General features: G+C 41.4%; 7 protein-coding genes and 3 long non-coding RNA genes across 18 annotated transcripts; 5 read left to right on the top strand and 5 right to left on the bottom strand.

Annotated features, from left to right (window-relative positions):
- The first annotated feature begins 4585 nt into the window (after positions 1-4585).
- cfap57 (cilia and flagella associated protein 57) lies at positions 4586-16197 on the top strand. Of its 2 annotated transcripts, none has more exons than XM_019354808.2 (21): positions 4586-5841; positions 5990-6303; positions 6396-6649; positions 7310-7484; positions 7559-7711; positions 8697-8836; positions 8972-9137; positions 9420-9533; positions 9614-9826; positions 9967-10140; positions 10334-10495; positions 11841-11996; positions 12171-12264; positions 12348-12538; positions 12626-12799; positions 12939-13097; positions 14030-14101; positions 14378-14494; positions 15066-15200; positions 15286-15429; positions 15589-16197. In XM_019354808.2, the coding sequence occupies exons 1-21, from the start codon at positions 5685-5687 to the stop codon at positions 15760-15762; spliced, it is 3438 nt and encodes a 1145-aa protein (XP_019210353.1). In that variant the 5' UTR covers positions 4586-5684; the 3' UTR covers positions 15763-16197. The 2 variants fall into 2 exon arrangements, with proteins under 2 accessions (XP_019210353.1, XP_005452321.1); XM_005452264.4 differs by having other exon boundaries at positions 4588-5841; positions 13958-14101.
- Positions 16198-17946: 1749 nt separating this feature from the next.
- nuf2 (UF2 component of NDC80 kinetochore complex) lies at positions 17947-23655 on the bottom strand. Its single transcript, XM_003446499.5, has 13 exons — positions 23404-23655; positions 22717-22791; positions 22265-22341; positions 21614-21675; positions 21328-21425; positions 20919-20992; positions 20189-20282; positions 20032-20094; positions 19808-19945; positions 19583-19723; positions 18570-18745; positions 18305-18440; positions 17947-18233 (listed from the first exon to the last, which is right to left on the bottom strand). Exons 1-13 carry the CDS (start codon positions 23524-23526, stop codon positions 18126-18128), a joined length of 1365 nt encoding a protein of 454 aa, XP_003446547.1. The 5' UTR covers positions 23527-23655; the 3' UTR covers positions 17947-18125.
- An 864-nt stretch (positions 23656-24519) lies between these two features.
- Positions 24520-29699, top strand: ap5b1 (adaptor related protein complex 5 subunit beta 1). The gene is made up of 3 exons (XM_005452263.4): positions 24520-24849; positions 25217-26011; positions 27134-29699. Exons 1-3 carry the CDS (start codon positions 24712-24714, stop codon positions 29027-29029), a joined length of 2829 nt encoding a protein of 942 aa, XP_005452320.1. The 5' UTR covers positions 24520-24711; the 3' UTR covers positions 29030-29699.
- On the bottom strand, positions 29428-32301 carry lg5h1orf50 (linkage group 5 C1orf50 homolog). The gene is made up of 5 exons (XM_003446498.4): positions 32104-32301; positions 31658-31773; positions 31473-31559; positions 31263-31394; positions 29428-30487 (listed from the first exon to the last, which is right to left on the bottom strand). The coding sequence occupies exons 1-5, from the start codon at positions 32150-32152 to the stop codon at positions 30302-30304; spliced, it is 570 nt and encodes a 189-aa protein (XP_003446546.1). The 5' UTR covers positions 32153-32301; the 3' UTR covers positions 29428-30301.
- A 180-nt stretch (positions 32302-32481) lies between these two features.
- Positions 32482-53635, top strand: p3h1 (prolyl 3-hydroxylase 1). 2 transcript variants are annotated; one of them, XR_266219.4, is made up of 16 exons: positions 32482-34163; positions 36341-36493; positions 36941-37130; positions 37288-37419; positions 45573-45712; positions 46498-46587; positions 46694-46746; positions 46842-46969; positions 47060-47187; positions 47327-47422; positions 48362-48512; positions 49459-49576; positions 49689-49764; positions 51369-51509; positions 52694-53230; positions 53383-53635. XR_266219.4 is itself a non-coding variant. In XM_003446497.5 (15 exons), the coding sequence occupies exons 1-15, from the start codon at positions 33699-33701 to the stop codon at positions 52763-52765; spliced, it is 2133 nt and encodes a 710-aa protein (XP_003446545.2). In that variant the 5' UTR covers positions 32482-33698; the 3' UTR covers positions 52766-53635. The 2 variants fall into 2 exon arrangements, 1 of the variants encoding a protein (XP_003446545.2); XM_003446497.5 differs by having other exon boundaries at positions 52694-53635.
- Positions 53636-72398: 18763 nt separating this feature from the next.
- cldn19 (claudin 19) lies at positions 72399-85946 on the top strand. Of its 3 annotated transcripts, none has more exons than XM_005452261.3 (5): positions 72399-73183; positions 79235-79399; positions 80501-80585; positions 82295-82441; positions 85026-85946. In XM_005452261.3, the coding sequence occupies exons 1-5, from the start codon at positions 72961-72963 to the stop codon at positions 85072-85074; spliced, it is 669 nt and encodes a 222-aa protein (XP_005452318.1). In that variant the 5' UTR covers positions 72399-72960; the 3' UTR covers positions 85075-85946. The 3 variants fall into 3 exon arrangements, with proteins under 3 accessions (XP_005452318.1, XP_003446544.1, XP_005452319.1); XM_005452262.3 differs by having other exon boundaries at positions 72401-73183; positions 84528-85946; XM_003446496.4 differs by lacking the exon at positions 85026-85946 and having other exon boundaries at positions 72400-73183; positions 82295-82451.
- LOC102079897 (uncharacterized) lies at positions 85667-94413 on the bottom strand. 3 transcript variants are annotated; one of them, XR_266217.3, is made up of 4 exons: positions 91521-91579; positions 90364-90735; positions 90102-90235; positions 85667-86762 (listed from the first exon to the last, which is right to left on the bottom strand). It is a non-coding gene; the product is annotated as an uncharacterized LOC102079897 (long non-coding RNA). The 3 variants fall into 3 exon arrangements; XR_003220259.1 differs by lacking the exon at positions 91521-91579 and adding an exon at positions 94384-94413 and having other exon boundaries at positions 85667-90235; XR_003220258.1 differs by having other exon boundaries at positions 85667-90235.
- A 7866-nt stretch (positions 94414-102279) lies between these two features.
- Positions 102280-115284, bottom strand: LOC102079787 (uncharacterized). Of its 3 annotated transcripts, none has more exons than XR_266215.4 (4): positions 115155-115284; positions 110933-111194; positions 108920-108959; positions 102280-104190 (listed from the first exon to the last, which is right to left on the bottom strand). It is a non-coding gene; the product is annotated as an uncharacterized LOC102079787 (long non-coding RNA). The 3 variants fall into 3 exon arrangements; XR_002059856.2 differs by lacking the exon at positions 108920-108959 and having other exon boundaries at positions 102280-102361; positions 102436-104190; XR_266214.4 differs by lacking the exon at positions 108920-108959.
- A 4977-nt stretch (positions 115285-120261) lies between these two features.
- On the bottom strand, positions 120262-127608 carry LOC112846999 (uncharacterized). Its single transcript, XR_003220260.1, has 2 exons — positions 127447-127608; positions 120262-120439 (listed from the first exon to the last, which is right to left on the bottom strand). It is a non-coding gene; the product is annotated as an uncharacterized LOC112846999 (long non-coding RNA).
- LOC112846998 (syncytin-A-like) lies at positions 120451-127356 on the top strand. The gene is made up of 2 exons (XM_025907575.1): positions 120451-121028; positions 125410-127356. Exon 2 carries the CDS (start codon positions 126072-126074, stop codon positions 126984-126986), a length of 915 nt encoding a protein of 304 aa, XP_025763360.1. The 5' UTR covers positions 120451-121028; positions 125410-126071; the 3' UTR covers positions 126987-127356.
- Positions 127609-142721: the final 15113 nt, after the last annotated feature.

Here is a 142721-nt window from a genome sequence, read left to right as displayed (position 1 = left end):
ATATCCCAACAAGCGAGACAGCTAAAAGGTGGAATCATCTCTCCAAGGTCATAGAAGAGATTCCACCTCTACAGGACTGTGAGGTTGGTTTATTGATAGGCTATAACTGTGCACGAGCAATGGCACCAAGAGACGTCATAACGGGAGGAGATGATGAGCCTTACGCAATTCGTACCGACTTAGGATGGAGCATAGTTGGTGGTGCGTCGACATGCCCCGACACTTCAAGTACGGCGGGACAGTGCTTCCGAGTTGCAGTCAGGGAGCTCCCACCAGCCACCCCGGCAGATGCCATTCGCATTCTAGAGTCTGACTTTAAGGATGCTAAGGAAGACGGCAAACCAGTGTCTCAGGAGGACATCCTGTTCCTGGACAAACTCAAGAACCACATCAAAAAGAACAGTCTAGGTCACTACGAGATGCCGCTACCCTTTAAGGAGAGACCTACCTTACCTGACAACAAACAGCTTGCAGTCATGCGTCTGAGCCATCTAAAGAGGAAGCTCTTAAAGGATAAAGGGTACAAAGAACAGTATGTCAAGTTCATTGAGGAAGTCATAGAAAAGGGTGATGCAGAGGAAGTCCACGATGATGGGAAAGAGGGCGAAAAATGGTACATACCTCATCACGGTGTATTCCACGACAAGAAGCCAGGCAAACTGCGCGTGGTATTCGACTGCTCTGCCAAGTACCAGGGAACCAGTCTGAATGATCATCTGCTCACTGGTCCTGACCTGATGAACAATCTCAACGGCGTACTCCTTCGCTTCCAGTTGCACTCCACTGCATTGATGTGCGACATAGAGAAAAAGTTTCACCAATTTCATGTGAGGAAGTCGGATCAGGATTACCTGCGTTTCCTTTGGTGGAAGAAAGGAGATCTCGGTGCACAACCCCAAGAATACCGTATGAGGGTGCATATCTTTGGCGCAGCCTCATCACCTGGTTGTGCGAACTATGGATTGAAGCATTTGGCTACAGAAAATAAAGACCTATACCCATTAGGCTCTCAGTTCATTCTGAGAAATTTCTATGTCGACGATGGAGTCACAAGCACAGACAGCTCAGAGAAGGCTATCAAGTTAGCAGAAGAAGCCAGAAGACTTTGTGCCCTGGGTGGTCTTAGGCTCCACAAGTTTGTGTCCAACGACAAAGCTGTCCTGGAAAGCATACCAGCAACTGAACGTGCATCAGACATTAAAGACCTCAACCTTGCCTTTGATAACTTACCTTCAGAGAGAGCATTGGGTATCCAATGGCACGTCGAATCAGACTGCCTGAAGATCAGCACCAACCTTAAGGAACAGCCTGCAACGCGCCGAGGCATATTGTCCATTGTTGCATCCCTGTACGATCCCTTGGGTCTCATAGCCCCTTTTTTGCTCATTGGAAAGGAAGTGCTGCAGCAGATGTGCTGCCATGGAACAGGTTGGGACGACCCTTTAACCAACGAACTTTGCCCACGGTGGGAGAAATGGAAAAACGACCTCAACAACTTGGAGAGGATAAATATACCCCGAAGTTACGCCCCGGCAGATTTCGGAAGGGTTATCAAACGTGAGTTACATCACTTCTCCACTACTGGCTATGGACAGTGTTCATATCTGAGGCTTAGCAATGAAGAAGGAGACATCCACTGTGCACTAGTCATGGCCAAGTCTCGTGTTGCCCCAACAAAGGTCACCACGATCCCAAGATTAGAGTTGACGGCTGCAGTCATCTCTGTGAAAACCAGCAATGTTTTGAAGGAAGAACTTGGATATGCGGACATTGAAGAGCATTTTTGGACCGATTCCAAGGTTGTACTAGGGTACATCAATAACGAGGCTCGACGTTTTCACACATTCGTAGCCAACCGTATCCAGAAGATTCATCTCTACACGAATCAAAGGCAGTGGAGATACGTCCCTACCGACCAGAATCCTGCGGATCGTGCTTCTAGAGGTTGTTTCGTCAATGAGCTAATATCATCGAACTGGTTTACCGGCCCTGCATTTCTATGGGAAAAGGGAGTTGACCTCTCAGAAGAGGTGGCTCCGGAACTGTCAGTCGGAGATCCAGAAGTTAAGGAAACACGGACTCTAAACACGGAAACTGTAGAACAAGATTCTCTTACTTATCGGCTGACAAAGTTCTCGTCCTGGACTTGCGCCATCTGTGCAGTGGCTCGCATTCTTCGAAGGATTAACAAGGATAAGTCAATTGGCCTCTCTACAGTGCATGAAAGAGAAGAAGCAGAGCGCCTCATCATCAAAGATCTGCAGAGACAAACATACTCGGAGGAAGTGCGGCTATTGAAGAAAGGTTGTCAGCTGCCACCTCATAACAAGCTGCATCACCTCAACCCCTTCTTGGACAACAATGGTGTGATTAAGGTGGGAGGTCGACTCCGTGATTCAAACCTTCCTCTCTCAGTCAAACACCCTACCATCATTCCAAAGGAACATCATGTTACAAGGATGATCATAGCATACTGTCATGAAGAAGTCAAGCATCAAGGCCAGGGGATGACTCTCTGTGCAATTAGGACAAGAGGTTACTGGATACCAGGAATTGGTAGAACGGTTGCATCCTATCTTCGCCGATGTGTAGTTTGTCGGAAGCTTCGGAGACGGACAGAAGAACAGAAAATGGCCGATCTCCCTCCAGAGCGAGTAAATCCATGTCCACCCTTTACCTACTGTGGAATGGATTGCTTTGGACCCTTCTATAGCAAGCAAGGACGTAGTGTGCGAAAACGATATGGTCTCCTTTTCACCTGCTTCTCCTCTAGAGCCATCCATATTGAAATGCTGGGGGACCTATCTACAGACTCATTCATAATTGGGCTGCGCTGCTTCATTGCTATACGTGGAACCGTGCGCCAGATCAAATCTGACCAAGGCAGTAACTTCCTAGGAGCCAAGAATGAACTGCAGGTAGCCCTCACGGAATTAGATGGTGATAAACTGACGAACTTCCTTTCTAAGAAGCAGTGTGACTTCATCCTAAATGCTCCTGGTTCAAGTCATGTTGGTGGAGTGTGGAAGCGTCAAATTAGAACAGTCAGGAGTGTTCTCAACGCAACCCTTGGACTCTCACCTGGAAACCTACTTGATGCTTCCCTCCGAGCATTCTTCTATGAAGCAATGACGATAGTTAATAGTCGTCCTCTCACTATTGAAAACCTACATGATCCCAACAGTCTTGACCCACTGACACCAAACCACTTACTTACCCTGAAGTCTACCATGGCCCTTCCTCCCCCCGGCAAGTTCATAAGAGAAGATATGTATGCGAGCAAGAGATGGCGCCACGTACAATATTTGGCCGAGCAGTTCTGGAGCCGTTGGCGGAAAGAGTACTTGGCCAACATTGCCTTTAGACAACGCTGGCACACCCCAAAGAGAAACCTGCAGATCGGGGATATAGTCATAATGAAGGATGAAGACTTGCCCAGAAATGAATGGAGGTTGGGAAGAGTCGTAGAGACTACAATGGACAGAGATGGACTGGTTAGGAGAGTGAAGCTATGTCTAGGTGACAGGAAACTTGGCAAAAATGGTGAACGTCTTACTAAACGGTCAGTGCTCGAACGGCCAGTTCAAAAACTAGTCTTATTGTTGGAAAATGACTAGTTCATTCCTTGCATACTATGCTCCTGTTGTTTGGTCATTATTTGTATTATGAAATCATTTGTGTTCTCTCTTCCTATGGTTATGGAGTTATGATGTTTGGAACACTAATGATTTGGTGGGAGTGTAAATGACCCAGATTATTTATCTTATTAATATTTTTCAAACACTTAAATCCCTGAACAAATTATACCTTATAATATAGATTAGACTCTTATTTTGAAATTCAGAACGGGCAACTTCCGGGAAGGAAGATCGTACTGCTACTGCTTGCTGCAGAAAAGGTTAATGAGAAAGTTATCGTTTCCCATCCATCTTTAAATTAGCATCTAGCTGGAAGGCGAACAGGTATGTTTGTGTATTTTACTTGTTGTTAACATTTCGGACAATTTGTAAATTTATTACTTGATTGTTAACAAGTTTATGAGTGATCTAGCAGGCTGATGCTAGCACCTCTTGTGCCTTTTCTGTGAATTAATTAGCATAAGGGAAACGTGGTTATATCAAGTGAATGTTTATTTTGTTTTATGTTATGATTACAGCTCTTACGATGTTTCTATGGTAACTTGTGAATAAATGGGTTGGAATACCCCACCATGGTCCATCCGTAATGATCATTGAGTGCATCGTCTGAATAAAGTCCGCCTGGAATGCTACAACATCTTCACCACACCAGGGCTTCTGCTTCTGGCTGAAGACATCTTCACCACACCAGGGCTTCTGCTTCTGGCTTAGGCCATCTTCACCACACCAGGAGCTGTGCTGCTTCCTGATGTCATCCACATTTACCCATGGCATGTGATTCTGGCTTAGGCCAACTACATGTCACCAGGGCCTGTGCTGCTGACTGAGGCCAACTAGATTTCACCAGGGCCTGTGCTGCTGGCTGAAGCCATCCACATTACACCAGCGCCTGTGTTTTTGGCGTAGGAAATCTTCACCACACACACGACACAAGAAATATAATCAGAAATCTGATAGTGAAGACGAATAAAAGATCTCGACTTAGCTTTCCTAATAATAACACAGAAAAACAAAAATGTACATGTGTAAGTGGAGATTATTTATACACTTATTCACAAAAAAGATTAAATTTGTTCATTTTTCATTCAACAGTTCACTAAACTCTGTTTGATTTGCTCAGCAGTCTTGGCTACATAAAGAATGCACAATAAAGCAACACTGGAGAAACCAATAGACATTTTCAATTCTTCTCTTATATATGTGCTCATTTTATTTTTACCTATAAACTGAAGCACAAGCGTAAAGAAACATAGACATTTGAATCTGTCTGAATGTAAAGATCATATCTCTCAGTCTCTTTTCTTCTTGAGTTACTAACAAAAAAATGTATTGTTTTGCTGTAATTACACTGTAACATTACTTCTTCATTGTGAATTTCAGCCTCCTTTTTCACATTTCTGCTGTTATTCTTATGCAATCAGACTGTCACAGCTTTCCTGTTCCTCATTTGTTACCAGCTAGAGTTGGTATTAATTAATTAGGTTGGTTCTCAGGAAGATATGATGTTAAATCCTTTCCTCCCTGCTTTATATTTTGCTGTATATTTAGTATACAGCACCCCCTTCTGAACGAAAAGGGATTGTTACAACAACGAATCCAGAAAAAAAAATCCTAAGACAATAGAGGCAATATCCTTGTTAGAACCGGCCGATTTATTTATGCCCTCTTTAATGGACATTTGTTTTTGTTCTAGGGAGAACACAGGAAAAAAAGATTCTATGGGCTCAAATATTTATGACCACAATCATAAATATATCGGATCAGTATCATCGATACCACTCTGAATTTTACTTGGTATCGAATCGGAAAGGAAATCAGTGGTATGCACATCACTAGAAACAACGGTCTGGAAAGAACTTACGAGTTCTCGTGGTCTCGCGGGATTTCCCAGCGTTGCCTAGCGACATGACTCTCAATCGGTTCCGCGAGGGCTTCTCTGGCTTTCTAAAGTATTAATGTTTTTGGAAGTGTTTGTTATGCGCGGAGACACTCTTCAGTTTTCCAGTCTCCTGGCATATTATTATTTTTTTTAAGTGACATCTAAAAATGTCTTTTGTAGTTGCTCAGTCCCATTTCATTTTCGGTGTACGGACTGGTGTGAGGAACAATTTGTGTTTCTTTGACGAGCAAACCGTCGTCTTCCCCAGCGGAAACAGCTGCGTGTGTTTCAACACTGTCCAAAGATGGCAGCGGTTCATTTCAGGTTCGGTCATTTTTAGATGTCTAAGTCATAGCTGACTAACTTAGAAATTTCTACCCTGGTGATGCTCTTGACAGATAATACAAGCACGAAAGTTTTTTTTTTTTTTAGTATTTAACAGCATTTATTTCTGTTGGTGTCGTCTCTCCAGGCTCAGAGAGAAGTCAGGGAATGCGTGCTATGACCATCAGCTCCAACAGACGTTACCTGGCAGTGTCAGATTATGGGGAGAGGGCCACCGTCACTGTGTTTGACCTGCAGCATGAGCAGGGCAGAAAGAGAAAAATTCTGAGTGCAGGAGACATGTCTGTTCAAGAGTTTATCTGCATTGCTTTCTCTCCTGATTCCAAGTACCTGATAGGCCTGACAGAGGGCCCTGAGTGGATGCTGATCCTCTGGCTTTGGGAGAAACACAAACTCCTGGCAACACTGAAGACACCAAACACAAATAATCCTGTCACCCAGGTGAGTCATCTGTGCTGCATCAGTGAAGCTTGTATAAATGCAGGCATACACATGCTGAACACGTTATTATTATAGTAACTGTTTCTCATCAGGTCAGCTTCAACCCTTACAACAATACACAGCTCTGTGTGAGTGGAACCGGTGTTTTCAAGCTGTTCCGCTACTCAGAGGGGGCCCTGAAACAGAGCAGTGTTGCAAAGGTTGAGTCCATCAATTTCCTGTGCCACACCTGGATGTCAGAGCACAGGGTGATTGCTGGCACAGACACTGGCAGGCTGCTGGTGTTTGAGTCTGGAGACCTGCGAAGAGAGATCAGCATGACTTCTGTGCAGGGCCAGTCTGCCAGGTGAGAAAGCTGGACCACATTAACTGGTGCTATTTTACATGAAGCAGCCTCTGTGGCTCACCTCCACCCCATGCTGTTCCTGCCATTTTTGACCCAATCAGGGTCAAGTCCATAATCATAATGGTAAATAATCTGACCTCAAAACCAACTAATTTTATTGAATTCTGTCAGTTGTACCCAAAAAATATCTAGCATAGAGCTTTTCATGGCTACCAAAAGCACCTGCTAATCTGGGCAGCTGGGCAAATATAAATGCCCCAAACTATTATTATATATTTTTTACTTGCAAATGATGTATTTAAAAATGAAAATTTGTAATATGGAAATATGCCTCTTGAAAATATGTAGGAAAAGTTCAAAGAAGATGTTTCAAAGCCTGATATTGCCTTGATATGATGTTAATGATGAGTCTTTGCAAACTTTCAGCCATGATTGTGTCTGATTCCTTGTGTCTAACTTCATTGTTGTCCAACAAATACACACCAGTGGAATTAAATAAAGACTGGAAATGTCTGAGCAGCTAGTATCACTCATAACATGTGGCAATGATTAAAAAAAGTAGTGGAAAAATTGGCAGATATGTTGAAACATGGAATGGAAATGCGTATACCAAATGATAACCAGTGATGTTCTTGCTTATAACCGCTTCCCTCTGCACAGGCAGGTGGAGGTAAAGAAGATCAAAGATGCTAATGTGGATGAAGGTCCCTCTGTCCCTTCCATCACAGCAATCCTGTCCTACTCCAAAGGCTTTGCATGCTCTAGGGGTCCTGGCACCGTTTTTCTGTTTGAGCAGACAGATGAGAGTGGTTACAGAAAGACCAGGGAGATAAAGGTAAATGTTCAAGCTTTATTTCAGAAAAGGTGGAAAGTGTAGTCTTTGTGTGTACATGGGTATGTTTGTGTCAGATCCCTCTAGATGCATACTGCAGTGGTGTGACCTTGGCAGAATACCAGCAGATTGACACCATATGCTTCAGTCCAGCAGAGGAGACTTTGGCCATCAGCACAAACCGAGGACAGCTGTACAGTGTCAGCCTGTCCTCTGTGGACATGAACAAGGTGTTTTACAGTTACACCTACCAGCACCACCAGTGATGGGGTTCATCATTTGTATAAGTGAAATTACTGCTTCAACTGTCCTAGCTGGTATTTTATTTTCTTCCACATGCCCCCATCAATTCAGATTATGTGGAGCTATTTACTACATCCATTCTTACACTGACCTCTTCTGTACTTGGAACATTACTATAGTCGCTGGTCGGCAGCCAGAAATACATATGTATTATTTTGCTGTTTTACTTTTTCTTTTATGTATGATCTCACTTCCTCTTCTTTTTTTTGGTGGACCAATTGTGCTCATTTCCAGTTGGATATTTTTAACAGTCTTTGTATGCAGTAGCAAAGAAAACAGTAGCGAAGTCTTGTTGAATGAAAAGAAAAAGGTCAGTCCAAGAAACATGGAAGAGTTTTCAAATAATCCAGCAAAAAAATAATTTTGTCTTTATTTGCAGCTCTGTATTTTTATTCACAGACTTTGTTAGAGTAGTTGTCTTATACTGGGCCTCGGTACACCCCCTCAGTTCATTTTTTATCTGAAACAAGCTGTTTTAGCTTCTCTGTCTTTAAGTTAGTTCTCTAAGGTAACCTTTTTACAGATATTCCCTCTCTTTGACATCATCTAGAGTAGTTGTGGCCCACATGAGGTCAGTGGTAGATTAGGATTTAAATGTAAAGACACTGCACTCTTTGATAAACTCCCCATCAGAATTGAGTTGAGATTATAGGCTGAACTCAATTCTCATGCAGCATGGCTCTCCACAACAGTGCCAGTTTCTCATGTGACCCCTTGGAAAGTTAATTGGCCATCCATTCTCTAGTGAAAAAATGCAAAAAAAAAAAATCATTTTTGTGGTTGTTTTCTCTTCTCTTCCTTCATTGTCTTCTTTCTGTTGTCTACTTCCACTGTCTTTTTTCTCCACTTGTTTAAGGCATCAGAATTCTCTTTAGATGCTTAAAGTTGATGTTGTCTTTGCAACTCCACCAGGAGGATAAACTACACTTTGAGCTCCTGTCCCAGTCCTTCCACTCCAGCTCCATCACTGGGTTGTCCATCTGCATACGCAAGCCCCTCGTAGCCACCTGCTCTCTGGACCGCTCTGTCCGCATCTGGAACTACGAGACAAAGTAAAACACATACACACAAGTCCTTTTATTTATATATATATATCAGTTTTTGGCAGGTTGATACAATATAAAACTGCCAACAAAATGACATGTCATGTTTCTGAGCCCTTGCTGTTCTCTCTGTTTTGTTGCTAGAGTGTTGGAGCTGTACAAGGAGTTCCAGGAGGAGGCGTACAGTGTGGCTCTACATCCCACAGGCCTCTTCATCCTTGTGGGGTTTTCAGACAGACTCAGGCTGATGAACCTGCTTATCGATGACATCCGCACCTTCAAGGAGTTCACTGTGCGCAGCTGTAGAGAGGTAGAGTTTGCTTCACATTTGTGTTTGCAGTAAATCTGAACAGCCGATACTGAAATAATCAGAGTATTACTAAATTTATGGGTGAAATGATTAATCTTTACCCCCTTCTGTTGTGTCTCATCCAGCTGTGTTCTGTAAATCCGTAAATACAGAATCCTGGGTTAACGTGTTCAGTATTTACTGCGATATCTGATAATTCATCTTAAAGTGGAGCATTATAACATTTCCCACTCAAAACTTTTGTGCTTGGACTCTGTCTTTGTCACCTCCTTCCCTTTTCAGTGTGCTTTTAGCAACGGTGGCCACATGTTTGCAGCTGTCAATGGAAACATCATTCAAATCTATTCTGTTACCTCTTTTGACAATATCCTTAATCTGAAGGGCCACAATGGAAAGGTGAGTCAGCTGGAGTATGTGTTACAGAGGAGTCCCAGTGCTTATTTGTTATTCTTATTTACTGGTATTTCATTTAACAGGTGTGTCAAATTGAATGGAGCCTGGACGACAGCCGGGTGGTGTCTTGTGGGGTGGATGGGGCAGTGTACGAGTGGAACACACAGAGTGGCAAGCGGGAGTCAGAAAGCGTCCTAAAGTCCTGCAGTTATACAGGTGTGGCCTTCTCCTCAGACTGTAAGACCATCCTGGCTGTGGGAACAGACCTCACTCTGAAGGAGATCCAAGACTGTCAGGTCAGCAAGCACAGCTGACTCCTGGATTTGTTCTTTTAAGTTGCCGCAAATCAACAAAACATCTCAAGCAGGAACAATGCTGTTTTTTCTTTCTTTTTTTTAAAAAAAAAAAAGGGTTTATTATTGTATTATATCCACAGGTACTGAGGGAGGTTCCAGCTGATGAGACAGCTCACACTGCTCTTGCAGTGTCCCATTCTGGTAGAGTGGTCTTCACCGGGACCTCCAGTGGGACTGTAAGGGCAATTAAATACCCATTACCTATCCAGAAGGAATGGATCACATACCAGGCTCACTCTGGGCCTGTCACCAAGGTGAGCAGAAGCACTGATTTGCTCATTAAACTGATCAGAATACTTTATTGATTCCTAGGGGAAATTGTGTGTATCAATGTGATGTGAGATTGATACACACACAATCTCACATCGTGTATGAAAAAATCGATTGACTATGATGCTGATCATTAAGAAACAAAGAGTCCACCCACTAAAACATGTGTGTCCTCAGATGGTGATCACGTATGATGATCAGTTCCTGCTGACAGTGTCTGAAGACGGCTGTCTGCTGATTTGGAAAATCATTGATAAGGAAGGCAGAGGTCTAAAGAGCAACAAACACATAGTCCACACGGAAGAGATCCTTATCACCAAGTCAGACCTGGAGGAGAAGGTGAGTAAGTGCATAGTGTGACACCCCCCTGTAGTTTTTGATTCTGGACCATCAGTGCAAGTGGTCAGTTATGTGTTTGTAATGTTATAGCTTTGGAACATCACTCAGTGCAACACTCAGTGCATCATTGGAAGTCTCCAGCAGCCTAGGTCTATTTCAGCATAACTAAGGATTCAGGATCACCTGATCCAGCCCTAACTATATGCTTCATCTAAAAGAAAAGTTTTAAGCCTGATCGTAAAAGTAGACAGGGTCTCTGAAAGCTGAAGTCTCTGCCCCCTAGTCTACTTTTAAATATCCTAGAAGGAACAACCCTTAGTGCTGTACTGCATGTGAGGTTTTTAGTTGCCAGATGAAGCCCCCCCATACATGGCTAGCATGCATCCATCCACGCATACTTACAGTATATACATACATAGATACAGAGGTGGCAAAAGTACGGATATTCCGTACTTAAATAGATACTAGTGTCAAAAAAGCCTGTTTTAAAAATGTGAGGAGTAGAATGTAAAGATTTGATTAAATGTAGGGAGTAAAAGTCAACAGCTGTCAGAAAAATACCTACTCAACTAAAGTATAGATACCTGAAAATTCCTTTCAAGTACAGTAACAAAGTATTTGTACTTTATTGATTCCTAGGGGAAATTGTGTGTTTGTACTTTGTTACTTCCCAGCTCTGTACATACGACCATTTTCGGCTTCTTATGATGCCCCAGCAACCAGGACCAAGCTAAGGTCCTGGTTGCTGGGGCAGCATCTCAGCAGAGACCTCACTCTCACCACTAATCCTGGTCTTTCGGGGACCTTGAGGTGTTCCCAAACCAGATTTAACTTCTCCAGCATCTCTCTTCAGCCTTTCTCTCTTTAGTACATGCCTGAAACACCTCATTTAGGAGGCCTCCTGGTCAGATGCCTGAACCACCTGAGCTCGCTCTTTTTGATGTGATGACGTAGTGGCTCTACTTTGACTTCCTCCTTCATGAACAGGCTCCTCACCCAGCCCAGACACTCTTTGGAGGAAGCTCATTTGCACTGCTTGTATCCATGGTCTTCAACCACTACACACAACTTGTGGTCGTAGGTCGGGGTGGGAATGTAGCTCAGCCAGTAAATCGACAGCCTCGCTTTCACACTAAACAGAGTCTGGGGTTCACATTACTGCAGACGCTACAGCAATCTGTTCGTCCCAAGTAGTATGAGGTACACTTCATGTGTTATGTGTCTGGTTTAACTTATGTATGTACGACACTTTAGAAGAATACTAAAAGAATTGCAACAAGGTGACAGCTGTCATGTTATGGTTAAAAGAAGAGGTTTGAATGTATGTTCCTGCGTCTGCTTTCAGACCCAGCACATGCTGGAGATGAAGATGCGGCTGGAGGAGCTGCAGATGGAGAATGAGTACCAGCTCCGTCTGAAGGACATGAACTACAACGAGAAGCTCAGAGAGCTGTCTGACAACTTTGTCCAGCAGATAGGAACTCTGAAAACATCCCAACAGGTGTGCCTCTGTTACACTAGAGCTCAGCTTAACATAGATTTACAAACCGGTTCAAACTTGAAGGTCAAAATGTCTTCCCAAGACTAGCAATCATCAGTTGGTTACTTTTGACATTGATCGATTGAGTCAGTAGCTGTTGCCCTTGATGAATCAGGTATCCTACCTTTACTGCAGGCCATGAAGACAGAGATGGAAAAGCAGGAATGTGAGAATCAGCAGAATTCTGCAGAGCTTATTATGAAGCATTCGAAAGAACTGAAGGATTTAGGTAACAGGAGAACAGGATCAGCGCAATCTGTTATCTTTATTTCTGTTAGTGTTTGGTGTTCATAATCTTTTAATCACACACAGAGCTATCATACAGCCAGAAGCTGATTGTGGAGCACGAGAAGTACCAGGATCTTGAGCAAAAACATCAAAGAATGCTGGAAGACTATGAGAAGCAGCTCAAGTCTGCAGAGGACAGAAAAATCCAAGCGGTGGAGGAGCTCACAAAGATGTACGAGGCCAAGCTACAGGAGAAGACCCAGCTCCTCGCTCAGGTCAGTTATAAGGAGCAGGAAGAGGAGGTGGTGGTAAGTTAAATAGTGCAGCACGGAGTTGAATGAAACCAGTAATCTTTCGTTTAGTGTCAGGAGGACGCCGAACAGAAGATTAGTGTTTTTAAAGCAATCATAAAGCAGGCTGAAGAGGATGAGGAGAGGAAGATTCTCGAGATTCAGACCAATTATGAGAAGAAAATGAAAACTGAGAAACAGACCAATGCAAATCTGAAGGGAAAAAATAGCATCATGGCACAAAAGGTGAACAAAGCTTCTGTTATTCACTGAATGTTTGGTTCTGTTGCAGAGCATCGACTCTGTCTCCTGTCTGTCAGCTCACATCAGCTGCTGTTCTCTGTGTGTCTCCTCTTTGGTTGGTTGGGCGCTGGTGTGTTCACAGTTCATCAGTCTACAGAAACGGATTGATGACAGGAGTGCTGATATAAACAAACTGAAGCAAGAGCGGCAGAGGCTGCTTGGGCTGATCCGCTCCCTGGAGAGTGATATTGAAGACCTGAAGAGGCAGATCTCTGGACATGAAAAGACCAGTCAGGACAAGGTGACTGAGATCAGAGCTTTCATTTCCCTGACAACCAAACATCCACTTAGCAGAATTTTAAACAGTTTTACATTTTGAAGCCTCGACATTACACATATGGAGTCAGAAGTGACAACGTTTATTAAGTTATCATTTAACACTAGCTTTAACTCTATAAAGCATAAAGTGACATTTTAATGATAAGTTTTGACTCATAATAAGATTTGGGAACTTCTCTCCCCCTGAGTTCCTGCTCTTTGTTGTGCTCAGTGCTCACTTATTTGTTCCTCAAGTTTTTCTGCTTCTTTGTACATTCCTTCATGACCATCCTAATAGCTTCACAGATCTCCCTCCAGGAATCTGCTGACATTTATGAGTCATTATATTGATGCTGTGATAATTATTCCTTATTTTGAGATGATGATTGCAGTGAAAAATAGCCAGAAATACACAGGACGAACAGGCCAGTCACAACAGCTGTGGGCTGCATGGATATGTCTTCTTGTTCTACAAAGGAGCACGTCAGGTTATGTTGTAGGTTTATTGAAGGGTGTCAGAGGGGTTGCAGTTGTGATGCAGGTGCAGTGTAGATTTCTCAGCGAAGCTTAAGTTCCGTGTTACTGTGCATACATTTATGGGAATATAACAGCAGGAAAGCATATCTTTAAGTGCTGGGTTACTGAAAGACAGACAAGTTTTCCTATATGCACTTCAGCTCTGAGCTCTTCTCTACATTAGCCGGACAATTGTACTGTTGTAATTCAGTTGGACCACATGACATATGCAGACTGATCTGGACCAGATTCTCCTGACATTGTTCAGAATTCATGTATGAAAACCTTTGAACTCTAAAACCGTTCGACCTGTTCATGTTCTCACAGGATCACATCATCTTGTGCTTGAAGAGAAAGAATCAGGAACTGGAGAAGTTAAAGTTTGTTCTTGAATTCCAGCTGAATGAGTTAAAGCAGAAAACCGAGCCTCTGCAACATGACATCAGTGTGAAGAAGGAGCGGATCAGTCAGGTATGTGAAAGATGAAAAAGCTTAGCACTGTGTTAACACATGGTTAGAAAACAAATGTGGAAACTGTTGAATACATAAATATAGATGATTCATAATGGTTCCTGTACATTTTCTTGCCATTTGAATAATGTTGAGTTAAAAAGTTAGACAGAAATAAAGTTTGCTGTGCTCAGTTGAGCTTGTTTTAATTGATCTGATAGGACTGCATTAGCAGTCAAGTACAAACAGTGTCAACACTACCAGTGACAGTGTCATGCTATTTCTCCTGTTCGGCAGCTGGAGGAAGAGCTGATACAAACCGACAAGAGCAATGCTCAGCTGAAGCTCACCGTCTCTGAGCTGAAGCTCAAACTGAAGACCAGAGACAAAGAGATGTGCAAAGAGAGTCAGAAGGTCAGTAAACAAACAACGCTTCTTTTCTAAAGTAAAGAGGCAAAACTACATAATCTGTGTCATTGTGCAAATAATTGTGGACCTAACTCTTTTGAGAAAGAAGTGGCATTCAGAGAATCTCGAATTGAAGTCTTATGGAGAAATCTGCAAAGAAAGCTTTTTAAACCCACTGGGCCAGAATCAGAGTCAGCAAATCTTTTTTTTAATCAGATTTGAGGTATTGCTAACATTACTGCCAAGTGGCAAGAATAGGTCCTAGAAGGACTTTGGCTCCACCCAAAAGCTCTTGCTTACAAGTGGCAGCCAATCAGAGGAAATGTAGGGTGGCAGAAACTAAAACCTATTTCAGACACAAGGTGAACAGCTGCATGAAGGCCAAGTATAAGGTAAATAAGGATTGTTTTTAACTGTGAATCTACTGGGCTACATGCACTGTAGTAAAATCGAGGAATAAAAATATGAAGCTGGAAGTGAGCAGAATAGATCCTCTTTAAGCTTTGAGGATAAAAGTGTAATAAAAATCATTCCCTTTTTAATATAAGAATGGGCTTCTCTTGTTTTTTGTTGTCAGGTCAAAGATTTAGAGACGCATCTTCAGCGATTGAAATCAGACCTGCACAACTGTGTCAGCTTCATCCAGGAGCCTAAAACCCTGAAGGACAACATACAGATGATATACACTCGATATGTCCAGCAGACTGAAAGGGTAAGTGTGCTAAGAAAGACCCCAAGAGCTGGCTGGATGCTGGGAGGGCTTGAAATCAAACTGAAGTGTATGTCCCATTTGGAAGGTGGAGAGAACCAATGCAGATGATACTGTTCAGAAGGCGGTGCGTCACCAGTGTGATCGACAGGAGAGGACAGTAAATGGCCTCAAAATGAGGCTGGTCAAATCTGCTGAGGAGCACGAAAAGGTCTACGCCAAAATCATGAAGGTTAGTCATTACCCAGATCACAACAGTACATTGGCATTAGTCATTAACAATGCAACTCTGAAGTCCTAACATATCCTGTATGACAGAGTGTGAAAGTGTAATGTGGAGTAAAGACCTGCTGAATTGATAATTATCTAGCCACGACTTTGGACTTTGCAGGAAAACATGACTCTGATAGCTGAAATCAACGAGCTGCGGAAGGAGCTGCATTTGGCCAGGACTCAGGCTAAAGACGTCAAAGCTCAGCTGGCTCTCTTAAAGAAGCCCAAGAAGTCACAGCCCATCTTAGAAGAAGCAGCCTACCAGGACCCCAAACAGCTAGGAGTCAGCTGATCGTCTTCTACCTCAGCAGGAGCTCTGCAGCAGCAGATACACATGAAAATCATATAAGAACAAGTTGTTAGTAAGATTGTTGTGTTCATTCTTAATGTAAATTGATAATGAAAGTGTGGATTTGTATGTTACTATAGTAATTTACTGCAGAAAACAATCATATTGATAGAGGTTTGATCACTGACAGTGAACCTGTTCTCATTTCCAGCAAGTCAAATACTGCTGTTTAGCCAAAGACGCTGGTGTCTCCAATGTATACAAAAGATGTCCTTTAGCAGTGGCCCTGTGTAGTGAGGCGAATCTTATTCCTCATGTCACAACTGCAATATATATATCATTTTCATTTTTAGCCTAAACATGTAGTTCTAGTGTCTAAACCAGAGAAAAGGGAAAATAAAAACAAAATTGAATGTTGAGTGAAAGGACACAAACCAATATCTCCAGGTTCTTGTCATTCCTACCATCCCACGTACCTGTGTGCTCTTTAAAACAGGTTTCATAAACATCAGCTTTATAGCAGCCATGCAGATATTGTTTCTAAAAGAATTTCTTAACCATCTATAGATCTGCTGCAGCCTCACAGTAACCATCCACATGATGGTTTACAAATCTTCATTTCTTTGCACTTTGCAACTTCTCCCTTCCTATTAGTGAGCACTTAAGAAATTATTTGTGTATTCATTAATATTCCTCAACCACAGAAATTCCCAACAGTCACACAGTATTTGCATTCTGGAATTATCACTTCAATGGATAAGGCTACATTTCTAAACAGATCCACTGTTGAAGCTAGTCCCTCCATGGTGTCCCAGCACCACACATGTAAGTGTTATTTTAGTTAAAACATACATGTGCTGTTGGTCGTGCTTATGCAGCATCTACATCAGATCTGCGTATTTTGCACATATGAAATCAATGGTAAGATGATGTGATTTCTAAACATTTTACATCAGATGACCACTTTAGTTGTAAGATTGAGATAATTATTTTTTAAAAGCTAGACATTTTAAATGAGAATAAGAAAGAAAAGTATTTCTTTGTGCCCATCTTTCCCTGTTAATACCCTACCTGGCCCCCTGGCAAAACTTTGCTAGACCCACCCCTGCATTTACCAGCTGTCAGCTACAAAGGATCCTGGTGTTATTTGTCTCTCAGAAACAATTCATAACTTCCCTCCCACTTATTCATGTCACCTAAAAGGTAAACCTGTTTCTCCATCACCTGTTCAGCTCTGATGATTCATTAAGGAAATCTTCTGGTTTCATCTTCATGTTTCCCTCTCATCACATATCCAAACCAATATCATGACCAGCAGCTTTTACGGCTGTGTCTCCAGCAAACATCAGCTGATACTAGAAAGTAATATTAAATGCATTCTAACAACAGCTTATCAAGCTTAAACGAGCTGCTGTTGTTTAGCAAGACATCCACTGGTTTCCTCTTTCTTGCGCAAAGTGGGCAATAAACAAACAAGAGAGACGGTGTTCTGGGAATCCATCCTACCCGACAAAACATCCTACCCAATGTTTCTGCGCATGCGCACAAAAACAACGCCGAATTAACTTCTTTTTCTCTCACCCATCCGGAATACTTCTTAAGGTTATGGGTTGGGTTAGGTTTAGTCGCAAGTCACCGTCAAATTATAATACGGGTAGGACGTTTTGTCGGAGTAGGATGGTTTCTCAGAACAGGTGTTCTGGGATCAGTTTAATGATTGAAGTAGCAACAGGAGAGGGAGAGAATGAGAGGAGAAGAGGCAGCTGTGCAGCGTAAAGACACATTCTAGCTGAAGTATGGGACAAATTGCATTCCTTTTCACCTCAGTACCATTTTCTTCTGTTTGTCTGTGATGAGATTGCTTTCAGAGCCGTTGCCCAAGCAAGGGAGAGGGTGCATCCGACCTCCTCAGCTGTAATTGGTCCAGTCCAGAGTTGATTGACCAGTTGTCCAGTCCACCACCTTTAATTGTTCATACCGTTCCAAACAACATCGGCCCACAAAAATGAAAAATCACCATCGGGCATTTCCCCGGTATGCCCGATAGCCAGTCCAGCTGTGTGAGGTTGTACTGTGCTGGTCGGTTGATGTTTTTAAGATTTGTAAGCTGCTAGAAAGATTCATGAACAGTAATAGGAAGTCATAGAGGACTGTAATATTATGGCAAGTAACAGTCAGTTCTAAATATTAGACAGTCGTCTTCCTGGACTGGTTTTATTTATATGTGTCAAAACGTAACAAAATTCAAGTTCATTAATGTACAAACTTTATTTATAGAATTTAAATACTCAGAAAGACAAAGACAAGAGTTAAAAAAACAAAAACAACAGATTAGTAAATACAAGTTTACAAAAAAAAAAAAAAAATTAGAAGTTTGCAGACATCTTGGTTAGATTGAGTTTCAGGTCCATGGTGTGCATCTCAATCCTCTTGTGGAGCTCATCCATGGATGTGGACAGTGTGTCATAGAGAGCCTGGACACAGAAGGGGATCGTGTTACTCTCAAACTATGAATGAACAGCGAGCAGACGGGAGCTACCTGTACCTGAGCCTTCTCTGTCTCTTTGTTGCACACGTCTCTCAGGCTCTTAATGCTGGTCTTCAGCTTCTGTGTCTCAGCGGAGATCTCTTGGATTTTGTCAGCCATCTCCTCACGCTTCTGGTGGATTTGGTCACACTGCCTGCAGAAAAGTTAAGTTTGGTTTTTAATATGTCAGTTTATCACATTTACGTCTTACGTAAATACAACGCTCTTGTGAAACTACTGCATCATGAATCCTGCCGTTTATTAACTCCACTAAAGTTAATACCCCAACACTTCCTGAACATGCTGCTCCTTCATCTCTCTCTTCTTCTGCCTGCGGATGTTCTGTTTGCACTCCTTATCCTGCTTCATGCCCAAAGCTCGCTTCAGCTGGCCTTCCTCCATGCACAGGTTCTTCAGCTCCTTCTGCTTCTTCTCATACTGAGCCATCAGCTCCTGGTGCTACTCATTCACACAAACCACATGGATACACAAATCAATGACCAACTGCACTGTTGAGTTTGGAACTTTAAACACAATAATTTTTTTTTAAAAAAAGCTAAAAGACTTTAGCTCCTATAATATAATATAGTGGTATATATAGTCCTTTGGCTGTGTCACATCAGCTCAGGACCCAGGACAGGGAAGATTGAAGAGTCAAAAGCAAGTACAAATATGATTTTGGGCCTCAGTGCAGCTCATCCGTTCATCCTCTCTTTAAAAAAAAAAAGAAAAAAAAAAAAAAGCTGTATTAGTTCCTCTCCGTTTTCTTCCCTCACAAACATTCTCATTGGCAGAAAATGCACAACTACAGGGCACTTCAGTAAGTACCAAAGTAAGCAAAGTGTCTTCATATTACTTTGACCTTCAATTTGTTTAAAGCAAAAACAATTTACTCAAGCATTGCAGCTCGGCAGCTTGTTACTGGATTAACAGGCTGATTGTTTCCGTTTTTGTGCTGCCGTGTTTTAATGAACTTCTGACAAGAAGAGAACTTCCCGTCAGTCACAGCTGGGCTGACAAGTGCTTGAAATCTCAATACCCAAACGTTTAAATGTGTATACAACTACTTCCCGTCTCCATGCTGATAATAAATATGTCTGATGTTAAATTAAATAGAACAATATACTGCAACAGTGCAGTGTATAAAAGAGCTCATAGGCAGTGAGCAAAAGCTTCAGGAATAGAAAAGAAAATATCAAACAGACATTACATAATTTTTCTTCCAGGTGTCCCGCTCTGTACATCCGGTGTATGCATGTATAGATAAAGAAGAGAGCAGCTGCTCTGACACTGTACCTCTTCCAGCCGCTGCTTGGTGTTGTTCATGCTGCTCTCCAGGTCCTGCAAAAGGCTGTACATCTGCTGGATCTCAGCCTCGGTGTGAGTCACACCCTGCACCATGTTCTGCAGCTCCACCACACGCTCGTCTGTTTCTTCCTGAAAACAGCCATCATACACGTGGATCACAAACACATCAACTCAACGCAGCAGTTTTTGGAGTCAAAAACTTTTCCCACTCACGATGGAGTTCTTGATGTTCTTCACGTTCTCCCTCATCTTCTCCATCTGGCTCTTCAGCTCCTCTGGAGACTCCACAATTTGAGACTTCAGTTTGCTGATGTCTTCCTTCAGGTTGCTGACATCTAGCTTCACCTGGGCCTGATGCACACAAACTCGCACTTATATTTGCCATTCAAAGCTCCGAGTGCACACAGACAACAGTGTAAAGTGCTCGGACAGTTTACCAGTTTCTGGGTCTTCTCTGCTATCGTAGCTTTCCACTCTGTGATGCTCTCGTTTTTGGCATTCTGAAAATAAAACAGTGTTTTGTTTTGTTTTTTTATTTACTGATGGCACACACAACACCTTTTATTACACTGAACATGCTTCATCACCCCCTACCACTTCCTGGTATTCATGCATGGTGGTGGCCTGTAGCTCAGAGAGAGTGGCTGCCAGCTCATCAGCCTCAGCCTGCTGCTCTGGTGGGATGGTCCTGAGTAAGGACGAGACAAAGTGCAGTGCTTAGCCTGCATAACTGTTCATTTACTCATAATAAAGAGACAATTGACAGATTATTAGTCAATCATTCTGTTGCTTTAAATAATAATAATAATAATAATAATAATAATAATAATAATAATAATAATAATAATTTTAAAAAAAATAAAAGGTCATACATTGTACATTCCCAGACAGTGAGATCAGGAAATACAACATATGTCATTACTTTTCCATGTAGAACCTCAGCCACATAAACTGTGTGGGAGATTCCTGTTGGACAGGGGCCCATTTTAACACAGGGATCACCTGGTGCTCTCTCTCCCTTACCTTAAATATCTACCTATAGTGGCACACGGGGATCAGAGTTATCTTTTCTTGTGAGTGAGACAAACAAAAACTCAGTCTGTAGTTTCTCATTTTGGGCCTAAGCAAAAGGAAAGAGTTCTGAAAGAGCAGACAGCATTGGATTAGCTCTTCTTTCTGGAAAAATTAGCAGCTGTCTCCACTAATGAGCATAAAAATGTTATTAAATGGTTGCGGCCTGGATTCTTGTTTCAGGGATGGCATGTTTTTCCAGCCATACACCAAACAACACCAACAAAAGTCACAGAATCTTTCCTCCACTTACGTCAGCATCTCAATCTTCTTCTCTGCCTCCCTGATGCCTTTAGTATAAGCCTGCAGTCTGTCCATATCTGCCCGCTGAAAACACACAGAGCAACAGTATTACTGTGAGGCTAACAAACACATTGGAATGGTATATAAAATAATAATCCAACGTACTGAACCTTCTTGCAATATATTCTACTCTCATGATTAAAAGTGATTTGCAACATGTCGTCTAAAGTCTTAGTAAACGGGTACAGTTATGGATATCTGAGTCATTTATGAGAACAAAATGTTGAGTTTAAAAGATCATCTTGAAAATTGTCCCTCAGCAAAATTATCCAAGCTAGTTCAGCATTATAAAAGAGAGGTTCATCCTTTATTTTGCTCCCCATTCCACACAATTCTCCATGTGCCCCAAGAAAACATACAAATTTCGTCTGCTTCTCCAAGACGACCTCCATCCTCTGCTTTCTGAAGTGGAGAAAGTTCATGATGGCGCTCAGAATGGTTAGAGTCCTCTGTTTTTCTGGAGAAATCAGGCCAATATCATCATCGAAGAAAATTGTACATTAAACAAAATCTTTACATTTGAATATTTAGGAGATCTGGACTGCTGATAAAAAAACAAAAAAACAAAAAGACATTTGAATATATGAGGGGTATTTTATGCAAGATACAAACCACAAAATATTGAATGAAATCAGTGAGACTTACTTGGAGCCAGTAGATCATTGAGTGAAAAATCCAACACCAAACACATAGGCAGAAACTGCTGCCTAGAAAGAAACGATAAACACAAAAAACCCCATTTCACAGTTGTAAACTAAGATTAGACAAAACCAGCACTGTACTCTACACTTTGTTCCCTCATATATGCAAAAATATCTACAGTTCTGAAGCTCTATGCTTTATTTCAGGGTGCAGGCTGCAGCACAATCATTTATTTCTCCATTTTACTTCACTATGTGTTGATGTGCATTTATTATTATTCAATTATAGTTATGCATCAGTTAAGTTCCCCAAAAAGTTCCATGTGAACAAAATATGAGTTTATTAGATTTGCAGATTCATTCATTCTGTTTTTATCTACATTTTATACAGCTTCCCACCTTCTACTGAGTTGGACTTGTAATAGAAATATTGATATTTGGTCCCAGTGAACTAATAATAATGTAACAAGAGGAAGTCATATGATATACCATAGCCTAGCCAGGGCCTAACTCCCTACAGGATCACACTGTGTCATCAGTCTCAATAACTGTGTTGAATAATCAAGGTTACGGTCACTCATCACTGTCATCGTGATTGGAGTTTCTGCTGTAACCAAATGGCCTGATATCCCGGACAGGAAATGGATAAACTCACATGCGTGTGTAGACACTCATGATAGCAGTTGCGCCTTCGTGATAGGCTGGATACTGAATGTTCTCCAGAAGCGGAACCTGTGGAAAACAAATTACAAATCCAGGCCACAGACAAGAGAAACATCAGCTGCTAGCTGAACATGTTGCATTTGCTCTCACATCAGAAATTGACATTCATACACTCAAAAGGTTCTATAATGTTTCTGTCAGTGATTTCACTGCTATGAAGACAGATCACACATATCCATTCAACTACAGGCACTGCAGACATAAAGGCTTGGATGCTGTGTGTCATATTCGAACACGTTCCTTCTCTGTGAACTAAAATACAAACTTGCAAAGAGCTCACAGATCTGCAGAAAAGACATCATCATCATCAAGCCAACTAAAAGAACCAACATTCACTGTCTGAGCATTTTAGAGCAGAAGCAGAATTTGATATTTAACACTCACCATGGAGTGACACTCAGGCCTGAAACGATACAGGAGATGCAGCACTCTCATGTATAAGGTCTGAACTGCTTCTGGCTGTAAGAGAGGAAAGTGCTCTGTTAATGATCTTTTTCTCATCCTTTATCTTATTCGACACTATAATGTTTCCACCTCAGGGTACAAAAAGACCGAGGCTTACGTTCACTCTTCAGTGTCCAAGAGTGCAAGAAGAGGTCCTCCTGCTACCCCTGAAATCTTGTCTGTCTTTGAGACAAGATTTCAGTTTAAGAAACAAAGGGCAAAGTTTGTTCTGTGCAGAAGTAATGACCTGGGGTCAGGGCTCTGAATAAAGAGTATTTTCATTATTTGACTTCTTTGTAAATGTTACTGTGACCAAATTTGTAAAACAAGAATAGTTTCTTGTGTAAAATTGTAACCCCCCCGCCTCAAAAAATCCGTTTGAAAAGACGAACTCTAATTAATTAACAATTAACTCTAATTAATAACAGTTGTACATTATATTATCTCTATATACAGGTGAAGCCTTCTTACATAATGGAACATACATATTAATTTGGCCCGTAATACCGACTCTAAAATCATTGTCATTTGACAATGAGCCTTTCCAGGCTTTAGCTTTTTTTTTTTTTTTTTTTTAAACCGTGGAACATTTTGTAGGTAGAATCTGTAACACCAAGCGGACCTTACCTTCGGATGAGGAGTCAAGTCGCTCTTTGTAAAGTGTTTTGCTTCTTGACCAGTGAGAACTTCAGTTCGATAAAAGTTCACTATCGCATCCGCTGTGTATACAGGAAAAGTATTTTCAGTCATTGTCGCAAATAAATTGGAAAAATAAAGAGAAAGCAAAGAACTGAAAACGTCAACTCCAGCCAACGGATGAAATTGGCGCCTTCCTTGTTGATTTGCAGTCGGTGAATCTGATTGCTCAACTTCACTTCTTCTGTTGTCTTCTTCTTCTTCTGTATAGGGTTTATTGGCGGTTGGCAAACAGCAAAATGGTGCATTACCGCCACCAACTGGTGTGGAGTGTGGACCAAAATGACAAAATAAATAAATAAATAAATAATTAAACAAATTAATTAATTAATTAAAAGAAAAGAAAATATTCAAATTCTCCCGAACAAATGGGTCTGTCTTAAAAACCAAAATACAGCTTGATAACATTTACTCATAGAGTTCACGCGAAATAAATCAAACAAGTCCAACTTCACTTTCATATCGTCCAGCTTTTTGACCAGCTGTCTCCTCTCCACATCATACTTCTGACAATGCAATAAAACATGTTATATTGTTTCCTGTTCCCTACTGCAGTCACACTCCCCTGTACTGTGTTTACCTATTAAAAATAATGTGCTATTTAAGCCAGTGTGTCCAAATCTCAGTCGAGATATAATCGTCTCCTCTCTCCTGTTTCGTCCTGTACTTCTCATTTCCCCCACTTTCCTTTGGCTGTTGTACAACCATCGCCCTTTCCTCTCCTCCTCCCATTGCTTTTGCCACCTTTCCTTCATTTTGTGTCGTATTCTGCTCTTGAGCTCCGTCCTACTCACACTAATAACCACATCTATCAGTGGTCTCCCTGTTGCGACTTTTGCTGTCCTATCTGCCATTTCATTTCCTTTAACACCATGATGCGCCGGTACCCATAAGAATGTGACCACAAGCCCCATCATAACAAGTCTGAAACTTCTTCTGTTGTGAGTAAAATATTACTTTATGTACTGGCGCCATCTAGCGCTTAAACCACGTGACTGTTTTGATTCGGATGACAATTAATATCCTCCAAAGCAGCAGGGGGCGGCAAATATAACCCTGCAAGTATTAAATGTGCGCGTGACACAATACGCAAACGGCAACTGTATCAGCAGTGGATGCTGGATGTTTGCGAAGCCTGGTTTCTTTAATTCTCAAAGACAACTTTGCTAGCAGCGGATTTCAGTAACAGTTCCTAAAATGACAACTTGCAAGCCGATAGAATTTTGGATTTGAGAGACAATGGCGGCAAACTGGGCCGAGAGGATTTCTGCTTTCTCCCGCAGACCGTCCGGCTTCCTCTCCGGGACCACCGCGGAGGCTTTCCTGGCGGAGTTGCTCCGAGAGCTCCGCGATGACAGAGCCACTTACAGCGTTAAGGTAAATATAGTGAACGTCGGTATTGTGTCAGCTGGCAAACATGTAGAGTGCAGTCAGTGTGTCATGTTCATTGTTTGTTCCCTTATTTCACTCTGGGGCGTGTGTACCATAGTCACTGACACTAAATTAGCTGTGTTTGACTCTCTGCATTCACAAGACAGCAACCAGCAAACTGTGTTGTTTGGTAGCTTTGGGATACAGAGAAGTTTGAATAATGTAAAGCAGTAACATATATGTGACTGTACTTACAGACTTGCTGTTTTTTTTGTTTTTTTTAAGGATTTGTGGCAGAAACCTGGCGGAAGGCCAGGCAAGCTGATGTTTTTGTGTGCAGTGTTCTTATCTTCTATGTGTTTCCCACTCGCAGATCCTCCTGCTATCGCCGCTGTGTGAGCACTCGACCCTGCTGTGTTGTTCGGACTCTGTGGGTGAGGAGACAGCCCTGGAGCTCATGTCAGTATTCGTCCAGTGTCCTCCTAAGTCTGTCCAGTTTCGTTGTCACCTCCTCCTGGCTCTCACCTCGGTCCTCATCTGCACTTCCTGTGTGAAGAGCCACTCCCGTGCATCTCTAGACTTTCTGGATGTGCTCCTTCAAATAGCCCAGGACACCAGCGACATCCATACGGATGGCAGGCAGCGTCCTCTTCGGGCAACAGCCTGCGAGTGCCTGCGGGAACTGGAGGCCTGCTGCCCTGGCCTCCTCTCCCAGCGCCTTGAGCTCTTGGGTGGGCTCCGGCAGCAGGAAACATCAAGGCTCCACCAGGCTTACGCAGAGCTTTACACTCTGGTGTTAAGAAATGCCATCTATCAGCTCACCCAGGAAACAGGAGCTGGTGCTGAGCACCTTAAAGCCCTTCTGGGAGGGAACACATCAGCTGCATGGGAAGCAGACCAGGAGTCAGACCTGACAAGCAGCAAGGACTCAGCCATACTGTCTTCTCTCATCCTGGGACCCATGGGTACAGTACCGACTCTGCACACCGGCCCTGACTGTAAGGAGCTGCGATCAGTCCTCTCCACCCTCCTGGATGAGTCCTACCTGCTCACTCCTCTGTGTCAGGCTACACTATTACATAGACTGACAGAGGTGGTTGCCATGGTGCCTGGAGTCCCTCCAGCTATATTCAGGACTCACCTGCTGCGGCTCCTGGGCACCAGTGAGGTTTGTGTTACATGGAATGAATTAAAGGGGGAGGGGAATCAGTAAAGGATGGAGTGCAGTGATCCCTTAAAGCAGGAAATGAGTTGGCCTTTTTGCACTTCTAGTTCCTTGTTTATAATCTGACTGGGTTTTTAGTTAGACAGCTGAAAGTGTGTGGTTAAAAGTCTTTCAGTATTTGCATGTCTTGTTCTACAAGATAAAATATGTTGGTGTCTGTCCTGAACTTTGAAGGTACAGTCAATCATTTCTTAAAGTTATTTAATAGGGAGGAAAAAGAATATTATACTCATCAATATATATTGATTAGTGTGTAATTACGTCTTCCAACATTTTGATGAGGAAACCACCCTGATCCCACACCATATTTTTAATAAATCAAGTTTTGCCTGTTTGCCTAGAGACCAGTCACATACGTAAGACGTCAAAGGCGGAGGAGAAGAGAAGTAGTAGTTGTTTGCATGTTGTGGAGGGACATTTCAATTTATTCCTGCACCTTCAGACTCATTATATGAAGCGACATACATGTTTTATCGTCAGAGAAGGGGTACCCTCCAGCAAAGAAACAGAAAGCGACAAAACCACCACTATCATAATAAAACGACACCCTCTTCCTCCTCGCCTCGAGCCTCATGTTCTGAACTGAAGTTATTTCCATTTTATAACCTGATTTATTGCCAAGTGTTACTATTCAAATATGTTAACATATAGTGTATACAAAAATGTGCTTTTTACACAAACACCACATAATGCCAGCCTGCCGCGGCCGTTATGGGACACAGCTTATATTTCATGGTTTTAATCTCTTTTGACTAAAACGTGTTCTACAGCAGCCACTGTAGTAAGATTACATACTTGAATTAAGGGATAAGAAACAGAACTGAGGTGCGTGGAATATCCACAGGCCTCATTGTGTGGAGTATAGGGCTAGTGTTTAAAGAAGACATTTTTCTGTTTCAGCCTGATCATTTCAATTCAAAACATGATTTATTCTAAAAACTTGTTATTGATTACTGCCAAATATGTGTTTTCTGTTTTTCTTTTTAATAAAACAAATTGCCTTTCCCTTTGGTAAGTTTTGGGATGTGATCAGTCTGATTGTTTTGGTGTTTTTCATGCCATCAGGTGAGCCTCCTTCATGCCACTCTGCTGCTGAAGTGTGCCTTCACAGACAGCCTGTTCAGCTCTGAAGACGAAGCCTTCATCCTCAAACGGCTGGTGGTGCTCTCCCAGCACCCGCTCCTGAGCACGCCTGAGAAACTCTTCTACATGGACTGCATCCTGCACTTCCCGGAGAACCGGCCCATCAGCTGCAGCGACGGTGACGAGACCCTCCCCGTGCTCCTCACGCCGCAGCTCGCTTCAGCTCTGGTGCCCACCGTGTTTAATGACAGCACCACCCTGCTTGCCCGGTTCAACATGCTATCCCTAGTGTACCTGGAGGAGGGGGAGGAAGGCCAGGGAGGCCAGGGGCTGGCCTACCTCTACGAGCACCTGAGCTCGCTGCTGAGCATGGTGGAGAACGGATGCAGCAGAGAGCTCGTTGTCACCTTCTTCAGAGCGGCCTTCCTTTTCCTGTATTATTTCTGCCACGTGGAGCGCTACTCCAACGACCTGACCAAGCAACTGTGTCAGCTCTACTTCCACCACACCAAGCTGGCTCCACATCTCATCAACCTGGCTGACCAGACCCAGGACAGACTGTCTGAGTCCAGCTGGTCTGTGGGGCTCCTCAAAGCTCTGCAGAGGGTCATTACTGAGGCTCCACTCACCCAGCTCACCTCACACGACCTCAGCCGGCACCTCAAGATGCTGGTCCGAGTGGCGGACGAAGGAGAGATCATCCAGCAAAGCACCCTCACCTTCCTCTCCAGCATCATCACACCCTCGTCATCCTCATTGTGCACAGGTGGCGATTGGCGTCTGGGAAACGACATTCTCAGGGTCTGCCGCCGTCTGCTCGTCCACCCAAGTCTGGATTCACTGCTGACTCCTCTGGCTGATGTCCTGCACCTCATCTGCCACTACGCAGACATGGAGATCCAGGACCACGCCCGTCTCTACTACACCCTCCTGACCACGCTGTCAAGGGAGAAGCTGGCTGGGGTGTTGGCACAGGGCATGGAAGAGGGAGGGCGTCAGGTCAAGAAGCAGTCACTGTCCTGCCTCATGGGTGAGGGGCTGACAAGCACACTGACCATCCAGCAGACAGAGAGAGCTGTATTCAGGCTGATCGAGGCCCCTCCTGAGCCACGAGCAGGAGACATAAATTCAAATGAAGTGGAGACAGGCCCGGGGGAGGCAAGCGCATTGGTGGAGGCCTACAGAGATCAATTCAGTGACTCCAGCTTTGCTTCAGAGATCACATTACAGTACCAGCTGGTCCACATCAACTCTCACGACTGCCACTTTGATCAACTCTTCAGCATCCGCCTTCACTTCAGCCTCACAGACCATCACTACGAGGAGCTGGGCGACATCAGCGTCCCGTGTCTTCTGAGAGAGAGGCCGTCGACCATAGTTCAGCTCACACTGAAGCCCAGGAAGCCTTACCCCACCAGCCTCCACGCCAGCGCCATCTTCACCTCCCCAGATGGCCGTACGTGGCACACCACCCTACCTGACATCCACGTGGCTTTCCAGCAAACTTTCCTGCCTCTGCCTGTCCCCTCAAGCTGGGGACGAGGTGGCACACTGAGCGTGTTCGAGGGTTTGTGGGACGAAATCTGCTCAGAGAGCGGAGACAGTGCTACGAGCCTATTCTGCTGCCAGCTAAAGGAAGCAGCTCTGAATACACTGGTGGAAAAGCACTTCCTCCCCTTCCTCATATCAGACCTGTCGCATAAAGAAGAATTCAAAGTGCTCTTCTTCCTCCCACCACGCTCTCACATCCTGTTGAAGGTAAGCTCAGAGGAGGACGCCGTGCACTTCAACATTGCCACGGATAACTGGGAGCTTCTGTCACATATTAACTCTTACCTTCTAAAAGTCACATCATTACAGGAAGACACGCTCAGCTGACTGTGATGGGCAATAGTGGGCTGATTTTTTAAAATGGAAATGCACTTTTAACATCCATATTTTTCAAAGTAAGATGTAAACGGGACTGACTGGGGACAGTTGATTTAAAATGAAGAAATTGCACTTTGATTTTGTTGATATGCAATTAAACAAACATGAAATGACAATTTTTGCAATTTATTTTCCGGAGACAAAGAAATCTCATCTTTACACTTTTATTGTATTTTTAAGAAAAGGCAATTTATAACTTATAAGTGTGCAAACTCGTCAACCAGATAAATTAACCATTGTTGCCCTCACTTCTGTAGAAGTAATGCAATTGTTTATATTAACAGTGGCCATATTTGATTACTGTACAGTGATGTTAAACAGTAAACTAATCATTAGGAACATCCCTATCCCTGCCATGTATTAGACATTTGTCTAAATATTGGTAGTGGTGTTCTCTTTTTTGGCTGAAAAGTTAGAAAAAAATAAAGACACAGGAGAAACATGCTTCAACCACAAGTGTTGACATTGTAGTTTGTCCACTAGAGGGCACTGATAGCAGCGCATGTTTGAAATGCCACAGGGACGACAACCAGCTGACTCATGCAGTCAGACCATATAAGTTGTCACATTATCCTAGTCCTCACTCATAAATAACTACACATAGCACATGTTTGGCAAATCTCTTGTGTTCATGAAAGAAAAATATTGGATTTTTTTTAATCACCATATGTCAATGTTGTCATACAGTTGGGCTTTAATCAAGAGCCCAGGCTTCAAGAATATAGCTGGATAAGGTGCCTTGTTTCACCACTAATGGTGCTAAAAAGCTAAACCTTTAGGAGTGGTTCAGTTTTTTTCTTAAACTCTATGCTAACTTGGAATTCTGCTGATAAATTGCAGACTGATGTTGTGCTAACATGAGACACATAAGTACAATTCCTTTTGGTGAGAAAAAGCTGGATGTCAGCTTCTTGTGTTTTTGGATAAGCTCTGTGATGCAGCTTTATATCTGATCCTCGAGCTGAATGTTGGTGGAATATTCTGCTACATCAGGTCTAATAAACGTTCTTATACAGTAAAAGTGTCCAGACACAGTCGATCAGAGATTTGTGTGTGTGTACAAACATAAACTAAACAAGTTGTGTCCTTAAGGCAACATAAAAAAGTCGGTGAGGCTTTTGTGACTGACACAAGCAGTTCTGAAATCGTTTAAGACTAGCGTTAGCATCTGGCTCATGTCCTTAAAAAGCCCAGCGTGTACTAGTTGGAGCAGTCTGTTCTTTATTCAGTGAGGCCTTTGAAGTTGGGTCCTGTGTACGTAGGTAAGGCTGTCTGCTGGCTGACGAGTTTGTCCATGATGGCGAGCTCCGCGTCTCTCTTCTCCACCTCGTCGAAGGGGGTCCACGACATGTCGTGTTGAAGTTTGAATGTACCAAGAAATGGGTGAGGGGAGCTTGGACCCCATTCCTGTGGAGGAGAAGAGAGGACTGTCATAACAAACAGAATGTGTTTGAGATCAAAAATCCACCATTAAGGAAACTCCCTTCATTTTCCTTTAGTTTGCTAATGTTCAGCACATGTTCAGCCTGCAATACCGACAGTTTTTCTTTATGTTTGTAAAACAATTTCACGTAAATACAAACTGCAGTCCAGTGAGGTGATGTAACAGAAAAGCTCTGATCTCGATTCTGTCAGATTCATTTTTTTTAGTCCTTTTGTCATTTATTAGCCACATGCTGCTTTACACATAATGATTTCTAGACTCGGGTTACAGTTTATTGGTGTAACGCTGGTATCAGATCAGTACTTGGTACGGGCAGAAACCAGGAGCTAAGGAGTCTGTGTCAAATAAGAAAGAAAAGAAAGAATAGCATTGGCAGATCTCTAATTTACAAACAAACAAAAAAACTTAGGAGTTTTATCCAAATTGGATAAAATTCTAAAAAGCTTATCCTGCTCCATTTTTCAACAAATGTTTTACATTTACAATTGAAAAAGTTAATCTTGTTAAAACCAGTTTGTGCTTCCAAAACCATCCACAGCTGCAGCGTAACCAGCCATATCCAACCTGAGAAACCTGATCATCTGATTTATCAGCTCCCTTCTGGCTGCATGACCTTTGAACACTAACACACAGACGTCACGTTGAGTATTCACGTGTGTGATGTAACGGCTGCTGTACTGGAGTTTTCTAACTGCTGTCAGTCTGGGCTGACATAACATGAACAAGGCTGGTGCCTACCTTAGGAGATATGATGGAGAAGTATTTCTGTCCCGATGGTCTCTGATAGAGGTAGTAGATGTTGCCTGGCTTTTTCACAATGTTACAGGCAGCGTGGTGCAGCTCAGAGTCTCTTTTGGCTTCTTCCAAAGCCTGGCAGTGAAGCAAAGATGTTGCCTTTAGATCAGAGCAACGTTACCATGCAGCTCATCCAGCGTGCACGGCTCTTACCTTCCTGGCCTGCTCCTGAAGGTATCTGATCTGGTCTGCAATGACTGTCAGTTTGTTGCAGGCGTTGGCTTTTACAAACTCATCTCCCTGGAGGGAAAAACAAAACACATATTCAGATATAACACATATTCATTATGAGAATAACCTGAAAGTAAAAAATAACAAAGACTGAGTCCAATCCACACCTTCTGGACTTGCTCTGCAAGGGCAACCAGATTCATGGGGTCTCCAACTCTGTTGGTCTGGTAAGAACTAACCAGTTCCAGTCCACTGGGAGCACTACTGCTCTCAACCAGAGTCACTGCAAAAAAAAAAAAAAAAGTTTTGAAAAACTATATAGTAAATTGTCTTTTATTAAATGCACACGGGCCCCTCGCCCCGCTGCTGGGCTCACGCAGCACTTCAGTAACCACGCAGACTGCACTGGTTACGCATGTAACTCTAGAAAATGCTAACCCACACGCTCAGCATGAAATTGAGTGTCTAGTTGCGAGTACAGTTCAGTTTTTACTTAAACAGAGGGTTAGCTCATGTGACAGTGCGTATAGTCAGGTAATCGAGAAAAAGGTTCTGCGACAATAAAAAAAAAGGGTTCACACGAGATTTGTGATCCAGTGTGTAATTATGTTACCTGTTGTGGTTTTCTCGGGCTGGTTAGGCAGGCTGACCGTCCTGTCCATATTGTCTTCCTTGAAGTTTTACTACAAACTCCTCTCTCGAGTAATATCAATAATTATAACCTATCTGTAGTCTGTCCACTTGGCTGTTTTGTAACCAACTTGTATTTACTAAAGATACCGTAGGGATCACTGGGTCCTAATCTCCGCCCCGTTCTGCTCAAAATAGTTGTCCGTATTTATGCCTTTTTAAAATACATTTAATTATACAGTTCATTTTAGCTTACTAGTGATTATGAATTTGTTTTATTTTAATATAATTATGTATTAGGATTAATAATGATATAAACTTTTATATTCTGTATTTCGTACTTCACTACATTTGCGGTTGTTCTTTCAGGCTCTCACATAGCAGGTCGACACGAGACAGCATTTAAACGTGAAGATATGTCGCTGTTAAGAAATATACGAAGTTGTATAATAGTACACATAATAAAAATACATCTTTTAGTGAAAGTCTCAGCTTTAATGTGAGCTTTAGCTAGGAGATTTTAAGTGTAGTCTGACTCCACGACAGTGAAAAGTGGAGCACAGCTTCCGTTTTGTTTTCGCTCTATCTTCCTCGCGCATACTACGTCCCCCATAATCCATTGCGTGCTTAGGTTAATTTTTTTGGTAAGTCAACACGGAGCAATGAGCACGCAAACGTGATTTTTTTCTATTGTGACAAAATTAAAATCCTCTATTTCTCTTTGTTATTTTACTATTTGCGCAACGTTATAAATAAATACAACAAAAATAAAATTACACATCGTCTGCACGATTCGATGATATTCTTTGACCAGCTTAAAACGGTGGAACAGCGATCTTGATTAAATAGAAGAATGTTAAGCTTTACAATATACTGTAACACATTTCAGATGTACTGCCTATCATGCTGTTTGCGAATTCTCTGCCAACATCCAGCATCACAGCAGTACGACTTCATTAACGGCTTCAGTCAGACACGTTGAAAACTTTTAAAAAGTACATTTTTAGGCCATTGATGGGCTCTATCAGTGGCCTATAATACATTTTTAGAGTTTTTCCACAGACTTCAGGTTTCTTTGGGTGCCGTGTCTTCTCCTTGCCTCGCCAGAACCTCACTGCTGTGTTCCTACACACTGTATTTGGGAGCCTGTGAAAGTGTGAATGAGGACAATTCCAAACAGATCCATCAGGGGAAAAAAGCAAACAGTTAAAAGTGCAGTTTTCATTGGTTAGTTGCCTTTTCTCGGACTTTTGTCAATAAACTTTCATACATTTTAACCAGACCTTTTCGGAAATCTGTGTCATTTTGTGTTTATCCAATTAGTGAAAATATTTTGCTCTGAAGCACTAAATCAAGCTCGCACTATATGGAATCATGTATAGCGGCCGATGCGTACGCATATGCATAAGGAGGACGAAGGGTGGGGGGTGTTGCCGAGGGGCTCAGCCGCTCAAATCCCACCTCCAGTCAAGCTCCTGGTGGAGAAAGGCGTAGTAACACCTCTCTCTGCGTACCGGCTCGTCGTCGGCCACAGGTCCAGGCTCAGGTCCCGCTGCAGAGCCCTGACACTTTGCCACCATGGAGCTCCGTTATGCACTCACATTCCTCTGTCTTGTCGTGGTGCCTGCGTGCACATCGGACACTGAAGTGAGCAGCCACTTTGTTTTGGAGCCTTATGATTTCCTCTTCGACACGGCGGTGGAAGCTTACTATAAGGGGGACTGGTTATCGGTGATTCTGAACATGGAGAAGGCTCTCAAAAACAAAGCCACTTTGCGCAAAGTTAAAGCTCAGTGCCGCCAGAGCTGCGCCAACCAGACCGCTTTCGGCGAGCCTGTGGCCGGGTTGGGAGTTCCCATACCGGGAACCGGCTCTGTGGAGGACCTGGGCTTCTTCCAGAAAATCCTGAAGCGGGCCGACTGTGTGAACTCCTGCGAAACTGAGAAAGTCGGCGCACCAAGTTTGCATCTCGTCAGCGAAGAAATAGAGCTGGAGTTCAAGAAGAGGAGCCCATATAATTACCTACAAGTGGCGTATTTTAAGGTAGAAGACGATGCTGGCAGCTACAGTGTGGCCTGTCTCTCACTGCACACACACCCTCGCTTTGCTCTAGGCGAGCTAGAACAGTAAAAACTTTAGCACTGATTCTTTTTTAGCCTGTAAGTTAGAGCTGATGTGGAGCACATTACTGTTTTGCCCCAACCCCCCAAAACCAAGACAACCATGCCACGTCTTAAGGTGGCGTCAGCTTCTGCAGAGTGTGGCGTTAGGACGTGAAATTGAGCGCTTTAAAGGCCTAAAATGTTATTTTCAAAAGTTCCTGCTGGCAAACCACAGACGCTGTGAAATAAGTAGGGGTTAACAAATATTTATTTTATTAAATTTTTTGTAGACTTAAATTCAAGATATTTTTGCAACTTGGAAAAATATCGTAAAGATGAACAGGTTAGTGTGAAAATAAGGATTTATTTTCTGCTCTGATGAAAATACTTTCTATGAAACTGTGTGTGACATGGCAGAGGTGTGCGGCACAAACGTCAAACAGGAAGTTGGCCCCTAAAAGCACAGGCTGAAGAAAATGTTAAAGTTAGTTTTTATCAAAATGTCATAGAGCTGTCATAACTATACAGTACTGTGCAAAAGTCTCGAGCCACGACTCATTTCTTCATATTCTGCAAGGAAGAAGTAGGTGCAGTGATTCACTGAGCTGTGCAAACATATAAGGAAAAGCGGTATATAATGTAAAAACAGAGTTTGTGTATATTTTTAAAAATCATTATTTAGAATGACCATCTTTATTCTACCACAGAGCCTGAACTCTCTTGGGGAGTTAAAAAAAAAAATCAAAATCATATCTTTAAGTAGTTTTCAGGAATAGTTCTCCGGGTCTCTTGAGGAACATTCATCAGTTTTTTGAGGGTACCCTAAAAACGGTACCTACTAGGTTTTCATCTTTTTGGGAATAACCTTGTTGGTGCAAAATCCTATTTGTATATCTGTCAAAGTGTGTTATTGTTGCCATTTTTTGGTAGGAATAAATGTTGTGTTTATGAGAGTGAAAATGTGTGAAAAAGCAGCCAATGTCTAAAGAAAACCTTGGAAAGACCCTCAGAACGTCTGGAGAACTATTGCTCAAAACCACTTCAAAAAAGCCTCATAAAGAAATGAGGGATAGCTCAGGACTATTGCACAGTGCTGTATTTTGCTTACCTATGAGTGTGATGTACCACTGCAGGAAAACCAGAAAAAATGGCTTACTGTTTTCAAGTTAGGTTGTTTTTAGGATGTTGTTAGGTTGTTAGACTATTTTGTGACCCACTAAATCCACGCAATTGCAACTTGGACGGTTCAGTGTGGCCTTACATTACTACGAGTCACTTACTTGTGATTTCATTGTAATATGTATTCTGAACTTTTGAAATATTTTAAAATCTGAGAAATAGACTGGTACTATAGTCCTTTACTACTCTCAGCAATCAAAGCCCTTTCCTACTAAAAGTCTCAGTCTCTGTTCATACAAGGATATTTTTCCTATGCCTAAATACTTTTAACCTACCATGATCAAAGTTACACTGTGATGGATGCATCAGGGGAAACTTGGGCTTCAGTCTTGCCAAAGGATGTTTTAAGTCGTTCTACCTACTAAGCTGCCTAAACGTTAGCGTTTCAGATAGTAAAGAGTAAACTGAAATCCACCCCAGAAAATGTAAAGATAACAGTTTGGCCCTTATGGGTTACCATGCCAAAAAAATGTGTACATTTAAAATGATATTGCATCAAAATCATTTATATCAGATTAATTACCCCCAAAATAAAAGTGAGTGAAAGTTGACAGACGCAGTCTGATGTACCTGTACAAAAACATACAATAAGAACAATTAAACATAAATATGTAACATGTAACATAATTAGTTAAAATAATAGCCTGTGTACATTACTGACGTCTCAATATGAGTATGTCAGTAACAATATTGGCTGGTGTATATAGTTAGCTAACTAGCTAACATTTGGAAAGTAAAGAGCAACTACTGGGCTTAGTGCACCAAAACAAAGGGGAAATCAGAGTAGATTAAATGTATTCCACTAATACATTAACTAACTGTTAATGTATCTGTGCCTACATGAGATATTTTGCTACCAAGTTAGCTTGCATGAGTTTTCTAGTTGAATTAAATAGGATAGAAAATAAGCTTGTGTATGTGTGTTTTTCTTCCTTTCAGATCAATAAGCTGCCAAAAGCAGTGGCAGCCGCAAACACGTTTTTCCTGACCAACCCAGATCACATGGAGATGAGACAGAATCTGGACTACTATAGGATGATGGCAGGAGTACAGGAGGACGACTTCAAAGATCTGGAGGCCAGGCCACATATGGTGAAAGCAAACTCCATCTTTGATGCTAATGCTGTTATGTTCTTGTAGCCTCATCCTCTGGAGGCATGCTGATTGTCTACAGTTTATCTACAGTTTATTTTTATTGACATTTCATTAGTTTGGTCAGTTAAGTCAAATTAAGCAACAATCAGATAATCCCCTGTGAACTAGCACTTGGTGACAGCGAGAAGGAAGAACTCTCTTTTAACAGGAAGTGACTTCCAGCAGGACCAGGCTCAGGGAGAGAAGGCAATCTATCATGATAAGATGGAGGGGAAGGGAAAACAGAAGAGAAGAAAGGAGGGCATTTTTCTTTACATGTTTGCTACATGATGCAGTCTCTAATGATGATTCAAGCAGAAAGATTAAACTCCTTTGTCTGCCCGACTGACCTTGAACAGATGAACTTGACTGTTGCAGTAGCTGTGATGTGCCCTCTCTCTTCAGGCCCAGTTTCTGCTGGGAAAGAGCTACTACAGCGACGACTCCTTCATCCTAGCGGCTGAACACTTTGAATCGGCCGTAGATGAGTACTTCATAGCTGATAAGGAGTGCAGAGTTCTATGTGAGGGAGCCTACAACTATGATGGATACAACTACATGGAGTACAGTGCAGACCTGTTCCAGAGTATGAGTGGTGAGGCAGCATATCCTTTGCTTGTGAGCACTAAAGATTCTAATAGAGCTGAGAATTTGATGTGAAGCTGCATGCAAGGGAGACATTTGCATGGCAAATATGAAAAATAGGCTGCATGTTCAATAAATACTCGTATAAATGTGTCTGTGTCCCTCAGACCACTACCTGCAGGTGCTGAGCTGTAAGCAGCACTGTGCTGTGGAGCTGGCCCTAACTGCTGGCAGAGACAAGCCCTTTGAGGACTTCCTGCCTTCGCACTTCAACTACCTGCAGTTCTCCTACTACAACAGTGAGTTTCACAGTGCTTTCTATAAGTCAGGTGTGCCTGTATCCATTGTCCTTAGCAACAATGTGGAAAAGAAGTCTAAACACAGAAATGAACAGCTATGGCCTCATATACATGGATCACCTACCTGACGACTTTAATAGCAAAAACACAGACGTGCACCTAACATGAACGAGATTACCTCTTAAATAAGCCAAATATTATATGATAATAGATCAGCATTCATTGCTGGACTCTGAATGGAAGTAATTCATGTGAATTTCTTTGTATTTAGTTGTCAGTTGATTTGCAGTTTTTGCCCATTTGTCACAGTTGATCACAGATTAAAAAATTATCGTACATAATTGTCAACATTTGCAAATTGACAGTAGACTGATTGCTGTTTTATCATTGTCTTTATGCACCAAACTTGCTTTGAAGAGCCCAACTCACTGCAATTAATTGCAATAATTTTGGTCATGCCACATTTTTTAAAACTGTTATTAATTAATTAACCAAAAGAATTGCAGTGTTTTATGTAGGGCTGCTCGATTATGGCAAAAATGATAATCACGATTATTTTCACTGAAATTGAGATCTCGATTATTTGACGATGTTTATTTAACAATAACAATGTATTGAATAATGGCTTTAAAGATTGTCAAAAAATAATATAAAATAGTGTGCAAATACTGATTACAGTACAAATGTTTGCAATATAAAAAATAAATGAAAAATGTAAACATCTATGTTTAGTGAACTTCAAAATACTGCACAATATTTGATCCACGTCTGACTCCGCGAACCCATAATGTTTCCACCAATGTTCCCTCAAATATTTCATGTGTCTGAGCGAACACACAAACTCCCTGAGCGATCCCTTGGACCAGCAGTCCCCAACCCCCAGGCCTCGGACCGGTACCAGTCCGTGAGTCGTTTGGTACCGGGCCGCGAGAGTTGAGGCTCAGGTGTGAAATGTATGGTTTTCAGGGTTTTTATCGGTTTTCAGCATTATTTTGTTATCGTTTTTATCGTTAACTCGGTTTTCCTGGGTCTTTTCACGTGTGTTATGAATAAATCTTCTTTTTTTCGGTACCGGCACTGGTTTTATTTTGTTGTATTTATCCGCGACACCTTATTGCCGGTCCGTGAAAATATTGTCGGGCATAAACCGGTCCGTGGCACAAAAAGGGTTGGGGACCGCTGCCTTGGACCACTGTGAGCGACATCAGACGTGTGCACTGTGGTCACGCCAGCATCTAATCCATCCAAGTTACGTGGTTTATTAAAATAATCAAATTACAGCATTTACATTTATGTTAGACTACTTTTAATTAACTGCTTTAGCTCACTTCCAATGAAAATTTAAAAAATCTTGTTCATGACCTGTGTAGTATGTTAACACTATTGGAAGTAAAAATAACTTGAACTCCAATTTTGAAAACACAACTTTCTTTCTTTTCTTTTTTTTCATAAAGCTCTGACTTGTATTATGAGTCTGAGTCTGTGGTCTGGGAGAATCCTATAACTCTCTGTCTGCAAAATACAGTATATAATGACCAATGTTGGGCAATTAATTATATAGTTATTTCTTCAAAAAAGTAACTGAGTTATGCAAACAACAAAGTGTTTTGCAGCTGTTTACCTAAAAATGCACCCAAGGCGTTTTTTTAAATAAACATTTCAAACTATTTACAGAACAATCAGCTGTTCTGCATCAAATCTGATGCCACACAAATTATTTGTGCCACTCCAAAAAATAATTTCTGTCCACTATGAGATAAAGGAGAACAACAGCCTGATACCTGCAGGCCTGACAACAGGAGATGTATCACCAGGGCTGGACTGGGACAAAAAATCGGCCTGGGCATTTTGACTAGAGACCGGCCCACCAGGTATTATAGGAAAAACCATAAAGCTTTTGAATGAAAACAAACTCTGTTGTCACAGTGATGTACACTGTCCTGTTGGTATATATGTATCAATCTAATAAACTACACCATCCTCCCTATTCTGGTATTCTAAACAGTACTTAGCCGAAACCCAAAGACTGCTTGGTCAAGTTAACCTCCTGAACTATATACAACACATGGTGGAAACCTGAAATTAAGACAGAGAGGACTAGAGGTGAGACATGATCATTACTGAATATTAAAAATAATAAATGACAGATTTAGATATATTTTCATGAACTATTCATTTACCACATCAATAAACAGCATGGCAGGGTAAAATATTTTTTCTAACATGGCAACCTTTAAAAAGTGAAAGGAAAGACAGGTGAGAAAGAATAAAACTTAATTGACTTTTTGATGGCATTTTACACACAGTACTGGTACAGAATCTGGGAAAATACTGGCATCATATACAGTACTTATTTCTGAAGAAATTATGATGGGACCCTGAAAAAAAATTACTATGTACAATAATGGATTTCTATACATTTTAGATCAGATGAAAAAGTTTGTTGTAAGATTCAGATAATTATTTATTAAAAAATAGACATTTTAAATGAGAATAAGAAAGAAAAGTATTTCTTTGTGCCCCCCTTTCCCTGTTAATGCCCTGCCTGGCCCCCTGGCAAAACTTTGCTAGACCCGCCCCTGCACAGTTACCAGCTGTCAGCAACATAAAAAAGGATCCTGGTGTTATTTGTCTCTCAGAAACAGTTCATAACTTCCCTTCAACTCATTCATGTCACCTAAAAGGTAAACCTGTTTCTCCATCACCTGTTCAGCTCTGATGATTCATTAAGGACATCTCCTGGTTTCATCTTCATGTTTCCCTCTCACCAGATATACAAACCGATATCATGACCAGCAGCTTTTACAGCTGTGGCTCCAGCAAACATCAGCTGATACTAGAAATTAATATTAAATAAATTCTAACAACAGCTGATCAAGCTTAAACATGCTGCTGTTGTTTAGCGCGACATCCGCTGGTTTCTTCTTTCTGGCACAAAGTGGGCGATAAACAAACAAGAGAGACGATCAGCTGATCATTGATCAGTTTCATGATTGAAATAACAACAGGGGAGAGAGGAAGAGAGAATGAGAGAAGAAGAAACAGCTGCAGCATAAAGACACAGAATAAATCCAGCTTTGTGTCTTTTTCATTCTAGCTGAAGTACGGGACAAATCGCGTTCCTTTTCAGCTCAACACAAATATTGACTCTGAATACCAGACGATTCCGTTTTTTCCTGGACGGTTGGAAACTAACTAACCTTATGAATAAAATAAATTTCAACATCGGTAACATCATAGCACCCGCCCAGCAGTATATAAACTCCGTCATGCTAGCTAGTACATGTACGAGTTATTGTAACTGACTGTAAAAAGTCAGCATAACGAAAATAAACTACACCTAAACTTGGTTTATATCTGACCCAGATAGACTGCAGGTCATAAGTTCTCACCTGAAGTTCAGTTCACCTGATACTCGGACCGACACCAGCGGCCGCCTCGGGTCTCTCCTCCTCCTGCCTCACCTTTCCGTCATCCACCTGCCAGCGTGTTGCACCTGCTGGCCTCCACCACTTGCTAATGTTGCTCAATCTGTGGAAGCTCCGCAATAGCCACCACCAAGCAACTGAGTTATTTTTACACATCTCCCAGCATCTGGCCAATCCACCACCTTTCAGTGTTTATACCGTTATGAAACCCCCCCCCCAAAAAAAAACCCCATCGGCCCATAAAAACGAAAAATCACCATCGGCCCACCGGGCAAATGCCCGGTATGCCCGATGGCCAGTCCAGCTATGTGTATCACTCCTGTAACACCTGTAACATTCAGCAGTTGCCTCATTGTTCTGACACACACAACAAAACTATTGACTACACTACACACTAACTACACAAGATTTGCGCTAAACGTCTCAAATCTCTCACATCTCCGAACACCGCCGTCACTCCTAAAACTTCCCCCCGTTTCTTAACAACTAGATGCCACGTTGCCATATCATTTTTTGATTGGTCGACACGGTACTTTTTTCGACCAATAGGAAAGGGTGGGGGTTTTTTGGTTTTGTTTTTGCTCACAGGCGGAGAGTGCTTTCGAGCGGTTTCCTTATAAAACGCCGTTTTTACCGTTTCTTCCCGCAGTAAATATAAACAACGATAGTATTCAGGAAGAAAACCAAACACTGCATATATTTTTATCATAACTCTCGTTTTACGTGGCCTATCAACACAATTTAAAAACTGGTATAAAGTCCACACTTTTTCCGTCAATTGTTCCGTCTGTCCTGCTCACATCTCCAATGGTTGTACACGTTGTCATTAATGTGGCTTCACTGCACATCAGCCACGCCGCTTTGCTAGCTAAAACACCGGTGTCGGCACATAAGGACGCTGTTATAGCCTGTCAACAACGTTGATTGGCTGCGTATATACCAATATGAATCGCATTATTGGCTGGACTATAGGATAAGGTGGCATCGTTCTAATCCCATACAGGAGCAGCCAGTCACTTACTGACTAACACTTCAAAACAGAATTGTTAAAGTTTTAATTTTAATTTCAATTCAGGTTAGATTTTTTTTGTGCGCAACACAGATTTTCTGCGCTCAAAGACCGTGCCAGCAGTGCGCAATTGCGCACGTGCGCAGCTTAGAGGGAACATTGGTTTCCACACCACTGAAGTCGTTTTACCTCTCTTTTTTTCAACCAACGGCATTCTTTCTTCAGCAGCCATTATCCTCTCCTTTCCAAATAACTTCTGCTTAGCTTTCCGAGCTTTCCGAGCTTCCCTTGTCACTACCCGATCTGTACCGGAAACCCGATCGGTACCCCGCATGCGCGAAAGGTGTCTACTTCCGGTCGAAGCGTTTTACGATAGTTACGGGTCAGAGTATCTGTTAAGATGTTAAGAATAATAAGTATATCTTAAAATGTTTGCAATAATGAAGCATTTCAGTACAATGTAGAGAAAAACTAAAAATAAAAAGATAGTTACGGATCAGGACTCCCCGATCCTGACTGCGCATGTGCACAGTCCGACCGTACAAATCGGGTCTACCCGATCCGTACCGCGCATGTGCAGATGTTTTCTTCTTCTTCTGTTCATTTAATGGCAGTTTACTCCCCAGTGTACGAGGATACCACCACCTGCTGACCGAGCGAATGAACCCTGTTATAAACTGAATTAGCATCATTTCAAATGCGTGTTAAATTTGATTTAGCGATAGTCAAGTGTGTTTATGCTTGTCTGTGAGGAGAGGATTGTTGGAATAGTGATGATGATGTCCGCTATCACTGTCAATTGTCAGTAAACACTTAATCTGGCTGATGAATCTTCACGTGACACATTGCTAAGTCAATATTATTAAGTCTGTAATTAGGCGCCATTCTTATTATTTTACGGAGCTTTTGTTCAATCGGGGGACGCTCTCTGTTGAGGAGAAAAGCATGAATTTGTTTGTATACGGATTATCCATTGTTTAAATGTCCCGGGCAGTCGAAAAGTAGGCAGAGCTGTTGAGAAATGCTAGGAGCTAACTGGGCGCTAACCGTATCATTCAAATATATTGAATGTCGCAATGTCTGTGAAGATTCTCAGTCATCCAGGTCATCGTAGTCAAAGGAGTTTGCAAAGAAAAGCGTCTGGACTTCTTTAAGTTGCTTGAAGACGTTTCACCTCTCATCCGAGAAGCTTCTTCAGTTCTAAGGTCAAATGGCCGAGATTCCCAGATTTAAACCCAGTGGGAGTATCCCCCCCAAGGAGGGACAAAGGACCCCCTGGTGATCCTCTAATCACATGCGCCAAGGTGTGAAAGCGGGTGTGGGACCTAATCAGCCAGGGTTTCGGGTGAGCCCATTGTGAAACCTGGCCCCACCTTGTCATGTGAATTCCTGAGGTCAGATGGCCCAGGATGTGAGTGGGCGTTAAGGCGTCTGGGGAGGGAACTCAAAACTGGATTATAGATGGCAGACAGTTGGTGTCGTAAGCCACCGCCTCTGTTCAAAGATGGTCGCTCACAGTGGACATAGATGGCCTCTTTCACTCCTCTTTCAAACCATCTGTCCTCTCTGTCCAATATGTGAACATTGGCATCCTCGAAAGAGTGACCTTTATCCTTAAGATGCAGGTGGACTGCTGAGTCTTGTCCTGTGGAGGTGGCTCTTCTATGTTGTGCCATGCGCTTCTGAACAACGTGGTGTATGCTGTACAGTGCAGCGAGGAATGCCCAGACCTCTACATTGGAGAGACCAAACAGCCACTTCACAAGCGCATGGCACAACATAGAAGAGCCACCTCCACAGGACAAGACTCAGCAGTCCACCTGCATCTTAAGGATAAAGGTCACTCTTTCGAGGATGCCAGTGTTCACATATTGGACAGAGAGGACAGATGGTTTGAAAGAGGAGTGAAAGAGGCCATCTATGTCCACTGTGAGCGACCATCTTTGAACAGAGGCGGTGGTTTACGACACCAACTGTCTGCCATCTATAATCCGGTTTTGAGTTCCCTCCCCAGACGCCTTAACGCCCACTCACATCCTGGGCCATCTGACCTCAGGAATTCACATGACAAGGTGGGGCCAGGTTTCACAATGGGCTCACCCGAAACCCTGGCTGATTAGGTCCCACACCCGCTTTCACACCTTGGCGCATGTGATTAGAGGATCACCAGGGGGTCCTTTGTCCCTCCTTGGGGGGGATACTCCCACTGGGTTTAAATCTGGGACTCTCGGCCATTTGACCTTAGAACTGAAGAAGCTTCTCGGATGAGAGGTGAAACGTCTTCAAGCAACTTAAAGAAGTCCAGACGCTTTTCTTTGCAAACTCCTTTGAATGTCGCAATGTTGGCAAAGAGAGGAAGTGACGTAAGATTTGCGCATGCGGGGTACCGATCGGGTTTCCGGTACGGATCAGGTAGTGGGCGTTTATCAATATGCGTACTTGTGCGTACTTGCGTTCTCGTGTACTCGTGAAACGTCATCAGTCGGAGACCAAGTACTGTTCCAATTCGAAGTACGCATCACGCCGAGAACGCGAAAAAGTCCCGGATGTGTTCTCGATCCGCCCATTTTATCGAGCATGCATCGGTGTAGACTTGGGACAGCTAAATATCCCAGAATGCATTTCGTCCAAAACTCAACAGCGGACTCCCGGCACATCGTCCCCCCCCCCCCCCCCGCTCGCGGACTTGAGAATTGAGAAACATCCCACGGGTCCGTGCTCGCGTTCTCGGCAGGTACGTACTCCCGTGCGTTCTCGGCGGGTACGTACTCACCGAGAACGCGAGTACGTACTCGCGTACTTGGGCATTGATAAACGGCCAGTGACATCCCTCGGGTCTTAATTGTTGTGACGCGTGTTCGAAACGCAGAGAGGTGCGCTCGATTTGCCACACGGAACAGCGCGAGAGTAAAGCACGAGGGAGGTGCTAATAATCGGCTCAGTCATTTTTAATGATCGTTGAAAACCCAGATCGTAATCGAGATTAAAATTCGATTAATTGAGCATTTTGTATTATTATATTTTAGTTCTCCCTAGTGGCAGCCTTTAAAAGAGCAATATGAAAAAATAACCCTGTCCTGTAAGAGTTTAGGATCTTAACCTCTGAACTGCTGCAGGTTTCTTCCTGTTAAAGGAGAGTTTTTCCTTTCTCATAGGGGGTCATATGATTGTTGGGTTTTTCTCTCTATGTATTATTGTAGGGTCTACCTTACAATACAAAGCACCTTGAGGTGACTGTTGTTGTATAAATAAAACTTAATTGAACTCAACATCCACCAGGTGACCACTGAGCAGTCTAAGCATAAGACTAGGTTTTGTTTTAGCCACCTGCCAAAGAGGCAAATATTTTCATATTTTTTTTTATTTTTCACACTTTCTTCATAATTTTATTTCTTTTTTTTTTTTATTTCATTTTTAGCTTAAACAACAAGTTTAAGCTAAAATTCTTCCATGCTGTAACTTTACGGTCCCCTGTAGGTATGGGATGTTTGTTATGAAATAGTCACTGGTGTTTAAGAACGAGGATAAATGCTGTAAAATCCAATAACATCCTTTTTTTTCACATCCATGATTCCATCATTCCAAGCCACTTTCTGGAGAAAAATACTTCCCATGTCAGGAAAAATGCACCTTGAATAGAAATCAGATTCTTAGTGTGCTCACAACCCCCCCTCCCCCTTAACAAATAATAATGTTTTTTTGTCTTTTCTTTCTAGCTGAGAAGTACGAGAAGGCCATAGAGTGTGCTAAGACCTACCTGTTGTTCCACCCTGAGGATGAGGTGATGAACCAGAACCTGAACTATTACTCTGCCGTGCTGGGCGAGGACAAAGCAGCAGCCATATCAGCCCGACAGGTACAGTTACACTGTGTTTAACAGAGGCTTTGAACCTTTACTTCAACCTCACCGTGAGTGCAGTTATTCTTAGCAGTGTGTTATCTTAATCCTTAGCGATCAGCAGTAAATGAACCTGAACAATGTCTGGTGGCAGAAAAATGGTCTTCATCAGCACTCACGTGTACTCAGGGGCACATTAGAAAAGGCTCTGGTGGTGATCTAAGCACATAACTGTTTGCTGATTCTTAAAAAAGATTTTAGCTGCCCTGGGCCATAAATGTCCACATAACACACTATTTAAAATGGGTTATTAGGTTTATCCATCACTACTAATGACTAAGTGATTATTTCCCAGGTGGAGGTTTCTGGCCTGTGGTCTGTGTTTACTTTAGGTAGATGCAGGTGTATTATTACACCTGCATCTATTGTCCAGACATCTGTATCCACAGCCTGATGGTGTGTATGCACCATGTGAGCAGAGCTGCATGAGGTCAAACACACTGCAACCTAAGAAAACACCCTCAAATCAAAAAATGCCACAAAAGCACAGGAAATAAAATAGAAGCTGAATAAGCACAGCACAGATTTGCTCTCTGAATGCATACATCACCACTAACATGTGTCCGTCAGAATCACTGTAAAAGAAGCCCCCAGACCAATTTGTTCCTGCTGAAATAAAGGAGAAAACAACTGGAGCTAAGGAACCAGAGATATAACGATTGTCTTTATAGCGCAGGCTTTGTGATAGTTGAATATGATTTTAGGGGCTATGTTACAGGCTGCTGCTGACTTGTAATCCCTAGGTGGTGAAACGGTACATTCAGCAGTCGCTCCTGGAGAAAGAGCTCCTCTACTTTGGTTATGAAGCCTTTGGAATCACTTTTGTAGATCCGGTAAGCGAATAACTCATTTTACATCTCACCACATTCTGCACTACTTATGAAGTGCTGGAATATAAATAAATGTGATCTTTGAATTCTCTGTTATTTTTGTTTAAAGGACTCGTGGACCCCTGAAGATGTCATGCCTAAGAAACTGAGAGAGAAACAGAAGTAAGACTAAGAGCACCGCCACACGTGTGCAGGTCGAGTATAAAGGTGCACTTAAAGTCAGTGTTGTTATCTGCATGTGTGTTGCTGTGTCTCAGGGCTGAGAGAGAGACTGCAGCGAGGATCACAGAGGAGATAGGAAACCTGATGAAGGAGATTGAGAATCTGGTTGAGGAAAAGAAGAAGGATTCTTCAGAAATGGCCAAGATCATAGTGCCACAGGAAGGTGAATGTTTCAGAGAACCGGGGTATAAAATGTCAGTCTTGTACAACCAGACTTTATCCTCACGTCTTTAACTGTGACCTTATCTTGTAGATGGGGCTCTGCTATACAGTGACATCAAGGTGACCATGACATCCAAGCAGCTGAATGGCTCCCAGCGGGTTTTGCTGGATGGTGTGATCACAGATGAGGAGTGCAGGGAGCTGCACCGTCTCTCCAATGTGAGTAACCCCAAGGAATAAAGTTCACTCTGTGTCAGCAAAGATTTCCTCACATCACCTGCATTCTGATCGTGTCCCGTATGTATGTTTTTCAGCTCGGCTGTTATAAGAGTTGCTTAATGTTGCATTTATTTCACAGACAGCTGCTCTAAAAGGCGATGGCTATAGAGGACGACCATCCCCGCATTCCCCCAGCGAGATGTTCCAGGGAGTCACCGTTCTGAAGGCTGTCAAGGTCTATAAAGCAGACTAACAGAAAAATTAAAAATAAGAGATGCCAACACAAGCACAGTCTTTTACCTTTAATCATAGCCAGGGGAAACATAAAAGCTAGTTCTTTATGTGAAAACAGAAAATACGTTTTTTAGTCTAACAGCAGACTTTTTCCACATTTCAGCATCAAAACAACAGAACATGCAGCATATAGGTTATGTGCTCGAGTTTTACATAAAACGCGGATGTTTACAGCAGGTTAATCTAGAGGCTCACCAGTAAATGTAACCTGATGCTTATTGCTTCCAGCTGTTTGAGTTTGTTCAATAGTTGCAGCCTCATAGGATCCAAAACGACACGTGTGACGCAACACGTCAGTTATTGTCTACACAGAGAGGAATGATCACTTAGAGCCTGACAGTATATCAGTTTTCCAAGACATAATGCAGTCCTGTGAAAAACTGTGTTGATTCAGTCGCTTGTAGAATTATATTTAGCAACAATAACTTGAAGTAATTGTTTGATGTATTACTTTATCAGCATCTCACATGATTGTGGAGGAATTTTGACCGACTCTTCTTTATAGTATTGCTTCAGTTGATTGAGGTTTGCAGGCATTCGTTTATGCACAGCATGGACCAATCATCACCCCTCCACCACCGTGCTTGACACTTTGTACGATGTGCTTGTGCTGATGTCCAGTGTTTGGTTTTCTTCCAACATGTCGCTGGGAATTCTTGCCAAACATCTCCAGTTTGGTCTTGTCTGTCCAAAGAACCTGAAGCTTTGCAAACCTAAGCCATACTCTCTTTAGAGAGAAGATGCTCTTTCCTGGAACATTTTTCACATTCTGATAGTCTTCAGTGCGAACACGTTTGTATTTATAGTTCTATATAAAAACAGACTCAACATTGTTTTCCTCCTTGTCCCAGCTTTTACATGGTTTTTCTGCCTCTCACAGCTTGGCCAGGACGGGAAGGTCCCTTTGAAGAGCGCTCGTCTGTTCTTTGACCTCAGTGAGAAAGTGAGGAAGGTCTTAGAGTCCTACTTCCGTCTGGACACTCCACTCTATTTCACATACTCCCACCTGGTCTGTCGCTCTGCCATAGATGGTAAGCTAACCACTCACAATGATTTTGTGTCTAGGAGTAGTCATGACTCCCAGATCTAACATTTATCTGTTAGATCTGCTAGTACATGCCCATCCTGCCCTGCGCTATTATATAAATGTCATTGTAGACCATTGTTAGGTGGTTGCCAAGTAACATGATGCCATTGTAACATATCGTATATCTCATAATATTTGATTTTTGTCAATATAAACTAGATCTTGCTGTTGTGAAATAAAAATCATACGATGGTTAGGCAGGTAAATGGCAGTTGGTTGGTGGTTGCTAGGCAACATGGTAACATCATAATGTGTTACATAGATAACAACCTTCAGGGGTCTAAGATGTACCTGTGCCATGTGTTTGGTTGCTCAACTCCTCATCGTAGAGCTGGCAGACAGACAAACAGAGATTTAGTGTTTTACTTCAAAGTCTCGGACTGAAGAAGTCACTTGGATGAGTGATGAAATGTTTCTCCCACTGAAAATGCTGCATCCAGATGAACAGAAACTTTTTGGGATTTTCCTTACTTAGGTGATTGTGCATGCATGAAGACATAAAATCAGCAGACTGTAGCACGAGTGGCAGGAAGAAAAAAGCATGTTTGTTTGATTTTTATTTTTTCTTGCTATCAACCCGGCGTGCAGATAACTTTGCAGAGAAGAACCGTAGAACACAAGTAAAATTCAGTTTTATTTATGTAACACCAAATCACAATAACAGTTGCCTCACGGTGCTTGCAACAAAATTGTAACTGTGTTGTAATAACTGAAGTTAGTACAGTAAAATATACAAAATTCAGTACCATTTTGGTCTCCACCACCTCCTGAAAATAAATACACAAATAAACATATTTAGCTGTTGAATTCTCAGCTAGCTGCTAATTGTCTTTACAAAGTTTTTGGGCCTAAAATGTCCAAATGTTCTCTCTGTGCTGCTGTTTGTTCAGAGAAGCAGGAGGACCGTAAGGACATGAGTCACCCTGTCCATGTCGACAACTGTGTGCTGGTTTCTGAGGTCAACGAGTGTGTAAAGGAACCTCCTGCATACACTTACAGAGACTACAGGTTTGGTTGCACACACACACACACACACACACACACACACTTAAAATTCTGTCTGCACACCCCACCCTGATGACAAGGACCTGGCTAACCTCCTGGTGTCTGACTCCTGCAGTGCCATCCTTTATTTGAATGAGGACTTTGAAGGAGGAGAGTTCATTTTCACTGAGCTTGATGCCAAAACAGTGACGGTAAATATATATCTGACTTTTTATCTTTTCTTTTTAAAAGTGTAAAGTTTTCTTTCAGACTGCTTTATTTTAGCTGCCTCCAGATGTTTTTATTTATTTGTTTTTTTGATTTATTAATGCTAAGTTAAGTTAATGGTTAGCAAGCAGCATCCATAAACTGTATGTATATCTGCAATTTAGTGCTGAATAAAACACTAGTAAAGCAAACCCTGACTGGAGTTTAATAACTGGCTATGGATGGAAGAGTTATGAAAAAAATCACCCCACTCAGAGTTGTTTCATTCATTCTCTACTACTTATCCTTATCCTATCTAACCCTATCCTAGATGGGGAAACTATCCATAGGGATCAAACATGTGTTTGTCCCAGGCTGTAAATGTGCTTTAACTGTAAGCTTGTGCTGTGTTTCCATAAGGAGTAAAAGTCCCACAAATAACTCTTTATGCCCGGAGCAAAGCCAAGCCATGAAGTCCAAGGAACTCTCTGTAGACCTTTGGAAAGGGTAAAGCTTTGGGTGGTCTCAGTTATTGTGAAATTTAAAAGTTTGGGACCACTTGGACTCTTTATAGAGTTGGCAGTCCGGCTGTATTTTGCCAACGGCATTTAAATCTTAAAGCTATCACAATTCCTTGTGATGGGATTGTCTCTCCCTGTTACGGAAAATGACAGTGGGCTGAAGTGAGGAGGAATGCTGTAAAACAAAAAGATGTCCTTTAAGAAAACCTCACTGTGGCCATGAGTCACAATGAAAAGTCTCGCACATTTAGTAAAAGTATGAAATTGTCTAAAATTCAGCAATCCGGAATTTCAGCACATAATCTTGCTATTTTCCCCCCTCTACACTATTTTAGATTTGCCTGGTTGTTTTGGCTTCTCTATAGTTTGTGTAAACATGGTAATAGGATTCTAATTAGATTCATTAGCTTTATTAACAGTTGTACTTAAAAATACAAAAATCCCTGATGCATAGGACAGGCAAGGGTTAATTTAGACCTATAATTACCTGTGAAAATGGCATATACGAGACAATTACAAGGCCTTTCACATTAATAAACACATCTGGACCATGTAGGGTGCACATTTTGAACTCAAGTTAATCTGCTTACTTTTAAGGAGCATTTGATGTGCACCTCCTTTGCAAATTTAGTCTTAACTTTGATGTAAAGTGGTTTAAATGTGCACTTAAAAACACTGACATTAACTATTGCTCTAACTATAGACACCCTCAAGTTGCTCTAGAGGGCAGAGATCAGAGAATGGGGTCAGAGTTAACTTTTCAGCACTTTAATGACCCTATTCAAATAGTCATGACAGCACTGGAGTTGCTTCAAGGCAGATGTCTGACTTTCCTTAAGGGGCCCAACTAAAAGGCAGGAATTAAACCCTGTGGAACACCTGCACAGAGATCTAAACTGTTAGAGTTTAGTTTTTGAATTTTAATGAGGTTCCTGTTATAGATTATGTGAAGTGTACATGTGGACAAACTGCTAATTTTATCCACAGGGTTTGACTGACAGAGTCTGAATACTTTTTAAAGCTGCTGTGCATTTAACAAAAATGCATTTTTAACCACATCTCTGTGTTGCGTGGTGTGTCTTCTCAAGGCTGAGGTGCATCCAAAGTGTGGTCGCATGGTTGGTTTTGGAGCAGGGAAAGAAAACCCCCATGGTGTCAAAGCTGTCACCCGGGGTCAGAGGTGTGCTGTTGCTCTGTGGTTCACCTTGGATCCTGCTCACGAGGAAAAGGTAAGGAAAACTGATGTAACCAGACGTGAGCATGCATAGGCTTTAGGTTTGGGTCTGTGTGCAATCCTTTTAAACAATAACTTCTTCCAAATTGGAGAAAGATGGGTCAGGATTTAGCATGAATTGTTCAAATTATCTCGAAGCAGAGAAACATTTCTTTGTATGTCCAGGGGCAGCGACTCCACACATTCCAGATAATCCTCCACATAGTTGACCAGTTGTTGCGACTTGTCGGCATTTGGGAAATGGTGGCCTAACATCGTCTCTAAGATGCATAGAGGCAAAAAGTGCTGTGAAAAAAACAGGGAAATATATTGCTAAAACCAAATGCTTGGCGACTTTACAGCTTCTAAGGCAGTTCCAAGCAGCAGTTCACTTCAAACAACACTAAAGCCACTGGCAGCACGGTGGCACGGTGGTTAGCACTGTTGCCGCACAGCAAGAAGGTCCTGAGTTCAATTCCACCATCAGGCCGGGGTCTTTCTGTGTGGAGTTTGCGTGTTCTCCCCGTGTTTGCGTGGGTTCTCTCCGGGTACTCCGGCTTCCTCCCACCGTCCAAAGACATGCAGTTTGGGGGAATAGGTTAATTGGATAATCCAAATTGTCACTAGGTGTGAATGGTTGTCTGTCCCTGTATGTTGGCCCTGCGACAGACTGGCGACCTGTCCAGGGTGTACCCCGCCTCTCGCTCTATGACAGCTGGGATAGGCTCCAGCGCCCCCTGGAAAGGATAAGCGGAAGTGAATGGATGGATGTTCAAATTATCCTTTTTTCTAACACCTTGAATTCAGTTCCATTTTATTTATATAGTGCCATCTGCCTTGACTGGTTGGGGTAGGGGGAGGAAGACAGGACAAAGACATGCTGTGGAAGAGAGCCAGAGATTAATAATAACTAATGATTAAATGTAGACTGATGTATGAACACATAGGGAGTTAAAAGAAAAGGTGAGTGAAGAAGAACTACTCAGTGCATCAGACGATTTCCACAAAGTTATAAAGACAGCCTAAGTTGAAAACAGTGCACACAGTCAGTTATTGCTGTGCAGAAATATGAAACTCAGCTCTAGATAATGATGTTATGTTTTCTGACTGCCAGTGCAACTTCAAAGAAAATTTGTGATTCATACCTGTTCCTTGTTTCATTCTGCAGTCTCCCAAACATTTTCTTTTTTTGTCCCGTAGGAAAGAATCCAGGCTCAGGATTTGCTGAAGATGTTTTCTACACCAGTGGATGCAGAGTTCAGTAAAAAATGAGGCCATGGAAACCGAGTCTCAACCACTCCCACCAGAAGCTCCCGCACAGGCTGACCAGGAGGCAGCCAGAAAAAAAAGAAGTAGGAGAGCAGAAGCTCAAGCTGAACACGTCGAGCGATGCACAGACTGACCTGCTGAAGGATGTGGGGGAGGCGAAAACAGCCAGTAAAGGAACCACTAAAACCAAAGCTGCACCTAAAGCAAAGCCTAAAGCTGGAGATCAAACAAAGGCAAAGATGACAGGCAAAGTTAAACCTGCTGCTGCAAAAGATGGAAAACAGACAGCAAAAACAAAAGCAAAGCAGGTTGATAAACAGAAAACAAAACCAGCCGCAAAAAAAACAGTAAAAGCAGTTAAGAAGGACTCCACCTCAGCACCAGACTCTCAGAGCAACAAGGATGAATTGTGATCAAACGTGCCACTGTTTTCATGTGGGGCCAGCTACTGTCTACACGATCTTCTCTGTGGGTGGTTAAATAAAAAGCTGTGTTACAAAATGTTATTTTTCTTTAAATACATTCATTATTTTGGATGTCACTTAAATTGTTCGCTTTTTTTTTCTAAGTATGTGGTTGCTGACAATCTGCCCTCTGTGATTCCTTTTGCCCTGTGACAGCTGCGATAGGCTCCAGCACCCTGTGACCCTGAATTGGATAAGCAGAAGAAAAGGAATACATTGATGGACAATCTTCACAAGTGCCCACAATTACTCTCTAAACATGTGTATTTGGCCCTAGCTCTGAATCGTCTCACTTTAAACACCCGTGTCTCTCTGTTTTACTTCAATGGTGATGTCATGATATGAAACCTGGCATAGGTGTGAAAAATCTTCAAATCAACTGCTCAAATAAAAAGTGATGTTTCCTATATATCCTTGTTGCAGTACTCCAGGCAGACACTGGAGGGCAGCACAGACGCATTCTTGAGTAATTTAACGCTCACTCAGTGTGCATTGATTGAGCTGCAGCAGTTTCACTTTGAATAAGAGAGTTCCACAGAATCACTGCTGTGATTTGTTTTGCACCTCTTGAAGTAGCAGATTTCTCTGCTGCGTCTTTATAAACCAGCAGGGAAAACTGTGCAACCTGAAAGAACTCCTCCAATCATGCTGAATATTATTGCTTTTCCAAGTTCAGGTGTGTTCAAAGAAACATTCTGTGTTTAGCAAAAACACATTAAAACTATATTGCAGTGTATGAACGATGCATTGTCCTGGATAGTGAAGCTTAAACGTCCAAGAGAGGGAACAGAGAGAAGGGATCGGGACATCTTCAGTCAAGAAAACTCCATGTAGGATCCTTATCAAATGGATCAAGGCAATATAGTTAAACCTTATTGTGGTTCACTTTTGTGCTAAATGAAAGCAGTGTTATTATCGGCCATTAGCCAATCAGCTCCAATATCCATGTCAAGTACTGAATTATCCTACATGCAACTTCAGTTCAGTCATTTAAGACAGTTATTAAAGCATAATTCAAACTGAGGTAAACCACCTCACGAAGCTGCATCTCTACACACACCATGCAACTCAGTGCTGCCTAAGTTACTGCTGTTTCTTGGTTTATGGTTTGAAAGACTAGCAGCTGCTGTGGTGGAACCTAAAGGAGATCCCAATACACAAATAAACGACAACAAATGATCAAATACTTAGTAGAAACAGATAACACACAAAGCAGTTACTTAGCTAAGACAGTGTGTTGCACAGAATATTATTTCAAGGACTTTTTGCTAGAAATGCTCTACCGGATTTATACCCTACTCCGATTTTGTATACCCTTGAATAATTAAGAACACATGAATTAGAATGAAGCATGTTTGAATTGGTGGGTCCACAACTGTTCTGTTAACGGTGTACAGAGCCAGGAGCCAGAGTCTGCTTTATCTGCTGGAAGCCTGAAGCCCTAAACCCAGATTGAGATAAGCATAGAAGATGAGAATAGAAGAGACACTCTTTAATGTAGGCAGTGTAGGAACAATCACAACAATCTTTTTTTTGTGACTTTTGTTTGTCGTAATTGTGTTTTACAACACGTTTTTCAGAACTCATTTTTCTCTCAATTTAATTACAGACAGAAAACTGTAAAAATTTTCCTGCACAGCAAATTATTGCAGCTTTAATACAGCAAGATAAATATCAATCACAACAATCTTGAATTGAACATGGACATGAAGTGGAGTCAGTTTGACCAGAGATTCTACGTCACGTTAGAGATTGTAGAAGCTCCACAGCAGACTTTTCAGTCATGTACAGATGAATTCTGAAAACACTTTTGGGGAAACATGCTTGTTCTAGTTTCTGCTAATTATGCTGATACCACTCTAGTGTCTATTTGTTAGATTATAAAGTCATATAGCCAAGAGATGGCTAGCTTAGATTACCTCTGTTCGAATATGTTCCAGCTAACTTCTTCCATTCTCCATTTTAGAAATATTACATGACACATCCTGAGCTTTATAAATGCTGGTAAGTGAACTGTGTTACTTGCTTTGGACAGGGTTGGTTTGCTTTCTTATGCTAGGCTGCCATCAGCAGCGTCATATTCAGAAATTCTTTTGTGTAAACCTCCTCATTAAGAAGCTTTAGTGTAAACCTCCTCATTAAATTGTCTTGAATACAGTGAATAAGTGTCCAATCTAAAATACCGATCCAGTTTTTCCGAGGCAGGTGAGTTCATCACTGGCAAATCAGGTGTTCCTATCTTGTTTTTTGTTAGTTTCAATCTTCCTTATCCTATTTGAGGCAGCAGAACCGATTGTGGATTTGGTAATAATTCCAGCAAACACTTTCTGTGCATTTACAGTGTAAACACTTTGATATCACCTGTATGAAATTATGTTATCTGTCAGGTCAGGTAATAGTTAATAGGAAAATTTACCTGCTAAATGTTCTTTATTGTTAATCACTGAGCTTCTCCTTAGAGATTTTACTCTGAAAACAGTGAGTTGTGAAAGTGGACCAAAATGTAATAAACAAAGTTGTAAACACTGAAGCCAGCTCAAACTGCTCCAAACACACCACTGCACACAGTTTTTTCTATTCTTGACTCTGTATGATATCATAGAGTGTGGGTATCCCTAATATGGTCAGGCATACAGCTTTGGCTTTGAGCACAGAAGCCCCACCCACCTGCTGTTTTCTGTATACAAAGGAAGCCAATCAGAAGAAAGCTAGCTTAAAGGGAAGGTAAAAGGGGTGGGAATTTGTTTCAGACAATGTATGAACTGAGTGCAAGCATGAAGGATAAATAAAGATTATTTTAAACTGTAAAGTATACTAAACTACAATAGTAGTGTTCAAAAACACTAAGAAAGAGCTTTAAATAAGCACAGTAGGGCCTCCTTAGATTACCTAATCAGCATATAGTTAAGCTTTTGACCTTCTGTGTGTTTCTAGCTTCCATATTGGGAAGTAATGCTCACACACGATAAGACAAAGGGCTGAATTATCAACAGCATATTAAAAATCTAATTCAACGCAATGTAGTGACACGCAATCAAGCTCACATTATTTCTTGAATAACCACATTTGGTTCTTTTATTTATCTGTAGAACACAGGTCCTTTTAGAAATGTCTCTGTTATCCGATGTGCTTCTGTGTTGAGCGTAGGCAGCTATGACTCTGGAATATGTGATGTGATGTCTGTGTAGGTTTAGCATGTGGATGATGTCATACCAACACAGAAAGGCCATCTGTATACACACACACACACACACACACACACACACACACACACAAAGATGGTGAAAGTATGGTAGTCCCGATAATAAGTTAATAAATATTGTAGCATCATTCACAGAATGCTAATAGGTTTTTGACACACGCACACACACACACACACACACACACACACACACACACCTACTAACACACACTCTTTCTAACCCACATACTGTATTTTTTTCAGACATACAGATATGTGGGCATGTAAGGATCTTGCTAAAGATATAGCAAGAAAACGTTTATTGAAAATGCTTGAATGTAGTTAGACTGAGTTTGCAGTGTGATTAATGTGAAGGGCGGATGCACTCGGCAGCCATGCATAAACCAGCTCCCAAACTCCTACAACATAGAATAGATGAACAGGAGCCCTCTGCTCCACTGCAGTTTGTGGATGTGTGTGTGTGTGTGTGTGTGCGTGTGTGGTGTCAGACCCTTCTTTGTGTTTTCTTACTCTTGTTTGTTTGAAAGCATGAGGGATGTAACACAGGCCACTTTGTTTTTCTGTGTGTATTTGTGGCCTATGGATTTGACCATTGTCTCTCCAAAAGTGAGTGGGAGAGAAAAGGAGGGGTCTGCAGTACAGTAGACTACAGAGGTCTAGTCCGTGTTTGGTACAGCCATCTCTGACTGTTCAGAGAGGTTCAGTATATTTTCATGTGTATTGCAACTCAGAACATCTTTAATTTTTACTCTTTAAGTGTGTGTGTGTGTGTGTGTGTGTGTGCATGCGTGCATGTGCTTGCCGCACAGCCTGTCCCTGTTGCCATGGTGATGTGGCGAGCACGGAGACGGTGGTGGCAGGTTGGGGTCGGGCACAGCGGGGCGCTGAGCTGAGATTAACTGTGACTGTGACTCTGGAGAGAGGAGAATAAAACAGCAGGCTATCAAGGGCGGACATGACCTCCGTCTCTGTGCTCCTCGGGGCGACGGGCGCCACATCCAAAGGAAACTTTCTATAGTCCAGTGCTTTGGCTGCAACTTTCAAGATCAGCCTCTTGCTTATCTCTATAAAGCCTTGCTCAGCGCTCTGGGAGATGTGTGTGTGTGTGGTATTGTCCCTTAACCGAGAATTCGTGTACAGCCACGGTACATTCCTGTGGCTGTTCTTTTTCTGGAGATTTTTCATTTTGGCCCAGAATATTACAGTTTTCAGTGGGAATGTTAAGCTAATTGACCTGCAGAGATACCAGTAATCATCAAACAGCGATGAGAGTACAGAACAAACAAGGTCAAACTGTATCTGTTAGTTCCATTGCTGCTGCCAGTCCGGCCTCTTGTTTAAAATCAATCTTGTGTTAGAGGGACACAGGGATGCTTTGTTTTGGTGGTTGTTCTGGCGGATGCCTTGCCGATGACTTCAGCTCAACCATGAACTGTCTCCTTATTCCTCTATAGGACTGCAATCACAACTGTGCCGGTCTGGGCATGGTACCACAGCTGAGAGGGATCTATAGATTGGGACTGCCACAGGGTGACAGGGAAATTAGCTTTTTTCTCTTTTCAATTTGTAGTCTATTAATTTTACAATTTATTTGCACCATTTCACTTGATTTCCTCCAATCTAGGCCACTACTAATTTACTAATCTACAAATATATTATTATTGTGTTGTCTTTTGGATAAATTAGAATGTAAATATAAGAAATCTAAACAAAAAAAAGGATAAAAGAATCCAGCTGTCAGCTTAAAACCCTAATTCCAAAAAATGCTGGGACGCTGTGTAAAGTATGTAAAAAAAAAACCAACCTATAATGCAAACATCTGCAAATCACACAACATCCCACCAGTACTAGCTGAACAGTCCTGGGTCTTCTTTCTCATATTTAACATTTCAGGATCTACCAAATATTTTCAGCTGGTGAAAGGTATGGACTACAGGCAGACCAGTTCAGCATTCTAACTCCCATATTACGTAGCCATGTTGTTTGGAGCATCATCTTGCTGCAATATGGAAGACCTTCCCTGAATGTTGCTCTAAAACCTGTATATACCTTTCAGCATCGATGGGGCATTCCCAGATGTGCAAGCTGCCAGTCCCATAGGTATTAATGCACCACCATACGATCAGAGATACAGGCTTTTTGAAGCTGGATGGTTCCTTGCTTCTTTAGCCAAGAGGACACGGCAGCCATGATTCTAATTTTGATTAATCTACAAGTGGATTTCTCTGGATTCTGTGAACCTGTTGATGATACTGTCATCAAATATTCAAAGTCTTTGAAATTTTACGTTAAGGAGCATTATTCTGAAATTTTCCCACAGTTTCTCGTAGTACTTTTATGCTGATTGGTCAACCTCTGCCTAGATGTACTTCTGAGAAACTCTGACTCTCTAAGATGCTCTTTTTTATACCCAGTCATGTTACTGCCCTGTAACCAGTTAAGCTAACCAGTTGCATAATGTTCCTACGCCTGTTTTTTTAAATATCCCTTTTCCAGCTTTTTGTTGTCCCCCTCCCAACTTTTTTAAGATGCTTTGATGAAACTCAGCTAATATTTTCATGAAACAATTAAATGTCTCAGCTTGCAATTTACACAGTATCCCAGCCTATTTGGAATTGGTCATGTGATTACATTACAGAAGTATAGTTTATATTTGCATGCACTGGTTCATATAATTTTCTATATTTTTTTGTATAACACAGAAACAAGAGAAACAATACACACAGTCAACACAAATACATGACAGTAGATCCACTGTTTATTTTGGTAAGTCTGTACAGTGTGTGCAAAAGATCAAGTTTGATTTCACTCATTGTCTAGCATAATGCCCCCAAAAGCTTTGGTTTCCACACTGTATTTCTTAGCAAAATCTGCTTTAAGTAGTACTACTAAATCTCACGTTGCCCTGTTTTTTACAAGGTCACAGAGCAAAGTCTTTTTATGTTTTTTTATGTTCAGTTTTACTTTTTTTTTAATTTGTCGACAAGTTATTTATCGACTGTCTTGGTGTAGTAATGTTATTAATGCTTGCATGCTTGAGTCTCATGTTTGGCAGGATCTGGCAGACTTAATGTTTCTGGTTCAGGATTAGCCTGACTGTTTGTTTAGCACAGTGTGGAGGAGTTAATGGGCCTGAATAAACTGCAGCACTATTCGGCTAATGACATTTTTATCGGAGCTCTTGAAATAGGAAATAATGTGGAAATAATTACTTTTTATGAATTCCACACACTCCACATTATCACACAAACGCACCATTTCACTGCATCTAAAAGCAGAGTGGCAGCAGCTTGCTTGTGTGTATGTGTGTGTGTGTATGTGCAAAGTACAGGGATCTATTACATTTTGCCCTGTGAGATAGGATGAGCTACTCTTTAGGGAGTTCCATGTAGTATTTCTGGGAGGTTAAACACCACAGTGATGTATAACTGCTATTTCCTACCTGTGCGTCCTTCCTAAATTACTCATTCCTGAAGGCTGGGTGTAGCACCCCCAGCCTTCAGGAATGGCAGTGATTCTTGGATAAACTTCAGTCCCATCAAATCAAGATGTTGTAGCTCGTTGTTATGGTGAAAGCAAGTTGGTCAGTACTTGGCTCACTGCCACCCGCTTACAAGAAGACAGATGGGAGAATAAAGTTGGTGGGAGTGAGTAAAGGAGACATGAAAGTGTGGTGGAAGAAGGTGTTATGGGGTCAGACAACAGGACACAGCAGATGAGGAGCAAATGTTTTCACATGTAAATGTGACTGAAAATACATAAATAAGTGGGAAAGAGAGCAAAAAGGGGAAATGAAAGAGGCAGAGGAACGAGTGATTCTCCTTCATGAGACAGCAGGTACATAGCAAATTTTTGGAATAGCAGCCAATAAAAAGGTGCCAAAGACAGTAAAAATGGTTTTGTAGACACTAGTTTTATAGCCTGTGCTAACTTTCTTTAACTGGTGCTTCTGACATCCTTGCGGTTATTTAAAATTTTCTCTTTTTATTTTGATGGTTTTACCACAGCAGCTCTGTCACCTGATGATGAAAGCTGCTGTTTCAATCCAAAAACAGGCCATTTTTCATTTTTCCTTAAAAAAGGTACAGTTACTGGGGGATGGTGTTGCATGAGAATATTAAGATCAGGCCTTCACATATTCCTGAAAGTAAGAATCTGTTACAATATCAAGCATCAAGCTTGGAACAGTCATTTAGTCTGTTAAGCAGGAATGTTCCTGGAAACAAATGTACTAATTGTTTAAACGAATAAACAAAAAACAGAGTAGTTGATTACTCTAAAAGACAAGAACCACTCTAACGAGATGAGCTCACTTTACTGGAGTTATGCACTGACCACACAAATGTGTATTTCAGGAGCTACATGAAACAAATAATCACGTCCCTCAGTGATGGTAAAATTGTGTTTACGTGTGACTGAAATGTGCTGAACGGCCAATCCACGATTGAGAGTGTTCCATAGAGTCTTCCATTTTTCTTCACTGACTGGGATCATCAACATGCTGGAAAATGAAGCTATTGCCAGTCAGACACATTGCAGATGGCACTGCATGGTGAATCAAACTGACATTATTTTTCTGAGTTCATAATTCCATCAATTTTGACAAGATCCCCAACCCCACTGGTTAAAATGCAGACCCAAATCATGACAGAGCCTTGGCCATGTTTTACACATAGCTGTAGACAACAGGGGGTAGGAGAGAGGTAAACTCAGGAAAACTCAAAACTTGGAATTTCTTGTGTAAATTTCACATACCTCAGTCTTTTTCTCCCGGTTTCTCTTCCTTGATTCTAGACAGCCCCGCTTCCTCTGAGACCATTTCCAATGAGGCTTTGGTGAGCAACAGATGGATTAACTGAAGGGCAGGTCAGATATTCACTGCATGTTTCCCCCCCAATTTCTTAAGGATATGACTTTCAGATACTTTTCATCTGCTGTATATTGTCTCGTACTTGTCCAGTTTCCTCAGAATTTTTAAGGGCACAATGTACACCATGTCTCCGGTGTGCAGTTTACTTTGTGGTGTGCTCTTTGGAAATCACCTTGTTGCTGCAAAATACCATCAAACTTTGCTGCCTGTGGCCTTTTTGCAGATTCAACTAAAGACACGGGAACAAATTATGTTTCTGTGACAAAGTGCCTAAAGATAAAAGTTGAAATGGGGTTTTTGCAAAGTTTTCTGTTATGTGTAGAAACAACACCGGTTCATCACTTCAGTTAGGTGCCTTTTTTATGTTTGAAGCATTAGTCAGTGTTAAGTGGCTTAACAAAGAAAAAAGCATTCATCTGAAATTTTCAGTCTGAAGGAGTAGACTGAAAAGGCAGCCATAGAAAATCTTTGAAAATCCTTCAGAGAGCCTGAAGAACTAGACGGCTTCAGATCACTTCCAAAGAATTACAAGTCTGGCTCCTTGGAAACAAAATACAAAGAAACGAGTGGCTCAAGACTTTTGCACAGTACTGTACCTTTTGCAGGAAGGGAACAAAAGGCAATAATGTTGTGTAACACATTACTTTTTAATGTCAATAATCTTTTAATTTTACAAGGTACTTTGCACTGATTTAGTGACACTTCAAACATTTTGTACCTTTTCAATTTCTGGCCTTAAAAGTGGAAGATTTCTGTCAAATGTGGAGATCCTAAGGCTTATCTTTGCTCAATCCATGTTTGCCACAGTGCAATGTGATTCTGCAGACAAAAAATGGAATCTGTCACAGTTTTTCTTTCCATTACATTTTTCACCCCGCAGCAATGCCAATCACTGTCATTCCTTCATGATGTTTTAATTTAGTCTCATTTCACCTCTTGAAATATAACCCTGTCCTGTGTTTTTCGAACTAACAAATACAAAACTATGTTCTCTTTTTTGTCTAAATAAAATTCTTCTTTATTAGTTGCTAAAATACAGAATATTCCCATTAGATCAAAACCACAGGCTGGCTGCTCAAATATATTGAAACCCAGCACTGAGTTTGCTTCACACTTTCAGGCAGGAGGTAGATGTTTGAATATGAGCAGCGAGGAATTTGACTTACTTCTCTTACGATGGGAAAGAAAAGAAAGTGGGCATCTGGAAGGAAGCGATTTAGTGATATGGCATGGTGATGATGCCCTAATCATTTATCTCGAGCTGCTTGTGCTATATTTGTATGATACTTCAGATATTTTACTTCAGTATTCATGCTGAGGATGGCATTGTGATGCATTGCTTAGCAAAAGCTGTGATACATGAAAAAGGCACTGAATGACTCATTAACTTGATGTCAAGTGTGATGATTATATGTAAAAATCAGACATAATTTCTCCTCCATTACTGAAGAGATCATGTATAAAAAATCGTTTTGAACAATATTTATCGATTAATCAAAGACATATCTTTAATTTGTGTATTTTTATTGTACCAAGATAAATTTGCACCTGCATTAAATATGGTAAAAGAAACATGTCTTTTGTCCTGTCCCTCCCTGAGCCTGGTTCTGCCAGATATTTCTTCTTGTCAAAAGGGAGTTTTTCCTTCCCACTGTTGCCAAGTGGTTGCTCCAGGGGGTCGTTAGATTGTTGAAGTTTTCTCTGTATTATTGTAGGCTCCTTGAGTTAACTATTGTTGCAATTTGGCAGCATATAAATAAAATTGAAGTGGAAAAAAAAGAAAAAGAAACCTGTGCACCTCCACTTTGTTCAATATGGCTAGTGTAGTAACAACCTGCTTGTGACATGTAACTGGGGGTGAGAGGGTGAAGGAGATGGATTGCGTGTGGAGGTAGGGGAGGAGGGCCGGAGCGGACCAGGATCGAGGGGCTGTTCAGTGTTTGGTTAAGGCCAGATGGCTAGAGAATGGCGTCTGTAGCCCCTGGTCTGTGTGCTGTGTAGTGAGGACTGGGAGGAATGCTGGCCTTTTCTTTGCCCCTCTCAGCGAGTGGAGGCTCAGAGGACTGCAGTACAATAGTGGATTAAGACCCACATTCCCTTTTTAATCTCTCTATAGTCACCCTCAGCTGTTCACCCTCAGGCCTTTGCTCCTCTACCTCCCTCTGCCTGTCTGTTGATGTTGGATTGGCATACAATGTACACACTCACACACATCATAACTACAGATAACCCCATCACTCACAGGTCATCTTAATGACCCCACTGTACTTATATACTCACCCGTTTGATCGTGTAGTGTGATACATGCACATTTAATTTCTCACATTGGGTCTAGAGCTTAAATCTCAGATCAGAAAGATCTGTAACAGCTGCTGATAGTTGTTGAGGAAAGATAACGTTGAACTCCAGTGAGAAACAAAAAACTGAACTTCTCTCAAGAATAATTCAGAATTATCACAAGTCTCATCTATGTCAGGAGCTCATGCGTTGATATCAAGGAATATGGGGCAATGAGAAACATGTGATTAGTTTTTCATAAAAACCTGAGAACCTAAAATTTAAGATCACAGGTATCCAAACTCTAACCCGTCCGCTCTAACTAAGGGGTTAGACTGATTCTAACCTGATAACTGATAACTGATTCTCAACATGTGTATTTTGGCTTTTGAAAGTACTTCCCCCAGATAATATAAATCAGGTTCTGGCTTTTCAGAATTGGCAGAGTTCAGTTAAATTGGTTTCCATGGTTTGCCCTGGCCAAATGGTGGATTCAAACCCAGGACCTTCTTGCTCTGAGGCAGCAGTCCTCCAGCTCCAATGAGCTGATGAGACAAAGACTGAGTTATGTGGCTACAATTACAAGAGACATGTTTGGAGAAGTAAAGGTGAGGCCTTCAAACCAAAGAACATTGTATTGTCATGTATGTTGGTAGCAGCATCATGCTGTGGGGCTCTATTTGCTGACAGTGGTACTGGTACTCTGCGCTAATTGTATGGAATAATGAAGAACTCCTTCTTCATTATTCCATACAATTAGCGCAGAGTACCAGAGTACCTCCAAATTCTTCAACTTCACCTCAAATCAACAGCCAGGTGGTTGAAACTGGGACACAAATAGGTGTTCCAACATGACAATGATCTCCATCATAGCTGGTTTTGGAATGGATAAAGCAAGCTTCTGGAATAGCCTTCCCAAAGCCCCAAACTCAATCCAGTCAAAGGTTTGTGGACTATGTTTAAAAGCTTTGAATTGCAAAAGGACATTGAATCAAATACTAGTGGTGGCATATGCATATACTGGAGCCTCTATGCATACTTTTGACCCTGTGTGAATTGGAGAAAATCCAAAATAAATTAAAACTTGTGCACCTGATTCTTGTTATTTAAAATCATTAAATATATATATTGTGCAGTCATCCCACCCTGGCCACAGAACAACTTAAAGAAATCCTTAAGAGCCCAAGATTATGTCACAAGAAGAACTTTTCCAATTTTACTGACCAAATCACTTGAATTGTACATGCATCCTCCGGCTGCTGCTATAGGTCGCCCAATCCCCTCCCCCAAATGTAAATAAAAACAAGGGTAATAAACTGCAAATGTCATACACCCACATTTTATTCACAGCAGAATATAGCATCTCAAGTGTTTGAAGTGAGAAAAACTACTATTTTAAGAAAAATCATAGTACCACATTTTGAATTTGATGGCAATAAAGTTGTTTCAAAAGTGTTGGGAGATGGCCTCTAAACAAAAACAGCTGGAGAAACATTGCTGCTGGATCCTCTGCACTTGAAAGAAGAGGGACCTTCTAGGCTGTTTGACCACTCAGTTCAAAAGCCTACATATTTGATGGTAACGGCTTTTATTGGTGCATATGAAATTGGCAGCTTGCACATCTGTACATCCCTTTCAGACGAGACGGCCTCTTTGTCACTGGCTATGGGCCAGCTTGTGACAAAAGTATATCCAAGTTTTAGACCAACATGTGCATACTTCAGGAAGACAATGCTAAATCGTATACTGGAGGAGGTGAAAAAAGTTATCTACTAATTGGAGGGCTGTTGGTTCCAACATCTGGTTCATACCACTGGTTAGTGCTATGTATAAAATGATGAAAAAGTGATGGGGAGATGGCTATTCAACATCTACTCTTAAGAAGAGTAAATTTGCTTCTGTGTTCCTAGTTACAAACTTGAAAAGAGTAAACGCAAACCTTAATTTACCGTCACTCCAGAGCCACGTGCTGAGGAACACTGAGGAAGCAAATGCACTAAAGACTAAAGATATATTCCCACTAATTTTGTTGACAGTAATTATACACAGTTAAAAAGGCAGCCTCCATAATAGGCATAACCCAGTACCTCTGCAATAACTCTTTCATTAAGTAATCATGACATTCAGCATTTCAACAGCAACAATTAACACTAGTGTGTGTCCGAATACAGAATCATTTCAGAGGGTGCATTTAAAGCTGTATGTCTACACTGCATTACATCCATTAAAATAATGAACTAAAAAGTGCATGTTTGTGTTCTGGGCCTGCACACGGTCAGCACAATGGGACAACAAACTAGCATTTTTAGTTTGTTGTTGTTAGTAATTAGACTCCGTGTACCTGTGTTTCAGTGCCAGCCACACCAGAATCAAATAAAATGCTGAAACTCTTTCTCTTGGGTCCATGCTCTGTCTTGAGGTCTGTTTTCTTTCTTTCTTTCTTTTTTAGAGGCTAACATATTAAGCCTCTCAAGTTTACTTTTGTACATTATTGCTATGTTGACATAACAGTTACAGAGCCCAGAGCTGCAGGGAGGTACACATTTCCAGGTTATAGTTTAGGATTTTTTAGGATGGCGTGGTTGCAGGGTGGTTAGCATTGTTGCCTCACAGCAAGAAGGTCCTGAGTTTGACTCTGCCATCAGGGCACTCCAGGTAAAGGAATTACCTTTGCAAAAAAAGTAATTAGATTACTGTTACTTTCCCATAAGCACGCTGCTTTACTGCGTTAGTAAACTGTTGTGATTTTGTTTGTGATAGCGTCTCATGACAATGACGTGTGACGTCCGTGGCAGCAAGAGATATGTGCAGATCAACAATGGAAAATATGGAGCGTGGGAAAAATTAAACTTCAGATCTGAGCAAGCACCGAGCACGCTGCCACGGGAATGTGAAATCCACAGAGAAACCCCCCGGATCCCCCCACTGACACGACCGCTGTGGCACCGGGCAAACCTCCACCCGCCCCACTTCTGCTAAACAGGTGACAATAGATTTAAGAGCGACAGGACTCAGTGCTGCTAAATCTTTGATTTTATTTATTTTTTGCTGTGTTTTACTTGCATCTATTTGAAAGAGAGAGTGTAAAAAAAAATGTATATGCTGGAATATGCAGAAAATAGGTTTAAATGTTAAACACATTTCTTCCAGTCAGACACTGTTGCATATAATTTAATTTTGCTTGATGCAATGTGCATAAAGTTAAAAGATTAAAACTAATAAAGCATTTTTTTTAAAGAGAGGCTTTCCATTTGATTCAGTTTTATATGATGGATTATGCAGAAAAAAATAGAATTGGACTGAAAAGTCTGTTGCTTTATTACTTATTCGGGTTGTGTATCAAGTTTTTAAAAAGTAACTCAGAAATAAGTAACTAATTACTTTTGAAAATAAGTAATCAGTAAAGTAACAGGATTACTTTTTTGGAGAAGTAATCAGTAATTAGTAACTAATTACTTTTTTCAAGTAACTTGAACAACACTGGACACCCATAAATGTGAATGTGCGTGCGAATGGTCGTCTGTCTCTATGTTAGCCCTGTGACAGATCTGTCTAGGGTATACCCTAATTTAGTTTAGCTTAGTTTGCATGTGAATAGCTAGCACAACTCTTTCAGGTCTTAGAGATTCAGTGAAACTGTGTTATGACTGAACAACAGGGTTTCATATCAACATATAGGGTGAGTTGAAAAAAACAGACACAGACTTGAAACATGAAATTTAACAGTTTTATTTTTAAGATTTGGTTTAAATCAAGTAAACTGAACTTTAAGAAATGTTTCTCAGTCTGTCTTTAAATTTTAGTGCAAGATCCTCATATTCATCTTTAATTTTCTAAGGGTAATTTATTACTTTTCATGGTATCTCTGTACCATATTCCTTCATGAGAGAATTAGTCTTTTGCAAATTTTGCATTTACAGTCACTTAAAAAACCTTTGATTTGTAATATTTTACAAGACACACAAAACATTAAAGATTCTTAGACTCAAACCTGTATTAGACGTTCCTAAATTTCAGACTTTATATACCTGTAAAGAGCCTACTCCATGATGAGAGGGAGCTGAAGTGCTACTGAAGAACAGGAAGAAGAACTTAGAGGCTCCACTCCAGACTAGAAAGCCTTTTTTTCAGAGGGGCCTGTTAAAAGCAGGCAGTTTTCAGCGTCCTGGTTACAATAAAGCTCCTTCCGGCTGCAGATAAATGCATACTCCTAAGAGGAACCCTCCCCAGCACCACCACCACTTCTAAAAGGTTTACTGCTCTCCTTTCTGCTTCCCCCCTTTTTTCTTTTGCCCTCTCCTTCACAACCCTGTTTTTCTTCAAGGGCCAGATCAGCACAGTGGTTGCAGGAATTTAAGGAAGCGGATAGAGTCTGAACATGCAGGTGCAAGAGATTTGTTTCCAGCAATGGTATGGTACAGAAGGGGGAGGGTAATAAGGTGGCAAGAGGTGGAGGACAGGAAGGGAGTGACGGAAGAAGCCGAAGACGTGAGGAAGTGTAGGCAGCTTAATTTATATTTGTTGTGTGGATAAAGAGCAGGGTAAAGAGAGCAGAGAAGCATTGTTACTAAAAAGAGAACCCTTTCTATTCACACCATGTTTGTTCATGCTTAAAATCTCGAATCTTAGTCTTTCTGATGATTTTGCTAAAGTGCGGGTCCATTTAATCAGCTTTTAACAGCAGCTTCATCAGCAAGGTGGAGTTTTTCCTCAGAGCATCAGCGTAACTCCAGCTTATTAGCCTCCACTGTCATCAGCTACCACACTACACTACATGGCTCCTGTCTTTTTATTCAGTGTGGGAGCTGCTTTCAGCTGCTCCCTTATTCACAAAGGGTTAACACAGCAGGAAGCTCCACATGTTTAATTTTGTGTTTTTAAGGTCGGTGCTCTTCTTGATGAAACTGCAAAGGGATTTATGTCTCCTTCCCCAACTATGAGATATGACTAAAAGACCTGGAAAGGCAAGACACGATGCACACATGCATCACGCATACATGATGCTCACTTATTAGTGGTGAATGCACTAGACAGTTAGCTAGTGCTAGAAGAAACAGGGGGAAAGGGGGAGTAGGAAGTGGAGAGAAAGCCTGCTAGGGCTAATTAGATTGATAATAGTGGGCCTGAGCATGTAGAGGCAACTGTAAGGGGCCAACGTGACAAGAAGAGTGGTAAATGGAGAAGAAGGAGGGGCTGAGGAAGAAGCAAGTGGTGGGAACATGACCAGGGCCTTGCCCACACTAGGGGGATGACAGGCGATGGAAGGTGGCTCTTGTTGCAGACATAAAATTACTAGAGTGGACCAGCACAACATCAAATAGACTTGAAATCAGTTTCTGCATGAATAGTTTCCTTTTTTCCACTGAAAACAGACAGACATTTGTGTTTGTGTACATGGCTACTCATGCACGCCACACAGGAAGAGTGTAAGATCAGCGCAGGTCCCTCTACTTTGATTCTACTGACAGTAGGTCTATGTCATTGGAAACCCCTGGGAGGTCCTGTGTCGTTGGGAACTCTCGCCTCTTGTTAGCCACTACATGGCTACGGTCTTTGATCAGCTCAGCTGACTCTTAAGCTCAGCTTAGAGCTGTAGATGTTTGTGGAGAGGGAGAGAGGTGGAGAGGACAGAGAGACTGATGGCACTCACTGAACCATGTATCTGCTGTTGAGGATGGAGGCAGGAAGGAGGGGGTAAAGATGGAGAGACATTAAGGTGATGTGGGATAAGCAGAATGGAAGGTAAATGGAAGAAGAGCATGGCCAAATGAATAGTGTCTTCCATTCCTCCCAATCCAGTCAGATACTCCACAACTACCATAAGCAGAAGGCGTGAACCTAACAGAGTGAGACGAAGGTTAACCACAGTGAGTTTAGGAAACAGCGGGACGAAAAGAATTCAACTTTTCATCCCACAACTAATGACACATAAACAGCTGTTGATGTGTCATCAGATGTTTAAGACTGTGGAACATTCATTCAAAATGCTCCCATAAACCTCTCACAGGGTGTAAAGGGGGTGTATTTTTAGGGTGTAGACACCCAAAATGACATAATCAATGTAATTAGGCCATCAGTCATCAGGCATTTCTCTACTGCATTGTCACTGTTGATTCTTTGTGTATCACAGCACTTGAAACTGCTGTCTGCTTTGGGGAGAAGACGCCCTGTTCAACCCCTAATGAGGAGAGCCAACAGTCTCTTCAGGGATACTTGAGTTTGACCAGAGGAGCTCTCCTTGGGGCATAAGCATACATTATTCATTTGTGTGCTTAGTTAGCATTCATTCAGGCACCACCCTCTCATGTGGGCTCTGTGAGTAAAAACCATTAACAGGAAAGGTTTGACATTCTGTAATTATAAAGTACTGGAGAGGACTACAGGCTCTCTGGGAATACTTCTAATTCGTGTACAAGCTCGCATCCCAAGTATTCCCAGTTTTGTAGTATTTTCTTGACATGTAGTTTTCCTTTATGTGACATCAAAGAGAGTCTGCTTCACTGAACAATGACTTTTCTCACATACAGTAATCCATGACCTGCCTGTTGAGTTGCCTAATTCTCCTCCAATACTGTTTACATGTCCGCATGTGCTTCACACAGCAATGGTAACACTGGCTAATCTGATTGGCCCCTGATGTTTTAATTGTGTGTGCGTGGGTACGAGACATTGCTAACCACGTTTGGTGGTTTCGTGTTTAGGGAGAATCGCATCAAAGAGGTAAGAGCAGAGAGCAATGAAGGGGTCTGTCCACAATGATGAGGGCTAGAGGTCATGCTGATTGTACAGGGATCCTGAGGTGAAATGAAACTGGGTAATGGACTTTGTTTGTTTCGCAACACATTCACTAATATCTGCATAATCTCATGTTTTAATAATTTATTTCTTAGAGCAGCTCATGAGTGTTTCAACCCGCAGTGAAAGGACATGACTGATGCAGAAAAATCAACTACCAGTGGTCTTTGTTCCATCTACTTCGGCTCCACTGATGCATCATTACATGAAATAGTACTGATATCTTAAAAACACAAAATAACTCCATTGAACTAAACAACTGTATAGCCTTAAGAAAGTTAACAGTGAGGCTAATTGTACAAAAAGCTTCAATTTGCTTGGAAGTATTGAACTCTAAAGTAAAAGGTCATCTGGTCAGAGTCTAGATTTACCATCCTGCAGAATGATCAGTGCATTACGGTAAGGTAAGAAAGGTTGATGAGGTAATGCACCCATCGTGCCATCACATTTACCGTACAAATGCAGTATTATGGTCTGGGGTAGTTTTTCAAAAAACGAGGTCAGGTGACTACTTGAATATACTGAATTACTAGTTTTTTTTTCATTAATGGTATATATATATATATATATATATATATATATATATGTTGTGAATTCTGAAAGCAATATGTTTCAAATTCAAACAATGCTCAGCCGACTTTTAGTTTTACTTGTACTTCTGTAACCTCACCAGCAACGGTCTGTTGTTATGATTCAAAATCAGAAGGGTCTTCAAAGCCTCACTAAAGCCCCCTCTTTACCACCCCACTACACATGACCCTGAGCACTTGTTTTGTCTCTCTTTCATCTCTTCTTGCCTCTCAACCTCTGGATCATCTCTGTGCTCGAACCAGAACTCACCCTCATATGTGAAACCTCTCATTAAAACACACAACAGTCACAGTCATGTTCGCACAGCCAGATCTACACAAATAGCGATGATGAGAAAATCCCCTAAGGGATGATAAAGTGGGGAAGGTTGTAGCTCTCCATGTAAGGGTCTGTGAAGGTGTGTTCAGCAAAAGGTCAGTGGTTTTAGTTAGGTCACATGCAAGTTCACATGTTTTTGATGCTGTTGTAACTCAAGTTCAAGGCTGACTTGGTAGGAGAGGTAGACGTTACACACAAAAAGACAAGCTGGAGAGGATGTGAAGAAAAGGCAATTTTCATTAAAGTAGAACATCTTGCAATCTACTCTTTGTTCTTAGGTGACTTTAAGTCCCCTCAAAAACAACTTTGAGGATACTGACCAGAACATGTTTACTATGTAGACAGTGCGTGTGTGTGAGTGTCAGAGCAGGGTGGGGGTGAGACATGTCTCTTATAGATGTGAGAAACTGGCCATGTCTCTCAGTGTGTCGACACTCTAATTGGCAGAATAGAATTATTTAGTCTGGAGTGAACTGAAGCTAATTTAATGAGGCGAGTTGAAGGACAGCTGATAGGGCATGCAGCTATGGGAAAAACGGGTTCCTGCACTCTCCACACACACAAAGGGCCGGAGTGTGTCTTCCATTTACAGCTGGTAAGGATGTACAGTTGGCTGAACTCTCTCGCGCTCTTTTCTCTCTCTTCATTTATTGGGGTTGCCATGGTGATAAGGGGAGGCTTGCCTCGGCGGCCCATAATTTGCAGAGAGCCTGTCTGGATGTGACATGCTCTTTACAGGCTCTGCATTGTTTGGAGGCTGATTTATGTACATTTGTTGCGCTTCATTGCAACCTTCTCCACACCTCCAACTGAGGTGGTAGACTTTTAAAGAATCAGCACATGTACCATGCACTGATTCGTCTTATTTTGGAATTCCCCAGTTGGATTAGCACAGTCTTATAAGAATTGCCTAATTCTGACTCCACCTATGGTGTTTTCCCTCCAAAGCCAGATCTTTTTGCTTTTTCTTTCTGTCTCTGTTTGAAACAGCTCTTACTCTCCTCTATCAACCCTTTCCTCCTCCCTCCCAGAAGGCGTTGCTACAACACAGTCCAATCAGAACCAACCCATTTATTCATCCCTCCACGGTTAGCTTGTTGTGTCCACATGTTTCTTTTTTCTTTTTTCCCATTTTTTCCTTCTACCCCTCATTGTGCCACTTGAGCCTGGAGTAGATAGAAAGACTGTAGTGGAGTGAAAGTTAGCAAGCAACTGAGAGAAAGACAGAAAGAGAGAGCCCGGAGGAAGTCATGCAGAGTGTGAGGCAGCCCAGCGGCAATGCTTGATGAACTGAACTGCTGACCAGAAACTCTTTCTTCACTTTGACTGAACCTCACAGGGATCAAGAAATCAGACGAGAGATTCCTGATCTGAAGAGATCAACTCGTTGTCCTCACTGAGGGGCAGAAAAACCAGGCAAGGACGTGGAGAGGAAAAAGAGAGTGTTAGAGACAAGGAGACAGAGGAGAGTTCTACAAATGCAAATTGGAGCAGAAGAGCACAAGGAGATGCTCAGAGGGACCAGATAGTGGCAAGAAAAGCAAGACAAGTAGCAAGTGTGCCCACAGAGACCACGCAAAGAAAGGGCGACGCATTAGGAGGAGTTAGAAGCTGTTGCAAGTCAAGCAGGGAGAGAAAGAACAAATCAAGACAGAAAACAGAGAGACAGTGTTAGAGAAGGATGGCTAACTCAGGTCTACAGTTGTTGGGTTACTTTCTGGCGTTGGGTGGCTGGATTGGCATCATCTCCACAACTGCCTTGCCCCAGTGGAAGCAGTCATCGTACGCCGGCGATGCCATCATCACGGCCGTGGGTCTGTACGAGGGGCTGTGGATGAGCTGTGCCTCACAGAGTACGGGACAGGTGCAGTGCAAGATCTTTGACTCCATGCTCTCGCTGGACAGTGAGTACCACATTTGAATTTGCTCCTAAAACCCAAGGATCTCGTAGCAGCTTGCACTTTTCCTACTCACAATGATGTCCCTGTCTTTTAAGAAATCCATTATGATCGATGTTAGGTATCATTTCTGTTTGAAGTGCATGTTCATTGTAAAAGATTTTCAGGTTTGATTCTGTTGGATCAACATGCACATCTTACAATGTTGGATGTTTTTTGGGGTGACTGTGAAGTTATATTCAATGTGTAATTACTCAGATGACGAAAGGGCACGAGCAAAATTCAATTAAACTGCTAATGCGCTGATAAACCTCTTTTTCTTTTCAAGCACACTCCTTCCTTTCTTTCAAACTACTTTCCTTATTTTATTTTATATTTTTAATTACCGTAATATTTGTCAACCTTTTGTTCTGCTTTGTTATACAAAATCTTCTCAGGAAACATCTTTTGTGGTACACTACACATGACAACAATTATTATAGTATGACCCATTCATGTGTGCTGACTTTTGCCATTAATCAGCAGCAAAAACAGAAGAAAAACAACTCCCTGAGTGCTAAATGCTAACTGGGATGCAATAAACATGCAAGCTATAAATCTTACTTCAAATGCTGCTGTTCACATCTTCATTACAGCTTAGTTTCTTTATTAGAACTCCAAAACACCATGCATAGAGTGTGATGAGTAGGAGGGGGTGAGGAATGTGGGGTTCGGACGTAAATTAGCTCAGAATACGAGTCTCTTGTCATCTCCAATCTGTAAGCTGGACCTAGTGACTCATAATTAAAGGCACACAGATTATATGAATCCATCTATCTACTGTCTGCTTAAATTATCCTATTAGAGATTCTAATGAAAGACTAGCGGGTGTTAAGGGGGGGAGGCTTGGTCAGAAGGCACTTTCACAATACAATTCATTTGTTTTTCTCTGTGGTTACTGCTGTGGCACGCTTTCCTTGGAACAACAAATGAGGCACTTTGCAAACATTTTGGCGGTTCTGTGAGTCCTAATATCAACACATTTTCTGATGGCGATTGTTGTGATGGGGCGTCCGAGCTGATCTCCCATCTCCTTTGGTTCCTTGCAGCAATAAGAACAGTGTATTGTCTTTGGGCATGAATAGAGGCCGTTAGGAGAAGAAAAGGGTAGTTGTTGAGCTAAAGTCCAGAGATATTCCCAGAATGTGCTCTATCGTCCCCACACGAGCACATTGTTCCACTTGTCCGTTAACCTCTTAACATCCATCGAGTCTCCTCGAGTTATTGTTGGATTTTGCTAAATAGACAATTATGCAGAAACTAGAAGATGTTACTTTTCAAATAAAGACTATACAGTCATTTGGCAAGACAGATTTTATGTTCCAAGCTTTCCATTTAAATCTTATAAACAGGTGATACATTTATAAAACTCTTTAGATGTTAACATGCAGCAGATTACCAGCATCTACAAACAGGGGACAGGGTTAGGACTAGGATAACATACCCAATGATTACAGAATAAAACGTTCTTGAACAATCCCTGCTTTATTTAGATTTTTCCCCAGACTATGAAACAGAACTGATTTAATCACATGTCCTGGGTCAGGTCGGAATCTCGGGTATTGGTTTGATCAGGCACAAATAGGTCTGAAGGAGCTCATCTCGCCTGGGTATGTTCGCAGCAGGAGCAGCATGTGACGGCGGGTATAATTGTTCACTAGACTGTGCTGATGTGGCCAAGCAAATGTGGTGGAAAGTGCCTCAGGTTTACTGAGCATTTTGCTCAAAAAGAAGACGGTGGTCAAAATAACAGACGGCTGTTATTTGCCAGATGAGGTGAAGGAGGATGGTGGTGCTGAAAGGACAGCTCTTTGCATCCAGTAAAATCTGAGCGTGACATTGAAGACATATCGACCTGCCTCTGCCAATCTGTGTGTCGCACTAAATAGCAACTTCTTGCACATTTGACATAAAAGGCATAGTTGCATCCTGTGGATGCTAGACATTCATGTAAAAGGTTAAGTCTGCTTTATAAATCGAACTTGACAATGAGTTTCTGAAGACACTATTCATAGTAAAATGTTTCTATTATACAATACATCTTGAAATGTATGCACCTTTGGTCAGCCAAACCTACTTTATCAATGGCCAGTTAGGTAGAAATGTTCTTGTATTAGATTCTTGTATTTCTTTTAAGATCAAAACCAATAATGTGTCTTTCCAAATTATTTGACATGTATACCCATCTGTCCCCATGCTTTGCACCCTCCATGATTCTTGAACTATGTCTCTAAAAATACAAATACATGTGTTGTAAAAAGGCTAAAATGTCCATCATAAAACTGTCGGTCAGGACACTAGTTTGACATCCAGGTGGGAGCTACTTTCCTTTCCACTTTCTGTTTGTGTAAGTTCTGGTAGGCCACAAAGTCAGCTCAGCTCAGTAGCGATTCTTGCAAATCAGCTGATTACTACGTCAGCCCACATCAGCTGATGGCTCAGCTGATACCATTCTACACATCCATTTGGAAAATCCTATCAGAGCTGCTAACACACCCCCAACTGGTCGTGGCAGATGGCCACCCCTCCCTGAGCCTGGTTCTGCCAGAGGTTTCTTCCTGTTAAACTGGAGTTTTTCCTTCCCACTGTCGTCAAAGTGATTGCTCATAGATGGCTGTCTGATAGTTGGGGTTTCTCTGTATTATTGTAGGGTTTTCACCTTACAATATTAAGCAACTTAAGACATCTGTTGTTGGGATCCGGTGCTATATAAATACAAGTGAATGGAACAGAATTAAAATTCTGCAAAGCAAGCTACTTTGCAACCCACCTCCATGCTAGCTCTTCTTTTGATACTTTATCTGACTTACTCACAAGGGTTGTCATTGATGCATCCTCTGATCTGAGCTGGGGGCTTGCTTCTGCCCTCCACACCTTATGCTTAACTTGTATGCACATGTAAGGGCGGTATCAGATAAGAGTCATGCAGATGTAATTAGCAGTTGTCTTGAACTACAGTAATCTATGCTGAGTAAAAAAAAAAATCATGGTTTACAAAAGGTTCACACTGTTTAGAATAAATAAACAAGTTGTGAGTGAGACATAGCAAAAAATGGTTTTGTAGGACAATAATTTCAAATATTTAGTATGCATCCAAAACAGCCAATGAGGTCTTGCAGTGTGTGTGTGTGTGGACTCACACAGACACTAATAATGATATTTAGTAAACAAATAATGCTTCTTCTTGTGCAATTTATTTTTGGCATTGACAAATTAATTTAACTGGTATACACTGAAAAGAAAAGACTAAAGGGTCAAGAGAAACAGAAGTTTATTCTTTGAGTTGAAATTACATTGGAGGACTAAACTGTAAGTGTAAGGCACCGAGCAGGCAAAGAGCCAGTCTGTACAAAATAGACTCAAGTGACCTCACAATGGGACCTTACAGAGCCTACACACATACCCCCCCCCCCCGCACACACACACACACACACACACACACACACACACACACATCAAACTCACATACACTCACTGAAAGGTTGTGGCTGGTACTGCCAATCTTAGCAGTGGAAAAAGGGAACCTAGTGGGTGGGTGAGCCAGCCTTCAACCAACTCTCTTTCTCACTTTCAATCCCTTCTTCTAGTCTCACCAAGGAAAACCGGTCAGTGGAGTCATTAGCCTAAACCCCCGCACACCAGGAATGTCCACAGTGAATGAAAAACAACAGCAAAAAACACGAAAAATTTTCAAACCTCTCTCTTTGGAAGACCATTCAGATACTCCATCAAAAGGAGCGATGGAGCCATAAATCAGACTTCAAAGATTGTTCCCCCTTCATAAGTCCCTTCAGATCAGCTTTTGAAATGCTGCTTCACTGCTGCACCATGAATGATGGTGTGTGTATTTCTGTCACAATGACAAACGGTGACTTTAGCTTCCATCTCAGGCTGATACTCAACTGCTCTTTTTGAACTTACAGTTTATTCAGCGAAAATGTGGTAGAAAGCGGGGGTACAGAACTCAGAGAATTGTGATACGAAATCTTTGAGAGGATTCTGCAACAGCAAGGATATTGGTAAAAATCATAGAAGTACTACAGCAAAGAAAAAATTAATACCTTGTTTTGAGAAAAGACATTTATTTCATCAGATTTGACTGGCATTTGTTAACAGTAGAACAAGTCAACAAACACTTTTTCTGACACAGTTCTTGAAATCCTTACTACACATCAAACTATTCAGTAAGAACTTATAATATTAACCAAAGTGTAATAAGGGTACATTTAAAGTTAAATGTTAATGTTAAGAAATACTGAAATAACTGATAATATTTACAAGTCATTATTAAAGTTCTACATTATGTTTATTTGTAAAATTATAGTTTGTATAATAAGAAAATTGCCTTAATTTTAACATATGGTATATTGTATTGTGTATCATATTGCAGCTGACAAGATTCACTTCAGTTTTATTTATAGAGCGACAAATCACAACAACAGTCGCCTTAATGTGCTAGAGATTATGACAATTATATAACAATTAAATCCTTGCATTTCCTTTTTTTATGCTATACCATAATCAACAATTTTGTGATAAAGGTTTAATTTCTGACCTGTTCTCATTCCTGGGGGATCAACTATTGATGCTTCAGGCACGTGCGCTTTGAAGATTCAACGCCAGTGCTGTGGGAATAGTGAGACCAACACCCCTAACTTTGGCCGTATGCTGAACCAAACCAAGTCAAGACTGTCCAAGAATAAAAGGAAACTAAATACTTAGTAACCATTTACGAACCAATATAGTCATCAGCAGAAACATTACAACTACCACCAGACAATGTCCACAAATCCGCCACTGACCTACTGTTATAAATTATCATCATATTGTTGGTTCACAATAAAAAAACTACCAATAGTAATATTGGTAGTTTAGTAATAACCAACAGTTCTTTTTTTTTTCTTACCTAGTAACATCCACAATGTTTTCAGGAGATAAATAAAATGATATATTTCAAAGGTCCTGGAATATAGTGAGTGCATAATGGGATTTTTTTTTAATGTGTCCTGGAGCTGTAAAAGCTAACAAAGGGGCAACACTAAAAAATGTACATAAATGAGTTTGCTGACTCTGTTGAATTGTTTTCTGTTCAGCGTGTTTCCTGGGACATGCAAACACAACACTGGCTACCGTTTTTTGAAAGTGATGCCTGTGATCTTGGCTGTGAAACCTCTATGAAAAATCCCCCTGTTTACTTTAATTACCATATTTGTCAGCTTTGTCAGATATCACAATCGAGATGCTGGAATTTCCATGTTTTCAACCGCCGCTGGGATTTCAACAATCCCCTCGCTTGCTGTAAATAAGGCACGCTCCATCAGTATTTTGACAGTATTATTAGGCGCTCAGCATTGCTTTGCCTTTAACGTGTCTTTGAGTGGCTGTTGTTGAGGCAGTACACTCACATTGCTGTGGCGACGGCCCCGCGAAAACAATCTTTCTTTGTGACAAAGCCACACTAATCCCACTGTTTGAAACATGTAAAGTGGGGCCTCCTACAGTCAGTGTGAGCCAGAGAGAGACTTTCATCTGAGTCAGTTCCACCTACAGTCAATGTGTCTGTGCTCATATTGTGCTCTTACACATATGTGTGTAAATATGTGTAAATATGTTCCTCCCACTAAGTTATGTGTGCGCTGAGGCCTGTGTGGGCAGAGCATTCGATTTTAGAGACGGCAAAACCACAGTGGAATGATGTGGAAAAGATTTGAAGGATCATTTACAGTTCCAGAGTTTGGCCAGTAAAGTCACCTCTGGAACTACCCTGCTTGGAAAAGTAGGACAGTGGTGGACTCTCCCTAATGATCTGTCTGTCATAAATGCATGTGGTCTCCCATCAACCCTGCATGGCATGTATAGCTTCATTCCCCTCAGTTTTCACTTTCATGTTTAGAAATATTTGTGTCTTTCCAAATGATGGGCTGAAAGACTCTTTTCTTTTCTGTTTTCTCATCTCCTCACCACTTCTACATTCTCTACTTCATGTTTTATCTCTTTCCTGCCCTCTTTTTTATCTAGTCCACATCCAGACATGCCGGGCCCTTATGGTGGTGTCAGTACTGCTGGGCTTTATTGGGATCATCGTCAGCGTGGTGGGCATGAAGTGTACCAAGGTGGGAGATAACAACCCAGCCACCAAGACCCGCATCGCTATGACCGGAGGAGCACTCTTTCTGCTTGCAGGTGTGACTGCTGTTTTGCTTCATTTGCCAGCATAAAAATACGCTATTCAATGCATTTAGCAAGAGTGGTCTGGCATTTTTCTTGCAGTAGGGGTCTTCTGGGTAATTAGAGTCCCTGCTGTAAACAGGAAGTGGTCATTTTCGAGGCATTAGCTCTTGACCTCAGACCACAATCCCAAGGGAAGAAATTAAACTAAACAAGGATTTACTAAGCCAAGTCATTGGTGTGTTGTAGCAACAGAATTAATTAGTGTAGTAAACTAATAGATAAAATAAAATAAAAAGAAATAAAAAAATGACCGAGAAATTTCTGTCAAAAGCAGTGTACGTGCATCTCTACACACACACACACACACACATATACCCATATATATATATATATGTATGTATATATATATATATATATATATATATATATATATATATATATATATATATATATATATATATATGTGTGTGTGTGTGTGTGATTTCTTTAAGCATTCTTAATGACAGTGGTGCTGAAAAAGTCTGAGGGAGAACAAGTTCTGGTGCCTCTGCAGTGTGGAAAAGAGCAGCTGCCATGGACTGTCCATGATGGAAAGCAGTGTGTTCACTCACCTCCTATCCTTCATTGACTCAACATGTCCACATTTTGGACAACGATGATTCCAGACTTGTGAATTAGTTTCTGCTACCATCTCTTGCACTGATGCTGCCTTCAGCAGACAACAGCAAAGTAGATCACACCTACTTCCACAGACTGGGAGAAGAACATGTTGCTGTTTACACTGAAGGATCTGAGCTTCCACACATTCCACCCCATTCTTGTACACAGCATCGCTGTTGATCCTTCATTCCAGTCTTTCCTTCAGGTGAACACGTAAGAACCTGTAGCCATCCGTTGTTTCAACTTCCTCACCCATGAGACATCTCCTGGGCTTAGTTGTAGTGTTTTCCCCTAGAAGAAGAAGTTCCTATGTCTCACTGACTTTCAGAAAGAGGTGATTTCTGCCAGACCACTCTGCAAAGCACCTTGCCCGCTCCCTGTACTCCAGTTCCTGTAGTGTCATCAGAGAAGTTCTGCAGGTAGCATGGTCCTTACCTGTTTCTCCCTCCGCAGGTTTATGCACACTGGTTTCTGTGTCCTGGTATGCCACTCAGGTGTCCTATCAGTTCTTTAACCCAAATACACCACCCAATGCCAGGTATGTGAATCATACTCCATTCTGTTTGAGCTGAGGGTTTAATCTCTTCATTTAAAGAGCAAATGTACTGTAATGTACATTCTACTTTACATGCCACTCAAATAATAAAAAGCTGCTGTGATTACAGTCATCATTATTAATGACTTCAACTGCAGACCATATATTTCATGGATTTTTAGGTATGTAAATATTTACAGTTGCAAGTATCAGATCAGATCTCAAATAAATATCACAATATCATATAATGAGATTGCAATGTGTGCAATAGTTTAATCTTTCTTTAAAATGTTGTTGAAAAGAAAAAATGCAGAGGTGGGAGACACTAAATAGCCTGAATAAAAGACATCTCACAGTAAGACTGTTTAGTTGATCTAACTCTGTGGAAAGTTTTCAGTTATCACTCTCTTGCTTGTATTTGTGCTCAGTCTTCTTATTTTGTTTGTTTGTTTGTATATTTGAAAATGTCATATTTTAGACTAGTCAAGAGGTTTTGTTGTACATAAAAGAAACAGGCATAAGTAAGCAGACTTCATCTCAAAGGTTTGAGGGACAATTAACATGATGTGATAAACTGGAACTACAGCCAGTGACAAAGATTCTGCAGTCAAATTACTGTTAAACTTAATGTGTTCTGTTTACAAAAACCACCTAGATGTGGCCAATAAAAATATTTAAGATAAGATAAGATAAGATAAGACTTTATTGATCCCACGACGGGGAAATTTTTGTGTTACCTCAGCTCAGGTACAGATATCAGAAGGAAAATACAAAAAATACAAATAAGTACAAACAATGAAAAATAAGTAAGATAATACACTATATACAACGGTAGCATACACAGTATGTGATTATGGATATGGTTGTGGAAATATGCAAGACATAAACTATATAGCTTAACATAACTATTGTACCACTACTATTCCTATGTATAGACATGTACACACACACATGCACACACTAAATATACATATTTATACATATGTATGTACATATATACCTGCACACGTCCATACACATAGAAGGTCTATTACGCATGAAGTGGTGACCATGGATGTTCACAGTGTCCATTGACTTATGACATCGTGACTGAGGAGTTATGGAGTCTAACTGCTGTTGGATTTAGGATTAGTTGCAGACACGACCAGTTTCAGCTGCTAATATCTGTATGATATATACGTCTAAAATAGCCAGTGTTACTGGTTGCTGTTAAAAAGATAAATGTGTTCAGCTGTAAACTGTTGTAAGTTATTACTAAAATAGTTGCTAATAGTTGCTAATAATGGCTGATAAATATGATAAATATGTGATTAATTTTGCAACATCATTTCCAAATATTTGCTGATTTTGGCTTATAAATATGATCAACGTGCGATGCTAATAGTTCCCAGTTATGAAAAAAAAGGAAAAACAACAAAACAAATCATTTAATACCAGTAGTTGTTAATTTTATCAAGTATTAAAGCTGTAAAGCTCCTCTTATGACTAATAAAATTATCTGAAATAAGCAGCTGTAATTATTAACATTTTGTTACACTGGTACATGTGTATGCTAGTGGTTAGTCTTGAATATCTAATAATTAAAATAATACATTTTTTATCCATTTTATATCGCCCATACTTCAACATCAATTTGTCCTTTATTTTTGTGTATGTCTTTTTATGTCAGCATTTACACCTTATGCCTTGTTTATATCTTATTTCCTGTGCAGGTATGAGTTTGGCTCAGCCTTGTTTGTCGGATGGGCAGCAGCCAGTCTGACTGTTCTGGGTGGCTCTCTGCTGTGCTGCTCCTGCTCCAAAGAAGATATGCGAGGACAGCAATATTACCGCCAATCACAGCCTTCCACAGCAAGGGAGTACGTGTAAACCCCAACCACTTCCAGCAGTCACCCAAACAGAGAGCAGAGGACACGCTTGGCACCACCCTCTTTTTTCCCTTCTAAATCTAACAAAAAGACTATCATGCATACACACATGCAATCATTTAGCTCAAAGACACTTCTGTTCTTATACAGCAATACACAACATATGAAGGTGTACATATATGAGCATATTAGCTACCAGTAGGATGTATGTGGCTATGAACCTAAAGAAGTACAAACTTATACGTAGAAAGTGTTAAGCTTGTATTGTGAGTTGACATCTCCTGCTTTAATGTCATGATTTAATGTACTTTAAGAGGTAAGTACAGCGATATGATGAACACAAATTCAAGCACGGTACAGAAAAACGTTTGGAGCAAGTTACACAGCAAATTAAAGGGCATTTCTTATCTGAGGAAGTACTGCAAAACTTGCTGAACTTTTACTAGCATGTCCTGTGCTTCCTGGTTGGAGCTGCATTGGTGTTTTATCTCCAAATTGCCACGTATGTTCACAGTCTACTGTTGCAGTTAAGTGTGTAAGGGGACAAGGCCTGACCCTGTGTGCAAATGAGAAAAAAATGATTTAAATTTGTAACTCCCAGAGTTTAGAGCTCTAAACCACCAAACCTGTTCTATCTTTATAATATAGAATTCAAAATAAATCAAAGAATTTCTATGTTCTTAATTTATTTATTTAAGCTGTCGAGTGTTATTCAAACAAACATAATGAATGACAGTAAAGAAGCAGGCGTGTCTGGTGTCCTCCTAAGTGATGAAGCCCCCGGACAACCATCTTTTTAACAGCTGAGAAAATTTCTCACATAAGATAAAACTACACAGTCCTTTTTTACACCACAAGGACTTGATGAACACCGCACACGGGGACACAATCTGAACTGCAGGAGTGGAGGGTGAATTGTTAGTTAAAGGTGTTTGTTTAGATGTGTAATGAGTATGACTGCTGCTGTTTATCGCTCTTCCATTATACCTCACACGAAGAGAAAGAGGAGACTCTCATTGACACATATCATCACGCTCCATTTACTAACACCATCATTCCAGATTCATACACTCCCTCATCTCATAAGCTGTTGTATAACTAAACCAGTGCCTAAGATCTAAGTTATGTCACACACATGAATAATCTTACTGAGAAGCTAAAAGATGCCAGCATACTATTATCTATCTATAATTTAGCATATTTAACGCCACTGTTTGGTTGATTGCATATAGAAAAAACAGGTGGTCTTCAACCCACTGACTACTCATTGAAGGTGAAGCACAATAGATACTTGCAACTACCGCCACATTAGACCCTTTAAAACTCAGCTGCTGCTAAATTGGCTCTTGAGTTCTCCCTTCATGCTCCCACATCACTTTGCCCTCATTTATGTTTCTAAAAGAGTTGGTCCATCACTGTTCCACATAAAAAAGCCATTAACTTTTCTTAGAATAGGTCCCAGTTGCCCCATTTCCCAGTTACATGGCTTCTCTTCTTAGAAGAGACTTATTTGTAGAGAGCTCTATTATTCTCAAACTTGGCAGGGGGACGGTGAAGGTCCATAGGAAATTCTTTGTACTTGTACTAAATAAAATGAGATGTCAATGGGATGTCAAGCATCTCTGCTCTGCTGTCGGTAGCGACTGTGACATCTCCCCATTTCTATATGATTGGAAATGAGCAACTAGGCCTATAAAGCCAACAAACAAGTGTTTACAGAGGTCAAGTCTGAAAGCCCTTTCCCCAGACACCTCTATAGAGGGAAGACTTTTATTTTTTTGCAGCTTCGAGTATGTCTCTTGTGGCAAAGAATGCAGGTTTAAGACAGTTCCACATCACCCCAGACTACAGTATAGCTGTTCATTGACTCTTTATGTTTCTGCCCACCTTTATTGGTCATTCTGTAGGGTAAATGTTTTATTTTAACCTGAACAGTGCTAGCCAACTTCCATGTAACACTGATTCTCAAACCTGTCAGCTAACATCTCAGTCATCCCTCTGGCTCTCTAACATGGTGGGAATCTGAGAGTTCTTGATGTGTCTTATCCTGACTGTCTTCTTCTCTCCTCTAATTCAGGGCAGAGTTGTTGAGTGAAACTAGTTTCCCTGACTGATCAGCCCCCGCCTTTTTATCGAGGACTTTCCGACTGTCCCACCACTGTCTCCCCATCCCCCCTTCATTTCCTGTTACCTCTTTACCTCCCAATTTGGACCTCTTGTAGATGATTTCCTTTTACTCAATAATACATCTGCACCTTATCACTTTTAATGGGAACCAAGGTGTACTGTCTTCTTCCGACCCCCTCTCCGTCTCTGAGCCTTCTCTGTAAATATGGACTCATGTGGTCAGATGTTTTCTTTAAGAAATAAGATATCAACCCTCTGCTACACCTCCTGTTCCCCCTTCTGTCCAAATATTGGTGCAAAGTTAACAATAAACTGAAACATACTGTTGTGCTGATTCGTAGTTTCACTTATAGCCTATGACCTCTGTTTTGGTAAATGTGAGGTTTTTTTCTTGTCGCTGTGACTGTACTTTGACTGAAACATGTCTTTTTTCCCTTTTGAATTGCAGACCAAATGTTAAAAGTACCCCACCAGAGAAAAGGGAGCAGTACTTGTAGTTTGGGAGAGTCTTCTGGCCCTACCATGGTTTAAATTCTGTCAACAGACAAAACCCTTTCACTGAGAAATTCAAAACAGACAAGAATGAATTTATGAACAGCAAACACTCAAGCATATTGCAACAACATATATTAATCTTTGTTGAGATTAATGAAATTGTTTGGGGAAACGTTTTATGAATTAGATGTACTTAGGGGGGTTTGACATCCTCATCTGTGTTGTTGACATTGGGAGAGACAGTCATTCAGGGTATGTTTTCTATAACATGTTAAAAAACCCAGGTGTATATACCACCAACTTTACTCCTTTTTTTTTTTTTTACTACATATAATGTTTTACTACAGTGCCTTATAACACACGTTTGCACACATGTATGTGAATTCTGTTTTCCATCCCATCTGAGGGATGTGTGTCCACAGTTCCTCTGCAAGGACTTATGTTTCCCTTTGTTTCTATTGTTGGAGTTCAAAAAACGAATGTGAAGCTACTCTACAGTACCACTTATGAACAAAAAGGACATATACATGATAGATCTGCCACGTGTTGCCTTATGCCACTGTAAACTCTGTGCCTGTTTCCAAGTAGTGTGGATTGAGGATATACCAAGTGCACCCATTGTGTATCGTCAGGTGCCAATATGATTTTGTGTGAATGGAAGAGTCATCGTATTATTGACTCTTAAGGACGTACTGTATTGTGTGCTGTCTCCTGTACTAAGGAATGCCAGTTTGCTGAGAGTTAAAATGCCTGCATTTATTTACCATGCCATTCTTTTTCTCTAATATTTACCTCCTTCATGCCGTGTATCATCTCATTTACCTGTATACCTGTCTGTTTCCTTTAGAATGAAGTAAACAGAGATGGAAAAATGGATTTGGCTATGACTCTGTACTTTATCAGTTGTTTCCCTACTTTTCACCCTTGCCTGACTTTTTGCCCACTACCCCCACTCATTCCTCCATTCCAGCTCAAATCCTTCTTTTACACCCTGTTGTTCAATAATTGCAGATGTGGAATTCCACTTCTGCTCCATTGGACTGAAGCCTTGTTGGAGCTGTGCTGAGCAAGTTAACCTTGCGAGTCCACCTCTGAGAATGTCTGGTGTTGTAGAGTTTGAGCTAGAAAACATTTTAAATTGTGATCTTGGCTAGAATTACTCATTTTTAAATTACTTGAACAGGATAAGAGCGAGGGTCATGCTTTTTCAAGTACTATTTTAATACAATATCCACATGTCTGTAAACATTACTAATTGTTCTGTTTTTTTGTTGTTTATTTTGCTTTTGCTTTCTGTGAAGATTAAGTGTTTTCTTAAACAGCAGGTACAAACTTCACAGTTATGATTTTGGAGAAATATACCCAGTAAATTTTAGCCAAAGCTCATATAAGATTTTGGCTCTCTGGGTTAGCATATCCAAATGGCAGCCTTCCAGATTTTGTCTCTTTCAACCAAATCACCAGACAGGAATGCTGCTACTCGCTAACAATTCAATTCAATTCAATTCAATTCAATTCAATTATACAGCGCCAAATCCCAACAACAGTCCCCTCAAGGCTCAATAATACATACAGAGAAAAACCCAACAATCATATGACCCCCTATGAGCAAGCACCTTGGCGACAGTGGGAAGGAAAAACTCCCTTTCAACTGGAAGAAACCTGGGAGGGGTGGGGCCATCTGCCGCAACTGGTTGGGGAGACAGAAGGAAGACAGGATAAAAGACATGCTGTGGAAGAGAGCCAGAAATTAATAACAAGTATGATTCAATGCAGAGAGGTCTAACAATCAGTCATTATCTGGATGATGGAGTATCTGCAAGGAGCCAGCATGATATGGTAAACTTATAGAAAGATTATGGTTTTCAGTACTGAACAATTGTTACGATTTTTTGGTTGTTAATAATAAAAAGTCAATCTGTGAATGTAATTGTGGTAATCTGCAGACAACATTAAATCCTGTGTGCTTCATGCCCATCCACCATCCCAACCTCCACTTGATCTGCAGTTCTTGCATTGGCCCCAAAGGATGGCTTTGGATATTACTCGTGACCAGTGAAGTCATTCACAGAGGTAACACAGGAGAGCTAAACTGTGTAATAGCCTTTGTTCATGTTTTGGTCAATCTTGTTTTCTTGCCAAGCTGCACAGGGCAAAAGACTGCAGAAAAGACTGATGAAAGAAAAAGTAAATCAAGAATGCCTAGATCTGATTTTTGCTAAGAACAAAAGCATTTTTCTAACCTAACACACCAGTTAAAACTAATTCTCCATAGAGAAGATTGTGGAGATGGCTTGCGCCTTTTCTTTAATATGACCAATACAATCCACTGCTGAAAAATTAAATATCCAAGTATGAAAGTGTATATTTTGGGACCAAAATTCACTTTAACTATCTGCTAACTTTAGCAAGCTTTGCTAGCAAGGTAATCCATAAACTTGACAAGTTTAAGTGCAAAACAAAGACAGCTTACTTAGAATACTAAATACTAAGAGCTAACAGAACACTAAACCTTCTCTCACCAAAAGAAGAAACTTCTTGGACTCTGTATCTCATAGCAAATCCTATTGATAGTCAGATATTTTTTTCAAATTCTCCCTAAAGCTGCCATCAGCAATCATGACAGAAAAGTTCAGCTCAGTAACTCCAAAAAGCAGAGGTGATATTTTGAAAGACACCTGACTATCTGCCATATCCCGCAACTTTGAGCCTTGCCAATTCCCAAGATAAAAGTTAAATCATTCAAACCATTATGATTGGGGGAATTACTTTTCATGTTGGCTCAATGATGACCTCAAAGGGTTGAAATGGTCATAAACCTTCCACACATGCATGGATGTGAGGTTGTTATTAAGTAGGAAATGTACTTTCTTGAACAAATGTATGCATGTGTAAAACGACATGCAGAGACCTACAACAACAATAACAATGCAGAGCAACTGAACCCCTTAAGTAGTGACAGGCTCGTAAAAGATAACATTCTTTTGTTAAAGCTGCAGAACGACAGCTGGATCATGAGCTTGTGTAGGGAAGCAGAATAGTGCAGTTTGAGGTAAAACACACACACTGAGGAGAGAAGTTGTGAGAGCAGAACGCGGACGTGAAATCTAACACGTGCCTGGCATTTACGGATGCACGAACACTACCTGTGGCTGTGCGGTCTGTATCCCATTCACAAAATGCAAAAACACACAGAAACATTTGCCTCAGCTGTGTATGTACAGGAGCAGTTTTATGTGAATTATAGCACGTTCATAAAACTCACAATAAACATGTGTATAACTGTGCGTGTTTGGCATTTTCCTGCCAAGTTTATGAGATGACTTATTGTCTGCTTCTTATCTGACATAAATCTTCACTGACCTACTTATTAATTTAGGCACAGTACAGAGGTTACATGATGAACCCAATGAACTGAAGTTTGCAGTAATAACCAAAGAATTATAGTAAACACAGGAATGCGTTTTCCCACTTAGTACTCCGAATGATGGATGGTGCCTCACACATGTGTTTGATTGGGACTTGAAAAATGTGGTAATTCAGGAATGTGAAAATGGAAACCATCTCTTTAATTGCCTAACTGCAAACATCATTACAACAATAAAACATGTTTTCATAGTGAGCCTCACCATTCATACTGAGGAAGAAGATAAAAGTGGATATCAACACTGTACCGAGCAGCAGCGGGGTGTTCAACAACAGCTCCAGTGAATGTTTGTAGACAGGTAGAGCGCTGATGAAGAGGTTGTTAATCACAATAAGGTTTGCATCTTTAAATTTAAGTCTTGTAGTTGTAGTGTGAAGATGGCATGTTGTTTTCTGGTTAAGGGAGTCTCTGATATGAGTATATGACGGCCATTATGGCTGAAGTCAGACAGCAATACCACACTTCCCACCATCAACCACTACGAGAGTCCAAGCTGAAATGTTATTCAAGGCATCTGCAAGACACCAATCAATCAGAAGATAAAGTAGACTATAAACGTTTGAATATGCCTTACGGGATTGAAAAAAAAAGTTTTATCTATTATCCTCCCCATTTCTTTCAGGGATGGCATTATCAAAAATTCAGGATGTTCCTTTGAAACCGCTGTTTCAAAGGAACACCCTACCTTGAGTCTGGATTTCTTAAACAATCGTTTGTTAGCACCATTAAACTCATGCTACCGGCTGGTATTCTCACCCTCTATGAAACCTTTTTCTGTGAATTCATCCGCCTGCGAGCTCAGTCTCTAACTGGACCAAAGCTCTTTAAAGTTATTTTAGCTTGACTTGGCAGGTCTGTCTGTGAGCTTCACTTTGTGTCTGGCAGCAAAGCACACTGTGAATGACACAGACCCAGGAGCTGAGGACCGGTTTAATAATTCAAATTGCTCCTATTACAGCGTGAGCTCAAGTCAAAGAAATGCATTTGTTAGTTTAAAAAAAGTGATGTTTTTGGGCACTTTTATATATAGTGCAATATATGCTGTAGTTTTAAGACGGGAGAACTATTTGTAATAGTAGATGATATTCTCGGCCTTTGTGAATGGCAATATTAGCAGAATAGGTAAATGAGGCAATCCTCACTAGACGAAACTTTCAGCTTTATGATTTTACAGGATCCGTAGGTGCATCTCCAAAGTGTGGGGGTTATGTACATTTACACTTGTAATGCAAGTGATTGTTAAAGTTGAAAACCCTGATAAAATCCTATAGTGTGACCATGTGATGACACCTACTTCCTGTCTGTATTTAGTGTAAGTATCCGCTCCATACTACAACAGGCTCCCTGTACCACAAGCACCCGAGAGAAACACACCCATACATGCCAAACCAATCCACAGATTTGAGTTCAGACTGTCAGAAGAGAAAACTAACTCAACTGTGAAATGTGTTTTAAGCACTGAATGATATGAGAAATAGTCATCCACTGAGAAGAAAACCACAAGCCAGACAAACTGCTTCTGGCTGGATCTGATTAGGACTGTTTTTCAAGAGCAGAGTGTCTGCAGTACCAGCCTCCAAACAGACAGAGGGTGCTAGAGACCTGCAGCAGCCTGCACCGATCTGGCACACCAGGAATCAGTGCAGTGCACTTGAAGCGGGGTATCATGATTGGGACAGAGGCCAAAGTCAACACGCACATCCCCACCAATGGTAATCTCATCACTATCATGTTAACTGTGGGAAAAAGAGAGGAAAAAGTCACATAGCAGGACATCTCTGCTAACAACTAATGACTTTAATGTTGTTGGAGCCTTTGTAACATCTATTCTGGAACTTTGCCAGAGCAGCTGTTGTAACTGTACCTGAGCTTCATGAGCAGTAAAGGCTCCTTTTTCTTTTTTCCTTTGGATTGGATATGCCTGCAAAGATCCTGAAACAAGAGCAAAACAACATCACGTGTGCCTGGCAGGCTATCCATGTAGTCCACAGACAGACGTCCATAGGCTAACACATTTTCCCCAAAGACCAATGAGGTAAGTGCCTCTTTAGCTCCTTTCTTAACCAAAGGAAAAGTTATAAAACTGCAAATAGTAACACAAGACATGTGACGTTCAATAACATTGTCTCAGAGTTTGTCACTAGTGCAGCCTGGTGCCAACAGCCTACGCGTTCCTGCCCTCCAACAGTCCTTTCCAGCAGCAGCGATTAGCAGCAGCAGGCTCGCCTGTGGTTAGCTGGCAGAAAAAATGCAACAACCTTTATCATCAAAATAATCCAAAGAAAAGTGACTTTGCAAATGTTAAATAATCGCACTAATTAACACAAAGTAAAACACTAAATTAAAAGAAAGCCCTTAAAATTCTAACTCCTAAAGCTAATAATCCTGGCTACATACTCAACATTATGCTGTCAATATGTTTGTTGTTGTAGCTTTGTAAGGTACAGCTAGTTTCAAATCTTGCTATACATCTGTAAAACTGTAGCATCTGTTCCTCTGTACTGGGTGTAATGTATCACTTTAATGCATTACTGCAATCATTTTACATAGAAAAGATCCAGACATCGTCCACGGGAATTCCCCCCCCATCACCGTTCATAAAAAAACTGCTAGATGTTCTTATTATTTCTGCAGTCGCAGTTTTATTCTTTGGTGTCTGTTTGGAGTTAACAAATGTTGTAACTGTTAATGCTTTACTGAAAAACGTGGGTGGTGTCAATCTAAACCTTTATAAATCTGCGCAAGAAAAGCCAGTAAAACTATCCGGTTGTTCAGTGATGACGTGACGAATCCTACTTCCGGGCCTAAAGTAGTCTGCGTTTAATATGGCTTTTGTGTTGTTAACATGTTTAATGTTTTGTATTTTCTTCTATTTAATCTCAAAAAGCTCCTAAAACAGTCAGTGATCACTGTTGACCTCCCTCGGCTTTTATTACTGCTAATCATTTATTTAAGCTCAGTTTTTAAAACCTTACGATGTAACTACAGCACAGCCCATGTAGCAGTATATGAATGACTAACCTCGTATTGTGGATGGATTATCTCACTTGTTCTCCTGGCTGAAGTTTAGTCCTTTTACAGCATCCTGCCATGCGATTACATTTGTTCCTGACCACCGAGAACACTCACGTTAACTTTTATCGAGTGGAAAAAAAGTTAGCTTGTTTATGTTATGCTAACATAGCTGTGTCGCTAGCGGTCACGTAGCACATCATTATATACCAGCTAGCCAAACTTCAGTAACCCTACAAACGTCACTGCTGTTTAGTTTTCTGTCTTCATTTATGTTGGAAGTTATAGCAGAGCTGTACGTTTGAATTTTTTTTCCAAAACCCCGCAGTCAGGACATGCTATATTGTATTTAGATAGAAGCTAGCGAGCTAACTTCCTGCTAACTTCTAACGCCGTTAAATGTCATAAATTCCATTTTCATGGATGCCTGGATGTTAAACTCAATTGTTACACCTGGTAGAGCAGAACACTGATCATTTTATTAAAGATGAAAGACTTTAGACAGTTTTTCAACTCTCAGTAATGCCACAGTGATCGTTTGATATATGGACCTGCAGCGGAGTTTAGGCCCAGACACGGCCAGTGACGTCAGACTGAACAACCGGATTGTTCAAACTATAACTATATCTAATGTAGTATACCAACCAATATATCCCCACTATATATAGTTATATATAAAACTAACCACCAATTATCAGACGAATAAAAGTAGCACAGAAGTACACATCTCTCTCTGCAGTGAGCAATGAATTTTAAACAATGAATAAAGTCGAGTGCGCATGATTACGACCTTTTTAAAGCTATTCTAAGCTTTAGATAATACACAACTATAATTTAGCAAAGATGGAAGTACAAGAAAAAAGATTTTCAGAGTGCTTTGAAAACTTCCATAAGCACTGAACATCGTAAGGCACTGTTTTGAAAGAAGTTACATTATCTTTTAATGAGCAAAATTTCTTCAACTGTTAAAATGATCTCCCTGTGTCTTGGAACAGCCTTTCCTTATATATCTTGGGGAAAGAAACATCACAGTAATCTTGCAGCTGTCATGAGGGTAATGAACAGTGGTGTGAAACTACTGAAAAAGAAAAAAAAACTTGCCTCACAGAAAAGCACTGACTGATTCTCAGAGTGACTGTTTCTGTGTTCATTTCCAGAAAAGAGCAAAATGGGAGAAACGTGGTGCAAAAGCAGAGCGCTACAGTGTGCACACAACTGAGTGTCTTTGCCCTCGATCATTCCAAAATTAAGTGGTGTGGGCTCGTGTCAGTGAGGTTTGGCAAAGGGCTGAAATTAAGAATCTAAATGCATTAACCATGCATGACCTTCACAACTGACTTTCTATTGTGCTCTCCTCTCTGCTTATCCTTTGTGAAGTTCTACTGCCTGTTCGTCTCAACTTTGCCTTGAGAGGCGGGGGGAAAAAGATACTTATCCCCTCAAACAGAAAGAAAATCTGTCTCATTTTAGGACATTTTCTGCCATTTAATAGTGCTCAGATGTGGTGGGGAGATATTTATTTTGAGATGACAAGATAAAAAGGAAAACATTCAAATGCAGCAGGGAGAAAGCAGATCGGGTGCGAGACAAAAGAAACAGACAGAGCAATATTGAAATGTTCACATGGATTATTGCAGAGTGAAAATGACAGCAGGCTGGATGCCAGCTGCCCCCCCGGAGCTGTTGTAGACGAGCTGAAGAGGGCAGTGTTTGTCTTCCTACCACACTGCACCTTAGTGGGAGGATTTAAGTTGTTAGGCATTTGAGAAAAAAACAAAAAGAAAAACTCTCATCCATAATTACTTTCAGTGATGTATACTGAATCTAGAAAGCTCTTTGCATATTAATATGGAGAATTAATAGGTTTCACAATAATTAAAAGTGAAAAAAAGAGAATTTACAAAGATTAGTTCAGGTCTTATACATATAGAAGATAATATGCACTTTAATAAAAACGCAAGGATTTGGTTGCAAGAGTTTCTGCTGGGCTGGTCATTAGCAATGGAGTTGAACATAGAGATTGATTGTTAACCAGCTGTATATGTGTGTGTGTGTGTGTGTGTGTGTGTGTGTGTGTGTGTGTCTGTGCATGTGTTTACTCCCCTGTTTAAATGTAAGTAATCATTTGTGTGTCTGTGTGTGTGCTTGTGAATATTGACAGTTTTTGTCCTTGTGCGAATATTGGCTGTATTGTGTGTTTTCGCAAACATGGTTTTGCATGGTAATTTCTGTGCGTGTGTGTGTGTGTGTGTGTGTGTATTCCTTCATTGTGTGTATTATTTCAGGCACTTTCAGCTCCCTCGTTCCAATCTTCTCCCTGCACAACCCTACTCTATCTCCTAACAATATGGCTTAAAGCCTCATAATCACTTATTGATTCTTCATCATCATTACCACTGTTTGCCTTGTGTATGAGGCCTCATCTAAATGGGAGGCTGAGGCAGAGCTGAACAGGTCCATCGCTTTGATTCAAACAAGGTCAGAGGAATTGATCCCCTTTGATCGGAGACTTGCTCCAAGAGACAGCCGTTTCCACAGGCAGTGCCAGCAGAGCAAACCGGCTGGAGCTTCTTCACACTCCAAATGTGTGCAGGCTGTGTCAACACCAGAGATTCGATTACTTTTTTCAAATAACGAGTAATGTAAGGGATTACCATTGCAAAAACGGTAATTAGATTACCGTTACTTTCCCGTAGGAACGCTGCGTTACTGTGTTACTAAAACCGTGAGTTTTTTGCAAGAATGTCTCATGATAGTGACATAAGCGAGTGCGACGTTCGTGACAACAGCTGTCTGCAGATCAACAATGGATAATATATCAAGTACGGGAGAGAGTATGAGCGTGCAGCGTTTAAAGCGTGGAAGTACTGACCTTATTTTGAGTTTGATTCCATAAAAAGTGACAAAAACATTAGCGTCCGTTGTGCGTGGGAAGAAAACTTCTTTTTACAGCGAAAAAACCCCCCCCTTAACTTCCAAGCAAGCGCCGAGTGCGCTACGACTTTAATGGGAAATTCACAGAGAAACTCGCGGAGTCTTCAACTGACCGCTGCGGCACACCTGCACCAGGGTAAACCTCCGCCTACCCCAGTCCTGCTTTACAGGTGAAAATAGAGCAACTAGTCTTTGACTTTATTTATTTTCTGCTGTGTTTTACTTGCATCTATTTGAAAGAGTGAGTGTAAACACACAAAAAATATTTTATTTTATGTGCTGGAATGTGCAGAAAATAGGTTTAAATGTTAAACAAATTTCTTCCAGTCAGAGAATGTTGCATATAATTTAATTTTTGCTTGATGCATAAAGTTAAAAGATTAAAACTAATAAAACAAGTTTTAAAAAGAGACATTTCCATTTGATTACATTTTGTATGATGGATTATGCAGAAAAAGTAGAATTGGGCTGAAAGATCTATCGCTTTATCACCTATTCAGGTTGTAAATTGTGTTTTTAAAAAGTAACTAAGTAACTAAGTAACTAAGTAATTAATTACTTTTGAAAATAAGTAATCAGTAAAGTAACGGGATTACTTTTGGGGGGAAGTAATCAGTAATTAGTTACTGATTACTTTTTTCAAGTAACTTGACCAACACTGGTCAACACCACATAGGAATAGAAATTTATCAAGTTTTTCTTTCACCAAGCCGTGTATTTGCACTTTTTGCTGTTTAGAGTGTGTCTGTGGCCATCATATAACTGATTAGTTGACGTAAAGTCCTTCTGTGCTACTTAAAAACAAGAAACAATTGCTTCGTCCTTTTATAAATGGAAAGTTGAGTGTTGAATTCCCAAACACACACTAGTTTAAGTGAATACAGTGTGCTTTAGGACCTGTAGTGTATGTCTGTGCAATTCAATGCACGCAGAGAAAATGATGGATCTACAAATGTGTCTCGGATGACTTTTGCAGCCTGGTGTCATAAAATAGTGTATGAATAATACGCAAATTTCCTAAAGTCATTTAGCTGTTATTATAACAGACTTTCTGTTCATGTATCATTTCATGCCATGTATTTATGACTAATGACACCCAATCCTTTACCTTTAGTCTAACTATTTAGCATGTCATGTAAATCCCTATAGAAAGTGGAAATGTATAGACATTATCTGTGAAACATATCAGACTCAGTCTGCTATTTTAAGTCCAATCAGACCAGTGGTTGGCAATTAGTATTCCAAAGGAGCCACATCAGCAACTGGGACTGTTGCCCTTCATAAACTGCCATAGGTAAGAGTAGATCTTACTATCAGGTAATGAAAATGTAAAATGAGCTTAGTAAAAACACCATTCCACAAAAACAATTGAACCCAATTTTCCCAGAAGAGTTTATGAACAAAGTGTGCATGACTTTTTTTTCATACAAAGTGTACAATATAATGCAGATATACCAATTTCTGTTCTTTTCAGTCACTGTGTTTCTCAAAGAGGCCGGGATGGCTGGTAAGTTCCTATATTTTAATTTATGTAAATAAGACACTTTATAATTAATTTAGAATAAAAAAAATGTGCCAATTAAATATTTTGTAGGATATAATGTCTTCCAACCAGTTACCTAACATAAATTAAGGATAGCTTGTCAGATCTTTTCCTCAGCTACTGTGTGGTATCCACTTCTATTAACTGCATGGCTGGTACAGATGGTGCAGGACATGGCGTGGCAGGCCTGGCAGTCTAGGATATGGAGTGGCAGCCCTGGCAGGTGTATGAGTGGTGTGGCAGGCCTGGAGGGTGCAGGATGTGGCGTGGCAGACCTCTGTCTTGGGCTCAGCAGGAACACACAACTCAAAGACCTCAAAGGCTGAGACGTGGCTGGCCCAGACAGTGCGAAGACCTCTGGCTGAGGCTGCGCAGCGCTTGCAGCAGACTCCGATGCTTCATGTCCCTTGGGCTCAGGTCGAGAGAAACCCACTGGCTTTGCTTCAGGAGGCTGGGCAGGCTCAGCTGACCCCCCAGTGGTCACAGGAGGCTTGACAGGCTCAGCTGAGCCCCTAATGGACACAGTAGCAGGTGCAGGCACCTGCTGGACCTATAGCACCTCCACCCGAGGGGTGCAGAAGTGGATGGGATCACAGCTGGCCTGGGAACTGAGAGAGGGACCCACTAAGCCCTAGCCACCCCCACAAAAGGCATTGGTAAGTTGGCAGGAATAAGCTGGAACTTAGCTGCCCTGGGATAATGAACAGGGACCGGCTGGAGCCCGGCCACCCTCACCTGGGGAACAGAAATGGGTGCAAGGGAAGGCTGGGTCCACTCTGCCCTGGGAGTGGGAACAGGAAGTGGAGGCACTTCAGGGATGGTCTGAAGTGACAGCCCTAGAACAAACAGTCTGGAGAGCCAAACAGTCTTTAGGAAAAGCAACTTCCTTTCTTTACAGGTACCGACAAAGGGCCACAAAAGTTAGTAGTCTCAGCGGGAGCACCAGTCACTTTTATTTCAGGTTCAGAACCTAAAAGTTTAGAATTGGTTGTATCTTAGTGACTTGGTACAGGACTGAGCACATGTCTGGCCACTATATTGAGTCTCGGGGGGGGGGGGGGGGGGGGGGGGGGGGGGGGCAGTGCAGGAACACAAAAACTTCCATAAGCAATGAAATGATGTTTGAAATGGCCGGCTGAACACAGTGAACTGAACCAACAGACACAGAATTAGCACCAATGGGGCAGACCTTTCTCAGAGTACCTTGGTTACAGTTTGTGACAGTCGTATTGATTGAAAACCCCTGACTAGCCTGCTGAGGAACATGGAATGAGGAGCTAGTTTAAGTTTCTTTCAAGTCCGAAACAAAACATTTCTTACTATAGTGTTTGGCATCAACAAAACTGGCAAAGTGTTACGAACTTGTATTTTCATGTGTTTGTTCTGGGCAGGTAATATCTGTTTATGTTAATTCAGCTGTGCCAGGGCTCTGCTCCGAGTGGTGCATGGATACACCGCCCCGATGTGACTGGTTCCAGCTGGAGGACCTGCCCATTAAAAGGAGGCTGGAGTGCTACGGCGGGATAGGTCCTTGCGGTTCTCCTCATTACCCAGCAGTGTAACTGTGGCAGCCGCTGGCTGCAGTGCGGCTTGAAAGTGTTGGAAGTGGAGTGGGTAGGGGTGAACTGCCGTTTCTTTTGATCACCCGTTTTTCTCCTGTTTTGAATTAGTTAAGGAGGTCAGACTCTGTCTTTATTTTTGACTTTATTTTGGTAAGGTCAGGGGTGCGGGATTTGTGTAGATTTGTTTTGTTTATTATTTTGGCCTTGGCTCACCCTGAAGTGTTGACACTCCCGTTCTGTTGTTCCTCTTCTTTCTTCCACTTTGTAAATAAATCACAATATAACGAACGGATTTGTTTCCTGTGGCTGCTTGGGTCTTGGGGGGGAAGCGAGTGCCTCATTCATGTTATTGCCTGGCCCTAGACGGGTCGTAACATGAATTGCGGGCTCGTCCTCTGCCTTGTTCTGTGGTTGTTCTCGTGTGGTTTGATCTGTTTGGCAGTTTTCTTGTTGTGGGGGTAGTAGGTGTGTTATGGAGTTTTCTTTGGATGATTTTGTTACTTCGCCTTCATGGGACAAAATAGTGAGGTGCAAGAAAGCGGATTTGCTGATTATTGCTAGTTTTTATGATGTTCAGGTGTCCTATAGTGCCCGTAAAGCGGAGGTTAAGGATGCTTTGTGTGCAGGGCTGGTGGAGCGGGGCATCCTTTCTGCCCCGAAGGCAGCTGTAGAGCAGCCTGGTGGCAGGGGTGTGAAGGTGGCTCCAGAGACTGGGCCGGAGCCGGATGCCAAAAGGGCCTGTTAACGTGCTTCCGGCTGAGGTGGAGTCTGATGCAGCTGAGGTGGACTCTGATGCGGCTGAGGCGGTGTCTGAAGCGCCTGAGTCTGGTACGGCCGGGGAACCCCTGGCGGGGCGGTCTACGGAGGATCTCCGTTTGACCCTCCGTATAAGGGAGGTGGAAACCCGTGCTAAAGAGCTTGAGGTACAGGCAGTGCACCTCCGTGTCAGAGCTTTGGAGCTGGAGCGAAAAGCCCTCCACATCTGCCTCTAGTCATCCTAGTACATCCACCACTGTCTCAACTGTACTGTATTGTAAAACTGTTTGTGATTCAGATGTGTTAGTCTGGGGAATTAAGATGAGCGTTCTTCGGGCGCCGCTACACAAGGTGCATTTGCATTCGCCCGTAATAACGGGGCATGTTAAATTTGCCGTGAGTTCGCAGTTACCCATTAAAGGGGTTTCATTTATTCTGGGAAATGACTTGGCTGGTGGAAATGTTTTTCCCCTGCCTGAAGTGGTGGAAACGCCTGTTGCTTCTGTTACTGATGCTGCCACCCCTATATCAAGTGTGTTTCCTGTTTGTGCTATTACTCGTGCGCAATCGCGCAAATTTGACGATGTTATGGATGTCGCTGACACATTTATGGCGACGCTAGACGAAAGAAAGTCTCCCAGCTGTGAGAGTGGCAGAATAGAAAGCGGCAATGGTGTGACAAAGCTGATGCCAGGGCTGGGTGAAAAGTTAAATAGGGATGCATTGATAACCGCTCAGCAGAATGACTTGTCACTGACTCCCTGTTTTGTATCCGCAGCTGCGAGTGCAGAAAGTAAATTCCCCACTTCTTTTTTTGTACAAGATGGAGTTCTTATGAGGAGGTGGTCCCCTGACCAGAGTGGTTTGCGTGGTGCTACGCAGGTGGTGGTGCCGAAGCCACATCGAGGGCAGGTGCTTAGCTTAGCGCATGATGCCAGCATGGCTGGACACCTCGGGGTGAACAAAACTTATCATCGGGTGTTGCATAACTTCTTTTGGCCGGGGCTGAAAGCCGATGTGATGGCATATTGCCGTTCCTGTACCACATGTCAGGTGGCGGGGAAACCTAACAGACCAATCCCACCTGCTCCGCTACATCCTATTCCAGTAATAGGTGAGCCGTTTGAAAAAGTAATATTGGATTGTGTGGGCCCCCTGCCAAAATCAAAATCCAGACACCAATACATACTTACCATAATGTGTTCAGCAACAAGGTTCCCGGAGGCAATTCCACTACGCACGCTGAAAGCAAAACCGGTAATAAAAGCGCTAATTAAGTTTTTCTCTACTTTCGGGCTTCCAAAGGTTATTCAAACAGACCAAGGAACGAATTTTACTTCGAAGGTGTTTGCACAGGTCGTGGATGAGTTGCAAATAAAACATGTAAAATCCAGTCCATACCACCCGGAAAGCCAGGGTGCTCTGGAGAGATTCCATCAAACCCTCAAAGCTATGCTGCGCAGGTTCTGCGCAGAGTCTGGTAGAGAATGGGATGAGGGTCTGCCGTTATTGTTTTTTGCCGTCAGGGAGGCCACTCAGGAATCCTTGGGATTCAGTCCTACGGATCTGGTGTTTGGACATGTGGTCCGCGGTCCCCTCCGGCTTCTGAAGGAGAAGTGGTTGTCAGAGACTTCTGAAACCCAGCATAATGTCCTTGATTATGTTAGCGGACTTCGGGAAAAACTCCACCTTGCATGTCAGTTAGCCCGGGAAAATCTGACACATACGCAGGCTAAGATGAAAGCTCGTTATGATAAAAAGGCTGTTTGCAGAAGTTTCCAGCCAGGCGAGAAAGTGTTGGTGTTGCTGCCTGTGGTAGGGTCCAGTTTGCAAGCCCAGTTCGCTGGCCCATATGTGGTGGAACAGAAACTCAGTGACAACAATTATGTGATCCAGACCCCAGACCGCCGGAGAAAGTCCAGGGTTTGTCATATTAATATGTTGAAATCGTATCACTCGAGGAGCCCTTTGAGTAAGCCATCTCCAGTGTGCACCGCTAGTGTTGTTTCTCCTTATGAACCCTCTGATGACGGACTGCTCGAGAAAAGTGAAGCGCTGGGTAGCGGTCGGTTGAAAAATTCGGAGATCTTAAATGATTTAGACACATATTTAGCCCACCTGTCTGAGCCCGATCGCGCTGACATCACTGATCTGATAGAGAATAATTTATCACTTTTTTCTGATCATCCTCGTCAAACTGCAGTCCTGTGCCACAACATTGACGTGGAAGGACATAAACTGATTAAGCAGCATGCCTATCGAGTGAACCCAGTGAAAAGAGCGATAATGCAGAAGGAAGTTGACTACCTCTTAGAACATTGTTTAGCTATTCCGAGCGCCAGCGCATGGAGTTTGCCGTGTGTGCTGGTACCAAAATCCGACAACACTCCTCGGTTTTGTAATGATTACAGGAAAGTTAACACTGTTACCAAACCTGACTCATTTCCTCTTCCTAGAATGGAGGATTGTATTGATAGAGTGGGATCGGCAGCTTTTGTAACCAAACTTGATCTGTTAAAGGGTTACTGGCAAGTACCTTTAACCCCCAGAGCATCTGAAATATCTGCTTTTGTCACGCCAGATCATTTTCTCCAGTACACGGTTATGCCGTTTGGGTTGCGTAATGCACCCGCTACGTTCCAGCGCCTTATGGCCAAAGTACTGGTGGGCGTGAATAACTGCGATGCCTACTTAGACGATGTTGTCATTTACTCATCCACCTGGTCTGACCACTTACAAACCCTCTCTCTCGTTTTCAGCTGTTTTCAAAAATCCTCGCTTACTCTAAACCTGGCCAAATGTGAATTTGGCAGAGCCACCGTCACATACCTGGGGAAACAGGTGGGTCAGGGACAGGTATGGCCAGTGACTGCAAAAATACAGGCTATTGTCGAGTTTCCGGTCCCACAAATGAGAAGGGCGCTACGCCGATTTCTAGGAATGTGTGGTTATTACAGAGGTTTTTGTAAGAACTTCGCTACTGTTGTCGTTCCTCTCACCGATTTGATCAGCCCAGTGAAGCATATTGTGTGGACACCTGTTTGTCAGACTGCTTTTGAGTCTGCGAAGGCATTGCTGTGCAGTTCCCCTGTTCTTACGGCACCTAATTTCACGTGCCCTTTCAAGCTGGAGGTTGACGCTAGTGCGTCTGGCGCAGGAGCTGTCCTTATGCAGGAAGACCATCACGGCGTGGATCGCCCAATTTGCTATTTTTCCAAAAAGTTCAACAAACATCAGATGAACTACAGCACTATTGAAAAGGAAGCCCTTGCCTTGTTGTTAGCCCTGCAGCATTTTGAGCATTTTGTGTAGATTTGTTTTGTTTATTATTTTGGCCTTGGCTCACCCTGAAGTGTTGACACTCCCGTTCTGTTGTTCCTCTTCTTTCTTCCGCTTTGTAAATAAATCACAATATAACGAACGGATTTGTTTCCTGTGGCTGCTTGGGTCTTGGGGGGGAAGTGAGTGCCTCATTCATGTTATTGCCTGGCCCTAGACGGGTCGTAACACAAAGGCAGGACCAAAAATTTAAGCAGTTGCTGGCTTAGACTGTTATCCTATTACCCACAGATTCAAAAACATTGACACTTTATTTTCAGACAAATCCGAAGTCCTTAGCTCAACCCCTGCTGAGTCAGTACTGCTGCCTTTTATTAACAGTAATCACAGGAGTTATTGTTGCTGGGCTTAGCCCCTCAGCAACAGAATACACAGGAAAAGCGGAGTCTGATTCCCTCACCATGGCAAGGTTGTGCTGGGATGCAGAATGGCCTCTGACTGAATGCCAATGTGACCGTTATTCCCAGGAACTGATAAAAAGATTGCGCCTGGGTGAGTCCACAGGAGTCTGGCTGAGGGATGGTGTGCTGATGGCAGGAGCGATGCTTCCTTCAGGAGGAGGGAGCTGGTGGGCTGGATGGCAGAACCTCTGGCAGTCCGGCCAGTGGAACCCCGGTGGGCAGAACAGCTGTGTCGAGGTGGGTGAGCTGAGTGGCGATGTCGAATCTGGGGAGCTGGCGGTGTGATCTTCCTTTTGCAGGGATGGTGGGTGGAGACTGGTGGAAAAGTTCTTTAGTCAGGTTGGCAATAGCCCAGCATACTGGGACCAGGAACGTACCAAACTGTATACCCTTTGCCGGCATGCCTCTTTTTCTCCCTCATGAGACCTGATCAGCCACTGCCCACGGGGAAAGATGATCTGGAGGACAAACATACTGTAACAATCTGCAATGGCAGATTGTGAGGAGAGAGGATGAGGACCCAAATATGGACTCCACTTGAAGGCATGAGTGGTTTTAACAGAAGGCGAGCCATTTATTAAAGGCTGAACGAAAATAAAAACAGGAAGGAAAACAGGAACGGGGACTTAACTAATAAAACTAAACTGGTCGAACTAAAACTAAACAGTAAATACTGAGAATGAACCACGGAACGGGAAATTCGGAACATGAAACGAGGAAAGCAGAAGACCCGACAAGGGACACAAGGAAAACAGACACCATACACACACGTGAGGGTAACGAGGGAAGTGGGAACACAGCAGAAACACAGCCGTAACGAATTATACATAAAGAGACAGGGGAGCAAAACTGAACACACTAAACACAGAAAGAGTGGCTGTCAAAATAAAACAGGAAACAGCACAGCAATGGGGATAAACAAACAGGGAGACAAAGCAGAGGAACAGGGGAACAGGTAAGGGAAAGAAACATAGAGACATGACTAAGACATGGAGAGTGAGGGACACACAGATAACACAACAGACTTTCACAAGTGACACAGGGCACAAGAGCAACCTAACGGACAAGAAAACATGAACTGGAAATATAAGCAAACTCAGAAACACGGAATTTAACAGAGTTTAGTGTGGAAGAAGTGGGTGATAAAGATGGGCAAAAAAAGTGAAACATTGGAGCTGAAAAACTAAGAAAAAGGACTTGACATGGATGCAGCAAAATGTAATGGAAATATTAATTAATGCCAGCTGTCGGGGCTGCTGCTGCAGCATCACCAATAATAGTAGCAACAAATAGCAACAACTAATAATGAGCATTCACAGTCAAAAGGAGCTGCTGTTGTTGCTAGCAGGAGGCATAGAAAAGGCAGGAGGGGCAACAGTCCTAACAACAGAGTGAGGAAGAGAAGCAGGAAGGTGTAATTAACATCATAAGAGAATAGATGGAGGGAGAGATTTAAGGATTCAAGTAAAAACAATAGCTACTTTGAGCGTGAGCCCCTGCCAATAGCTAAAGTGTATATGCTGCACTACAGTGAAACTAACATGTTGTAACTGAACAACAACTGTACCTTTAACTTCATTAAAGAAAAAAAAAGAAATAAAAACAAGAATATTAAGACTAAAGAATTTATTCATGTTTATGCTCATTTTCCTATGTTAGAGCTTAGATTTCAGTTCATGAGATTAGGCTTCAAGTGAGGTGGAACGGGATGAGGCAGGGTCGAGGGAGAATAGTGGTGGAAGCAGATGAAGAAGAAAAGAAAAGAACAAAGAAGCAGTCACTGATGTAGAGTTGACAGATACAGTGAGCAGGGAATACATGATCCAAAGAGGAGGCAGGGGGAGAGGGTTAGGAACAGGGTAGATGAGCGACTGAATCACCAAAGACTCACACTTTTACTTCTCCTTCCACCAAGCCCTGTGTGGTCCAGCCAAGTCTGTGCACTTACTACACTGCTCTTAATGTCTTGTGGTGGTGACTTATTTTCTGATATATTTGTTATTTTATAAATTATATATTAATATGTTCTTGCTAACTAATAGACTGTGCTAAGTTGTTCTTTTCTTCTTCTTCTTCTTCTTTTTTAAATCAAGCTTTTTTCAGTCAGTCAAAGTTTGGTCTTCCTGAGCTGCATGACTTCTGGCCTGGAAAACATAAAGGTACAGCCATTAATGAGCTATACATATACTGAAGGAGGGTTAATATGTTAATAATGGAAAAATTAGATATTTAGAGTGCAGATTTCTTTTGGAATTCTTATGGAGTAATCTAATATCAATGAGTTAATTTATTTATAAGCATATTTTAAAAAAACACAGGTTGACTAAAGTGCTGTACAAAGTTTAAAAAAAGTAAATAAATAAAAATCTTATGTTTTAGCTCTTGTAATGACAAAAATGAGTTCTTAAAGATAAAATCTTGAAGGTAAAATTTTATTAAGTCCCATTAAAAAAAACCCAAACCTAATATGACTGCCTTCTAGGGCACTAAAGAAACTCACAGCCATTATTTTGGACTTCTTGCCTGTTTTCCAAAATGATTTTGGTTATTCAAAAACTTTTTCTGTGTAACTTACCCACAGCCTAACCCGGCCTAGATTTACCCAAATGATGCAAAATTCTCCAGCCATTCGCTGGTCACATCTCCACAAATGAAATACTAATTAGTAGTTTTGGCAGTCCAAGTCATACCAGGTGTGGTGGGGGTCCCGCTCATACAACAGGAAACGTTGCACAGTAGGTGCCATTAAAAGCTATTTTGAATAAATGCTAATAACAGTGTAGCCAATACCGCCAAACATTTTTTCATAAGAGAGATATTATTCACTTTTCTAATGAATGACACATACAGAATTCAGTAGTAAACAAGTGCTTGATCATTTCCAGATTTCTTTCTTAAGTAGCCATCACTGTTTCCTTTAATAAAAGTATTCCATAACTGATAATTTGATTCTCTTAGCTGCATTATGAGCTACCCAACTAGAATAGTTTTCCAGCATCGAGGCATAATGCTTTGCTGCATTATGCCGGTAGCATATGCTGGCTATCCACTCTGCTTTCAAGACTATGTCAGTTGGGTTTTGGGCAGGAAATTGTGAAGACTAGGTTATCTGATGCAGAACTTCATCAATCACAGATGTAAGCTCCCCTTCTAATTGTAATCTGTCTGTAGTAGTTTGTTTGCATCAGGTCCATCATGAAGGCCTGATGTATGCCATCTTCTCCAAGCAGTTAATGTTGAGATGTGTCTGTTACCTGAGGTTACTTGAGGTTACTGGGATGTGCTTTCCCGGGGTAAGATTTTTCCCACCTGTTTCTCATTCCTCAGTCAAGCACACTGCACATATGAAGGTTGGAAGTTGCAGTGGTCCCCTGCCAGATTGTCATTGCCATATGGTGAACTCTAGGCTGAAGTATTTCCAGAACTTTGTAAATGTTTGCTGTGAGCATCTTCGTCTCTCTTCTCTTCTTCTAGTCACTTGCCAGCCAAGTAATGACTCACCTGTTCACCAGCCTGCCCACTCTCTCACCAAACATCTCCGAAATCTCGGAAGAACTTTCCCCCAGCACCTCGAACCACCTTTCTTTCAAGTAAGACAGTTAAACTAACCATTTTGCCCATTTCCCTCTGATCGCCTGTTAACTCCCTGTGTCCTCTTTGACTGACTCCGCGTGCAAATCTGCAGACCTGCAGAGTTTCCCTGGTACCCCCTCACTAGCTCCCATTTCTTGCTGTTTTGTCATAATAAATCTTCAGATTAAGCCTGCTGCTGTCCGGGTCTGTTCAGTGGGTCTGTAATCAGCCTTATTGTGACATCCTGGACCTGTGACTACAAGCACCAGGTAATTAAAATTAAATTCAGCTGCCTTATGATTAAAGTCCATGTTCTTTGTATTTGAATTACTCTGAATTATCCTGTGTAATTATGGTAGAGTTCTTTGTTTTCATCATTTTGTTTGAAGTATCAAAGAAAAAAGACAAAAACATGAACTAGCAAGAGCTGACAATGCCCTTGCTTCTGTATATTCCAATTTGTGACCCCAATCTCTAAAACCTTGCTCACGTCTCATTTTTTTATACCAAACTGCAAATTATGAACCTTTTTTTCCTGTCTGGTGTTGCCACTGGTCACAGTAACATCAGTTTTGGGCTTGAGGGTAACTGTTATGATAGTTTAAATTAGTCAAATACAAAATACTGTCAAGCAAGTTCATTTTTAAACATGCTGCAGCCAGAGAAGCACCTAAGTCAGCACATGTTCTCACCATCTCTGTCATATGTTCATGCATTCAGATGTCAGTAAAGTTGTGATTGTGGCATATCAGCATCTAGCCAATTCTAGTAAGCATAAGTATAATAAGTTAAGTTTTAACTAACTAAAAGATGTAGCAATGGGCCAAACACCTCATAGCTACGGGCCATTCGATCCTTATACATCCGTTGGGTGGAGTGCCCACTCCGGGTCACAAGTGATGGGAGAAGGGAGCGGAAGATCGACAGATGGATTGGTGCTGCGGCTGCAGTGATGCGGACGCTGTACCGGTCCGTTGTGGGGAAGAGAGAGCTGAGTGTAAAAGTGAAGCTCTTGATTTACCGGTCGATCTATGTCCCTACCCTCACTTATGGTCACGAGCTGTGGGTAATGACCAAAAGAACAAAATCGCAGATACAAGCAGTGGAAATGAGCTTCCTCCAAAGGGTGGCTGGCCTCTCCCTTAGAGATAGGGTGAGAAGGCTCAGAGTAGAGCCGCTGCTCCTCCACATCGAAAGGGTTCAGTTGAGGTGTTTCAGGCATCTGACAAGGATGCTTCCTGGGCGCCTCTTGGATGAGGCGTTCCGGGCATGTCCCACTCGGAGGAGGCCCTGGGGCAGACCCAGGACACGCTGGAGAGATTATGGTGTTCTTGGTGTTCCACCAGACAAGCTGGAGGAGGTGCCTGGGGAGAGGGAGGTCTGGGCTTCTTTGCTTAGGCTGCTGCCCCTGAGAGCCAGCTGGTGTTGGCGTTTTCTGGTGTTGCTGGTGTTTTCTTGACCTTGCGTTCAGTCACGGAGACCGAAACTCATCCGAGATTTTTAGTAGACGCACTTATGGTATGAATTTCAAAATCCCACTTTGCCTTGTTCCAAGTTATCGCATTCACAAACTTGGGTTGGAACCCAAGTTTGTGAATGGGGTGGGGGTGTGGTGGACAACAGTAACTTTACAGCTGAAGGGTAAAAATGAGAAAGTCCTTTAGACTTTGATGATTCAAACAGTGCTTGTGGCAGCGTTGCCACAGGCAGCTTCACAAATAAAGCCATCTTTGCATCTGTTCTGTTGTCTGAAGTTTTTCCATTGAGAGACACTAGCAGTGAAATGTCATGCCCCCCCCCCCTTTAATTGTACTGCTGTTTCTGCTTTGAGATTTCCCCAAGATCTAAATCTTCTTTTTTTAAAAACGTAGATGGCTGAAGGCAGAGTTGTGCTACCATGCTACATTGCACCAGACAATCCAAAACAGCTTGAGGATTTGGGAATAATTGCCTAAATTTGCCTCAGGCTGAACCAACACACTCCTCTATTCCACCTAAAACACAAGATTGTAAAGCAATATTTTCACACCCAAATGTTACCTGCTGCCAAACCCTGCTGCTTAGTTGGCTGAACTTGGGACAGCTTTTCTTATCCTCCTTCAGATTTACTGTAGCAGCGTTAGTGGAAACTCTGAGGATTCCATCATGATATTAAGTGATTACTTTTAGCCGCAATCATCAGAATCAAACACTGGCACAGAACTCGTGTACAGACGTGCGCACAAACACACAGTCACACATACAAGCATATTCAGAAATGCAAGCACAGTTGAAGCCACAATAAGTCAAAGTTCCTGGTAAAAGTGTGTGTTTGGGAGATCTACACAGCTGCACACCCAGCAGCTGACAGCTGCAGCGTTGGGTTGATGCGTGCCCATGTGAGTGTGATAAACTGCAAGAGATTATTATTATTGTTGTATGATAGTTTATCACACCGCAGGAGGACGGTTACATTCACCTGGCTATGTTTCCCTGGAAGCATCATCATTGTGATACACCCAGACACACACACACACACACACACACACACACACACACACACACAAGCACACAAAACTTAATCTAATCTGTGTGTTTTCTCTCTGCTGCAATAATACTGTGGCCTAATTGGCTCTGACAACTTGGCCAACTCAATTCCAGCCAGTCTCGTCCAGAATGCCTCTCTGTGTCTCTAATTAGGTCCAATCAGCCGGAGTGATATTTATCGATTCACCTCATCCCTCTCTTTCGTTCTGTCTCTCCCCTACACTCATTCGTTCTGTGTTGCTTCTTTCTGAAGGAGACCATGTTCCTCGTCTCTTGCTAATTTTAGTAAGAGTAAAATAATTATGATTGATGCAGGTGCCTGTTTCTTCCTTCAAAAGCTTTTTAAATAGATACCCCTCCTGCACCTCCTCCTGCACCCCCATCCGCCCCAAAAGAAAAGATGCAAGAAGCTAATTAGCGTGCAAGGATGAGCGAAGAGAGGGGCCTTATCGAGCCGTTATCAGTTCGCCTGCCCCACAGCTTTAAACATCATATTAGATATCTTAATCGTTCATTCTGACAGGGGTGTCAGGGACAAACTTTCTAATTTTCCCGGCCAATTGACGTGCTCTATTTTCTCCCCTCTGGTTCCTTAACATTTTTTTTAACCTTCCTTTTTTCTCTTTTGAGAAACACATAGATGTCAGCTACGTGCTGGGAATGCTAGACGCTTTAATTCATCTAAACAACCTTTTAGCCTCACACCAAATGTAATGCTACTTTGTAAGTCTGAGCAAAGTCAGTGTGTGCATCGTTTTGGGAGTATTGACGTACCGGTCTCGCTGCCGAAGATGCGTCTGCAGTGACATTGGAGCTGATGAAGTGAGTGATGGGACAATGGCCAGATACAAAGAGTAGAAAAACAGGAGAGCGATTAACTGCATATACAGTGTGCTATACTGTAGGATGTGGGACAGATTCATGTAAAACCTTTAGTTCATATGTCTGTATTACAAGACTATAAATGTTAGGCATGGATATCGCAAGATCTGAAAAATCCTGGTTTCTAATGTATCCTTCAAAAGTAAAGACATAATTTCCATTAATAAATAAGATACTGAGTACATTTGACATTAATTCAAGGAGTTTAACAAAAATATTGCATGAACTGTTTTTTTTTACAAAAAGTAATTGAACGACTGAATGACAACCATGTCAGGTTTCGTGGCCAGGTGAGGCCTGTTCCCTCGGTATTTCACAATGAATTAAATTATATTATCTGGAGTTTATTCATACTGTTGAATTTATATTTGGTATCTTTTCATTTGGATTCTTAATATGAGATGATGATGTAGCCGACCGAGGCCATCTTTAGGCTGAAAAAAACAATAAAAATTTAAATTTTTAAGTATAAAAAGTTTTTCATTCTTAAGAAAAACATACATTGAACCAAATCAAGAAGACTATCAACGGTATGTGTGTCTACATTAAAGAGATGTCTTCATGAATGCAAAAACAGAAGGTTTACAACAAGATGTTGTAGAAATGTTTAGCTTATTTTAGAGTTTAGACATGTAGGAATGTTTAGCTTGTTTTAGAGTTTAGAAATGTGTTAGATAGAATGTAGAATTATTGTAGAGACACTGACACTGCCCTGGATATAAATAAAGGCCTGACTGTGTCATGAACTTAGGAGTAGATCTTAGGAGACCCTCCCCAGTTGAACTGTGAAAGTAAGACAAAGAGGAGTTAATGCTGAGTGGAAATTCCCCAGAGGATACCTGTGTGGGGGTCTCAACATTTGTAACTTGATAACTGTGGTCTGGAAGGGAGATGGACTTTTATGACCGGGTTAGTACGCAGAGACACACACACACAGTGCTTAAACTGTTACACTCACACATCCACATGCACACTCACTCACATGCACTCACATAGACACGCGGGAACGTGTACACACAGGCACTCACGTGCTCGTGCACATAGACACAGACACAGAGTTTGCAGCACACCGGGGGGGTTATGATGCGGCCGCTTCTATAAAGCTGGCTGTGACTAACAAAGAGGTGAAGATCTTTACAGAGGGACACCGGCCTCGTCTTCCCTTCTAGAAGAATGTATGCTTAAATAAAGATGAATAAAGTTTTTGTAAAATGACTACTGGGTCCGGTGCCATCTCTGGAGGCCCGAGGAATAAAAAGAACCAGGGTAAAACTGATTTCCCAACAGTTTAAACCACTGGTTACAGTAAAGAACAGCGTGGCAGGTTAGAATTTCACAGAAAACATTTAAAGTGTCTGCAGAGTTCTTAAAAAAATGTTTCTGCCATTTGGTGATGTCCATGGGTTCTAGACTTCAGGCAATCAATGACTGCAACGGATTTTCAAACAAGTATTAAAAACAAAATTATGCTTTATCCAAGCTGAAAGTCATTGATCATATATTGATTATTTGATTTCAAGTTCACTGTGATGCTGTTTAAAAAGGAAAATTACAAAAAAACATGTTTCTTGTCATTATGTATGTGCACATTTGTATATTTTGAAATTGGTACTGAGATTTAGAACACCGCCTTCTAAAAACATGCTAAAGTTTACCAATAGTGCTTTTCTCTAGCACATACTATCACAGTGATGGGCAAGTCCTGCACTGGCCTCACATGCTGCCACTCCTCATTCAGTGCCACAATTCCTGTCTTGGCATCCTATGAGGGACAGAATAAGTCCTTCGGACATCTATACTTCTTGGTCAAATCAAACATCATAGCTGTAGTGTATTTTATGTCTGCATGGATCTGTATTGCTGCTCATTGATTGTCAACTGTCTTTCAACAACTCTCTCCAATACCTTCATGGTATAGCTCATTATCCCTCTGTGCTCATTACAGCTCTGCACATCACCCTTGGTCTTGAAAATCAATACAACTGCTCTTCTTCTTCATTCCTCAGGTATCCTCCAAGACTGTGGTCAAAAAGTCCACTGTCCTCTCTCCTCAACATCACCATACCTCCATAGATATGTCATCTGGACCAACTGCGACAACTTCCTTTAAATACTTTCCTGTTCTTCCTTATTCCACCACCAAGCCTCCTTGCCTCCTTTCTTCTGTCTGGAGGACACACAAAACACCTTGTCAGTTTCCCTCACCAATTCACCTGCATTTTCCCATCATGAACATTAACTGTTAAATATGCGTTCTTCTTCATCATTTACCTTACTTGATATGCTATGAGTTCACCACTTAACTCATGCCTATGCCTTCTCCGTCTTGATGATAAAATTAGCACATAAAATTACAATAGCAGTTAACACTACACTAACAATCGTTTAAAGCATTCCCTAGTTTGAATCACTATAATAGGAAAGTGGTTTTCGGTAATAAGAAACCAGAAAAAAAGAGGAAAAAGAGCTCAACTTACTTTTATTTAGCTACGTGGGGTCTTTTAGTGCAAACGTAGTTTATTTTAATGTATTTTGTACCACAGCCCACAACTGTTGATTGAGTCTCCTGACTCCCAATAACGAGAAAGGTCTGATAATGGTCTGTTTAATGCCTATCCAGCAAAGTTAGCAGCTGGCTGGTGATCACATAGAGACTGAAACAGCCAATATTTCAAAAAGCAAGCTAAAAGAACAGGAAGCCAGTTTTTTACTCAACAGGGGACCAGAATAAAGTTTTGTGTGTGGTATTGTCGTTTGTATATCTTCCACACTACAAGGAATAAACAGTTTTATATGGTTTGTACTGACTTTACTGGAAGGTCACGACCTCTGTCAGAGTTTTCTGTCACTTTAAACTTGGTGTCATTTCCGCTCTCTTATAAGCTGCTAAACTCTGACTAACATTGGATGCATTCCTATTTTTGATATTCCTTCTGTAGCAAGTTTTAGGAATGCCCGAGTGAATGAAATGCTCCATTTTTCCTCTGATAGCCATCCAGGACATTGATATGTTCCTTGACAGTACTGGATCAGAGCTAAATTAACTTCAAATGAAATATTATGCAGCAGTGAACCACACAACCGTGACTGGCTGGACACCTCGTCACCTACGAACCTCAGGGTAATTTTTAACGCTGAGATGAGAAAGTCTCGTCTTTTTTAGCCAAGCAGCAGTTTGTCCCTGTTGACAGAGTCCAGACTTTAACTCAGTCCCCTTTGGTTGCTCTTGTATAGGGATGCGAGTGAGGACCAGTGCTCACTGAGGCTTTCTGACCTCCACATAACCCCGATTTAAGACAGAGTGATGCTTTCTGATCTTTGCAGCTCTACCCAAACCTCTTTCTCCCGCTCTGTGCTGGTGTCTCTCGCCTACTCTCTCTCCCTCTCTGTTCTGTGCAGAGTGTGTACAGACTGGCTGTTTGTGTACCTGCAAACTGACAGACTCCGCTTTGATCAGATCTGAACCCCAGGGGCAACAGTCCTCCTCTCTGGTTGTCTGTGCGTAGACAGACGCACGCACACATTCGTACGCACACACTCATTCTCGCACACATCAGAGAGGCAGATGATGTGAGATAGAGAAAAAGGGAGAGAGCAAAGCCTTTGATGTGCTCAACATTTTCTGTGTTCATGTTTCAAACAGCAGGCATCACAGAATTTAAGAGGAGAGGCTCAGAAAAGATTGGAGGACAGCTGATTGACCCTTCAAACCTTAACTGGGGCTGATGGGGAAAAACACAGGGGCAGTCTCATCGACTCATTTCCTCTCGACTTTGAGACCGGCCCCCACTCGCTTGCCCCTCCGACTGACAGGCATCCTCGCCTGGATTTTAAAGTGAGCACCCTGCTACAGTGATTAGCAGTTTTCACTTACCTCGCCTATGTGCGCGTGAGATGTGACTGTGAAAGAGTGCTGGTACTTGGAGAGATTTTAAAGTGCCAGAATTGGCTGCCCCAGCTCTGACCCCTCTCTAGTGAGCCAACAAGCAGATGGTATTCAAGTGGTTAGACCGCGGGTGGATAGAGCGGAGGTTGAAGGCGTGGTCGGTACAATGAAGTGGCAGGTTACCTCATTTCTCCTTTCCCAATCCTTTTAGCACAGGCATGGAGGGCCGCGGTAAGTGATTTTTATTTGGGCGATTAGGCTGTCTATTCAGTGAGCCAGCTGAATTCTGCTCCCCTGCTGTGCCACTGACATGATTATTGAGGTTACGGATGTCACTTTTCTCTCTGTGATTCATCTCGTGCCATCATCGTGAACACCTACTCATCACCCCTTCATCATACTCTATCCGTTGTATCAGCCCCGAGACACACACGTGTCATTTACCCCCCCCACTCCGCCACCTCGCTGATGTAAAAATGATTTTGCGTCCAGGTAAACATTTCATGTTCAGGACACAGATCTCGTTGGGAAAATTAAGTCTCCCTGGACAGTTTTCCTGCCTGGCAAAACACTTAAAAGGCTCAATCAGAAAAAAAATTATCCCCAGCTCTGTATTGAATGTACATGACAGTGAGTTGGCACTATCTATCTGCCACGGAGCAATGCTTCCTCCCAGGTTGCAGGTTATTAACTGACAACAGAAGGTGATGAGAAATGAAATTTAGCCGCACCTTCCAGACTGGATCTAGGTCAGGCTAGATCTAGACGAGGTAGAACGTTCTGCTACGAGATGGACAGCTGGGGTGATTTGGGAATGTGGCTGGGGGGTGGTGGGGGTTAGGGGCGGGGGCAGAAAGGTAGGATTTTATTTCTCTCTGTATTTGTTCAGTAAACCACTCAAAGCCTGAAGCCAGATGGGACAGTGCCAATGTATTTTGGAGAGAAAAAGCAGGTGTCTACTGTATGGCTCTGCTAAAATAACACTCCCATCCCTCTCACTCACAATTACACCCTATTTTGGTCCACTGCTTTGTATGCCCACAAAAAGAAATGAAGGGAGGTGGGGTGGGCTGTAACAGCCAGGCTTTTCCAGATGTGAAACTGTTGCCGATAGCATGACATTGTCTCTGCTGACCTTCTGGACACTGGTGAAATCATCCATTGTCTACTGAGCACTGTATTTGGTGCCAGTAGTGTTAGACAGCAAAGCCAGCTATGCAGGCGTCAGTTCTCCACACACAGAACACATACGATGGAGTATATGTATTCTCACTCCACTACAGCAGTGTACGCCACAATTTAGAGATGTCAATTAATTGTGTCACAAGCATGTCAGCAGTCATTAAATTGCTGCTTTGGAAAGTTCCAGTGGACATAGATGGCTTCTTTCAATCCTCTTTCAAACCATCTGTCTTCTCTGTCCAAAATGTGAACAACAGGGTTGACGGCATGTCGGAATAGTGGCTCTTCGCAGGGCTCCTACTTTTATTACAACTACTTGATAATTTTCTCACTACCCGCTGTAAAGTGTTGACTTTGGGGACTTGTATTGGCGGTATTGTTTGTCTGGTGTAATCTGCCAAGATGGCCAGTAGAAACACCAGGAACCAAGAGCAAAAAAGAGATGAGCTCGGTGCGGCTAATGAGGCTATCATGGCTATGCTAAAGACCACGCTGGATGAGCACAAAGCTTCACTTTTGGCAGAATTTAAGACATCCGTTCAGCGACTTGAAAACAAGCTGGACAGCATCCAAACGACTCTCAACAGCCATGACCAACGGATTACAGCTTTGGAAATCATGGCAACAACTACAAATGCGGAGCTCCAGGACGTGGTGGCTAAGCTAGCGGTAGTGGTGGAGGATAACGCTAAGCTGAGAGCTAGGCTAATCGATGCTGAAAGCAGGAGCCGCCGCAACAATATTCGCCTACTGGGGATCCCTGAAAATATTGAAGGGCCTAGGCCAACTGTGTTCTTTTCTCAGATGCTTGTGGACATATTTGGAGCGGACGTTTTGAAAACGGCCCCGGAGTTGGACCGAGCCCACCGGGCGCTGGTGGCAAGACCAGGCCCCAACGCGAAACCCCGAGTGGTTGTTGTCTGTTTCCATAGCTACCAGACCCGCTAGCTCGTTGTGCGCAAAGCTCGGGAAATGCGGGGTAAACTGAAATATAAGGACACCCCCATCCATATTGTCGAGGACTATTGCCCTGAGGTGCTGGAACAATGGTCCACTTACCGCGGAGTTATGAAGGAGTTGTATGATCTTGGACTCAAGCCTCAGCTCCGCTACCCGGCCAGGCTGTTTGTTGTGTCTGACGAGGGGAGCCAGAGGCGACTGGCGTCACCAGGCGACGCTCGGAGCTACCGTCCCCTGAGTTCTAACATTCTGGGAACCTGATTTGAGAGTCATGGCTGGATCCTGCCACTCCAGTAGAAGGGCTCATGACATTTTAGTTTGAGGTTTGCTACCTAGAGGACAGTATGGTACGAGTATTTCTAACCTCATTGTTTTTCTCTGTTTTTTTCATATTTTCCTTTACAATACCCCTGTTTATACCTTGCTCTAATGCTGTTGGTATGCTAGTCTGCTACGTACATACAGTATATGTGTATACTGTTTTACTTTATATAAACACACATTCTTTCATCATTATTTTCAGGTCCAATTTATGTTGTCCGAGCTGCATTTTTTGTTTGTTTGTTTGTTTTTTGTTTTGGTTTTTTTTTTTTGGGGGGGGGGGGTGTGTTCTGTGTTTTTTCCTTCTTTTTTTGTGGGTTTTTTTTCTGTTTTGTTTTTTTTGTTTTTTCTTCCTTGTTCTGTTCACAGTTTATTATCTCAAATACAGACACCAGTCTTCTTCCGGCCACTGTCAACTTGTCAAATCAAAGACCTGTCTGAATACAGTAAGGTATGTTAAGTACAATCAATGGTCTTAGAATTGTCTCCTGGAATGTGAGAGGTGTGGGGAATGCAACCAAAGTCAACAAAGTTATGGCGCATTTACAGCAGCTTAAAGGAGATGTGTTTTTTCTTCAAGAGACTCATCTCTGCAACAAAGAAGTGAGGCGACTCAAGAGAAACTGGATCGGCAATATATATCATTCTAAATTTAACGCCAAGGCTAGAGGGACAGCCATACTTATCCGTAATAATATTTTGTTTGAGCAACATAAAGTTATTGCTGATCCAGATGGCTGTTTCACATTTGTGTCAGGAAACTTGCAGGGCTCACTTGTGATACTGGCTAGCGTGTATGGGCCGAATTGGGACGATGACTCTTTTATAGCTAAATTTTTCTCTTCACTTCCAAATTTGGAAAACTATCATCTTATTATTGGAGGCGACTTTAACTTTGTTCAGGATACTCTGCTGGATAGATCGTCAACTAAGGCCTGTTCCCTAAGTAAATCTGCTAAAACCCTAGAATTTTTCAAATCTCAGTTGGGGATTGTGGATCCATGGCGACATGCGAATCCTAGTAAGGCATTTTCATTTTTCTCTCATCCCCATCATACATATACACGCATAGACTTTTTTCTTGTTGATATTAGGTTTCTCTGTAAAATTAGTCATTGTCAATATCATGCTATTGCCATTTCAGATCACTCACCAGTTTCTTTTGAGGCAGTATTAGCGACCCCGTCTCGACCCATTAAACATTGGAGATTTAATTCTAGCCTGTTGATAAGGGATGATTACACAAATTTTTTGAGATCACAGTTCTCACTTTTCCTTGAGTTGAACGACTCTATTGAAGTGTCAAGAGGGGTATTATGGGAAACGTCGAAAGCCTACATGAGAGGCCAGCTTATAGGCTTTGTCTCAAATTTAAAGAAGAAAGAGTTATTTTACACGTCCAGTTTATTGAATAAGATCAAAGATCTAGATGGCAGATATGCATCAAATCCAGATCCTAACCTCTATACAGAACGTGTGAAAGTTCAAGCTAGTCTCAATTTAACCACCACTGCAACAGCTATGGTTCAATTAATTAAGACTAAGCAACGCTTTTTTGAATCCGGCGACAAGGCAGGGAAACTTCTGGCCTATCAAGCCCGTGCCAAAGCAACCTCCAAGCTAATCCCAAAGGTCAAGTCTGCTGCTGGTGACATAATATTGGACCCAGAGGGAATTAATGAAATATTTGTTGGTTTCTATTCAAATCTGTATACTTCAAGTTCTCCCCCTTCACCAGAAAAAACTCTCCAAAATATACATTTTCCAAGAATAGATAGAGATCTGACGAAGGGATTAGGGAGACCTATTACCGTAGTAGAGGTACAAGAAGCCATTAAATCCTTAAATACAGGCAAATCGTCGGGCCCTGACGGTTACTCTGCAGAATACTATAAAGCCAATTCTGATCTTATGGCACCACTGTTGAAAGATATGTATAATGAAGCCTTTTCAAAATGTCAATTACCCAAGACTTTGTCCGAAGCTACTATCTTTTTAAATTTGAAAAAAGACAAGGATCCTCTGTTGTGCAGCAGTTACAGACCAATTTCTCTTTTAAATATTGATTTTAAAATACTATCTAAAATCCTCGCACTTAGGTTACAACGTGTTCTGCCACAAATTATCGCCTCTGATCAGACGGGATTTATGGCCGGCAGGCACTCCCATGACAATTCAAGACGCCTCTTGAATATTATTTATACATCGTGCAACTCAGTTCCAGAGGTTGTGGTATCTCTTGACGCGGAGAAAGCTTTCGACCGCATCGAATGGAGCTTCCTCTATGAGGTGATGGATAGGTTTGGCTTGGGGGCTGACTTTATTCTTTGGGTTAAGTTACTATATTCCTCGCCATCCGCCTGTATTCGTACTAACAACAACTTGTCCTTGCCCTTTCCAATCGAGAGGGGCACTAGGCAAGGATGCCCTCTCTCACCCCTTCTATTCGCCATTGCCATCGAGCCTCTTGCAATATGGCTGCATTCAGAGGATAGATTTAAAGGTATTACAAGGTTCGGTGTGACCCACAAACTTTCCCTGTATGCAGACGACTTGCTCCTGTACATTTCTGACCCTTTAAACTCATTTCAGGTGCTTTTTGATATACTGGACCAATATGGTACATTGTCAGGATATAAGCTCAATTATCAAAAAAGCGAGTTGCAACCCCTTAACTCCCTGGCCAGAGCCCTTCCCCACTCAATAGTGCCTTTTAAGTGGACAGAAACCGGATTTAGATATCTGGGGCTTTTTATTTCCTCTTCTATACCTAAAATGATGAGGGAAAATTTTCCATCCTTATTAGAAAATGTTAGGAAAGAGTGTGACAGTTGGACTTCTCTACCATTGTCAGTGGTGGGGAGAATTAACTTGATAAAGATGAGTGTCCTCCCAAAATTCCTGTATCTTTTTCAACATGTCCCAATTCTTCTTACCAAGGCATTTTTTGACAAGTTAGAAAAAATTCTGTCACATTTCATATGGGGAGGGAAACAAGCTAGAATTCGTAAGTCTATTTTTCAGTCCTCTAAAACTGACGGTGGTCTTGGTCTGCCCAATTTTAGACACTACTATTGGGCAGCTAACATACAAAAACTTTCACATTGGGTTCATAACTATGGAGGACCACAAGAGCCACGCGCATTGAAATAAAAAATTCTGTGCTTAATTTTAATAAACTGCATTTCAAAATCCTTTTTCGAATTCCACTTTAATAAAAACATTTTCGAATTGCACTTTAATAAACTGCATTTCAAAAAACATTTTTGAATTGCACTTTAATAAACTGCATTTCAAAAAACATTTTCGAATTCCACTTTAATAAACTGCATTTCAAAAACCTTTTTCGAATTCCACTTTAATAAAAACATTTTCGAATTGCACTTTAATAAACTGCATTTCAAAAAACATTTTCGAATTGCACTTTAATAAACTGCATTTCAAAAACCTTTTTCGAATTCCACTTTAATAAACTGCATTTCAAAAACCTTTTTCGAATTGCACTTTAATAAAAACATTTTCAAATTGCACTTTAATAAACTGCATTTCAAAAAACATTTTCGAATTGCACTTTAATAAACTGCATTTCAAAAACCTTTTTCAAATTCCACTTTAATAAACTGCATTTCAAAAACCTTTTTCGAATTGCACTTTAATAAACTGCATTTCAAAATCCATTTCCCTTTGCTGTTCGCTCAGGGATTAACATGTGGATTAGCAGTTGGATTAGCAGTTGGATTAACAATTTCATTTTAAAAATCCTGCTGCTATTCAAATTAGCCACACCGTGGGATGTAAGGAGCTCTCTGATTGGTTGGTCAGACACAGGCTGTCTGCCAGCCTGGATTTTTCTAGCTCATAGCTTCGCCCTGCTACAAAGCGTGTGTGCTTGTACAAAGGCCGTTCAGCCTCGGGATTTACACTCGGCTCGACACGGATATGTGAAGAATGAAGGGAGCCTGCAGCGAAACGGAGAGCCAACCTCTGACTGAGTGCCCGTTTACTCAGTCTGACCACCTGTTGAAGGTAACGTGCTAACATGGCTAACGCTAGCATCACCCCACGTAGCCCCGTTATTTTAAGGTCATTTTAGCTTATGAAAATTTTACGTCGCAGCTGTACAAGCTAGCTACATGTTTTGTAAGCTGCTGTGCTCTTCACAAATAAAGCTGGAAGCAGCTCAGACTGTTAGAACCAGCACTGAGGCCTGTTACATTTATACAGTGTTAGAGCAATGGCTGCAACCTACAGCCTTTAAACTAGCGATTAAAATGCTGACAGTAAACTCGTCAGTCCAGATGTTACCACATTACTCTATGGTACTTAGAGTTAAAACAACTGAGACAGGCTGATTAAAATAACAGCTGTCAGTTCTCTCATTCCTTATATCAAGACTGGAGATCACACTACTGATTTCAGTTCATTTAATATGTGAGTGCACAGATTCATTCTCAACTGGACATAAATGATGATCAAAGGTTGTATATATGATGAATTCATCAAATCCCAGCCTCTAACACAGTGCGCTGAATCTTAGCTTTGGATGTCCAGTATATTCTAATCAGTGCAATTTAAGCATTCACTGAACCTACAGTATCTACACCTGTGTGGCAAAGATACAGATAATGAAGTTTAATTATTAATACAATATACATCATGAAAAACAAAAGCTGAAATTGATTCAGTTTAGTACTTTTCTCTGTATGTTCTGTGATTATAAATGCCTTAAATTCTGTGATATATACTGTAAATGATTTTCACAGAGGTCTTAAAGTACTTAAATCACTGCTGATAGTCTGGTTGTTTATATTTTCATGTTTTTGTGTCTGTAGGGCTGTTTGATGACGATTTGGACTCCTCTGGGAGATGAGGACACACCCACATCTGTTCCATACTGCAGCCATGGATGGTGTTACAGCTCTGAGTCAGCTTTGGGCCATCAGATGCACACACTGGAAAACCAGCGCCTGTACTTCATGCAGGAGAGATGACCTCAGTGATGATTGACTCTGCATCCTCTACTTTACCTCCTAATCTTTCTCTTTAACACACAATTAAAATCACTCCATGTAAAAAGATTTTTATTAAATGCATTGCTGTTTGTGATTCATATTGCTTGCCGGAAGCTCGTCCTTGGACGGCCTGCTGGGCGGGAGAGCACGCCTGTGTAACATGTCTTGATAAAAAGAGGAACGGAATGTTCCAGTAAGATAGCCACATACTGTTGTATAGTCATTTTTCTGAGAAGAGCGAAAATACGCCGCCCTGTTGTGTGGGCACCAGTGACTATAAATGCACGAATAAAAAGGTACACTGTGTGACTCTCTTCTGAGATGCTCACCCGTGTACATGTGATTCATTACGCTGTCTCATTGTGTTTCTGTTTATATTTGCAGTCTGCGGTTTGGGATTTTCCCTTAACATTTCTTGGTCCTTCGAGCCGTATGGGACGGGCTATTTAAAGCAGCTCCCATAAGAGGCACCTCACCAGATCCCGTCGGTGCGAGAAGCCCACGTTGAAGTCTGTCGACAGCTCACGCACTAGGTGCGTGATAAAGCCCAAGGACGTGAATTCGGGTCTTGGCCAACATTTTACAAGCGGTCCGCACCGTCGGGGGCTGATTGGGTGCATCTGAAGATACCACCATTAAGGTAAGACGGAAATATTCTGAGACAGTGATAATTGCGTAAAACGTAAAATAAAATAGAGCTCGTCTAAAGGACTGGTAGCTCCCCCGTAGGGGGTAAAACAGGCTCGCCCAGAGGGGCTGGTAGCATTTTAAAATAAAATAGAGCTCGTCTAAAGGACTGGTAGCTCCCCCGTAGGGGGTAAAACAGGCTCACCCAGAGGGGCTGGTAGCATTTTAAAATAAAATAGAGCTTGTCTAAGGACTGGTAGCTCCCCCGTAGGGGGTAAAGATAACGCGCGTCTAAAAGTACTGTTTGTTTTTATATTGTTTTATTTATGTTGGTGGAATAAGTTGATTTTACAGCACGATAAGGAGGCTGAACTATTCCACTGATTTGTTTACTGTTGGACACCCAAGTACTGGTGAAAAGAGAAAAAGGTCGTGTTTCATCACGTAAAGCTGACACCGCTTTCAAGAATAGCTTGAAAGTAGAAGTCCGTGTCAACTACCTCTCTCGATTCTTGTGCCAGAGACGGTGCCACAGCTGTGTATTTGTAAGTCACTAAAAGATATAAAAGAGTACGATGGGCAACGAAGCAACGAAACTCACTGCTGACGAGCAGTGGTTAGAAAAAAGATGTCCAGGCGCCGGACAAATTAGTGCTTGTAGATGGAGAAAGCCTAAGAAAACAAAACGTCCCACTATACATTCACCCATATCAGGAAGAACATAGTAATCCCTCATCAAGTAAAAGATTAGAGATCAAAGTTTAAAAAGGGCTGGATACAGACCCAACTGAATACACATAAATACAAGAGGAATGCATAGTGGAATAAACAAAGGGTTAAATTAAATTAGAGCTTATGTATTCAAACTAATAATAGGAAAGATAACAACCTGTAAATTGGTACTAACAAATGAAACAAAATTGGGAAGACAACCAAGCTGAACGAATAGAATAAATGAAAGCAGATAATTCACACAAAACATATTAAATAAAATAGAGAAATGCATAAGGTATATTAAGGCTGTGTCATTGTTCAGCCAGGGAAAGAGTGTGGAAAAGCAAATGTCTCCAGCTTGGGAAGGTGTGAAACTGCAGGTCACATCGGCCTTTGATGGATACATAATGAAATATAAAATAATAACCTATTGTATATTAGTAGTAAAGTAGTGTATTGTAATATACTATTGCTGTTATAAAAAAGGAAAAACAAAACAATAATAACATTAATAGTGACATAATATTAATAAGAAGAGGCACCTCAGTCAGTTATGATGTGAGGTGGATAATTGTTAAAAGTACTCTGATTCAAGCTTAAGGTTTGCTCAAACTCAGTATAATAATATATGAGATGAAGAAAATAAGGAAAATACCTAAACTAATCAAGTGCATAGAGACACTTGACCTGGTTGTAAACCTGTCATCCTAGATGAGACTTTGTTGAGATGAAGAGCAAACCTATACTAACAACTAATAAGCCAAACCCTGTATACAACAGCTAAAGCTACAGGTTTGAGAAGCTGAATAAAATGAATTAAATATGTGGACACTACCAAGCTGATAAGCAAGTTACACATTTTTTATTTTTATTTGTTTTTTAGAGCAGAAGCTGCATATTAAAGCTCACACATGCAGCTGTCTGTGAGCTCAGTTTTTTCCTCACACTTCTGCTCTGTTTCTGGCAGCAGCTTTTTCTTTTTTCTTTTTGTGTCCTGACTCATGTGTGTAAAGCCTTCATGCCATCGGCAATTTGTTTTTTGTTTTTGTTTGTTTGTTTTGTTGGGTTGAAAAATAAATAAATTTGTGATCATACTTGTGGATCACAGTGGCACATAATGATTAGGCATATGATTTACTAATGGAGATGTAATAACTTTATTCTAAAATTCAAGGAGAACAAACAAGAACAACACCTTCAGTTGTGTCTTGTTGTTGTTCTCTGTGTAGTGTGCTGAGTTTTGTTTTTGTTCCTTTTTTAAATGTTGCTTGAGTGATGAGTACTGTAACTTCTGAAGTAGCTCTCACCATGCGCCCTTGATGATGATGATAAGTCCAGAGCCAGCTGAGAGCTGGGTTGTCTGTTTTGTTTTATGTGACAAGGCTGAAAAATTAAAACTTAGTTTCTTGTTTTGAAAAAAAAAAAGAAAGAAAGAAAGAGAGGTTTTGTGTTTCTCAGCCAAGAACAACTACAATTTCATTTTCTGTTTTGAGACAGGATAATAATAATAATGATAATAAAACAAAGAGTGATGTTTTGCTTAAGTGTTGAAGCAGGCTAATACTGCAACATACCGTCTAGTGCATGATCTGTGAGCAATATATGAAATCATCTTATTTATCTTTAAATAAACTCCAATTATGGAGACCTGAAGTCACATGCTTAGGGCACACCCTCAGGTGAAGGCAGAAAGCTACTAAACAAAGAAAATAAGCTATACAAAATGCGCCACAGCCAAAAAACTAAGTATTCACATTCTTTCTGACTCTTTGTGAGCCTGAGTTATGACCTTGGCTCCCTGTTTTTCTGCTTCCACCAAGGGTGGGGGTGACGCTCCCGTAGCATGTGCTCTGTTCTCTTTACTATCACAAAGAAAAAAAAAAGAGAGAGAGGCCCCTACTCTCTGAATACAATATTCTCTTCATAACTCGGCAGTATGAAATGTCATGAAACAGTGTAACTCACTCACAGTAAATCAGCAGTATAGGATAATACAAACCTATCTAATAAATCTAATGATTTTCACATTCTTTTAACTAAGAAGTGTGATGCAAACTAAAACTACATACTGATTACACAAGAAGTATGATGTGGCCTACAGCAGTATCATGATTCACTCATTTTGATTACAGGTATAATGTAATATAATCTCACAACTGCTACAAGCACATTTGCCTTTCTTAACACACGCGAGTGAAAGGCAACTGTTAAGAAAATGCCCTTTTGGGTGAGACAGGCCCAGAGGCCCTGCATGCAAGTGTACTAACACACATACATGCAATGAAGAGCAGCTTACACTAGAGCACACACTATATGTGCGCCTCTATATCTCACATTGGTGTTAAAACAGGAAAAACTTAATAGTTTTGTTATCAACTGCTGAATTTACCCACTACTGACATTTAACTCTCCAGCTTGCAGGACAATAGGTGAAACGTTTGTGAAAACAGAGAAGGAAAAATAAAGACACAGAGAGAGTCTGGTATGACCAAGCAGTGATCAGACAATAAATTTAGTTGGTAATACAATAAATTGTGAGATGCTTTCTGCTTGATTGATGCAACACAAGTAATTTACTGTATGGAGGAAAATCTCTTTTGTGATAATCTTTTGAACGTGCATTTCTGTTGACCTGTCAATTTAGCGCATTATAAGCTGATGTGCAAATTAGTTGATTGATATTAGATTTGAAAAAATAACTATTATAAAATAAGTGAATAAGATGTAACAATGGTTGAAATTAGTTTCTTGTTTCTAGTGTGTGGAGAAGGTTTTATCATGGCACACATCTGTTTACATGGGAGGAAACTCCTCATGTGATGCGACATTTAGCAATTTGCAAGTGTGCAGCACATCAGAAGAATGACTATGAAATTACAAAGGGAAACAATTTTACTGACAAAGGGTGAACAAAAAGCAGCTCCCACAGCTGAGGAAAAGAAATGGCTGAAATGCGGAGCGCAACTAAAAGATGACTTGATGATTTGTGAAGGAAAACCAATACCAATACCAATACCAAAATCTCTACACAAAACAGCAGCCTTAGTGACACATGGAGTTACTCTCCATGTGTCAACAGGAGGGATAGTAGATATAATCTCCAAAACACTTTTACACTCTAAATTTCGAAACTTCAGCAAAAGAATTTGTTAGAACATGCATGATTTGCCAAAAAAAACAATGCACAAAGGAATCTCAGACCAAAAAGAGGTCATTTTCCCACACCACCTCATCCTTTCCACACAATCCACATGGATTTTATTGAACTAAATGAATGCCAAGGCTCAAAATACGCTCTAGTGATCATAGACGTATTCTCAAAATGGCCAGAAATCTACCCAGTAAAGAAAGCAGATGCCATTTCAGTAGCAAAATGCTTATGTAACCATTTTATTCCAACATATGGCATCCCCACTCTGATAAGATCAGATAATGGGACACATTTTGTTAATGAAGTAATCAGTAAGGTCTCTGAAGCACTAGGATTCAGCATCAAAAATCACTGTGCTTATCACCCGCAAAGTGCAGGATTAGCGGAAAGAACTAACGGCACAATAAAACAGAGACTTAGAAAATGTATGGAAGAAACAGAGAGACCACACTAGCAGAATGGATGTCGAAGCTACTAGAAAACAAAGATATTGTTTTGAACAATAAACTGCCTTCTGAATCTTCTCCAGTATCTTGCAGGTTGAAGCCAGGTGATCGGGTCCGGATTCGAGTTCTCCATAGAAAGAATTGGAGCTCGCCCCGCTGGGAAGGTCCCTACCAAGTGCTCATCACCACACCAACCGCCTGTAAGATAGCAGAGAGACCATCTTGGATTCACCAAAGCCACTGCAAGAAAGTGAGTGACAGCCCAGACTCATAGACTCCAGCACCCCTACCTTCTGGTGATCTACCTGGTGAAGAGAGGGCTGATTGGGTATATCCCGCCCTCTACTTCTCGCCAGTAGTCTACTCACCCGAGGATCTAGGTGTGTTTGGCTGTCATGAAGACACTCGCCGTCCTAGCAGCTCCTGCTCCTAGCAGGACTCCTCGCACTTTTCGAGGACAATAAAGAACAAAACACAAGCCAAACGTGCCGCCAGCTTTTCGGGCGTTGGCTATCAGCATAATAAAATCATCATCAACGAGACAAGCTCATCTACCATCTACTTGCTTAACTTCCTTAGTATCTTTCAGGGACCACCCCAACACGAGATAATCACCATTGAAGACGCTGGACTTGACAATGGAACGTGTGATCAACTTTTCTGGATCAACTTCAACGTGACGAACCGGAACACATCCATTCACTTCCCAGTGTTCTTGGACCAAACCCCAGGGAAGAACCACTCCATGTGCTACCGGCAAGACAACGGTAACAGACCGCTTGGAAACACCACTAATTGTAATCAGACCGCTGGAAACGGAGAAGGTGCCCCTGTGAACACGGCCAACCCCTCTAATGGCACCTACTGGGTGCAAGGAATGGCCTGGCTATGTGGACAACGTGCTTATTTCATACTACCTCCAGGGTGGACCGGAGTTTGCGCTCCCATCTTCATCTCAGATCACACCTTCAAAATAACTACGGGAAACGCCACAAGGACCCGACGACGACGAGACGTCTCTGCAGTACAACCACATGACCCTATCTGGGGATCAGATGTTCCACAGGAATTTAAGCTTTGGACAACCGGCCAGAAAGTGACCCACGCCCTGTTTCCCTGGGTAGGAGTCGGAAAACATGCTTTACGAATTGAAACTCTGGACTACCGTTTTGGACTGTTCCTGAATGCATCCTGTAACATAAACGATAAACAGAATCAAGAAATTGACGCTCTGCGCATTGCAGTAATGCAACACAGGGTGGCGTTAGACATGATCCTCGCTGAAAAGGGAGGACTATGTGTCCTCTTTAACAACACATGCTGTACATACATTCCAGATAATGTACACTCATCCAATATGACTGATGCTCTGAACACACTGAGACAACTCAGGGCTGCACAACAACAAGACTATGTCACAAACACTGAAGATTGGCTTACATGGTTGATAAGCGGCTCATGGAAGTCCCTTTTGATTAAAGGATTAGTTTTTGTGGGAGTTTTACTGTTATTGCTTTGCTGTTTTACCACATGTATTCTTCCCTGCATACAGTCCATGATAAACAAGGTGATCGCAGTCCGTGTACAGGCATATTTGACTTTGCCCATGGACGAAGACGAAGATGACCCTCCTAAAGATGACTTATCTATGATGTTGTAATTGATCTGTGAATGACATGCTGATTAAAAATGCCAAGCCAAGAAATCATGCATAGATAACAAACAGATTGTTTAACTATTAGAGAAGTCAAACAACAGGAGGGAAATGTAAAAAGATTTTTATTAAATGCATTGCTGTTTGTGATTCATATTGCTTGCCGGAAGCTCGTCCTTGGACGGCCTGCTGGGCGGGAGAGCACGCCTGTGTAACATGTCTTGATAAAAAGAGGAACGGAATGTTCCAGTAAGATAGCCACATACTGTTGTATAGTCATTTTTCTGAGAAGAGCGAAAATACGCCGCCCTGTTGTGTGGGCACCAGTGACTATAAATGCACGAATAAAAAGGTACACTGTGTGACTCTCTTCTGAGACGCTCACCCGTGTACATGTGATTCATTACGCTGTCTCATTGTGTTTCTGTTTATATTTGCAGTCTGCGGTTTGGGATTTTCCCTTAACACTCCAAAAGAGTGTAAACTTACTGAGGAAGTCTCTAACTTGTACACATTTGTACTTTTACTTGTTTTATGAGTTATTTTTAAGAAGAGTAAAGTTATTCACAAAGTTTTTATTCTTCTGTATTTATTCTTTTGTATCATGTACCACAGTCATACTGAACTTTACAGACCTGGTGAATTGGGGGGAAAAAAAAAGTCATATATATACATGAATGAATCATTCAGCTTCAGCAGTATTTCTATTCATCTTATGAATTCCAGTCTAATGTCAATTCACTGTTTGAGTTCAGTTTTGGTCTTAAACTCCAGAGAATACCACCTAGTTCAACAATCTTTTTATCTGATTATTTGCAAAACGGTTTTCTTCTGAGAGATGCTGCTAGAGCTGAAATTGAGCCCAAAGAAACAACAACAAAGTTTAGTTCCTCTGGATTTTCCATGGAAAATTGTTTTATCACTCACTCAGGTGACTTCTCCAGTGTCACGGATGAGTGATGAATGTATCTCCCACTGGAAACCATTGTGTCCAGTTAAAGTCAATCGACTTTTTTAAGGAGAGTTGTTAGATGCTGTGCTCATGAGGACAATGAGTTTTAACTTGGAGCACAATAAAAAGCTGCCATATTGGATCAACGAACAAAACACTTAATTGAGCAGAATTAAGTCAAAATGTAATATCCTCATATAATGACACATCACACATGACCCAGCATTGTTCTAAGAATGCAAACTTTCTTATTGGAAGTTTTCACAGCTGCCAGAAAGGGACAGATTTCTGTCTGGTCTTAATGAGTGGTCGTTGCTCTCTCGTTTTCTCTGGAATTGCGGCACAGAGGATGTAACACCCATGATAAGCGCTGAGGTGTGTGTCCTTGTCAGGAATCAGCCATCCTCAGCTTCCAGGTTAAGAAAAGTGTAACCAGAAGATATTCAAATACATCTCTTCACAGCTGCTGATGAATTCTACAAAAAACAAAGTTTGTTAAAAACATTTGCAGGTGAATCACCACTGATTTATCAGTGACATCCATTTACTCAAAAATTACTGACAAGTGGATAACTAGAATATATAGTTTATAATTTCAACAATGTATTGTACAAAATGGAACTGTATATGACAAATGTGGTGTGGTGCTTGTGGAATTTTTAACAAGGGCCCTACAAAACTTTACAGTACTCATGCTGCCAAACTTCTGATGGCTAGGTGTGCAGTTCCTGCTTTAAATGCATTCACTTTTAAGATTAAGAAATCTAAGTGATAAGAGGCCAGAAATGTTTGAACTCGCTTATGAACCTACATCACTGAGGTCATCTCTCCTGCATGAAGTACAGGCGCTGGTTTTCCAGTGTGTGCATCTGATGGCCCAAAGCTGACTCAGAGCTGTAACACCATCCATGGCTGCAGTATGGAACAGATGTGGGTGTGTCCTCATCTCCCAGAGGAGTCCAAATCGTCATCAAACAGCCCTACAGACACAAAAACATGAAAATATAAACAACCAGACTATCAGCAGTGATTTAAGTACTTTAAGACCTCTGTGAAAATCATTTACAGTATATATCACAGAATTTAAGGCATTTATAATCACAGAACATACAGAGAAAAGTACTAAACTGAATCAATTTCAGCTTTTGTTTTTCATGATGTATATTGTATTAATAATTAAACTTCATTATCTGTATCTTTGCCACACAGGTGTAGATACTGTAGGTTCAGTGAATGCTTAAATTGCACTGATTAGAATATACTGGACATCCAAAGCTAAGATTCAGCGCACTGTGTTAGAGGCTGGGATTTGATGAATTCATCATATATACAACCTTTGATCATCATTTATGTCCAGTTGAGAATGAATCTGTGCACTCACATATTAAATGAACTGAAATCAGTAGTGTGATCTCCAGTCTTGATATAAGGAATGAGAGAACTGACAGCTGTTATTTTAATCAGCCTGTCTCAGTTGTTTTAACTCTAAGTACCATAGAGTAATGTGGTAACATCTGGACTGACGAGTTTACTGTCAGCATTTTAATCGCTAGTTTAAAGGCTGTAGGTTGCAGCCATTGCTCTAACACTGTATAAATGTAACAGGCCTCAGTGCTGGTTCTAACAGTCTGAGCTGCTTCCAGCTTTATTTGTGAAGAGCACAGCAGCTTACAAAACATGTAGCTAGCTTGTACAGCTGCGACGTAAAATTTTCATAAGCTAAAATGACCTTAAAATAACGGGGCTACGTGGGGTGATGCTAGCGTTAGCCATGTTAGCACGTTACCTTCAACAGGTGGTCAGACTGAGTAAACGGGCACTCAGTCAGAGGTTGGCTCTCCGTTTCGCTGCAGGCTCCCTTCATTCTTCACATATCCGTGTCGAGCCGAGTGTAAATCCCGAGGCTGAACGGCCTTTGTACAAGCACACACGCTTCGTAGCAGGGCGAAGCTATGAGCTAGAAAAATCCAGGCTGGCAGACAGCCTGTGTCTGACCAACCAATCAGAGAGCTCCTTACATCCCACGGTGTGGCTAATTTGAATAGCAGCAGGATTTTTAAAATGAAATTGTTAATCCAACTGCTAATCCAACTGCTAATCCACATGTTAATCCCTGAGCGAACAGCAAAGGGAAATGGATTTTGAAATGCAGTTTATTAAAGTGCAATTCGAAAAAGGTTTTTGAAATGCAGTTTATTAAAGTGCAATTCGAAAAAGGTTTTTGAAATGCAGTTTATTAAAGTGCAATTCGAAAATGTTTTTATTAAAGTGGAATTCGAAAAAGGTTTTTGAAATGCAGTTTATTAAAGTGGAATTCGAAAATGTTTTTTGAAATGCAGTTTATTAAAGTGCAATTCGAAAATGTTTTTATTAAAGTGGAATTCGAAAAAGGTTTTTGAAATGCAGTTTATTAAAGTGGAATTCGAAAATGTTTTTTGAAATGCAGTTTATTAAAGTGGAATTCGAAAATGTTTTTATTAAAGTGGAATTCGAAAAAGGATTTTGAAATGCAGTTTATTAAAATTAAGCACAGAATTTTTTATTTCGATGCGCGTGGCTCTTGTGGTCCTCCATACATAACGACCCCCCTGTACCAGCCTGGGTACAAATGGAAACTGCATCTAGCTGTTACTCATTATCATCAATACTCAGCTCACCACTCCCTTTTTCTCCAACCCTTGTTGGGGATAATCCAATAGTTAAGGAAACGGTAACTATTTGGCGACAGTTCAGAAAATATTTCGGGCTACTTGGACCGTCTTTGCTAACACCTTTATCAAAAAATTGTAATTTTCCACCTTCAAACATTGATGCGGTCTTTAGAAGTTGGAGAGATAAAGGACTTAGGACTGTTAAGGACTTATACAGTCAGGGCACCTTTCTATCTTTTGCTGACCTATCATCTAAATACGACCTGCCTAATTCGAACTTTTTCCGTTATCTTCAGGCTAGAGATTTTGTAAAAACGCAGTTTCCTCACTTTCCCAATCGGCCTCCAGAAACAAGTCTGGACATCATCCTGCAGACGAACCCTCATCAAAATAGACTGATATCAGCCTTGTATAAAATGCTAGATGCTTTGGTCCCCAAATCCATTTCTCATACTAAGCTGAGATGGGAGGAAGAGCTACAGACAAGCCTACCAGAACAGCAGTGGGATTCTGCCTTGAAATTGATTCACTCGTCCTCAATTTGTGCTCGTCATGCTCTGATTCAGTGCAAGGTGGTCTATAAAGTACATTATACAAATGACAAATTATCTAAAATCTATCCAACCGTTAGTGATGCCTGTAGCAGATGCGGACTATCGCCTGCCAACCATGCCCACATGTTTTGGTCTTGTTCGAAACTGAGTGCATTTTGGAGGAATATATTCGACACACTTAGCCAAGCATATGGCCAGACTGTCCCTCCTAACCCACTCTCCGCAATTTTTGGCATTCCTCCCGACTCGAACTTATCTGGCCCCCTCAAACAGGCCCTAGCCTTTACCACTTTACTAGCTCGGAGGCTTATTCTGCTGAAGTGGAAGCTTCCCCACCCCCCAACTCATGATCAATGGGTGAGGGATGTACTCTTTAACTTAAAGTTGGAAAAACTTAGATTCTCTCTAAAAGGTTCTATTAGGGAATTTAACAAAATCTGGAAATCATTTCTCCTCCTGGTGGATACCATCATTTTACTTCCTGAATCCGAAGTGAACTGAGCGAAGCTACATTATAAAGTGTTTTGGCATTTTGTTGTTGTTGTTGTTTGTTTTTTGTTTTTTTTGTGGGGGGTGGGGGGGGGTTGTTGTTGTTGTTATTGTGTATGTGTATGTCTATATGTGTGTGTGTGTGAGGGCAGAGACTGGCTCTCTGCTGTGTCTTGTCTAGTATGGACCTGATAGGGGGAAAATTCGGGCTGGGGGGGTTGGAGGGTATAATGGTCATACAATTGTTCTGAAATCAAGATTGACTTTGCAGTTGCTAACTTTGTATGTCATCATTGAAATCAATAAAACAAAGTGAAAACAAAATGTGAACAATACCGTCCTTGAAAGAGCGAACTTTTTCCTTTAGTTGCAGATGGAGTCTTGTTCCATCGAAGTGGTTCTTCTATGGTGTGCCTTTAGAGTGTTGGGCCCGATGAGCCTATATCCACTGTGAACAACCATCTTTGAACAGAGGTGGTGGCTTATGACACCAACTGTCTGCCATCTTTAATCCAGTTTTGAGATCCTTCCCAGACACCTTAACGCCCACTCACATCCTGGGCCATTTGACCTCAATAAGTCACATATTAGGGTGGGGCTAGGTTTCACAGTGTGTTCACGCTGGAACCATGGCTAATTGTGACCCCGTCTTCACACCTTGGCTCGTGTGATTAGTTAGAGGATCAATAGGTGGTCCATGACCCTCTTGGGGGGACACTCCCATAGTTCTTAAAATCTGGGACACTCCACCAGTTGCTCCTATAACTGAAGAACCTTCTTGGATGAGAGGTGAAACGTCTTCAAGAAACTTGATGTGTATGTGTGAATGAGCCTTTTAGAAAAACGTGTTATATAAATAATATTCCATCCATTTACTATCTGATTAAATAACTAGGCTCACTGTCTTCTCTCCTAGGCATCTCCACAGGTATGTGATCTGAATAAAAAGCTAAAAGCCTTTTGTTTCTCCAGCAGTCCTTGGAAACCAGACTGAATACTTCTCATGATAAGCCAAACAGGATCTAAGACCATGTCCACACTAATACGTTTTAGTTTGAAAACGCATCTTTTTCTCTCCGTTTTGGCCTTCTGTCCACACTGAGACGGTGTTTTTGGTCAAGGCAAAGGGAGCTTTTTGAAAACGCTCTTCACAGCAGATACATTTGAAAACATTGTTTTCACGGCGCAGTATAGACTGCATAAATGGAGACTTTTTAAAACGATGATGCGTTTTAGTCATATGATGCAGTCATGTGACTAGGGATGGGTATTGATAAGATTTTCACGATTCCGATTCCATTTTCGATTCTATTTAATGATTCGATTCTTTATCGATTCTTGTTTTTAAAAAAGGAGAACACTAAGGTCGATTAGCTTAGAACTTTGTTTTATATCTTCTCTTTGAACAAGATAGAAATTTAGGAGTAACATGGCCTTACAAACCCAACAGTGAGATCTTAAGAGATCCACAGCCTACGGCTCTTCAATGGGGTGTCACGGGGTCCCCAGGAAAAAAAATTGTAAATGTAAAACAATAAAATAAATATTCTTCTGTAGCAATAACAAAGTATAACATAAATTATTCTGTAGCAATTACACAAGAATATCCAATAATGTCCCTGCCTACAATTAAACACATTCACTTACCGAAAATCGGGGGCATCTGCTGTGGCAAATGGGTGCAAGCCTTTGACCACAAACTTAGTCACTGCTCGGTGACATTCGTCTATCCTGGCCTGAAAGGAGACGCTACCGGTAGACTGCAGCGAGAACTGCCAGCATCTGAGCCAGCCAGACTCTGTCTCTCTCATCATGGTCACCTAAATGCAGCGCACAGTAATGGCAGGTTTTGTAATAAGGCAGATTGCACTAACATAATATGCACTGTTAGTTGATTATTTACCTGCCGTATTAACGGGAGAGGACGTGCAAACGTTACCGCTGCTGCTGAGTTGAGATTCACGAGTCCGGAGCGGAATTAAAAACACGACATTCATTTAAGGTCATCGCGTATTCTGTGAGCAAATGCTTTTGCATATTCGTAGTGTTTCCTCCTTTAAATGAAATATCTACTTTGCAAGTATTGCAAGTTGCCCTGTTGTCATCCGTTCTCGTAAAGTATAACCAAACTTTTGAGCGGTTGCTTGCTCTCAATTTTGACAGCCCTATTAAAGATTAATATCAGTCTGGTGCTCCAGATAGCTTTTCTTCAAATTCTTTAATTCTCACTCGCTTTTGCAACTTTGTACTTTTGTTATACTCGCAGCAACAACTCCACCTCATTGTTAGTCCATTTAAAAAACTCGGTGCTTTTCCTCGACATTTTGCCGCGACGTTTCAAAGAGCCGGAAAGTAAATAAACGGCAGACAGAAATAACGCAGGTGGAATCGTCTGAAAGTTCACCCATGTGCAATACAGGAACGTAGCATTTTCGATCATTTCAGTGCAGATGAACAACTGGTCGGAAAAGATAGTGTGGACGCAGAGCGTTTTTAGATGAAAACGCCGTTTTCAAATTTATCTGGATTAGTGTAGACGTAGCCTAAGTCAGTGTGAAATTTGGGTTACCCAATTACCTAATTTTTGTTTCTAAGAAAAATGAGAGCCACATATGAGGATATTCATTTAAAATTTCGATAGAACAGTTGCAGTATAATGTCCTCGTAAGTGGATATCAGGCCCTTGTAGAGCAAGATTTAGTATTTTGGTCTAAATAACCCAAAATGTGATGTCCACATATGTGGACGCCAGGTCCTAGGAGGTTAATGACAGTAGCTTACTCTAATACATTTTTTATACATCTACATCGCTCTGCCTATACATCCTCACACTACTTGTGCTCACCTGCAAATACAAAAACACAAGCACTTCGGTTTAGCGTAGCTACACTCTGCAGGCTGTCCTTGCACTAAAACACACCCAAAGCTGTTCCATCCAGTGCCTGCGTGGGCGTCACCCATCGGAATCATCATTAACCAAAATATTTTAGATGGATTGGAAGTATGCATCAGAAATACAGTCATAAACAACTGAATGCACGAAGTAACAACAATAAGCACCCCAAACACATAAAGGAATCCTCTTGTCCACTGATAAAAATGTACAGGCAGCAAACTGAGGGGATACAAGGATAGCCACCTTACTTTTTTAAAGGGTTTTGTGTGCCAGTGATCATTGTCAGGGGTTTTTGCCCGTGTAAGGTCTCCCAAGGCAAAATTGGTCCTGGGTGAGTGGTCAGATGCAGAACAACTCAGACAACCCCTACAGAAAAGAGAACAAGGTACCAGTTCACCCTGCCTGGGATAGGCCCCAACAGGCCTGGCGAGGGAACTTGAGGAAGATCACTAGACATCCCATGGGGCCCAGTCTGGCACAGTCTGAATACCTGCAGGGGGCACTGTAATGTGTGTTGCATGGCAAAGGGTTGGGATCCTTCCAAACCTCAGCCTGAGCTTGTGCTTAAGAGATAACAGCTGGATATAGTTGGACTCACCTCAATACACAGCTTGTGTTCGAGCCTCCTGACGCTTTTCCGGTCTGGCGCATCTGGATATTCTTGTATCCCATTGGTATGTTTGTAAATGTGAATCTAAAACTAATATTTCTGGCAGTCAGTTATTGTCTTTATGTGCACTTTCATTTGGCAAATAAAAAAAAACATATCACGAATTATTCCACAAACATTGAGGGCATGAAAGACAGAGTCTGCAAGTAGTGGGATTAAATGTAGAGAATTCATCATTATCTTAACAAATGGAAGCACACTTTTTCTTTTTGCAGACTTTTTTTAAATAATCAGTCAAAAATGTCACTCTACTGGATTTAAACTTAAAAAAATACAAAAACCTCATGGAAGACTAAGTATAAAACAAAGGTTTCGATATTAGGTTTAGAATAATGCTCAGTTTATCCCAGAATTTTTCATTCTGTTTCTTTCTACTCACACCCACGTCTTTTCATGCAGCCTGGTCTGAAGAGAATAATTTAATTGTGAAAGAAAACTACTACAGCTCCTTCAGTTATTATTACCATACTGTTCTATTCCAGGATTGCAAAATTATACGTGCAGACTGATGACAAGAATGGTTTTTTAGGTGCTGACAGAGTTTTTAATGGCGTTGCAGTATCAGCTACAGTATACACATTTAGATATGCATAACTTGGGTAACTTATTTGGCTATAATAACAAACAGGATACATAGCCATCATCGGCATCATCGTTTAACCAAAAAGCTTCCTAAATGCTGTGTACTATAGGGTAAAACATTATAAAAACAGAAGCTTCTCCTCTTCAAGATAAAATTAATTTATTAAAACCAAAACAATAGATTCTAATGCATGCATTCTGAATTTAATTTGTTTTGCTGTGTTCACATTTGCATACCAGTGGCTCTTTTCGCTGCAGATCAGGTCAAAGTGCATTTCCTGCTTCAACTGTTTGCATAAACAAATGGTTTGCACTTTGTAACATGAGCACACATCACCATAACTGCCATCATCTAAACTGTAAACATTTCTTTCTTAATTTATCAGATGAAATCGAAAGATAATTTATAAAGAAATTAAACAAAAATTAAAACCATTTCAGCATATTGTAGAGTATTACTTGCCTTTATTGTCAATGTGCTTTTTCAATAAATTATGAAACAAACTTAATTTCATTAAATTGGTTCAATTTCTTCACCCCACAGAGGTGTTAATGTTGTTGATTTGTTGCTCCTCTAACTTTTTTGTCTTTTGAGAGTGAACCATTAATACATCCAATACATGTACGATGCCTTTGCTGTGCCATTATCAAACTCTGCTGTCTCAACTCCCTGAAGAAACTACAATAACTTGTGCAAATTGATGTTCTTCTTTCTGAGTGTGATCCCACAATAGCAGAGCTATCTGAGCTCTGCATAATTAGGACAATATTGATTGATGCGTTATACAGCCCAACCTCTGTATTCTGCACTGATCTTGACTTCCGTGTGCGCTAACACAATTTTCAAAGATTGCAGAGCTGGGTGATCCCTGTGGCTGACAGCCTCCCTCCTTGTGGTCCGGACTTCATTACAGACAGGGAGTCCATCTGTAAACAGCAAAAGACTCCTCAAATAGCATTTACACATAGCAAGATGAGACTGCAGACTGAAACAGATGCACGTCAGAAGAGATACGGGGCTACTCGAAGATTATCTCAGTCTACAAGATGCATGTAAATGTTTCAATTTTCTTTTCCCCTTATCCAGGGTTCACAGCTGAAATAGAGGCCACTGGCCTTTTGAGCATTTGGAAAAACATGAAACAGCTGTGAGTCGCCGCAAGCCCGCTACACTCTTACTGTGGACCCAAATAGAGATTGTAATTAACCTAAGTGAAAAAGCTCTTTAAATTTTGTAAATGAATGAGACTGTACAACAGAAGACTGGAGATTTCCCTCACCACACCTGGCTGTGAATAGTCAGCTGAGGGATGTCACGTCCCTTCTGGAGGTCAGGGGTCAAGTTATTGAAGTGGAAATCAATGGCGGTATCCCCAGTGGCCTTAAGAGGACTAGAAAGGAAAGGAACATTTCAAACAAATAAATAGCAGCATTTTCAAGGTGCCCTACCTACTTCACAGCTGTGGATTGATCTCGTAGGTTTAACCCAGAGGAGGCAGAGAATGGGAGAAGCATGGAGAGGCTCGCTCTGGCTTGCTCTCTTTTATGTAAGTGCTACTTTTTCACCTTGCTGCTGACATACTCCCTCTCTGCGTTGGTGCCATTGAGGCTGGGACTGCAGTCTGTCCAGACTTACAGGCAGCCATTCAAGGGTAATCTGCTTCACAAACAGCCTGGTGTAGTGCAAACTTTTATACAGCCATACAAGTCTTTGAAAACTTATTTTTAAAATTTAATTAATGTGCAAGGCTTCAGTTTAAAACTAAAAGGCAGCTGGGGCTTAAATACTTTCAAAGATTTGCCTTGAGACAATAAAATTTAGGAGGTATTATTACTTCACGAATTACACTAATGAAATGTAGTGGAAGTAAATGCAGTAAACGTGTTTATTTAATTATTGTACTGATGTCACTTTTTAAAGGTATATAAGAACAGGAGTCTTTCCTTTTTTATAAGAAACATTTATCTATTTATTTAGATGAGTTAGTCCTTGAATACATCCCTTATTAAGAAGTGCTGTCTTTGGCAGACCTTCCACTCAACAAATATCTGGGCACCACTTTTTCTCTTTTGAGCAGATTTGCAGTGTGTGGTGTTATCTCCCTTGGATGCATGCATAGATCAGTTTAATACCACAGTGTCGACCTGGGAGACCTGTCTTTGTGGCCACATCTCTTCTCCTGCTCGGCCTGTGCCAGATAAATATCAGAGAGAACAAAGAACCTGCCTTTCATATCCGTTCTGACACCAATGGTCGTAGCACGCCCCGGCCCCTCCAAATAGTTTTTTTTTTGTGGTAATCTGTGCCCTTGGCAGCAGAGAGCCCAGGCAGAGGGGGGTTTGTGTGGATTGGTATGATTATGACTATTGGTAGCCCTAAACACCGGCTCCATCCAAGGTGAATGACAAGCCCTCTGATCATGCCCTGTTCACATGAATGAAAACTCCCCCAGCTCAAACGATATTGCCACAGCCATGACAAAAAAAGAGAGAGGAGTATGCAGAGACCTAACATTAAGGTTGGGTACAGTTTTATTTTCCTGGACTGTCTTTTTCTTTCTTTATGACTCCTGCTATGTTCTGGACTACATATTTAACTTCTGCAAGAAGGTAGGTAACATTCAAAGACTTTACAATGCCCATGTCAGGGGCTGGGTCTGTGACCCAGCATTTTGAGTTCATTTTGTATTTTTTGATTTCTTATATTATATTGAATATATGCTTAGTTCTTGTGTTGCCATTATTAGTTAGGATTTAGTTGAGTTTTATTCTAGTTTAGGTTTCCATCTATGTCCCCTTGTGTGAGTCTGTTGTTTTCCTCTGTGTCACTATGTCATGTGTTTCCTGTTTGTGTGTTTCATGTGGTCAAGGTCGTGTTGTCATGTCTACGTCTCTCCATATTTCCTGTTTTATTTTGAAAGTCTTGTGTTTCTTTGTTCAGTATGTGTAGTTTTACTCTTCCCTAAGACGTTATTATGTTAATTTGTGTCAGCTGTTTAGCCATGTGTTTCCACACCCCCTGATCACCTGTGTGTATTTAATCTATGTGTTTTCATTGAGGTTTTGTCAGGTTGTCCACCATATAATGTCAAACTCATATATTTTCATGATTCAGCTCAGGTCTTGCTCATGTTTCAGGTTCATGTTCTTCCTGCATAGTTTCTCGCATGTACCTGCCCTGAATCATGTTCATGTCATAGTGTGACAATTTAGTGTTTCCCAGTTCAGGTCTTAGTTTAGTTTTCGTCCCTGTTCACTTTACCTGGTTTTTGTACTCTTGTGATTAGCCGTATTAAAAGGCTTGCTTTTTGTTTAAACTCAGTTTTGTCTCCCTCCGTGTCCTGCATATGGGTCCACTACTCACTCACATGACACTATTCACATCCCATTAACATGGACATAAGTATTTGGAGCTTGAATTAACTTAAGTGGTTTGCTAAATGTGCTCGCTTGCTAAAAGAGAAAAGTTAATAAAAGTTAATAACATTGTTTGGTTTTAGACATTTTAGCATTGAAGCCACGTTGTCTTTTTGGTACCATAGGTGACCATATTTGGACAAGATGGAGAAATTGAGATGTAACTTTAGGAGTATTTTATACAGTAAGTGGTCAAAGGGATCATCATAATATTTAGGGCCAGATTTAGTAATGGTCTTTGCCAGCATGAAATCCTCTTTTGATGTCAGGGTTTATAAAACAGTATCAGCTTTGTGACAAAAAGTCATAGTGAAATTAGTGTGATGATGCATTTGAAAAAATGCTCCCATAGGCACGTGTTTCTCTCTGAAAACAGTGTGGCTGTTAAGATCAATGAGGGGAGGTTAAAGAACAAACAGTAGGGTTTTCTATGAGGGTGAATTTGTCTGTTAGAAATTTCTGAAACTGTGTTTGGGATCCAGAGGACTGAGCACTAGGTGGAGCGCAGGATTTATACGGATGAGTACTATGTGACAAACTATTCCACCACAAGAACCTGAAATCTCTGTCTAGCAGCTCACCTATGCAACATGAAGAAGAGCATCAAACATTATTTAGTGTTTTTGTGTTCATGAAAGCCCTGCGACAGACTGGCAACCTGTCCAGTGTGCACCCCGCCTCTCGCCCTGTGACAGTTGGTATAGGGTCCAGGCCCCTCATGATAAAGATATGGATGTGTTCATGAAAATACCGTTATTGTGTTTGCAAATGTTCATCACTCTTGTTTTTCTGCAAGCTGTGTGAGGCTGCAAGTTCTTAATATAAAGTGTGACACACTAACACAGTCACATTAACAGCTGCATTTTGATGGACGTTTCTGTATAACTGATAGAGAGAAGTTAAAAAAAAAGAAACTACATGCGTGTGCACTGCTGAGAAAAGACGTACAGAGACATTTAAATTATATACTGTTCTTTGTGCAGAAATGTGACTAAAAACACTTAGGCTGGCTTTCAATAAAATACTAGTCATATTAATGAAGCACAGAAAGGAACTCTCTGTTATAAAGATGAGGACTGAGTGAAGACTTATAGGACTGAGCCAAAGTTTTGCCACTGTACTCTGAGCTTTGAGCCATCCATCACATCTACACAGTTTCTGATAACATTGCCAGTCAACAAAATACCTGCTGTGTTCACGCCTTTCAGTCTCAAAACTGATGCTGCACCTCATCATTCCATTCCAACAACAGCTTTTTCGTGCCAAAAGATGGCTTTGCTGTTGTGGAGAGCATTAGTAAATCTGGCCCGTGGACACAGTTATTATTGCAGATGACCTCATTAAATATGTATTTAGATTCCCTTTGAGAACCTGCAGGGGAGCAACAATACAAAACACATTCAGGCAATCAAGATAGTTTTTTAAGTGAGCAGATAGATATGCAGTGAATTGTAGTCATATTGTAAAAATCGATCCATAATGAACACAAGAGCAGTCACACAGCTCTGCAATCCCACAAATCACTTTCATGTAGTTTGTTTTTATTCTTCTCTCATATCTTTATAAAACAACAATGAAATGTCTGTCAATTGCTACCATTAATGGGAATTAGAAAGATTGGAAGTGTGTTAATCTTCCAGTATATAATTCTCAGGTTCAAAAATAGAGTTACATGGAAACAGAAAAACAGTGGTGTTGTGTGCATTTAAACATGTGACACAGTTACTGTATAAATCCAACGTGCACATGGGTTGGGCTCTGATTGTAATGATTTTGTGTTTTTCTGCACATTGTACAGGTCAGCTTTAATACAGATTTTAGGTTTGCATGATGGAATAGCTTGCTATAAAACACCTCTCACCTGGTTGAAATCCAGCCGGAGCAGTCAGATATATATGTAACTGTGATGTTAACTCAGTGAAAAAGGTAGAATTCAAAATTCACCAGGACGAGAGACTGCATCAAAGAGAGAGAGAGAGGCAACTATCCCACTGGAAATATTGAAAAAGACAGAAGACATATCAGGAAAGAGAGAACTATAAACTCAGCCACCTTCGGAGAAAGCACGTTTCTGCTGCTAGTATCCACAATCTTGTTCTTTTGGACACTACCCACTGATTTAACTGTAGGTGATGGTAGGGGCATAGATTGACTCGTACACCCTCCAGTCCCTCTTGTTAAATTTGGTAACCACCACCTCAGTCTGACAATTCAGAGGCACCGCCCCAGATCACCACGCAATGTTGCAGAGGCACTTCAATGAGGACAGCCTTACAACATCTAGAACCTTTTGGAACTCAGGGTGAACCTCGTCCACCTCTGGGGCTCGGCCACCAAGCAGTTGTTTAACTAGCTCAGTGATCTTGCCCTCAGTGATGGGCAAGTCATCTCCCTCATATCCTGACTCTGGTTGTTTGTCAACACGCATACTTGTGTGTACTTGTGTTCTTGTGGACATCATCAGTCAAAGCCCAAGTACTGTTCCAATTCAAAATATACATCAAGTCAAGTACGCACAAAATGCCCGGATGTGTTCTTGCTCTGCCCATTCTATTGAGCATGCATTGGTGGTGACTTGTGTGGACTTGGTGCAGCCAAATATGCTAGAATGCATTTCATCCAATATTCAAACGAGGCTATCCGGTTGTTCAGTGATGACGTGACGAATCCTACTTCCGGGCCTAAAGTAGTCTGCGTTTAATATGGCTTTTGTGTTGTTAACATGTTTAATGTTTTGTATTTTCTTCTATTTAATCTCAAAAAGCTCCTAAAACAGTCAGTGATCACTGTTGACCTCCCTCGGCTTTTATTACTGCTAATCATTTATTTAAGCTCAGTTTTTAAAACCTTACGATGTAACTACAGCACAGCCCATGCAGCAGTATATGAATGACTAACCTCGTATTGTGGATGGATTATCTCACTTGTTCTCCTGGCTGAAGTTTAGTCCTTTTACAGCATCCTGCCATGCGATTACATTTGTTCCTGACCACCGAGAACACTCACGTTAACTTTTATCGAGTGGAAAAAAAGTTAGCTTGTTTATGTTATGCTAACATAGCTGTGTCGCTAGCGGTCACGTAGCACATCATTATATACCAGCTAGCCAAACTTCAGTAACCCTACAAACGTCACTGCTGTTTAGTTTTCTGTCTTCATTTATGTTGGAAGTTATAGCAGAGCTGTACGTTTGAATTTTTTTCCAAAACCCCGCAGTCAGGACATGCTATATTGTATTTAGATAGAAGCTAGCGAGCTAACTTCCTGCTAACTTCTAACGCCGTTAAATGTCATAAATTCCATTTTCATGGATGCCTGGATGTTAAACTCAATTGTTACACCTGGTAGAGCAGAACACTGATCATTTTATTAAAGATGAAAGACTTTAGACAGTTTTTCAACTCTCAGTAATGCCACAGTGATCGTTTGATATATGGACCTGCAGCGGAGTTTAGGCCCAGACACGGCCAGTGACGTCAGACTGAACAACCGGATAGCAAAAGAGAGCAGCTAAAACTGCAAGTAAAGTT

Source organism: Oreochromis niloticus, linkage group LG5, assembly GCF_001858045.2.
Source record: "Oreochromis niloticus isolate F11D_XX linkage group LG5, O_niloticus_UMD_NMBU, whole genome shotgun sequence".
Classification (NCBI taxonomy): domain Eukaryota; kingdom Metazoa; phylum Chordata; class Actinopteri; order Cichliformes; family Cichlidae; genus Oreochromis; species Oreochromis niloticus.
Note: the sequence above shows the minus strand (reverse complement) of the source record. Positions and strands in the feature narration are given on the sequence as shown.

Bases quoted from the DNA above. Each gene is read 5' to 3' on its own strand.
- cfap57 (XM_005452264.4), top strand. From the start codon at position 5,685: ATGTCTTTTGTAGTTGCTCAGTCCCATTTCATTTTCGGTGTACGGACT. The intron at 9,534-9,613 runs GTGAGTCAGCTG...TTCATTTAACAG, and splicing joins TGAAGGGCCACAATGGAAAG to GTGTGTCAAATTGAATGGAG. The intron at 14,495-15,065 runs GTCAGTAAACAA...TTTTGTTGTCAG, and splicing joins TGTGCAAAGAGAGTCAGAAG to GTCAAAGATTTAGAGACGCA.
- nuf2 (XM_003446499.5), bottom strand. From the start codon at position 23,526: ATGACTGAAAATACTTTTCCTGTATACACAGCGGATGCGATAGTGAAC. The intron at 22,342-22,716 runs GTGAGTGTTAAA...TGTTTTCCACAG, and splicing joins GGCCTGAGTGTCACTCCATG to GTTCCGCTTCTGGAGAACAT. The intron at 18,441-18,569 runs GTATTAACTTTA...ACTTTTCTGCAG, and splicing joins CATGTTCAGGAAGTGTTGGG to GCAGTGTGACCAAATCCACC.
- ap5b1 (XM_005452263.4), top strand. From the start codon at position 24,712: ATGGCGGCAAACTGGGCCGAGAGGATTTCTGCTTTCTCCCGCAGACCG. The intron at 24,850-25,216 runs GTAAATATAGTG...TCCCACTCGCAG, and splicing joins GAGCCACTTACAGCGTTAAG to ATCCTCCTGCTATCGCCGCT. The intron at 26,012-27,133 runs GTTTGTGTTACA...TCATGCCATCAG, and splicing joins GGCTCCTGGGCACCAGTGAG to GTGAGCCTCCTTCATGCCAC.
- lg5h1orf50 (XM_003446498.4), bottom strand. From the start codon at position 32,152: ATGGACAGGACGGTCAGCCTGCCTAACCAGCCCGAGAAAACCACAACA. The intron at 31,774-32,103 runs GTAACATAATTA...TTTTTTTTGCAG, and splicing joins GCCCGAGAAAACCACAACAG to TGACTCTGGTTGAGAGCAGT. The intron at 31,560-31,657 runs GTGTGGATTGGA...TTTTCCCTCCAG, and splicing joins TTGCAGAGCAAGTCCAGAAG to GGAGATGAGTTTGTAAAAGC.
- p3h1 (XM_003446497.5), top strand. From the start codon at position 33,699: ATGGAGCTCCGTTATGCACTCACATTCCTCTGTCTTGTCGTGGTGCCT. The intron at 46,747-46,841 runs GTAAGACTAAGA...GCTGTGTCTCAG, and splicing joins AAACTGAGAGAGAAACAGAA to GGCTGAGAGAGAGACTGCAG. The intron at 49,577-49,688 runs GTTTGGTTGCAC...TGACTCCTGCAG, and splicing joins TACACTTACAGAGACTACAG to TGCCATCCTTTATTTGAATG.
- cldn19 (XM_005452261.3), top strand. From the start codon at position 72,961: ATGGCTAACTCAGGTCTACAGTTGTTGGGTTACTTTCTGGCGTTGGGT. The intron at 73,184-79,234 runs GTGAGTACCACA...TTTTTTATCTAG, and splicing joins CTCCATGCTCTCGCTGGACA to TCCACATCCAGACATGCCGG. The intron at 82,442-85,025 runs GTACGTGTAAAC...TTTGAATTGCAG, and splicing joins CAGCCTTCCACAGCAAGGGA to ACCAAATGTTAAAAGTACCC.
- LOC112846998 (XM_025907575.1), top strand. From the start codon at position 126,072: ATGTGCTACCGGCAAGACAACGGTAACAGACCGCTTGGAAACACCACT.